The sequence below is a fragment of the Notamacropus eugenii genome, chromosome 3 (genome assembly GCF_028372415.1).
Source record: "Notamacropus eugenii isolate mMacEug1 chromosome 3, mMacEug1.pri_v2, whole genome shotgun sequence".
In the NCBI taxonomy this organism is placed as follows: domain Eukaryota; kingdom Metazoa; phylum Chordata; class Mammalia; order Diprotodontia; family Macropodidae; genus Notamacropus; species Notamacropus eugenii.
The window spans coordinates 247,169,050-247,276,971 of NC_092874.1; the positions used below are offsets into that span (position 1 = coordinate 247,169,050).

Below are 107,922 nucleotides of genomic sequence, written 5' to 3' on the forward strand. Positions count from 1 at the left end.
GTTAGGGCTGGAGAAGTGGAAAATAAACCCCAAAGAAAGAAAAACAAGACAAAACATGCAACCCTTCACATATTACAGCCTGGAATAGTCTTATTTTCTCCCTTTCTTTTCCATACCAAGTCAAGTCAACAAGCACATATTAAGCCTTCACTATGTGCCAGGTACTGCATAAATACAAATACAAGCAAAAGAAACAATTCTTGTCCTCAAGGTACTTCCATAGCAGTGGGGTAGACAACATTCCTTCCCAGAATGACCATGACTTGCCTTGAATGAGGTGAACAGAAACCCAGGGTGATATTTGAGTTGCCATCTTTTTGCTGCTTCTGTTCTCTCTTCTTCTCAAGATTTTTCTGGTTTGCTCTAAAGTCATCAGGAGTCATTTTCTTTTCTTTATTTTGGAGGCATTTTCAAGAAGCAGGAATTCTGGGGGAATTTTTGAGAGAGCACCAGCTGGAACTCTTAGCTAGAAAGTACCTATAGTACTTCCCTTGGGAAGTGGTTTTATCAGCTATATCAGTAAGAAAACAGTTTTCTGATTACATGAATGTAATTTACACATATATGTAATGTATCTGTATGTATGTATATAAACACACACATTCATGTACACACATATTTATGTATACATATATGTGTATTGATATATACATACGTGTATATGTACATATATAATTATATTATGATAGATATATATATATGTATATATTTATATAATGAACAAAGTCCCTTATGCTAATAGCTAAAGGTATTTCAGTGGAAACAGTACTGAATTTGGTGCCAAAAGCCTGGCTTTGCTACTTCTTGTGTGAGGTAGAATGAGTTATTTAAACTTCCCTGAGTATGACTTTTCTCATCTATAAAATGACTGTTTGATCACATGACCTATATAGCCATTTCTACTTCTAAATAAGTAAGCCTGTAATTGGAGAGGCTCACAGACTGGCTTATTTCTAATTGCTATGGCCTTATATTTCTAAGAATCCATAATACCTGAGGTCCTATTTGTGATAGGAGATCAAGTAAAATAGCTATTTTCTCCTGTTTTAATAAGTGAAAGGATACAGGATGTAGGAAGGGTCAGACTATGTCAATAGTTGCACCACTTTGACTAAAAAGCTTGTCTTTGAGGGTATCCCCATCTTCCTTTTAAAGGCATTATTATGATAGCTAAGATGTATGCAGCTGAAGTTTGCAAAGTACCTAATCTCTTATCTCATTTGACCTGTTCAATAATCTTGTATAGTAGGTGTTATTATTATACCCTTTTTACAGAAAAGGAAAACTGAGGCACATAGAGACTGGCCCTCAGGTCATGCAGCCAGTATGTATGGGACTAGACCCTCTATCTTCTTGACTCCAAATCAGTCAAGTCAATCACTCTTTCTTCTACATTAGTGGTACCCCCTTCTATCCTACCACAGCAGCCTAACTCTTCTATGGGTCTTCAAGGCCAACCTAAAGACTAAAAGCCAATCATTTCCCGTTTCAGAAAGGGAAATTGTAATTAGCTCTCCATATTAGGTTAGTTAGCCTTGATTCCCCATCTGAAATAGGTAGCTCAGTGGCATCATGGAGAGAGCTCTTGCCTTTATATCAGGAAGACTAGAACTCAACTCCTGCTTCAGCTAGTTTCTAGCTATGGGACGCTGGGCAAGTCTCCTTTGTTGCACTATGTTAACCCCTCTGTGCCTCAGTTTCCTCATATGTAAAATTAAAGAGTTGAACTCAATGGTTTCTAAGGTCTTTTTTTTCTTTTATTAAGTTTTCTTGATGTTTTTCCTTTTTTGCAGGAAGAAATTTTTTCTTTTATTATCCCCTTCCCCCCATGTCACCATTTTTAACAAAGAAAAACAGTTAAGAAACATAAACAATTTGATATTTTTTAGGTAAAATTCCAAATTGTTTTCCACAAATATTTAGTGCAATTACAGTTCGACCAGCAGTGTATTAGTGTAATCTTCCTCTAGCCTCTAAAACACTGACAATTTCATCTTCTATAAAAAGTGAGGAGATAAAAATAAATGATTTTGAAGATCCCCTTCAGCTCTATATCTATGATCTTATTGGTCATTTGATATAGGTGAGGTGACATTTGAGTTGTTCAATTTGCTTTCCTTATAAGACATTTAAAATATGTTTTGTATAGTTATCAATAAATTACTTTTCTTCTTTTGATGATCTGCACTACTTTTCTATTGAAGAGTGGCTCTTAGGTCCCTTTGAATCCATGAAATCTATGAACCTGGAGAAGATGAATTAGTAATAGAAGGTAGTATACAATCAGTTGACTCTCCACTTAATTTTCCACATGCCTGAGGTTTTTCTCCTTAAATCTGACTAAAGCCCTCCTGGTCAGGGGCATCTGGAGAGACTATTGGTTTGAGCTTCCCATGTGACCGATCTCTGCAGCAGAAGCTGGCAAGCCCAGACTACACCTTGAATCCCTAGGATCCATTGGAATGGCATGGCCAAGGATGGTATTTCTTCCCTTCCTTCCTTTCTCCCCACCTGAAGTAATTGAAACGCCAAAGGGGCACCATTAGAAATGTTCACATTTTCTTTAGCATGACACTGATGGTAGTGGAATATATTAAAATACTGTGTTTTCCTGTTCCTGAAAGAGAGTACTAAGGTAAGAGGGATTCAACAGCAATGAGGAGGTAGGCTTCAGCCTCCTATATGCATTCTCCCTTATTAAAAACACTTGACCAAAAAAAGTGAGGGGGTGGTGGTGGTGGTGGTGGTGGTGGTGGTGGTGGTGGTGGTGGTGGCAGCTAGTAGTGCAATGAATAGAGCACTGGCCCTGGAGTCAGGAGGGCCTGAGTTCAAATCCAGCCTCAGACACTTGACATTTACTAGCTGTGTGACCTTGGACAAATCACCTAATATCAATTGTCTTGCCTTCCCCCTCTAAAAACAAAACAAAAAAACACTTGAGTCAAATTCCTAAGGAAGTAAAGGTCACCTCTTCATGGAGAATTATCCATACCATGGGTCCAGCCCTTTTCAAGCAGGAGGACTCCTGAATGTCAAAATATTTTTCAGACCTGCCCCTTCCCCCCCACATAAGATCCATTTTACTATTAGGCTCCATTGATGTTATATGGATGATAGCTACTGATTCTATGGCTAATAGCTCTGGGAAAATCCTTCTCTCCCCTCCCTCCAGAAGTCTGTGCCTCAAGGTTTAGGATCCATAACCACATGTTTGTTGAATGGCATTTAAAACAAGGAGCTGAGTCATAACATCATAAAATTTCAGCTTTGGGAGCAACTTCAGGTGTCATCTAGTTCAACTCATATCCGAAGAAGTACCTTTTCTATTACACATCTGACATGGGGTCATTCAGCCTTCACTTGAAGACCTTGAATGAAGTCTCTTCTGATAGAATATAAGCTCTTGAGGGCTTTCATTTTTGACTTGGTATTTCCAGCAGCAAGTCAAGTGTGTGGCACATAGATGCTAAATAAATGCATGTTGATTGATTAAGGAGGGCTCACCCACTATTCCCCAGATAACTCACGGTATTTTGTGATAGTTTTATTTGTTTGGAAGCCCAAATTTTTTCTCTTTTCTACTTCCATTCATACTCTTAGTGTTTCCTTCTACTGTCATCACTTCTCTTTTTTTCCAAATTTATTAATGTTTTCCGCTTTTAACAATCACTTCCATAAATTCCAAGCTTTCTCCCCCTTCTTCCTCCTCCCTCCCCAAGGCGACATGCAATCTTATAGGGGTTCTACACATACATTCCCATTAAGGAAATTTTCACATTAGTCATGTTGCATATAAGAATTGAAATGAATGGGAGAAACTATGAGAAAAAACAAAACAAACATAACAAAAGAGAAAATAGTCGTTTCATTTTGCACTCCCAATTCCATAGTTCTTTCTCTGGATGTGGATGGCATTTTGCATCATGAGTCCTTTGGAAATGTTTTAGGTGCTTCCGTTGCTACCTAGTCTATCAGAAACAATCCTCGCACACTGTAGCTGTTACTGTGTATAATGTTCTCCTGGCTCTGCTCACTTCACTGAGCTTCAGTTCATATCATTCTTTCCAGGTAGTTCTGAAGTCTGCCTGTTCATCATTTCTTATAGCACAATAGTATTCCATTACATCCATATACCGCAACTTGTTCAGCCCATTCCCCAATGAATGGGCATTCCCTCAATTTCCAGTTCTTAGCCATCACAACAAGAGCTGCTGTAAATATTTTTGTACATGTGGGACCCTTTCCCATTTTTATGATCTCTTTGGGATTTCTGTCACCACTTTTTAAATACTTGTTGACAGCTATTGTTTCCTGAATCTTTTCTTCTCCAGGCTAAACACCCTCATTTTTTTCAAGGCACCCTCATGTGGTATGAGTCCTTTACTATACTGGTTGTCCCCCTATGATTGCTTTCCAAATCTATGTCTTCTTAAAAAGTGCTGCTCAGAGAAATTGTATATAGTAACAGCAACATTGTGCGATAACCAATTCTGATAAATTTAGTTCATCTCAGCAACACAAGGATCTAAGACAATTCCAAGGGACTCATGATGGAAAATGCTATCCACTTCTAGAGAAAGAACTCAGAGTCTAAATGCAGATGGAAGCACACTATTTTCTCTTTTTTTCTTTCTCATGGTTTTTCCTGTTTATTCTGATTCTTCTTTCACAATGACTAATGTGAAAATATGTTTAATATGATTATACATGTACATGTACATGTATATCCTAGATCAGATTGCAAATCTGATTGGGGGAGGGGGAGGGGAGGGAGAAAAAATTTCGAACTCAAAATCTTATAAAAGTGAATGTTGAAAATTATCTTTGCATATAATTGGAAAAAATAAAATACTATTAATTGGGAAAAAACTCAATACAAAAAGTGTTATTCAGAACATAACTAAATACCCTAGGTGTGGTCCAATCAGGACAGAGTACAGTAAGACTGATGATGTTCAGTCGTTTTTCAGTTGTGTCCAATTCTTTGTGTCCCCATTTGGGTTTTTTTTGACAAAGATACTGGAGTGGTTTTCCATTTCCTTCTCCAGCTCATTTTACAGATGAGAAAACTGAGGCAAACAGGGTTAAGGGACTTCCCCAGGATCACACAGCTAGTAAGTGTCTGAATCACATTTGAACTCAGGTCTTTCTAACTCCAGGCTCAGTGCTGTATCTATTCTGTTACTAGCTGCCCACAACAGGACTAGCACTTCCTTATTTCTGGAAGCTCTGCTTCTCTTGATGCAACTCAAGATTGTGCTAGGTTTCTGGGTTGTTATACCATAGTGTTGACTCTCATTGAACTTGCAGGCCACTAAGAAATCCAGATTGTTTTCAGACAAACTGCTGTCAAGTCATGCTTCTCTCATCTGGTACTTGTGAAGTTGGTGCTTTGGATCTGATTTTTTCTGATTATATCTCAAGATTATATCTCATCTTGAGCCTTTCTGAATCCTGACTGCCTTATAATAAAAACAAGCTCACTCTTGTCAGCAGGTCAGAGCAAGACTACCTTTCCCTAAAAATAGGTCAGTGTGATGCTCCATCAACACATTGGGAACCCATTGACTTTGGGACACATTTGGTGATAAGCTTTCTGCTTTGGATTCCAAGCATGCCCATAACAACATTCCAGATCCAAGAGCCTTCTATGGGGCCAAGAGTCACATCACAATTCAAATGTTTTTCATCAAACATCAGACAAGAAGCAGAAACTCACTTTAATAGGATTCCCTCACTCCCCCTCCCTGAAAGGAATGGGAAATATTGCTGGCCCCACTCATAACCATATTTGACCAGTCACATTAGGCACGTCTCGTCAATAATAAGCGATTAATAAATGAAGTATTTATACATGTGTTTATTTATGTATGTATGATCTATTTTGTATGTTTTTCCCCGTTTTGTTCCTATCAGAAGTTGGATTACACAGTATTTTCACACAACAAGCTTATGGGGTTGTTTAGCATAAAAAAGTGAGGTTGTTTATCACATGACAGGATTTTTATCACAGATAACAACAGTTAATCATCCATTAAGAACTGTGATCCCCATCTGCAATTTTAGTTGATTCAGCTGTTTCCCTTCCCTTTGGACACCAAAACTGTCACATTATAGTCAGTCACTGAGCATTTATTAAGAAACGACTATGTCCTAGATACTGTGCAAGCATCGGGATATGAATAAAGACAAAAAACAATCCCTGCCCTCATGCACCATGAATTCCAGTGGGGGAGACAAGAATGCAAGCAATTAGCTATGTAACAGTTATATACAGAGGAAGGCAATTTGAAAAGGGAAGGCATCCGGGGAGATAGACCTCCCTTAGAGGAAGGAAAGAAATCAGGGAGAAGGAGCAGTGGGGAACTGGGGAGACTGAGCATTCAGTCCCCATACAGGAAAAAAGTAGCCTACATGTTAGATATGTATTGTATAATATAATAATAATATATTGAATGATAGAATATATTGATAAAAGATATATATTATATGATATAATATAAATAGAAAATATAATAGAAAGTATAACAGATATATACTGTATGATATAATAGAATTTGCAGTCAAAAGATCTGCATTTGAATCTAAATTTTGTGATGTTTTATCTCTGTGACTTTGGGCAAGTCATTTCCGCTCTGAGATTGTTCCTTCCTTTGCAGCGTACTTCCTGAAGTACCTTCTAGCTTTAAAATGATGGTAAAAAAGCTGTGGATGGAAAATTGTCAAGAGGTATGACTTAAAGAGATCACATTGAAACTTAGAGACATACATATGTCTTTTATTCTTTTAGAAAATACAATCAATTTCTGGATTTGGGGAATATGAGGCAAGTAATGCAAGACAGGGTGATGCAAAGGATAGAAAGCCAGTCTTGGAGTCAGGAAGACCTGGGCTCATGTCCTGTTTCTCACACACACTAGCTGTATGGCTATAGGCAGTTCCGTTAACCTTCCAGTGACTGTGGGTAACCTTCTAAAGACAATGTTAGAAGAGTTCCTGGTTTTCATCAGCAAAGGGATGTTCCATACCAGGAATTCCCCAGGATTGTGGTCATTACAGCTTTTTGGAGTGAAGTTTATGTTACCATACTGACCTAAGTACTATAATAATTTCTAAAGAAAATGAGATTGGAGATTTCTGCTACAGGATTATAGATATTGACTAAACTGCAGATGCAGACCAGAAGAAAGAGAGGGAAACTGGGGTGTGTTTATTCATGGGATATTCATTTGAGTTGGGGGCATTTCTTTCCCAGGTTCAGTATGATGGTGCAGTCTGTACTGACACTCCACCTCAGAAATTCATCATGATGTTTGATGCTGGCTCATCCAACTTCTGGGTCCCATCAGGTTATTGTATCAGTGAGACATGGAGTAAGGAACTAACGTGGGTTGGGCCTTTCATAACCTTCTAGTCAGGCTCCTAAATGATGAGGAGATGCCTCCTTTAAGTGACTTTGCTTGTTAGGAAGGTATGTTCCTGCAAGTAGGTTTAATTCAGGCCCTAAATGCATTTCTTTCTTTCCTTCTCTCTCTCTCTCCCTACCTCTCTCTCCCTCCTTTCTTCCCTCCCTGCCTCCCTTCCTTCCTTCCTTTCAAAGAAAATTAAATTTTATTTTTTCCAATTAACAAAAATATTTTTTTCTCTTTCTCTCTCCCCCACCCTACTGGGGGAAACAACAAAAAAGAAAACTGTAACAAATACATATAGTCCCGCAGAACAAATTTCCTCATTGGCCATGTCTAAAAATGTATGTCTCATCCTGCACCCTGTGTCCATCACCTCTCTCAAGAGATGGTTAGCAGGATATATCAAGGGTGCTCTGGAATCCTGGTTGGTCATTATGATGATCAGAATTCTTAAGTCTTTCATAGTTGTTTGTCTTTACAATGTTGTTATTCCATACATTGTTTTCCCAAGTACCTTTCTTAAATATTTCAGAGTCTCTTGTATCTGGAGTCCCCAGTTCTCTCCAGGAAGTTTTATTCAGTTCTCTATTGTCCTTGAGCTGGCAATACACTCCTGTGCTAAGGCGTGACCCAAGACAGTAAGTTTAGAACTTTAGAAACCAGTGGGGTTGAAAGGAGCAGGGCAAGAGGTGATGGGCATGGTAGGGTAGAGAAAAGAGGGCATTTAATCCTATTATGTTACTCTTGTACCCACTTGACATGGGAATTAGTTGGTAATTCCAGGTACTCTCTCTTTACCTCATTTTTCTACTCTACAGTGTGTATCCAATATGAACCTCATTTCTGAGAAGTTACTTCCAATAGAAAAATGTCTTAGCCTTTCTCCTCCAAGTAGTAGGAGGTGACTTCAGAGGGAAATGAGATTTCTAAGGTTTCCAGAATATAGTTTGACCAGGTGAAGAGAATCTGGATATAGTAATTCTTAATAACCATTTGGTCCTGGTGTAAAGAATGATTTATCTTCCAGGTATATAGCCAAGTACTCTAGGTCTTTGGGTGACTCTTGGGTTCTTGACTGCTCTGGAGTTTATGGCATCCCCTTGTATATACAACTTGCATTATATAAGCTGGTTAGTCCCACTTCTTCAAATATCCCCTTCTCGAATATTTCCTGGGGTTTTAAAGAAAACAGAGCAATCTGTCTGGGTAAGAAATATAAGGAGTTCACACGTCCAATCATAGTCCAGTTAGAATTGGGGATGTCAGTGTTTCAGAAGTATACACTATGGCCCTAGTAAGCCAACTCTCTTGATCACAGAACCACAGAATCTTGGTTGCAATGATCTTTAGAGGTCTTCTAAGACTGCTTACTACACCATTCAAGAATCTCCTCCATAGAATTCTTGACAAATCCAGTTTTTGCTCAAACAACTTCAGTGACAAAGAACTTACTACGTCCATAAAACAACCAGTTCCATGGTCAGTTATCTTTAATTGTCAGAATTATCTTCCAATTAGGCTTCATTTTAGTCCTTTCATTGGTGTTTTCTCTTTTTTTTTAAAAAAAAAATTCTTATTTTTATTGATGCCCTTGACTTTTATATCACCTTTATTTCTACAAATAATTCTCCACTCATCTCATACAAGCCATTCTTGCATTTAAAAACTCCAAGTATTTTTATTTTGTTAAATATTTCCCAATTACATGTAGACTTTTCAATATTCTTTTTTAAAGATTTTGAGTTTTCTACTGGACTCGATCTTACCCCTTAATAGCTAAGGCTACAACTTGGAGCTGCTGCCTTTGTAAGAGGAACTTCTGGTTGACTGCCATTATCTCAGAGGTCAGGACAATGTCTACTTGTAAACATCAACTTTCTTTGTTTAATTAATCTTTATATGACACATTTCAAATTCTCTTACCATCTTGTTCATCCTCCACAGGACAGTCATCTTGTCAATGTCACTTTTAAAATGTGATAACCAGAACTGAACATAATACTCCAAAGATGCTCTGAATGAAACAAAATACAGTGAGACCATTACCTTCCTTCTGGACACACTATACTTTTATTACTACAGCCAAGATATCATTAGCATTTTTGGCAGCCACATCATGATGCTGACTCAGAGCAAACTGAGTTTGCAGTATATTAAAACCTTTCCACATGAACTGCTAAGCCAAGTCTTTTCCATCCTGCCTTTGAATTTTAAAGAAATAAATGCAGGACTTTATATTTACCCCTGTTTAATTTATCCTATTAGACTTAGTCTATAACTCAAAGTCACTGAGTTGATGAGGGATCCTTATTTTCTCATCCATTTTATCTCTTTTCCATTCCTGTGTTTTCCCAGAATTAGGAGAAGGAAGAGCATATGAATGGGAAATATATAATTATCCACAACTTTTATGAATATATCTTCTATTTCTTTATCCAGTTACCTGATAAGATGATTCAATAGGACAGAATTGACATCAAAGACATATGGCACATCATTCATCAAAATTCATTCAATTAGAATCAAACAGCTTAGTTATCCAATGCCTATATTTCTCCATCTTGTCACTAATTATATCTTCAGAGACTTTATCAAATGCTTCATATAACAGCATAGAGATAGACAATGAATTGAGTACAAAACTGAATAGGACGAAGAGGGCAAGTGAAATTGCTTAAAGGAAATTGAACAAGATAGTCAATGGTTCCAAACGACTTTCTGGTTCAAAGGCTCATTCTTTTTTTATTTTTTTACTTTTTGTTTTCAACATTCACTTCCATAAGATTTTGAATTCCAAATTTTCTCCCCATCTCTCCCCAACTCCCATCCCAAGATGGCGTGTAATTTGATATAAGCTCTACATACACATTCATATTGAAACTATTTTCACATTAGTCATGTTGTAAAGAAGAATTGGAACCAGTGGGAGAAGCCACAAGGAAGAAGTAACAAAAGAAGAGAGAGAGCGTGCAAATAATATGCTTCCATGTGCACTCAGACTCCGCAGTTCTTTTTCTGGATGTGGACAGCGTTTTCCACCATGAGTCCTTTGGAGTTGTCTTGTATCCTTGAAATGCTAAAGAAGAGCTAAGTCTATCAAAGTCAGTCACTGTGCAACATTGTACAACGTTCTCCTGGTTCTGCTCACTTTGCTCATCATCAGTTCATTCAAGTCTTTCCATGCTTTTCTGAATTCTGCCAGCTCATCATTTCTTATAGCACAACAGTATTCCATTGCATTCATATGCCACAACTTATTCAGCCATTCCCCAACTGAGGGATATCCCCTCAGTTTCCAATTCACAAAGGCCCATTTTTTCAGGACAGATGTTTAATGGAAATGCTCTGTGCTGGCAAATCTTGAAACACTACAGTCTGTGAGTAATTATCCTTTCCAGAGAATCAAAAAACAATGGAAAATATGCATGATAGGTGCAAATATTTCCAACTGTGGTCTATATGCAGGAAGTATTGTTATTGATATAATTGTGGAAATGTATAATCAGAGAAGAAGGTGGGCTGGTCATATCATAAGAGCAAAGGATAATAGATGGACTTTTTTTTTTTTCAAGAGTGAAGTTAGGAGAGACAATAGGGTATAGGGGAGAGTTGAATTTGGAGGAAGATTTCCATTTTTTAAATGAGTTCCACCATTTACTGCCATGGGACAGATAAGTGGAACAGATGATAGAGTGCCAGGCCTGGATTCAGGAAGACTCATCTTCATTAGTTCAATTCTGACCTCAGACACTTAACCCTGTTTGCCTCAGTTTTCTCATCTATAAAGTGAGCTAGAGAAGGAAATAGCTAACCATTCTAGCATCTCTGCCAAGAAAACCCCAAATGGGGTCATGAAAGTTGGACACAACTGAAATGACTGAACAACAACAAAAATATATTATATACATTAAATGTCTAGCTAATCATTACGTCTAGCTATATGTAATTTTTTATGTGTATATAAATACATATAATTATTTGTCTAGCTAATTAATACTATGACTATGTGACAAATGGAGCAGCTAGGTGGCACAGAGGATATGGGCCTGGAGTCAGGAAAACTCATCTACCTGGGTTCAAGTCCAGCCTCAGACACTTACTAGCTGTGTTGTAAGTCATTTAACCCTGTCTGCCTCAGTTTCCTCATCTATAAAATGAGCTGGAAAAGAAAATAGCAAACCACTCTAGTATCTTTGCTGGGAAAACCCCAAATGGGATCATAGAGAGTTTGGATATTATTGAAAAATGACAGTAACAATTTACTGCCTGTTTGACCTTGGACAAATCACTCCCTTGGCCTGCTGTAAAATGAGGGGAAATGGACTGGACAACATCGATGGTCTCTTCCATCTCAAGGTCTATCCTTATTATCTTGACTTCTGGACATCTCAGAAGTCTAAGCACTGCCAGCGCATCAGATGGGTCCCCTGAGGTGGCTCTCTGGAAAGAAACAGACAAGAAGGACATCAGATGAGCAAACCCAGATGAGCCATGACCAGTACCAGTGGAATGAGTGCCTGCATCAGGAAGATCACAGACCCACTGCTGTATTGAAGTGAAAGAAGTTTTGCCTTTTTCTTGACATGGAAGATGGAAACAAAATAGGATTTGGGTAATTTGCTTTCTCTTTGTGGTCGGTTCAATTTGCCCCATTTATCCTATGTCTGAAATTGTTTCTTCCATTATCCTTTTGCTCTAAACATAGTTTAATTTTTTAAAAAATCTCCTCCTTTTTGGTTCTAAGGATTTTTTCCCTCAGTCTTCAACTCCATCTGGGCTTAAGTTTTCCTGTCAATTTCACATTCCTCCTTCCATCCTTTCCAAATGTGAACTCCCCAGGGAGTCACCTCAGAAGGCACATTATTTGGTTTGGTTTTTTTTTTTTTGGTTTTGTTGTTTTTTTATAAGTTTATTAGATTAATTTGTGATTTTGTGGTCAGAGTTTAAGTTTTCAGGGCTTCTTATTAGTTTTCACTTATTGTTCTTTTTAGGGCAGTGGTGTGTGTGTGTGTGTGTGTGTGTGTGTGTGTGTGTGTGTGTGTGTGTGTGTGTGTGTGTGTGTGTATGTGATGGGCCTCTTTGGTAGTCTATGGATCCTTTCTCAGAATCATGTTTCTAAATAGTTGAAGGAAATGCTAAAATTTCAGTTAGAAGTCAATGAAAAAGGAAGACATAATTTTCTCCCCATCCATGTTCACAGATCCTTTGAAATCTACCCATGGGCTATTTCGGGGCAGGTAGATGGGGGGAGGATAGGGAAGGGATATCTGTAGATCTCAGGTTAAGACCCCTTGTTTATATATAGGGCCTCTGAATGTATGTATTTAAATACACTTATACATCCCATATATAACTAAAATTTCTGAGTTTTTAAAAAAACATTTATTTTCTCAAAGTATTCTCTCTAGTGTTTCACTTCACTAATAATTCTTCCTCGTTGATTAGAAAATGGGTCCAGAGTAGCAATCTCCCATCTTGCTTTCTTTATGATCTGTCATCTGAAATAGCCAGGATGGTCAAGAATTTGCTTAATTTTAGTGGTATGCGACTTTTAGGAAGTGTCTAGATAATTAAAGTCCTTAATATCTGCTATATCTTGCCTCTGTGCCAATTTTCTGATTTCTATTTGGAAAGTATTATCTTTTTCTTCTGTCTGCCCAGGAAGTATTTTGTATATTTCAATTTATCTGTCCTTTTATCCACACCCACATTCTCTCCACTGGCAATATGAACACACTATGGTGCCACTGTGTAGCTAACAGCAGGGAACTGTGATTTAGCCCAATCTGAATTAACTATAATTGTTGCCCATTCTTTGACTCAAAACTGGTGAAAGTTCTTTATGAACAGAAACTACCTCCAACAAAGGTATCCAAAGGGAATAATTTTCGTCTTTCTGAGGTGGCAGAGGTTGAAATCTAAGATGAAGGATGGAGATGTGCTAGATGACTTGTAATCGATCAACAATCAGTTAGCAAACATTCATTAAGTGCTTATTATATACCCAGCACTATGCTAAGGTATAGATTGCTCAGTTGGTAGAGCACTAGGCAGGCCTGGAGTCAAGAAGACCTGAGTTCAAATCCAACCACAGATTCTCACTAGCTGCGTGACCTTGGCAAGTCACATTTAACCTCTGTTTGCCTAGGGGGCAGGTAGGTGGATCAATAGATAGAGAACTAGGTCTGGAGTCTGGAAGACCTGAGTTCCAATCCAGCCTTAGTCATTAGCTTCGTGATTGTGATCAAGTCACTTAACCTCTGTTTGCCTTAATCCACTGAAGAAGAGAATGGAAAACCACTCCAGTATCTTTGCTAAGAAAACCTCTTGGACAGAATTGGGTCCATGGGGTCACGAGGAGAAAGATACAACTGAACAGCAACATATACCAGAAACTGTGCTAATCAAAACTTTGCAAGACAAATAAACGTCAAATCCAAACCCCCAAATCCCAAACACAATCCTTACTCTCAGGGAGCGTACATTCTAATGCGAAAGATAGATATCGAGGAATATAGAAAATATACACAGAGTATGGGAAAGGGAAGGCTCCTGCAGCTGAGGTCATGTGATAAACTGGGAAAAGCTTTCTATAAGAGATAAAAATTGAGCTGAGTCCTCAAGGAAGCCAGGTATGAGGCAAAGGTGAGGGACTAGGAATTCTTATCTTTTTCTGTGTGACATGGATGGCTTTGGGAGTCCAACTTCATTCAGTTACCAAAGCGATTTTTCCTAAAGCTCAGGTCAGCCCCATTGCTACCAGGATCATACAAAACTCTCTGTTTGGCAATTAAAACCCTTTAGAACCTACCCCCTCCCTACCTTTTCTAGTCTTGGACCTAACTCCCCAGCACAGACTCTTCCATCCAGTGACACTGGCCTCCGGCTGTTCCATGAACAAAACATTTCATCTCTCAGCCTGTTCTCCAAGCTTGGAATGCTCTTCCTCATCTGCACCAATGACATTCCTGTCTTCCTTCAAATCCCAACTCAAATCCCCTCTTCTACAGGAAGTGTCTCCCAACCCCTCTTGATTCTAATGCCTTCCCTATGTTTATTGTTTCCTATTTATTCTACATCTAGCTTGTTTGTACAGAGCTGTTTGTTTGCTGTGTCCTTATTAGATCTGGAACTCCTTGAGTGCAGGGACTGTCTTTTGCTTCCTTTTATATCCTCAGTGCTTAGTATTGTGCCTGGCACATACTAGGTATTTAATAAACATTTATTGACTAACTGGTGAAACCTATGGATTCTTCAGATTAGTATTTTTAAGTGTATAAAATAAAATGGATCACCAAAGAAACCAATTATATTCAAGTTATCTAAATATTTTATCAATTATTCAATATATTATCAAAATATTTTGACAATTATCAAAATAACAAAAAACATTCATAGAATCAGGTAAAAATCTCCTATTTTGGAGGACCTTTCCCATCCAGTGATTCCATCATCCTATGGAATAAGGTGAACTTTGTTTTATGGTTTCCTATTGATTTCCCAGGGATAAGAGAATTACAGCAGGCAGACTATATGCCTAGGAAGGTGTGAAGCTTTCTTATTTATTCACCAATATTTGTTTCCAGCAGTGATCTCAGATGGGGAAGTTGAAGAAGAAATTAGAAGCCTTTATTTTTCTAATGTGATTACCTCTTCCCTTGCAGTAACTGAAGTTTCACATGTTTCCTTAGGAACACGTAACAAAAATTCAAAGTGTTTCTCTCACGTTCTTATCAGCACAAAGGGCAATATGGCACCAGGCAGCTGGTGGGGATCACCGGAGAAGAGAAGGTGAAAGTGAGTGGAGCCTAAAGACTGACTCAGTGAGGGTTGAGAGAGGGAGAGTTGCATCTTTTTAATTAACTGCTGGATTCTTAGAGCAGGAGGAAGGGCTGACATCCCTATTTTCACTTTGTCTACATATGTAGCTGGCTTTGGGAAACAAACTAGGAGGAAGGTAGGAGAGGCTGTACTCTTTTTTTAATAGATGTGCCTTCTCCAAGGCAGAAGGGAGGATGGGGCAGCCCAAGTCATGAACCTGGAGATGGATGGAGGAAAGTTCAGTAGTCAATTTGGAGATGTGACTGGCCATTAATTGTATAGAATGAGGATGCTCCTTCCAGGTGCATCTTCAAACCAAGATGACCTTGGATATCTAGTATATGTAGTACAGAGGTGCTCTGATCAGAGAATCTTTGCTTTTATTTTAGTGATCTTTTCTTTTTTAGATCTCTCACAACTAAGAGATTGGCAACATCAGCCTTGTGGAACAAGAATTTGGAGAGTCTATATTTGAGCCTGGGACGACCTTTATCTTTGCACACTTGGATGCTATTGTCAGCTTGGGATATCCAGCTCTTTCTCTGGGTGATGTTTTTCACAGGATGTTGGATCAGGAGTTGGTGGAGAAGCTTGTGTTTTCCTTCCTGCTGAATAGGTACATATACAACACAAAGTGAATGAATAGGATAAATAAAAACAGATTTCTGCCTGAGGACAGAGAGGAATTATTTACAATTTAGATTGTCCATGTATGACTCACAACAGTTGTTTATTTGGCTATGTGGTTAGACATCAAAACCACTAGTTCTTTCCTTGGGGGCCATTTCTGGGCCAAAGCCATATAGATTAGGGAGGCAACATGGTAGTGTGGAAAGAATGCTGGCTCTATAGTCATGAGGCCTATGTTCAAATATCTCCTCTGATACTTCTTTCTGCGTGAAGCTGGTGAAGTCCCTTAAGTTTCCTGGGCCTAAGATGGCTCAGCTTTTTTTTCTTTTTTTTTTTTTGAGACAGTTGAAGTTAAATGATGCATCCAGGGTCACAAGGCTAGTAAGTGTCTGAGACCAAATTTGAACTCAAGTCTCCCTGACTCCAGGGCCAGTGATCTGTTCACTTTGCCACCTAGTTGCCCAGATTGTTCATCTTTAAAATGAGGAGGTTAGGTAACATAATCTCTAAGGTCTCTTTCAGTCTTAGATTAATATTTGTAATATGAGAAAAGATATCAGAGCATCTTCACATAATTTTAGATTTGGCAAGGACCTTAGTGACCTGAGAAAATTGCCATGGGTTTCTCCAGACTGTCAAAAAAAAATTCATATCACAAAAAAAGGTTAAGAATTCCTACCCCTAAAGAATTCCCACTACAAGACACTCATTCTTTTTATTCTCATATGTTTATTCACTTCAGCTCTATTCAATAATTTTTAGATTGCTGAATATCTATTCAGCATCAGATCAAGCATCAAACAAATCCCTAAGTTAAATACTTGGCATCCTGTCTTCATGTCCTGTCAAATTGTGTGACTTAGAAGATCAAAAGTAGCAAATATATAAATAAATATGGAGCAGATTCTGAGAAACTCGTAGGTTTGTTCGATTTGTAATTTACAGTGCTGTGGCAAAACACATTGCCAGCTCAGGAGGACAGTTTTGGTTTTTTTTTGTTTGTATAACTGCTAAGTGTCTTAGACCATCTTTAGTAAAAAAACAACTGCATTTGGAGACAGTAAATCCAGAGTCTATCTGTCACTAATTATGTTAGACAAGGTCCTAAGTCTCCCAGAGCCTCTGTTTTCTTATCTATAAAATAAAAGAATTGTATTAAATAATCTCTAAGGCAGAGGTTCTTAATCTGGGATCCCTGAACTTAAAAATATATTTTGTTGCATTTCAACATAATTGGTTTTCTTTGCAATCTGATGTATGTTATTTTGTCTACACTTTGATGGCTTACATAAAGTGTTTATTTATAAACATTCTTCTGAGGAGTCTGTAAGATTCACCAGACTGACAAAGGAGCTACACACACACACACACACACACACACACATCTGGTCTCTTTTAAGGGCAACAAATCTTCTTTGTTTGCCAAATTTCTTTGTTTACCAGATTTCCTTATTGTTGATGCAAGAATCTTTTGCTTGGTCTACCCTACCATCTGGAGTTGTTATTTGGTAATGCTCTTTCAAAAAACTCCATTCTTCTCTTCTTCCTCTTTTCCTTTTAGTCCTTCCTTGTCACTTTCTTGTCTCTTCCTCTCTATTCTGTAACTGTTGTTGTTCAGTCATTTAGTCACGGCCAACTCTCTCTGCCCTTCTGGTCCTTCTGTCCTCCATTATCTCTCGAAGTCTATCCAAGTCCAAATTCATTGTTTCCATCACGTTATCTCCTTTGCTGTCCCCTTTTCCTTTTGCTTTCAATCTTCCAAACATCAGGGTCTTTTCCAATGAATCCTGTCTTCTCATTATGTGATCAAAGTTTTCAAGCTCCAGCTTCATTATTTGAATAGCCTCTATTAATTTAAGGACTGATTTAATCTCTTTGCTGTTCAAGGGACTCTCAAAAGTTCTCTACAACACCACAATTCAAAAACGTCCATTCTGCAGCACTCAGCTTTTCTTATAATCCAACTCTCACAGCCATATATTACTACAGGAAGAACCACAGATTTGACTGTATGGATCTTTGTCAACAAGGTGATGTCTCTGCTTTTTAGTATGCTGCCCAGATTTGCCATAGCTTTCCTTCTAAGAAGTAAGCATCTTTTAATTTCTTTTTTTAAAATTATATTATTTATTTTCAGTTTTCTACAGTTGCTTCCATATATCTTAGATTTTTTCCCTTCTCTCCCCCTTCTACTTCCCTTCCTCCCCCCTTCCTCCCTGAGATGGCATGCAATCTTATATAGGTTCTACACATACATTCTTATTAAATACATTTTCACCTTAGTCATGTTGCATAGAAGAATTAAAATGAATGGGAAAAACCATAAAACAAAACAAAACAAAACACAAGAAAACATGGTCTGCTTCATTCTGCAATCCAATTCCATAGTTCTTTCTCTTGATTTGGAAGCTGTTTTGCCTCAAGAGCTCATTGGGAATTTTTTAGGTTCTTGCATTGCTGTGAAGGACTAAGTCTACCAGAAAAATTCTTTGCACAGCATCTTTTAATTTCAAAGCTGTGGTTGCCATCTGCAGTGCTCTTGGAGCCAAAGAATAATAAATCTGACCCTGCTTCCATTTCTTCTCCCTTTATTTGAGAGGAAATAACAGGACCAGTTGCCAAGTTGGTTTTTTTTTTTTAGTTTTTTGATGTTAACCTTCAACCCAACTTTTACACTCTTCTTTTTCCCTTTCATCAAGAGGCTCCTTAATTCTTTTTCACTTTCTATAACATGTTAACTTTCATAATAGGATATAACTTGCTTGAAGGCAAAGCCCAGTCCTTTTGTCTTTGTATCACCAATATAAGAACAGTGGCTTGCCCATAATGCTTGTTGGATTGGATCACATGGTCTTAGAATGTCAACATTTAAAGAGTCCTTGGTCTTAGTAATAGCTCTATCCAACTTACATGTTACATTTTAAATTTTTATTTAAATATTTTGCCTAGATCATTTCCAATATATCCCTCTTTCTTCAACCACCTAAAGAGCCATGTCTTATAACACAGAACAAAAAAAGAGGATAGAACAAATCATTAAGTTGCATGGTTAAAGCTAACCAATATGTTCTCTTGAGTCTCCCAGCATATGCAGTGTTCTACACCCATGATCTTCCACCTCTGAGAAGAAGGTGCATTCTCATATCTCATTGTAGAGGTCAAGCTTGATCATTATAATTACATAAGGAATATTTCTGATTTTTAAAATTATTTCCATTTACATTATTGTAGTCATTATTTCCTAAGTCGACTTTATCTTCACTTTGCATCAGTTCATATAATTCTTCCCAAGTCTTCTCTGTATTAATCATTTCTTATAGGGCACAATTTATTTACCACCATTTATTTAGTCATTTCCCATATAGTTTATTTCTAGTTCTTTACTAATATAAAGAGTGCTGTTATAGATATTTTGGTCTATTGGGGACATTTATTTGTATCTTTTAAAAAATTTTTTAAAAATGTATTTTTAATTTTCAACATTCACTTTTATAAGATTTTGACTTCTAAATTTTTTCCCCTCCCCCTCTCCTTTCCCCATATGGGATGCAATCTGATATGGGCTATACATGTACAGTCATATTAAACATATTTCCACATTAGTCATGTTGTGAAAGAAGAATCAGAACAAAAGGGAAAAATCATGATAAAGGGAGGGAAAGCAGTATGTTTAGATCTGCATTCAGACTCCATAGTTTTTTCCCTGGATAAGGATAGCATTTTCCACCATCACATCTTTGGGGATTGTCTTAGATCATTTCATTGCTGAGAAGAACTAAGTTTATAGAAGTTAGTGATTGGTATTTGTAATGTTAATGTAAGATTAATGGTGTGGGGGAAGAGTTAAAAATCTTCCCTGGCCATTAATAGACCTCAATACCTTTTGTTAATTTCTATTGAGGCATTGGGTCAGAGTGCTGTGCTCTCTGGCTCTGAAAAGTGTATAAATACTCTGAGGTGAGGTTTTACTTTGGGGCATTTGGCCAGATGAGACTCTGGGTAGTTACTAAGAAGCCCCGACTCTGAAAACTCAGAGGTTAGCACTTATCTCTATGTATGTGTGTGTGTGTATGTATGTATGTAATGGTCAGACAATTGGATCTGTCTGTTGATCTGTGATGTATGTATTGCTTATGGTCAGACAGTTAGAAGCCCTGTCTGTTGGTCTTTATTTCTCTGCTTGTATTTTCTGTTGGTATATGTGCTTGATTAAAGTAGATTGCTGATGCCTCAAAAGTGGCTTTCCTTTTAGAAAAGCAGATCTAAAAACCTGTACAGCAGGCCCTCTTGTGCATGCCAGAGTCCTTGCTGTTGCAGTATTTCTGTCTTTCACTTGGCCATCTCCTTTATTTTAAGGATGAGGAAATTGAGACCCAGAGAAATTTTCCCAAAGAGTATATTATTCATGATGTTTAAGGTAGAATTGGATATATATTAAGTATGAAAATGGGTTTCTGGATAACTATGAAACATCTTTTATAGCATTTTAGGATCATAGATTTATGGAGATATGAAGATTCTTGTCCTTTTCACTGGGATCTCTGGTCTTATATAGATAGCTTTTGACACATTCCTTCTGCATATCATATCCTCCATGAAGGAAGGAAGTGACTTAATTATTGCTGGAGCTCTCTAACGCTATGTTCTTGATAAATGTTTGTTGAATAGATGATTCAATGGATGAACAAATGGATGTGATGCGTCTGTGTTATAGTGGAAGGAGTTATGAATTTGAACTTAGAGTACATGAGTTGGAACCCTGACACCTGGGTGAACTTGGACTTTTCTGAACCACCATGTTCTTATCAGTAAATGAAGGGATAGAAATAAAGGATGAATAGAATCCCTTCCAGCTTTAAATTCTAAGATTAATGATTCTGTGGGATTTTTTTTTTAAGGCATGTGCTGCTCTTTGACTCGAGCTTCTTTTTCCCTTTATAAGCAATTTGTTTTCTCCAAATCTGTTTTCCATTTTTAGGGATGATGAAGAATATGGTGACGAGTTGTTTCTGGGAGATATAGACCATTCCCTGTACAGAGGATTCATTCACCAGGTCAGACTCACTGAAGAAAACTGCGGGCAAATCTTGGTTAGTAAGTATACTATTTTAAAAAACTACATTGGTGGGAGCTTTCACTTTTTATGCCTTTATATCTCATTTTTTCCAGAAGAGTGAACAGTGAGATCTGAAGCACTCTTCTCCATTTCCACTCTGCTGTTTATTATGCTAATGAAGAATTGTACTTTTGTGCAAAAGGAGCTTAAGAAGTAGTTTAATATGTTAATAACAACAATTTACGTTTACATATATGAAGCAGAGTGGGTCATAGTGAAAAAGATCTGGGCTCAGAACCTTGAAGACTTTGGCTTGTGTGACATGTGGGCTGTGTGACCTTGGACAAACCACTTAACCACTTAGTATTCTAGGCAATTCTTTAAGACTGTAAGGTTCCAAAAAGGTTCTGATTTGTATTAGGAAAAGGAGTTTGCTTATTGAGGATTTCTCTATACTCAAGGAGGTACTAGTAAGTAAATGTTCAGCAATTGGCTCTCTGAAACAAAAACAAAAACATGTACAGAGGGTGCATTTTTTAAAAAAGTTTAATCTGCTTTATTTACATTTTCTTCATCACTTTCTTAAATCTAGATCATCAACAAAACAGTAAATCAAGCCATGGTTTATAGCGTTTGCTGATTTCTGATGTGTAAATGTTCATACTGAAACTTTAATAATGGCCACTCTCAAGCTGGTGCAGTTGGTTCCAACACATCTTGCCTTCATTAATGAAATCAGAGGTTCAGTTCCTAATCTACATTTATATAACTCTTTATAGTTACAAAGAACTTTCACCTCACCTGGTACTTTAGAAATTATGTCCCTGAGGGAGGCTAAAGTGTTTCACCTTTGGTATCTCCACTAATTGATGTCAGAGCCAGGATTTTTAGCCAGGCTTCTCCAAGTATTGCCTTTTATTTTCAGGGCACTACACTTCCTCTCTTGCTGTATAATTACTTCCCTAAAAGATTCATCATGATAGTAACAGATGCACATGGGACATTTACTGGAAATGTCTGAGAATGCTGAAAAGTCAAAAGTACCAGCTAATCATGAATCAGACTTTTAAATTGTTAGAACCCGTGAACATCCTTAAGGAATCCCATAAGTTGATCATGCGGTCCTGTAGAATAGTGACCTTCCTTTTTGAAGTTGTGTATGCTTGAGAGTGAGATGGTGACATTACTTTTTTTGACCCGGAAAGGCAAAGAACTCTTAATCAGTCAATTCTTGGGGGCGGAGCCAAGATGGCGGAGTAGAAAGACACACATACACATAGCTCTGAACCCACAACCCATAGAACAGCTACAGGGAAGTAACTCATGGCGAATTCTGCACCCAGAGGCCACGGAATATTGGAGGGAGGGAGATTTCTGTTCCGGAGAGACCTGCAAACCTCTCGCGGGGGGTCCTTCGCGCTGCGGACTGGGCGCCGGGACTGGGAACTGAGTGCAGCCCTGCCGTGGTCGCGGCACCAAGAGGAAAAGATCCCAGCGGGCTTCAGGGACGGGATCTCCAGCAGCCACGCGGGTCCCTCCACCCACAGAGGGACCTGCAAACCTCTCGCAAAAGGTCCGTCGCGCTGCAGACGCGGAGCCCCGCCCAGACCTGCTGCGGCCGCGGCCGCGGCACCGAGAGATACAGATCCGAGCAGGCTTCAGGGATGGGATCTCCAGCGGCCACACAAGTCCCTCCACCCACAGGTGACAGGGGTCGGTGAGAAAGTCTCTTTGGCGGGTCGAGAGGGGAGTGGGGTGCCCCCATAATTCAGGCCCCTCCGGGAGGTAGAAGCTGAGAGGCGGCTGCAGACCGGGGCTCCCCAAGCAGGCGGGAGCCTGAATCCATTGTGGAAGGTCTGTGCATAAACCCCCTGAGGGAACTGAGCCTGAGAGGCGGCCCTGCCCCGACCTCAGCACCTGAACTTAATCTCACACTGAATAGCAGCCCTGCTCCCGCCTAAAGCCCTAAGGCTGGAAGCAGCATTTGAATCTCCGACCCCAAACTTTGGCTGGGAGGATCAGGAGGCGAGGTGGGTGTGAGGAGAATATTCAAAGGTCAAGTCACTGGCTGGGAAAATGCCCAGAAAAGGGAAAAGAAATAAGACTATAGAAGGCTACTTTCTTGGAGAATAGGCATTTCCTCCCTTCCTTTCTGATGAGGAAGAACAATGCTTACCATCAGGCAAAGACACAGAAATCAAGGCTTCTGTGTCCCAGCCCACCCAATGGGCTCAGGTCATGGAAGAGCTCAAAAAGAATTTTGAAAATCAAGTTAGAGAGGTGGAGGAAAAACTGGGAAGAGAAATGAGAGAGATGAAAGAAAAGCATGAAAAGCAGATTAGCTCCCTGCTAAAGGAGACCCCAAAAAATGTTGAAGAAATTAACAACTTGAAAACTAGCCTAACTCAATTGGCAAAAGAGGTTCAAAAAGCCAATGAGGAGAAGAATGCTTTCAAAAGCAGAATTAGCCAAATGGAAAAGGAGATTCAAAAGCTCACTGAAGAAAATAGTTCTTCCAAAATTAGAATGGCACAGATGGAGCCTAATGACTTTTTTCAAAACCAAGAAATCGCAGAACAAAGAGAGAAGAATGGAAAAATGGAAGATAATGTGAAATATCTCATTGGAAAAACAACAGACCTGGAAAATAGATCCAGGAGAGACAATTTAAAAATTATCAGACTACCTGAAAGCCATGATCAAAAGAAGATCCTAGACATCAACTTTCATGAAATTATCAAGGAAAACTGCCCTGAGATTCTAGAACCAGAGGGCAAAATAAATATTCAAGGAATCCACAGAACACCGCCTGAAAGAGATCCAAAAAGAGAAACTCCTAGGAACATTGTGGCCAAATTCCAGAGTTTCCAGGTGAAAGAGAAAATATTGCAAGCAGCTAGAAAGAAACAATTCAAGTATTGTGGAAATACAATCAGGATAACACAAGATCTGGCACCCTCTACATTGAGAGATAGAAGGGAATGGAATAGGATATTCCAGAAGTCAAAGGAACTAGGACTAAAACCAAGAATCACCTACCCAGCAAAACTGAGTACAATACTTCAGGGGAAAAATTGGTCTTTCAATGAAATAGCGGATTTTCAAGTATTCTTGATGAAAAGACCAGAGCTGAAAAGAAAATTTGACTTTCAAACACAAGAATGAAGAGAACCATGAAAAGGTGAACAGCAAAGAGAAGTCATAAGGGACTTACTAAAGCTGAACTGTTTACATTCCTACATGGAAAGACAATATTTGTAACTCTTGAAACATTTCAGTATCTGGGTACTGGGTGGGAGTACACACACACACATGCACACACGCACACATACATAGAGACAGAGTGCACAGAGTGAATTGAAGAGGATGGGATCATATCTTAAAAAAAAAATGAAATCAAGCAGTGAGAGAGAAATATATTGGGAGGAGAAAGGGAGAAATTGAATGGAGCAAATTATCTCTCATAAAAGAGGCAAGCAAAAGACTCATTAGTGGAGGGATAATGAGGGGAGGTGAGAGAAAAACATGAAGTCTACTCTCATCACATTCCACTAAAGGAAAGAATAAAATGTACACTCATTTTGGTAGGAAAACCTATCTCACAATACAGGAAAGTGGGGGATAAGGGGACAAGCAGGGTGGGGGGGATGATAGAAGGGAGGGCATGGGGAGGAGAGGCAATTTGAGGTCAACACTCATGGGGAGGGATAGGATCAAAAGAGAATAGAAGTAATGGGGGACAGGATAGGATGGAGGGAAATATAGTTAGTCCTATACAACACAACTATTATGGAAGTCATTTGCAAAACTACACAGATTTGGCCTATATTGAATTGCTTGCCTTCCAAAGGGAAGGGGTGGAGAGGGAGGGAGGTAAAGAAGTTGGAACTCAAAGTGTTAGGATCAACTGTCGAGTAATGTTCTTGCCACTAGGAAATAAGAAATACAGGTAAAGGGGTATAGAAAGCTATCTGGCCCTACAGGACAAAAGAGAAGACAGAGACAAGGGCAGAGAGGGATGATAGAAGAGAGGGCAGATTGGTCATAGGGGTAATTAGAATGCTTGGTGTTTGGGGGGGGGGAGGGGATAAAAGGGGAGAAAATTTGTAACCCAAAATTTTGTGAAAATGAATGTTAAAAGTTAAATAAATAAATTTAATTTAAAAAAAGAAAAAAATAAATAAATCAGTCAATTCTTGTGTGTAAATGTTTCCTTTCCTGAAAAGTCAAATATACTATAGTTAGCCTGGATTTTTGTAACGCTTTTAGTGTAGTGTAGTTCAATACAATTCAGTGTTCTCCAACCTTGTAGTAAATGCTGTATGTGTGTGTGTGCAGGTGTGCACAAATGTGTGTGCATGCATGTGCACATGTGAATGCACATGGAGGCACTCAAAGACTTTGATGATGCTGAGCGAGGTACAACAATAATAACAATACTGGTGAAAATACAGATTTAAAGCTTAAGAACTGAAAGGAACCTCAGGAACCATCTAATCTAGCCCTCTCAGAATAATACTTTCAAATGCATAAAATAAAATACAAAAAAATTATAAAAGAAACCAGCTACATTGAAATACACTTATCAAAATATTTTTTAAAAACAGATTCAGTGATCTCTGAAGTCTAATGGTTCATGGGCTCCAAGTCAATAACTCCTGATCTATCTAGTTCAATGCCCTCATTTTATAAATGAAAACTGAGGAGGGCTGAGGGAACTTGCCTAAAGTCATAAAGGCAGTAAGCATCAGAGGTGGAATTGGAACGAACTTCTCCAGACTACAGAGCATGTTTTCTTTCCATTGGACCACATTGTCTCTATTACCTCTAACACAGTATCTGTATGACCACGGGTTAGTCCAGGGGTGGGGAACATGTGGCCCTCTAGGTCCTCAAGGGTGGCCCTTTGACTGAATCCAAACTTTGGGGCCTCAAGGCCACAGGTTCTCCACCTTTAGCTAGTCGTTCAATCTCTCTGTGAGGTGCCGTTCTGCATTAATGGATCATTTTATGTCAGGGTTCTTTGCAATGATGAAATCACTCGTCTGGATCACCCCTCACCAAACAGATAAACAGACAAGCAAACAAACAAACAAATAAATGAATGAATAAATAAATAAATGTTATCTTGAGGAGGGTGTGTATTATAGTTTTTTTCCTCTTTCTTTCCTTTTGGTCCTTCCTTATTTCTACTTTATCCTATAGATAAATCTAAAGGCAAAACAGTCATTTTTGATATATTTTTTTTAAATAAAATTCTGATTCCCCAAATTTCTCCTTCCCTCTTTTCTCTCCCCCTTCCTTAACATGGTAAACAATATGTGGCATCATGCAAAACATTTCCATATTAGTCATTTAAAGACAATATCCTGTACTTCAAAATATTATTTTATTTTTAATGGTATGAAAAATCTTCTTGCTTTTTAGACTCTGTTAGTAGCAGTCTTTCTTCCTCCTGGCACTGATTTGCGCTTTTCCTGAAAATGTGAAAACATGCCTTTTAATGACACACCGCTTCTCCTCCCCTCTATTGCTTAGTGTCTGTTATTAATAAGTCTTTCTGCCTTCTGGTGCTGACTTGAGTGATTGATGCCCTTCAAGATTGATGGATGGAGAGAGCGGGAAGGTTTCAGTCTGTCCATGCCAAGGGCAATGATTTAGACAAGGCTGGAATCATTCATGGCAGCTGCAGTTAGTGCAAGAGACTTGCCAAGTCAGAGGTGCCCCGTGGTTACTCCACTGGAGTGACACAGCAGTATCAGGCTGTATTTCCTATGTCCTGGGAGCTGGGTAGGATCTGGGCTCACTACAAGGCCTTGTAGAAGGTTGTCTCATCAGAATCTTTTAGTTCTCAGAGAGCTAAGAAGGTATAACAGTGATGCACCATGAATTGTGTGGACCCACTACCAGGACTTTGGGGACCCTATAATGCAGAGTAGGAAGATGATTGGGAGATCAGGGGTTCCCACAAGTGCCTGGTGCAGGACTTTCCAAGATCCAAAGTGGTAGTAAAGTTCTTACAGAACCTGAGGGAGTGAGGACTTCAGTGCTTTACCTCTTTTGCACCCAAAAGGCATTTTTCTCTTCACCCCTGACTCCATGACTTAATTTGTTCCTTCTACCTTATCAAATAGACAAATCCCTGTACCTAGAGCATCTGACCTCAACAGCCCACTCTTTCAGGCTATTCCTCAAGGTACCTCTGACATTTTCTTCGTTACTAATGAAAGGGATTGGGCTATTTGACAGTTAAGAGGCACTGTGGCACTCTGCATAAAGAGCTGGGCTTTGGAGTCAAGAGGATTTGGGTTTAAGTCACTCCTCTGACACCCACTGTGTGATCCAGAGCAAATCTCTGGGTCTCTCAGTGCTCAAGGTGGCTCTCTAAGACTATATGTTGTAGAACAGGTGTCCATGTATGTTGGTACAGACAGAATTTTGCCTAACTTTAACTCCCTTTGACAAGAAAATCACGGGCCTGGACCAAAGTAGTTTGATGATACAGTAGATAGATGGTAACAAACTCTTTTGAAATCATTTGTTTTAGGGAATAGGCAAGGCTTTGCAGCTTAAGAGATGAAATAACATTTGGTTCAGTTTCATTTAGAATTCTTGTTGTTCAATTGTTTTTCAGTCATGTCTGACTCTTTGTGACCCCTTCTGGGGTTTCCTTGGGAAAGGTATTAGAGTGGTTTGCCATTTCCTCCTCCAGCTCATTCTATAGATGAGCGACTGAGGCAGATAGGGTTAAGTGACTTGCCCAGGGTCACATAGCTGGTAAGTGTCTGAAGCCAGATTTGAACTCAGGAAGGTGAGTCTTCCATACTCCAAGCCCAGCATTCTATCTATCCACTGTACCTCCTACCTGCCCATAAAAATATTTAGCATAAATATTAAGTTAGATTTGTCTATATGAACACACAAAAAGTAGTTACATACAAGGTAGTTTGGGAAGGAGGCGCTATCACTTGTGGATATCAGAGAAAGTTTCATACAGAAGACGCTGCCTGAGCTACGTCTTAAAGGGAGAGGAACAATATGAATTAGAGGCAGGGAAGGAGTGCATTCCAGGCATGAGGAATGGTCATTATAAAGGCCTGGAGGTAGGAGATGGAGTGCCATGGATGAGGAACATTGCCAGTTATTTTGGATGGCAGAATATGAGAAGGGAGATGATGTTCAATGGGACTGGAAAAAGAAGATGACACCAGATCATGCAGGGCCTGAAAGTATATAAATTAGTGTGAAAGTCATTTATTTGGCAGGGAACACAGAAGCAAAACAAGGATCGAAGAGCTCTGCTTTTTCTTTATTGTCCATTATTATCATCATATCCATTCTTCAAAATGGTGCCATGGGTTCTTTGTTCCTCCTTAAAAAACAAAACAATGACAACAAGCACTTTTCATTGTCCTTAATTTCTCTTCCCAATCTGAGCTTTTTCAGACCTTTGGCATTCTGGACACTACTTTTGGAGGATGATGCCACACTCACATTCACCCAAATTACCTGGGTATCTTTCCATCTTCTGCATATTTCTTTCAAAAATCTGTTGACTGAAGAATTCTCTTTGTATTTAAATCACTTTCTTCAGACAAATACCATTTTCCTCCTTAGCGGAATTGTTTCCCTTAATGAAACATATGTAATCACATTACTCTCAAGGGAAAAAAAAGATTTTGCATACCATTAAACATAGAATAAAAAATATTTTTAAAAGTATAGGACAGCTGCTCCCAAATGACTATGTTTTGCCTACATGGTACATTTGTCAAGTCAATGCCAAGGGACAATGATAAAATATATACTTATGAACAAAATGGGTACAAATCAATGGTAATTCCCCAGTGGTAAAAATGTAGGGTTCTCATGGGATGTTTAGATTTCAGGATTCAAGATGTTCATTCAAGTTGATAATACATTATTGAGGGTCAGTATGAATTACGCTGCTCACAAATATACAAATAAAAATAAGTAACATAAAAAATAAATAAACAAAAAGAGAGAATTAATTATAATATTTATCTTTTTATAAAGCAAATCTGATTTTGATTAGTGTTGAAATGAATTTAAAAGAACTATTCCAAAGAAATGACTTCTATCTTTCTTTTCTTTTCATGGAAATTGGTGTTTCTAATATCTCTCAGTATCTGGAGAGCTCATAGAGTGCTACAGCTAGAAGTAATGCCATGATAGGTTGAGGCACCAATACTTTGGTTTGGCAACAATTCAGAAATTTAGACCATGAAGATAATGATAGCTAGCATTTATATATTACCTACTACTTGCCAGGCACTGTGCTAAGTGCTTTACAAATATTGTCTCACTGGATTCTCACAAAACTCTGTGAGGTAGGTGCTATGACCCCATTTTACAGGTGAGGAAACTGAGACTGGAAACAGAGATTAAATGACTTGTGCAAATTTCTGAACTGGATTGGAACTTATGTCTTCTTGACCCTCCACCACTGCACCAGCTGGCAGCCATTTAGAAAATGATGTTAGCACTACAATTCCACAGTGCCGAATCCTCATGGTGTCCTAGTATGGTCCCCTTAGTGGCTGTATCCGTGGCAAATTTCTATCTGGCCTTCTGTTCTCCCTCCTCAACTCTGCCCCTAATGTTTGGGGCCTCGTGTGCAAATTGATAATTGTAGCTCTGGCTGGAGAAGAACTTTGACATCAACTAATCTAATCTTTTCATTTTAAAGAAGAGGAGACAGGCTCAAAGAGCTGAGCTGACTTGCTTGAGGTCATATAGTTAAATTAGTCGTAGACTCAGGATTAGAAAGCACATATCCTGATTCCAGCACAGTGTTCTTTCCTCAGTACCATATTCCCCCTAAATGAGGATTTCTTAACTTGGAGTCCGGAGATTTCTTAATCTGTGGATAGATTTCAGGAAATCTGTAAAGTTGGATGAGTAAAAATCAAACCAAACCCAACCTACGTCTTTATTCTTGCTAACTTCTTTCTCATAAGTTCTTCAACTTTGTGTGTGATGGCCCCGTTTGGCAGTCAGGTGAAGTTAAGTTATCAGGATAATGTTTTAAATGCATAAAATCAAATACAAAAGATTACAAAACCCCCAATTATATTGAAATGAAGTTATCCAAATACAGTTTATCCCTTCTACACCTCTGGGGTTAGGGGCAGGGTGCCCACACCCCCTCCATCTGGAAAATCCAGGTAAAATTTTTTAGCCCTCCCTTCATACCAGAGAGGAAGTCTGAATTTTTTCTTTTTCTTTTATGGAATGTTTACAGTACCTTATTGTAAAATTTGGGTTGACATTATATAATACTATAGACATATTTTATGCATTTCTGAGTTTCTAAACCTTTTCTGTGCAGCCTGCAGCTTCCACACAGCTCCCCACAAATTTCCATTTAATTTCTTGTGCCAATCCCCAAATGATGGGGAAAGCTGCGATGTGGAAGGAATAGCTATATATTTTTTAAAAGCTCATGGATCCCAGGCTAAGTGCCGCTGCTCTGAGGTTAACATTTCTTTCTATTATGAATTGAAAAAAACAAAAATAACATGAGTTTGAGGAGGCATCACAGGCTTCACCAGGCTGCCAAAGGAGTCCAGGACACTAAAAAAAATAAGAATCTCTGCTCAGAATTAAGGCCATTTTAGTTGTTCTCTCCCCCAGTGTTTGTGGACGTCAAAAAAGTAGCCTCTAACAACTGATGAATTTTTTTTTTTATTTTCCTGTTTGGGAGCTTGAACTCATCTTTCCCTCAATTTGAAGAGTCCTCAAATATAGTACAGTTGAGACGGTCAAGAGCTCCTGCCTTTCACTGATACATAGCATTGTGCCTGACACTGGGATATTGTCTCTCTCACCATATCTCCCCATCCCTTCCCCCAAATCATTAATCATTCTCTTGAACCATAGTGCTGGATATTTAGTACTTCACCACCAAGACCTGCATTTCCTAGGAGTCATAGGACATGGGTTCTAATCCAGTCTGTATGACCCTTAGTGAGTTTAATAATAAGGAGGCTGAACTTTCCAATTTTATGTCTATGATCCTATGATCTTTACCTGTAAAATGGGTAAAGTAACAACTGTTGCAGCTGCCTTATAAGGTTATAGTGATGATCAAGTGGTTTATCAGATGAAAAAGTAATATAAATGTAGAGTTTCTTCTTTTTCTTTTTTCCTCCTCCTCCTCCTTCTTCTACTCCTCCTTCATCATCATCACCACCATCATCTCTTTTTCTTCGCCTCCCACCTCAGCCACTTGCATGACTTGCACCAAGGTGGCAACTGGCTTCCACTGGAAAAATGGAGCCATTTTTCTGCCTAAAACATTATCTTTTAGTGCCTTGTTTTTCTCCTAGGAAGCTTGGAATGGCTGTATAGATGATACCAGCACCATTTAAGAAGGCAGTATAGATCATGTTAATATCACAGCTACAACTAGGGGTATTTTCACCTGTGGTAAAAATGATGTTGAGGAGATGAGTAGGCAGTAACACAGAGGACAGTCTAATTACAGGCACGGTTGGGCTGGACATTATTCCTGATCTAGCACCTTTTCAGTTTCTTCTTTGGCAAAAGATACCAAAGTAACAAGTATTTCAGACTGGTAAAGGAGATAGTCTATTCTGAGTGTACTTTTCTACAAAGTGAAGTAGTTAGAGTATATATTCTTAACCTTTTTGGTATCATGGATCCCTTTGGAAGCCTGGTGAAGACCTCACAAATAATGCTTTTAAACGTACAAAATAAAATAGATGATTACAAAGGAAACCAATTATATTGAAATATGCATCAAAATATTTTTTAAAAGAAGGTCACGGACCCCAGGTCAAGAAACCCTGGATTACATTGGTCAGAGTATCTTGCTGGTAGGTTGTATTTGGTATCCAAAGGGAGGAATAAGTCTAGAGAAAAGATAGGAAGAAATTAGGGAGAGAATGGACTGAAGTAAGGGGAATCAAAAGAATAGTATTCCTGTCATTGAATGATGGAACAGTCAAGTCTTATGAGGTTTGGTGATCTTTTCTGGGCTGCTTTGGAGTTGCCTATTTGCATTGTGTATGTATGGTAGGCAACTCACAGATAGAAAGTTGGCATTAAAGCCAGGATGACCTGGGTTCAAATTCTGTTTCTGACATACAGCATCTCAATGTTCCTAGGCAAGTCATGTAATCCTTCTGGACTCTAGACAACTCTTTAAGACTATATGGTGCATTAGTAGAAATCACATTTAATCTCTTCCTATGGCAGCTCCCTCAGGCTTCTCCAAAGGGCTTTTAGGCATTTAATCAGCAACCTGAAGAGTAGGAGGAGGTAGGAAAGACAGGAAGTGGCCATAGCTCTACATCTGCTGTACTTTGCTCAGCCTCCTAATCCTGACCCCTTAGCTATAATATTCAAGAGGTGACTAAGTCCTGGATATTCCTGTCTTGTAATCTTTGCAAATGGTCTGAAATATTGAAAATTTTCTTGGCTGGCTGGGTACATTTTATCTAACCCGACTTTAATGGGCTTTGACTGGTCCTGTTTTAGCCTTCATTCAAATTATGGTTGTTTATATACAATCTGGATAAAGAAGAACTCCTAGGGAGGCCCACAGTGGACACTTAACTATGTGAAAAGCAAAGTCATGAAAGTAGTGAAGAAAGTCCAGAGACATGTTGACTACATTTTTACAATCGCCCTGATGACTTTCAGGTTTACCTGGAATTCATCATATGGAGGAGTAAAAGCATTCTATGTGTCATTGTTCTTCTGACCTGGAGAAATTCTCATCTTCCTATGGGAGAGACCTTCACCTTCCCATGGGCTGCTGCTATGTGGACCCAGGATCTTGGCTCCATGAGCAAGTAAGGGAAGCCTGGGAAGCCAAATCTGACCACAAATGTGTCCAACTTTCATTATATATCATTGATTGCTTATGTTCTTATATCTTAGCAAAGGTATAATTAGCACTATCATAGCTCAGGACTCATTCACTATGAATTCTGAACCTGAGGTCTCTTTGGGGTTGTTTCATACATTCACACCAACCACTTTATTCTAAAAATGAATCATTTCTATAAAAGTAGTTAATACCAGTTTTGTTTATTTGGTCCAAAACAAGGAACATATTTGTCAGTTGTTCAGCAACAGCATGGATGTTGTCATTTCTTGACACAATTTATTAAGTCATATGTGCTTAAGAGGCATAATTCTGTTCCCATCATTAACATTTACTATAATTTCAGACCACTATACACATGATCTCAAAGACATTTCAAACATCACTCAGATGATACTTGCTAGGAGTCCTGTAATTGGGAACCTTCAAGGATCCAGGTTCTCTGGCTCATGATCTTGAGACTTAAAATGTGTCGTGTCAGCAAGTATAATATGATAAAGAGAAAGAAGTATTTTTATCAGCCTACATATGCACCATGACTGCAAATAGAATTTAACTAGCTGTCAGTTTCATTTCTTCTAGTCTCTCCATATTGCTACCCTTAATTCATATAAAGGCTTTAATTTTTCTCCTTCAAACTTCCAGGGGAGAGTTGGCCACATATATGTATATATGTATGTGTGTATAATATATAATATATATAATATGACATATAGGAAAATTCCCAGGGAAACTGCTACCAACCAACCAATTCCATTCATGTTAAAGGACCTGTCCTTCTGGTTAATGGATTTCAGTGCCATAACTATAGCTTTCTCCCCCTACTGCTCTGTATATCCTTATCCTAGAACCTAGAGGACCTTGCAATGAGAGGGCAATCCTGGGATTTATTATTTGTTTCAATCCTGTCTTCAGTGGCAATGCCAGCAGACTAGTAGTTGCTTTCCATATGGCTACACTTAGGGCTCAGAGAACCAACAAAGTGGGAAGTAGCTAGGAGAATTTCAAATGACTAAAGTGATTTTAAATCCTTGCCAGTCTTAAGTAGAATCCATTGATATCTAACCTTGTGCCCTGCACAAGAGTTCAACAAAGTTTGATGTTGATGATGAGCAAGATTTTGAGAAGGGAGGAATAGATGGATTTGATCATTATTTAGCTTTCTTGAAGGTTTAGATTATTATTTCTAATTACCTAAGGAACAAGGTGTGTGAGATTAGGCATTCACGTAACCCTAGAGCTATAAACTTACTGGGCTCTAGCCTCTAGACAAATTGGTGGCGAAAGCATCATTAAAATTTTGCTATGGTCTAGTTCAAGAATTGCACTGAGGGATTGATTCAAGTAGTGGGACATAGAAGGAAACTGGGTTGGTTAAGTAGAAGCAGAGTGTAAATAGAGTGGAGCAACTTGGACTAGAATCCAAAGTGCTAAAAGTTAGAGGGTGCCAAGATGTGCTTCCTTCCTGCAGTGGCCACACCTTCTTGGTTCTGTGTCCTGCTCTCCAGCAGTAAGCCACTAACACTTTAGCTGCATGGCATTTCTCTATATGGCATTATTTCTTTATCTCACTTCAGGTGAATTCCTGACCCTCCTTTCCCCTTCTCTAAGTACAAAAATCTTTTGTGTGAATAGTAGCTATACTTCTACCTATCCCTACGGATCTGGATTTCTGTGGTGAGTGACAGAAGTAGTGAAAAGCATTTCTTGTGTGTTCGTCCTTTGTTGCTGAAGAAGACCATGCCATCTGAGAAATAATGACATGACTTGCACTTGACTTTGTTTTGAGTGAGGGAGGGCTGTGCAGGTCACCAGCCTCACTGCTCCTCCAGAGCCATCTGAATCCAGTGACCAGATATTCATCAGGATGACTGGAGATGACCCAGGATGAGGCAATTGGGGTTAAGTGACTTGCCCAAGGTCACACAGCTAGTGAGTGTCAAGTGTCTGAGGTGAGATTGGAACTCAGGTCCTCTTGACTCCTGTGCTGGTGCTCTATCCACTGCACCACCTATCTGCCCCTAAAAAAAAAAGCATTAATAATAAGTCAAATGCAAGGAGTTGAAAAGAAAAAAAAAGAAAAAACTGAGCTGCACAGGTGAGGAAGAAGCTCACAAATATATATGAATATTGAAAAAGGCTTCTGAATAGTGTTTGTAAGACTGGGAAGTAAGGAGGCTTTGAAGGACAAAGGAGACGCCATATCCAGAGGTGCAAGTCTTTCCAGTCTTCATCAAAAACAGAGCTACGTAGTAGGCACATAATGAGTACATTTTGATAGTGACCAAGTTTTTGAAAAAATGTGAGGGAGAGGGCAATTCATCTGGAGGATGAAGTAGAGAGAGAAAAAGAACAATGCTGAAAAAGGTGTCTTATTCCAAAATTAAAATGCAAAGTTCTTTTCTGATGACTCAGTTTATGTTTCTTTCTATTTTTAATGAAAACTTTCTATAACTCTGCTGAGTTCTTCATGTGGGCAGTGGGTTCTGAGGAAAAGGAGATAGAAGATGATTGATAGAGAGAAGGATGCAGTAAAGGTTGGAGAAGGGGAGAGGATGTACATACTTCATGCTTTTTTTCTTTCTTTCTTGAACAAGTTCTGAATATAGTCTTAGGATTCAGGAACAGAATAAGTGGTATTACACCTCACTAAATTCTGGCTTCACACTTCCAGTGTAAGGTTAAATGGGACCAGGTCCTGGACTTGGGAAAGTAATAGGATGTTCCAAATAGCTGTTGACCTCACCAAATTCTTTGTTTTGGGCACAAGGTCACCACAGGGAGCAGAGCTGAGTTGGTAGTTTTTCAAGTTGGTCATACTCCAAGCACATATGACCATTGAGTCAAAGGGTTGAAGTTTCCAGAGCTCTGGAAGGACATAAAATGCTGGGGATAAAAGGAAGGCATTGAAAAAACCAGCTAAATGTTTGAATTGGTACTTGTACTAGATGGGGGGAAGGGGAAGGACTCCATCTTGAATGAGAGAGCAATTGTTCTCATGCTTCTCTAGTCTTTTACAAAATTAAAAAAGTGAATTCTGAGATGAAGTTTCCTAGAGTTAAATGGGCTCAGAATCTGACTCATCCTGTCTTCAGAAAAAGGAAAAAGTGGGAGGCTGATGTGGGAGACCAGGGTTTCTGAAGAACAGTTGACACCTATTGTATCAACTTTGATAGAAGAAAGGTTCAAACACATTTTTCCCCCTGTGAGTACAGATGCAGAAGAAAAAGAAGAAAACAGAGGTGAGCAACGAAGCAGGTATTCAAATGTTAATAAGATTATAAGATAATAGGATAATAGATTTAGAAATGGAGAGAATCTTAAGAGGTCATCTAGATTGAGACACAAACTATACTGAAAAGGAAAAAGAAGCCGGGGGAAGTCAGATGTGTTGCTCTAGGTCACACAAGTAGCTTCTTCACAAATTATGCTGATTCCATTTATGGCTAATTTATCATCCCGAGGCAGCTAGGTGGCACAGTGGATAGAGTGCTGGTCCTAGAGTCAGAAGACCTGAGTTCAAATCTGGCTTCAGACATTTACTAGCTGTGTGATCCTGGGCAAGTCACTTAACTGTTTTCCTCATCTGTAAAATAAATGAGCTGGAGAAGGAAATGGCAAACCATTCCAGTATCTTTGCCAAGAAAACCCCAAATATGGTCACAAAGAGTCAGCTATGACTGAACAAATGTCATCTTGGCCTGAATAACTAAATTTTGAAATAGACTATTGGGTTTGGAGACAAAGGGACTGGGTTTGAATCTTGCTACTCTCTTATGTGGTCCTAAACCAGCTCAGTCTCCCTGTGCCAATATAATCATCAAAAAGTGCTGAGAGTGGAACATGGAGCCAGGCTCAGTGTATGCAGTAAGTGGTCCCAAGTAACCAGGTGATTGGGAATCCTATTCTAAGTTCTGGAGAAAAACAAACCCCTAAAATGTAGGGTTTTTCCCAGTAGTTCCTGAAAAATAAGATTTTAATTGATGCCAACTTCCCTTAGTGTTTAAGACCAAAGAGCGGAACCAGTAAGAAATTGTAATAGTATATAAGTAGCTAGTAGCTGGCCACTGCCTCCTACATCTCCATTTTGGGATTGGGAGGTAGGAAATTAGGCTTGTTGACATTTTACTGAGAAATTGGATTATGCAGGAGTGAGTCTGTGCCATTACTCATTAATATTATTAAAAATCAAAATAGTATAGTGGTTTGACAACCAGACTCAGAGCTAGGAAGGCCTGGATTCCAGCCTCACCTCTGTTCCATCCTGGCTGAGTGACCCTGGGCAAAGTCATTTAACCTATTGGGGCTCGAGGATGTAAGTTACAGAAAGGATACTCACCTGCATTGGTAAAGAATTTCCTCCTCTGAAAGTTCCCTACATGGCTTGCTGCATTTGTAGGAGTTTATTCATCTGGGAGATTACATACCACTGACTGCATTGGGAAAGGGAATTTTCTCACTTCAGAGTTCCCTGTCACACTGGTTACATTGTAAGAAGTTCCCTACTGAAATCACAGATCCAGTTCTTATTACTATTAGTATAATTATTAACTTTAACAATACAGTAGAGGAGAGGTAGCTTGGCACAGTTGCTAGAGATCCAGCTTTGAAGCCAGGAAGATCTGGGTTTAAATCCCACCTGTGTGACCCTGGGCAAGCATGTTAAGCTCTCCAGGGTCTTTAAGACTATAAATTGGAGAGTAGGTGCTGAGCTACACCAATAAAGTTTTCTCACCTGGAAATCAGAGACACAGTCCCTCCTTATCCTAATCCCTAACTAATAAGTAACAGAGTTAGAGAAAGACAAACCATACCAAAAATGTGAAAGAAAAACGATCAAGCAGAGGACAGATTTAAAGTTCCCTAGATCCAGAGAGGGACCAAGGATATAAAAGGCAACAGGGGAGTGAGAAATAAAAAGACAGGAGAGTAAAATTTGGAAAAGAAAAAAGATCTTAAAATGGAGAAGGAAATTGAAGAGGAAAAAAATCACTGGAGAGTCTGTTGATGAGACAATGCGGGTGAGATAATAGTAAAACATAACAAAGTACAAGATGGAGTGGTTAGGTTGATAGCACCTTCCACATACAGAGCCAACGGTGGAGAGGAATCTTGAAAAAGCCATTTTTAAGGACATGGCAAAGGAAAGGAGTGAACCAAGTGCTTTGTTTTTCATTGTTTTGCTTGGACAGATTGTTTAGTTAGAAAGCTATGATACTGAAGTCTGCATAACTTTCATGGAAACAACTCTATGATAAGTAATATTTGTTTTTGTTTTGTTTTGTTTTGTTTTTTTTTTACTAAAAAATGCTAGCTAGCATCCTCAGCACCTGGTACAGTGCCTGGCACATAGTAGGAACTTTAAAAAATGTCTCCTGATTAATTTTTTTCTTCTTCAGAAAATTTATGTCCCCTCTTCTGAAAGTTTTAATAGATCACAGAATATCATGATTGTGATGACTCAATTTTTTTAGCCCAAGTGAGTTCCTGAGGCGAGGGGGGAGGAGAGGGAGAACTGTTCAAGAGTCTTAAGCTAGAACCAGATCCCAGAACCATCTGACTTTCCTTTCGGTGACGCTTCGGGTTGCTCGTTATTGAAGTCCGTGATATCTGTTTCTTTGGTGTCCAGCTGTTCTAATAAATAATGAACATCTGGAGAAGTCTGAGGGGCAGCCACGAAGTTAATTCCGCTGGACTGCGAGGATGTTTCTGTATCTAGAAAAAGAATCGTTTCAAGGGCAGTAGGCTCTGGACTTTGTCCTGAGAGGGAGGTTTGACTAGACTCCAGAAATCCGGGGAGGCTCCACCTTTGCGGGTGCTTTTCCTCAGCGCTGTCCTCAAATGCAAACTCCAGCATCTGGGCTTCAGTTTCAGGTGAAACGACCTGTGTCTTCTGTGGAGCGGGCGGATTGGAATCCACAGGGTCAGCTGGCTGTTCAGTTCTAATCGACTGAGCTTCTGAAAGCAAAGAGTCTGAGAAGGAAGTCGTGGGGCTTGGCTGGTAGCTGTCCAGCGAGGTGGGCGATGAAATATCTGGCGAAGTGACCAGCACTTCTGGTACTTGAAGGGTCGTTTTTGTTGGGGAGGCGCTGACGCTGGACTGCGGGGTCAGGCTCATTAAAGTGCTTGTCCGGCTGGTCTCTCTGATCACAGACAGGTCTCCGATGCTGGAGCGAAGCTTGGCACTGCTCTCATCAGGATCTGGCTTCTTCTTGGGCCGCGGCGCGCGGTGGCGGTCTCTGGGAGGGACGTCCAGCAGCCCTCTGATATGGCCCAGGTCGCTTGTTGGGAAGAACATGGAGCTGTCGCTGGCCTGCCTCCCGTAATGCCGCCGCACTGGGCTCGTCGGGTGTTCATGGACACTCAAGAAACGTTTGACTTTCCTTATCACTGAGCGTCGTGGCGCGTGTTTCTCATCATCCAAGAGCCACTCTTCCCCACCAGGGAAGTAGGATCCCGACAGCCTGAAACATCCAGTGATAGGGCGTTAGTAAGGGTAGCTTTGAATGCAGAGTCAAGCAGCTACTCACAATTTTAAATTGCTTATTAGGTACCAGGCTCTGTGTCAGGCACTGGTAGGAGGAGATTGAATTCTGGACATTGAATCAGAAAGTGTTCAAAAACTGTCTTAGACCATGGACAAGTCGACTACTTAACCTCTCTGTGCCTCAGTTTCCCCATCTGTAAAATGAACGTGCTGGATTCATGACCTCTAAGGTCTTTTCCAGCTCTAACTCTATCATCCTATGTAGTAGTCTCTACTTTCAAAAATTTAGCATCCTACCAAGAAAGACAAACAACATGTTTACTTGCAAGTATATACAAAGTACCTATCCCTTTCATTTACGGTCCCTGCGATGCGGAAAATTTTTGGGCCTTCTTTTTGTACCAGAGAAGAAGTTTGAATTATTATGGTATTAAAAGATAGAAATATGTTGATATGATACAATACTGTACATATGTTTTATGCATTTCTGAGTTTCTAAACTTTTTCTGGCCTTTGTATATTGTCTGCAGCTTCCACAAAACTCCGTAGACTCCCATTTAATTTCTTATGCTGACCTGCAGGTCCATGGAAACCATGCTGGGAAAAGTTGCAATGTGGAAGGAATAACTGTTTTTGGAAAATAAAAATAATCTTAAGGGTGAAACACTAGTATTTGAGGAAATGCTATAAGCAGGAAAGATTCTAAGAGGGTACAATGGGATGGGGGAGGTATTTATGGAGCAGGATCTGGGTATAAAAGCTAGCATTTATATAGAACTTTGAGGTTTGAAAAATGTTGTACAAATATTATCTATAAATTTGATCCTCCCATCAACCCTGGGAGATAGACGCTATTATTATCTCCATTTTACAGGTGAGGAAACTGAGGCAGACAGAGGTTAAGTGACTTGCCCAGTAAGGATCTGAAGCTAAATTTGAACTCGTATCCCTGAGTCCAATGTTCTATCCACTGTGCCACCTAGCTGTACTAAGACAGGATTTGGAAAGTTGTGTGAAAAGACTAGTGAGAAAGTCGGAAAGTAATTGAATGAGTTGGGGTGTTTTTTCCTAAAGTGCCAATATTAACTTAGGAAACGTAGGTTTTTACTATTCAGAAAGAAACATCTGTTCCCTTTCCCCTGCTACCTCCCAACATGTTTCCAACACTTCACAATCAACCAAAAAGAAAGAAAGAAAGATTTCCAAAGAAATAAATCCCCTTGAATATAGCCCTACTATATGCATATGTAGTTTACTACAATGGAACTTTTAAAAACAACAAGTTCATCAAAAAGATGAATTCCCTGTGTGCTCATGTATACACTTTCAGGGGGTTTTCCTTAGTGAATGACCTAGTGGGATTGTGTTCCTCAAATCCCCACGATCCTGTTAAATATTTCAAGTTCCTGTCTGCTTAATAAGAAAGAACCTAGTATTATGGAAAAGGAATCCTGAGAACTTGGTTTAAATTTCAGCTCTGACACAACCTTTTTGAATCTCAGTTTCTTTACCTCTAAGGGGAGATAATATACCAATATACCTATAACTGCTTATCTTATGAGATCATTGTGAGGAAGGCGAACAAGAACAGCAAGCTATTTGTAAGCACGGATGAAGAAAGGAGAAATAAAATCAGAATTGTAGACTGTTTGAGCCAAAAGGGCCATTGGTGGACTAAGCCATGTCTTCATGTCTATAACATCTTAACACCTCTGTATCTCCGTTTCCTCATCTATAAAATGGATAGGTTAGACTTTATGACATTTAAGGTCCTTCCAGCTTTAATTCTATGTTTTAGTTCTATGTAAGAGCTCAGGTCAGAGCCTAGTGGCCCACAACATGCCGAGAGCTGACCTAGATTACAATGTAATTAGGAAGTATTTCACAAAATAAATAAAAATATAATAGAACATATGGATATGTGATTTTCTTTTTCTTAAAGAGGGAGGCAAATGGGATTAAGTAACTTGCCCAGGGTCACACAGCTAGTAAGTGTCTGAGGCTAGATTTGAACTCAGGTCCTTTTGATTTCAGGTCTGGTTCTCCATCCACAGCACTGCCTATGGTGTGATTTTCTAAGTCAATATGCTTCAGGTAGTACTGTTTAGTCACCTCTTTTTCTATTTGACTTTGATACCACAGGCCCAGGGTACCATCTCGATTAAACTTGATTAGAAGGTAGGTAGTATAGCATTTGGAGTGTTGTATTTGAAGTCAGGAAGACCTGGGTTCAGATCCTGCCTCTGCCACTTACTAGCTGTGTGACCCTGGGCAAGTTACTTACCATCTTTGTGCCTCAGTTCCCTCATCTCTAAAACGAGGCAGTTGGATGTGATGACATCTGAGGTCCCTTCCAGGTTTAATTCTATGATCCAATCACTTCTTCAGGTTAAAAAATGTTTCATTAATGTATGTTTTGTTTCCTAGCAGCGTCAGGTTTTATATTTATGGTGAAAGTGAAACTTGGCCAAATTGTCTCTCTGCTGCCTTATAACCTTGGTGAGGAACTTAGAATTCCTTCTGCTTTACCCAAGGCTTATATTGAAATCATGATGGCTCCCTCAGGAAGTGCTAGAAATGCCAGTTATTAAGTTGTTAACCTTGTAGTAGCTGCACTATCATCATGGGAAAAAATGAAATCTGCCAGGCACAATGCATGTGACATGAAGGATAACGAGGAAAATGTCATGGGAGAAACCAGGAAGAAAAGAAGAAAGTAGGTAAGAGGGAAACTATTCTTCTGTACGTATGAATAAAAACCCAGCAACTGGAATGATCAATTAGCTAACTCTCCCAGTGGTGTCCTTCTATAGCAATGCTTGGGGTTGGAGTAGAGAGTTGGCTGCTGTTCTCGAAATCCAGCCATGGGTCCCACTGACCCGTGATGAGCTGCACACTGGTAGGATCCTATTACATCAGGCTATAGAAACATGACTCATGACTGAGTGGCTGTCACGCTAGCTCAGCCTGTAAGGTTGTGTGAGGTCAGCTCCTGGGTCATGGGATTCAGTTACCAACTGAGGAAACTGAAGATGAGACAAGGTCAATAGATCAGTAAGATTCTCCACTATTTGTCCTGGGACTCAGGTCAAGTTGGAGATCTCTGTCATTTTCTATTTATCCTGGAAGCGATGGAATCTGGTGGACTCTACAGCAGTAGACTCTACAAGGCTTACCTAAATGGCCATGCCCAAGCCTATATAAAAAAGTAAGAAAGCCACTTGGCATAGGAAGGCCTCATGGTGGATGGGGAAGAACACTGGTGTCCTGAATTCAAATTTGGCCCAAGATTGTCTTATGACCTTGGCAAAGTCAATTAGCCACCATGGGCCTCAGTTCCTTCATTTGTGTGTGTTCGTCCTTTGTTGCTGAAGAAGACCATGCCATCTGAGAAATAATGACATGACTTGCACTTGACTTTATTTTTGAGTGAGGGAGGGCTGTACAGGTCACCAGCTTCACTTCTCCTCCAGAGCCATCTGAATCCAGTAACCAGATATTCATCAGGATGACTGGAGATGACCCAGGATGAGGCAATTGGAGTTAAGTGACTTGCCCAAGGTCACACAGCTAGTGAGTGTCAAGTGTCTGAGGTGAGATTTGAACTCAGGTCTTCCTGACTCCTGCTCTATCCACTGCACCACCTAGCTGCCCCATCCTTCATTTGTAAAATAAAAGGGTTGGACTAGGTGATTTCTGAGTTCTGTTTCCATTATAGATCTACGATATAGCTGGGTCCTATGTATTTGAATTCACACCATTTGAAATTTTAGTTATGTAAAATATAGTAATTAGTTATTTTGTTCAATCATGTCCAACTCTTAATGACCCCATTTGGAGTTTTCTTGGTAAAAATACTAGAATGGTTTGCCATTTCCCTCTCCAGCTCATTTTACAGATGAGGAAACTGAGGCAAACAGGGCAAAGTGATTTACCCAGGGTCAACCAACTAGTAAGTGTCTGAGGCCAGATTTGAACTCAAGAAGATGAGTCTTCCTGACACCAAGCCCAGTGTACCACCTTCCTGCCCATTGGTTCTAGCCTTATGGAAATAAGCAGTGTGAATTTGAATAATGCAACCACTTCAGGGGATTCATTATTTGCACTAATTGGGTTGTATTCTGCAGGATTTGCAAAAAATTAATGAATGCCTTTATAGATGATTCTCTTTATTCAAAAAGAGACATAATGTATTGTAGTGGAAAGAAGGCCAGCCCTGACTCGGCACATACTGGTTGAGTGATCAAGAGTAATTCACTTAATCTCTCTAAGCACAGAACAGCTCTCTAAAAATCATACCTGTTGCTGGTTTACATGTATAAAGGAAGTTTCCAAATGCTAGACGTTCCTACCATATCAATAAAATCACAGGTCCAGACCAAATCAATCTATCCATCTATCTATCTATCTCTCTCTCTCTCTCTGTCTCTCTCTGTCTCTCTCTGTCTCTCTCTCTCTCTCTCTATCTATCTATCAATCTATCTCTCTATCTATCTATCTATCTATCTATCTATCTATCTATCTATCTATCTATTTTTCTTTCAGGGAAGAAGTTGGTTTTTTTGTGAGAAAACTCTATTAAAGCAGATAAACTACAACTCACTGTCTTAGAGACTTGTTTGACTAAGGGTCTTAAGAAGTTAAGTGACTTACCCAGGGTCACAAATTCAATATCTGTCAGAGGTAAGATTTTGAAGTCTTCATTACTCTAAAGTCAGCTCTGTCTTTACTGCATCCTGTATTTACCATATGCCTTTTCTGAACCAAAACTGGATCCTTGCTGACTTTCCCTTTCCCTGCTATGGTTAAGCAAACTCTCTTTTGTTACATTTCAGATGATCTAAGAGTGTTTCATTTCATTCCAGTCCCAAACCTAGACCACTGAACTAGGTGGAGTCAGGCCTGCCCCACAAAACAGGACCTCTGATTCCAATTCCAGTGTACTTTCCTCTATACACTGCCCTTTCTCATCTTTCGCAGCGGGCAGCCAGAAAAAGCAAATGTTGGCTTTACTCTGTTATAAGCCATGGTGTCAGGCACCAGAGATAAACACATGCCACCAAGAACAGAAGGTTTTGTCTCTTTAATCTGAGTCCCCAGGATGGTTCTTGCCTGTCATTTTTGACCTAGGAATAGTTAGTTTTTAGATTATGTGAGTTAGTTAAAAATTTAGCGAAAATCATTCAAAAATAGAGCCTGATAAAATAGTCACCCAGCGAGTCTGGTCTGAATATTCCTTCCCTTCTCCCAAATCTTAGAAAGGGTACAAAGGGCCAGGAAAGGGGTATTACAGTGTCAGCCTAGCAACTCCGAGCACCCAAGAGACTGGGTGGTGGTGGTGGCACCATACATGCAATCTGGGGCCATAGGAAGATCATGAATCAGAGAACCATTGCAAGAAAGTATACCTCTTGGTCACCAGTAGCAAAGCCCAGGCACCCCAATCTTAGTTATATCTCTGCTGCTATACATGATCACAGCTGCCAACCTCAACTGCCATATTAAATAAAATGTCTTATCATCTTTTTCCTTCACTGTTAGTTTTTATATTGGCCTCCATAACACTTCCATGGTGGCCTTTTACTGGGGTTGTTGAGTCATGAAGCCAATATTTTGTTTACTGATTGAAATTTATCATCATAAATATGTTTTGACAAAAACCCCCAACAATATGGCAACTCTAAGTACCCTTGGATACACATTGCACTTTGACAATGTGAAAAACCAGTTTCTTTGCCATTATCCCAATCTAAACATAATAACAGCTGGCACTTATATAAGCACTTTAATATTTATAAAGTATTTTACAAGTATTATCTCATTTGATCTATACAACCACACTGGGAGGTAGGTGCTATTATTATCTGCATTTTACAGATGAACAAACTGAGGCAGACAGAAATTAAGTGACTTGTCCAGAGTCACACAGTCATATACCTAGTATCTGATTTGAAATCTACCCAGTACACTTGTGTTCAGTTTTATCCATCAGTTTTACATGATCTGGGCTCCCTTTTTTATTTATTTGGGGTGGGGGAAGCAATTGGAGTTAAGGAACTTGCTCAGGGTCACACAGCTAGTAATGATCAGAGGTTGGATTTGAACTTAGGTCCTCCTGACTCCAGGGCAAGGGCTTTATCCATTGCACTTTCCCTTCTTCCCTTTTAAAATATGATCCCTTATTTAAAAACAAACAAAAAAGCCTTTGCAGTAGAGAGTTCTGACAAGAGGTCCAATAAACACTTGTAAAATGCTGTTGAATGGTAAACACAGACAGTGCAGAGATAGAGACTGAAAGAAAAAAAACGGGAGAATTTGTTTTAACTGGACACAGAACAAAGGGAAGAAAAAGAAAAAAGATTGAGACTCTTGCCACTTTCCCATTTCCCAAGGAATGTTCCAGATCCATTACTGTGGGATCCTGGGGAGGGGATCCCTCTTGAGCTGTATGTTCACAGTTGGACATCTGCAGAGGGGAGGAAGGAAGGATGCTCTTTCACATGGGTTTCATTTTGTATCATCTGCTGTCAGGACAAATTGTGGCAACCTTTCCCATGTAGTGAAGCCAGCTGGAATCTGCTTACTCTCACTTTTTCCCTGGAATATTGCTTACCTAGTGGGTCTGGCTCTCTATGACTGGGATGAAATCCAGGTAATACCCCAGGACTCAAAGAAAATTCATAGAGGGGAGAACTTGAAGGATTGGGAAGGGTAGGACTTTCATCTAACTCTTCCTTCTTTTGCTGGGCAGCTAGGTGGTGCAGTGGATAGAGCACCAGTGCAGGAGTCAGGAAGACCTGAGTTCCAATCTCACCTCAGACACTTGACACTCACTAGCTGTGTGACCTTGGGCAAGTCACTTAAACCCAATTGCCTCATCATGGACCATCTCCAGTCATCCTGATGAATATCTGGTCACTGGATTCAGATGGCTCCGGAGGAGAAGTGAGGCTGGTGACCTGCACAGCTCTCCCTCACTTATAAAAAAACAAAGTCAAGTGCAAGTCATGTCATCATTTCTCTGATGGCATGGTCCTCCTCGGCAGCAAAGGATGAACACACACCCTTCTTTTGCTAGGTCTCATCAGTGATGTCAATCTTCATCATTGTTTGCTAGCTTCTCATTTCCCAATTCGTGAAGGAGATATATAAATCCCATTATGACTGAGCAAGCCACTGTTCTGATTAGATCAGGTTAGAAGATCAGAAGAAAATTTTAGATCATTTAAAAAAATTTATCTGGGCTTTCAGAGGTCATGAGAAGGATGCCCTGAAGAATTATGAAGTCAGGTTGTTATTAAAAGAAATTTAGATTTGAAAGCAACCTTTTAAAAATCATATGAGGTTATAGATTTGTAGAAAATCAATGGGGCCCTAAGTGACTCACGGAGGGCAGACCAAGAAGGCAGAATCAGCGAGCAGTAGAATTTGAAAGCAAACCAATAAGCTTATGAAGTTATAGAATGTTTGCCACCATTGTATTTGAGGATTTTTGGGAAATAGATTTGTAAGGTCATCTAAGAATACATTTTAGGAACCATCAAATTTATCTCCTTTCCAACTTGAGACTCATCCTAATGAAAAAATGTCAGCAATTTGTTGGCAAAAAAAGCAGAACTCTTGAGGTCTTTTATACTGATCAATGCTAGCTTTTCAGTGAGTTGTAGCATATCAGCTGATGCAAGGTAATGGTGATTTCAGCTGAGTTGTTGTTAGGGTAGCTGGAGTCAGGAAGACTCATTTTCTTGAGTTCAAATCTGGCCTTAGACACTTAACTAGCTGTATGACCCTGGACAAGTCACTTAACCTTGTTTACTTCCATTTCCTCATCTGGAAAATGAAACCACTCCAGTTATCTTTGCAAAGAAAACCCCAAATGGGGTCCATGTGACCAAATGGGGTCATGAACAGTCAGATACAACTGAATAACATATCAGATATCGCAAGATAACAGTAATTTCAACTGACTTAGACTATGACACAGCTGGAAATGGGTATCAAATGGGGAACATTCATAAAAAATGACCTCCCCATTTAGGAATGGAATTGAAAGCTTACTAGTAGAACAAAAGATACGGTAAAATTAATTAAAATAAAAACCCACTTCCCCAGGATTAAGAGCTTGCAAAAACAGTACATTTTTTAAAAAGTTAGTGTAACAAAGGTCAGATATTAATAGAGTCTCCTCCAAAAGCTAGCTGTCCTGGTGTCAATCCAGCTTTTGTGATACAAATTATTACCCATCTGTGTCTTAGTTTCAGAGAGATTAAGTGATTTATCTCTACTATTTTGCTAAGAAGGATCAAAAGGAGGATTTGAAGTGAGGTCTGCTAGATTCCAAGGTCAGGACACTGTATGCTATGTTATACTGCATTTCTAGTAACTCAGAGTAAGAGAATATATATTAACTATAGTTTCAATGAATGATTTTAATAAGCCTGATTGTGTGTGTGTGTGTGTGTGTGTGTGTGTGTGTGTGTGTGACTATTTTGGGGGATATAGGAGAGATAGGTTGACTAGTAGAGAAATGGACAGCTAGATGGTACAGTGGATGGAGTGCTGGCTCTGGTGTCAGGAAGATGAGTCTTCCTGAGTTAAAATCTGTCCTGGGCAAGTCACTTAACTCTGTTTGTCTCAGTTTCCTCATCTGTAAAATGAGTTGGAGAAGGAAATGGCAAACCACTCCAGTATTTTTTGCCAAGAAAACCCCAAGTGGGGGTCACTAAGAGTTAGGCACAACTGAAACAGCAGAAAAATATCACTGGAGAGATAGAGTAGAGGTAGAGGAAAGGCAGTGTAATTAACTTTCAGCTTAGTAGGGTATCATTTCATGTACTAGGAAAAGCATCAGAAAGTGAGGGAGAGAGGGGGAGAAATCTAAGATATATGGAAGTGATTGTAGAAAACTGAAAATAAATTAATTAAAAAAAAGAAAACTGCACAAGGGGTTGGACATGATTAAAATGACTGAACAACAACTTGTCAGTATAAGCATAAACAGACCTCACTGTTACTTTACTTGCTCTTTCTTGTGGCTGTTAACTCATGACTAGTCTACGATAATAATAATTAATCAAAATTCCATCATAATCATAATTAATTATTTCAATCAAAGCTTCTTAAGAATATTTTATTTCATGTTTTCTTAAGCTATAGTAACTGCTCTACAAATTGCTATGCAGATGTACAAAATATGAATTTCCTGTTACAGGATGTATTCAAGAAGGGGCTGAATGATGCACTCCTAGGAATTAGTAGCGGGGATTCCTACAGATGGCTTTTAGGGTCCCTTTAACTCTATGAATCTGTGATTTCATTCTATCTGATTCCATCAGAACTTTTAGAGGATAATGGTTTTTTAATGGAGATATAAATGTAAATTTTTTCAAGTTTAGAGAATAATTTTTTTAGAGGATACTGTTTTAATGATTTTTTAAAATTATCTTCAAATAGAGAACCCTCTGAGTTGGGGAATGATTTGTTTCTCTCTGATGTGCACCTGGTATGATGCTACTACCCTGATTTTGTCACCACTGATGGAAGAGTGACTTGTGGTCACTTTGTCCCTTAATTCTTGCTTTCTACATTGCACAAGATTGAACTTTTTTTTTTTTTTTTACCTATGTGACAAATGGCAGACTGCTTTTACATCTCTGGGTCTCAGTTTTCTCATCTGTAAAATGAAGCACCTGAATTACATGACTTCTAAGGTCTCTTTCCATCTCTACCTCTATGATCTTAAAACTCGATGACTAGATGGTCATTGAGGTCCTTTCCATTTCTAGAGCTTTCACCCCAGGAATAATATTACCCTATATTACAAAAAGCAGTAGATGTGGAGTCAGAAAGTTCTGGGTTCAAATTCTAACTACATGACCATGATCACATCATAATCTCTCAGAACCCCAGGCAGCTATCTAAGACTTTAAGTTATGGATCAGTGAGTTGTCTGTCTGACTCTGCGGAGACACTTGGCACACCTATTATTCACTATCCTAAGGAAAAAAAAAGTCAAAGGTATGGGGGGAAATGCATCTCACTGAAGCTGGCTATAGAGAAATAGAGATAGGAGTTATGAATGATTCATTCCAAAGGTTCCCCTCTTGTCTCTCTTTCAGAAATCATATCATAGCCTACCATAAAGAGAATATGGATGAACACATGTAACATTTATAAGATTAAAAAAGAGAAGGGTGTAGACTAAGAGTCAATAGAGACAGATTGGGCTGTAAAAAGGCTAAAAACAGGAACTGAATTTATCTTCAATTCCTTAGAAGGCTCCTGTATGTAGCTTGCTTTGCATGTATTTGCTTTCATGTTGTCATTCCCATTAGATTATAAACTCTTTGAGGTCAGGGACTGTCTTTTGCTTCTTTGTATTCTCAGCACTTAGCACAGTGCCTGGCAGAGAGTAAGAGCTTAATAAATGTTTATTGATTAACTGTTCCTCCTTACTAGGAAGCTCTAGGGTAGAAGGAAAGAAAATGCAGTTTGATGAGAAAATAGAGCATGTAAAATAAATGTCTCAGATAAATCTGTGCTCTACTGTACTTAACGATCAAGGATTTAAGACATTTGGGGTTATTTTACTACAAATATAAAGCATCATAAAAGACTATGTATTTCTTGTCTAAAACATTTTTATTTAATTAGCTCAAAAGGAGCTTTTATTTCAGTGAAAGACTACTCTGTAATAACATCAGTTTAATAAAGTTTCTGTTAGTTAAAAATATATAAAAGTATATATAAACACACATACACACACACACATATATATATATTCCTGTCATATTGGGAATGATGCCATTGAGAATACCTTTTCCTTATTATCCATTCATTAAAAAATACATCTATTTCATGTATGTGATTTAAATATACTTGGCATATTTCAGTGAAAAAAAGGTAATTTTGCTCCCTATGATTGTTTTAGGGCTTCTGACTAGGCATGGTGGTGCAAGGCTGTAAGTTCAGCTACTGGGAAAGCTGTGTGCTGGCAGATCTCTTATACTTGGGAGCTTCTACAGTAAATGAAGCTGATTGGGTGTCTGCATTAAATTCAGCATGGATATTGTGAGCCCCTGGGAGCTGAAGGGACCACTAAATTGCCTAAGGTGGAATGAATTGGGCCAGGTCAAAAACTCATGGGCTGATCACAGTGAGATTGAGCTCTAAAGCAGCCCTTGTATTTCCAGCCTGGGTGAAATAGGGAGACCCTGCTTAAAAAAAAAAAAAAAAGAAATTCAAAGGAAAAAGAAGGAAAAACGGACTTTTGGAATGAAGCTTAAGTAAATTAATTTTTCTACAATTAGCAGTTATATTTAAAAAAAAGAAATGAGACATCAAGGCAATTCTTCAACTCATCATTAGAGTTCCTATTAATCAGCTTTATTGTTTCCCTTCCTTGCAAAAGTGATCATTAATTGACAACAGTCCCTTCCTTTATTAGCCTCCATGAAAAATTTAGGCTAATAACTAAAGTTTTAGTTATTGGATTCATAACAGAAAGAAAAAAAATGCCTCTGAAAGGGGAAGATAGTTAGGAGTTATAAGAGTGGTGACTCATAGCATGGATACGATAGCAGCCTCCCTAGGAGATGGGATCAGTAGCATGGGTGGCACACTTTTAGGTTAGGTGGTTCAGAAAAGACCTGCAGATTCAGTGAGAGAATTAGAGTATCCAAAACACATATGTGTTGGATGACTTGTTCCAGGAGCTGTTACAGCATCTTTCTTTCCTAGGATTTTAAATCTTCCTGATGGGATAGGAGGCAGTGGGGTGGATGGATGGATAGATGGATGGAGAGATGAATGTATATGTGCATGTAGATATGTATGTATAGATAAATGGATGTATAGATGGATGGATGAACAGATAGATGAATTGATGAATGGATAGATGTAGGTATGTATGTATAGATGAATGATGTATAGATGGATGAATAGATGAATGTATGTATAGATGAATGCATGTATGTATAGATGAATGTGTGTATAAATAGATGAATGTATATATGTATAGATAGATGAATGTATGTATATATAGATGAATGCATGCATGTATAGACAGATGAAGGTATGTATGTATGTACATATAGAGAGATGAATGTATGTATGTATGTATGTATAGATAGATGAATGAATGTAGGTATGTATAGATAGATGTATGCATGCATGGATGGATGACTGTGTGGTTTATTTACAGTACTTCTAGAATCCACAGAAGATTCTGACTTCCTTGATTGATTTGCTCTGGTGTATAAGATTAACTGTAGCTTTGAGGGACATTATATTTTCTGGCTCATCTGTTTTATATTTCAAAGTCCTGAAAACGTACGTGAATGGCTAACTTCCATTCCTGTCCAGAATAAGCACTTGGGAGCTCTTCGTTTAGGAGACCTTGAAGAAAAGCAAGTTCCTTCAAGTCTGTGATTAAATCGGTGTCAAATACCATCTGATTTGTCCCAATGACTAGAATTTTTTCTTTTTTTTCAGCAAAGCCTAGTTGATTTTAAGTTCTCTGGGCTTTTCCTGGTAAAGGTCAGTGTATCAAGTATGGATATTTATAATTTACACTAAGAAAAACATTATTAATTTTAGAACTGCTAGTGTGTTTTCTTGCTAAGCATCTTAGCAGTGACATCTGTTTTTGTTGCTTGCAGACTTCTTCCTCATCTTGGATAAGAATATTTCTGAAATTAAGCTAATGAAGAGATACTCCCAATTAACACAGCAGATAACGCACAGTCTAATCAGAGAACGATGCTAAAATGCTGAAGAGTCCAAAGTAAATGTGTCTGAAGGAAGGGATCCCTGAGATAACAAAGAGGCAATATGGTCTGTATTACAGTCTGCAGTAGGCTGGGCTTCTGATCAAGGGAGACCTGGATTTAAATCCCACCTTAGATGCTAGCTGTGTGATTTTGGACAAGTTATTTAATGTCTCTCAATCAATCAATCAACAAGCATTTACTAGGCACTTACTATGTGCCGATCACTATTCTAAACACTGTGAATAAAAAGAAAAGGCAAAAACAGAACTTTCTAATGGAGCAGACATGCACACACAGATAATTACAAGATACACACAGAGTAAATAGAAAGATCCTTGGAGCAGCTGGGAGTACCAGCTGGGAAAGGCTTTCTATAAAAGATGGCATTTTTGATGAGCCTTGAAGGAGGTCAGGAGTTGTAAGAGGCATTCCAAACATAGGCAAAAGCTAGTACAAAGGCATGGAGATGGAAGATGGAACATTTCCTGTGAGGAACAGCAAACTGACCAGTATGGTTGGATGATAGTATGAATGGAGGGGAGTAATGTGCAAGGTTGGAAATATAAGAAGGAGCCAAACTGTAAAGAGCTGTAGATACCAAATAGGAGTTTATATTTGATCCCGGAGGCAATAGGAAGACTTTGGAATTTATTGAGAAGGATGGGTGACATGGTCAAATCTCACCTCTTAGGAAAAAATTACTTCAGCAATTGTGTGGATTCACTGCGGGAGAGGCAAGTCAGGAACTAATTGGAAGACTACTATAATAGTCCAGATGAGAATTAGTGAGGTTCTGAATGAGGGTGGTGTCTGTATGAGGGGTTTAGATAAAAGATGCTGTAAAGAAAAAAAAAAACAAGATTTGGAAACTGAGTGTATATGTGGGGTGAGTGAGGGTGATGACGACCTTGAGATTGTGAACTTGGGTGATAGAAACCTGGGTGATAGGAAAAGATTTTTATGACCTCCATAGTAACAGGAAAATTTTGAAGAGGGTAGAGCTTGGTGTGTCCAGGAATAGAAGGTGGTTGACAGGATAAGATGCTACAGAGAGGTCAAGAAGGATGAGGATTGACTTAATGTCATTAGCTATGGTAATTAAGGGATCACTGGTAACTTTGGAGAGAGCAGTTTCAACTGAATGATGAGATCTGAATCCAGAATTTGGAAGAAATTGAGAGGAGAGGAAGCAGAAACATTAAATATAGCTTGATCTTCCAAAGAGTTTAGCTGAGAAGAGGAGAAGAGATTTAGGGCAATAGCTGGCAGAGATGGTAGATTATGGAGAGAGTTTTTCAAGAATGGGGGAGAGAGGTATGATTGTAGGCAGTAAGGAAGGAATCAGTAGATATGGGGAGATAGAAAATTAGAAAGTAGGGGTGGTAATGGAGGCAAACTGATGGACAAGATGCTAGGGGATGTGACCAAGGGCATATGTAGAGGTGGTGGTGGCCTTAGCAAGGGAAAGGACCATTTTTTAAATCAGAAGTTGGAATGAAGGAGATAGACAAGAATATAGACAGAACAATGTTAGATCAGAAAATGGAAAATAAAGATATTGTGGAAATGATTTCACTATTTTGGTGAAGTCTGAGGCAAAGTTCTCAGCTGAGAGCATTAAGGGGAAGGTGGCATGGGAATTTTAAGGAAACAAGAAAAGGTTTGAGATAGTTAACATAGTGAGTGACATAGAGAATTGATGGGGGAAGAATAGAAGGATTACCTTGCTTCAGTAAGAGCCCAGTGGAGATTATTAGATAGCTTAAATTTGTACTTCACCCTTTCATTATACTTTAATGACTTCTTACAGTTTGGCTCAATAGAACATGGGTAGGACCAAAGGAGAAAGATGGTGGGAGTAATCCAGAGTTGGGGTTTGACAATAAGACAAGTGATTCAAGAATGAGACAGCATAGAGTTGAACTGGTTCACCAAGGGGTCAAGGGAGGTGAGTGTAACCAGAGCAGGGAAGGTAATGACTGAGGGGTGGAGGCATTGGTGGTCGTGGTAAGGATGAGCAATAGGGTTAAAGGTAGTAAGGCACAGAATAACAAAAATTGTGATCAGATAAAGGATTTCTTAAACATGGAAGTGAAATGTAGGTAATTCCAAAATCAAAGATATGATGTACAGCTGAAGTGAAGTGGAGGTGGAGGTCATGTGAAATGAGCAGAATGAAGGGTTGGAATGGCCCTCCATTCCTGAGGAAGCTATTCAATCTCAGTTTCTTCATCTATAAAATGAGATGGTTGGATTCAATGAATTCTAATGTTATGAGAATTATTCTACTCTAAATCTATGATCCTAGGATGTGAGGAAATTAACGCAAACGTATTATTTGATCCAGGTAAAATAGGAAGGATTTGAAAGAACCTAGTAGGCTTGGATAATGGCTTAGGAGGTGAAGTTTGATGGCTATTTAAGAATTTACCAAGTACCTAAAGGATGCCATGCAGGAGTGAACAATCAAACTTTTTCCTGGTCCAGAACTTTCATATATATGTCAAGATGACTGCTAACATAACAGCAGGGGAATCCCTGCCTTTTCATTCACTACGTAGTTTTGATGAAAAGAGGGAGAGAGTGTCAAAGAAAATTGACTCTCTACACTAGGATACCTCTTTTTCTGATTTCAAGGAATTGTACCTGTTCGCTCTTCTCCTTCCCAGCTCAGGAATTCCCTGATCTTTCCTCCAATTAGAAATCAGATTACCTAATTTTGTTCTCTGGCTAATTGTTTTCTTTTAATTAGTCTTATTTGATTAATTGTTTTTAATAAATAAAAATCTACCTCCCCCTGTATTCTGGGTCCAGCTCTAGGCTCAGGAGGTCTGGTACCGATTTGTTATTGTACATGGCATGCATTGCTTAATAAATCAATATTTTCAGAACTCAAACCTCTGCTTTCTCAGTCATTTCATCTCTCACATACCATAGCAACCAAGATCCAGTGCTCCAAAGCAGTGTCATTTTCTGTACCAGGAAACTAAGCTGAACTGAGGAGAGAAGGGGATGAATGATCGGAACTTCATAGGCTCATAGATTTACAGCTGGAAGTGACCTCAGAAGTTATTTAGTTCAACCCTTTCATTTTCCAGGTAAGGAGACTTCAGAAATGCTAAGTAATTTGCCCGAGTCTTCTGACTCCAAATCCAGATCTCTCCCCACTGTGCCCAACTCCCCTTAGTCTGCTTTAGCTGTTAATTCTGCTACTAAAGCAATCCAAGTGCTAGACCTGTTTTAACTCTTTCCTTATTCATAACTAGAATGAGTAAGAGACCTGGCTTCTTCCCTAGTTCCTAAATCCATGGTCTTTTTAGTCACAAGTGTCGTTTTTCCATTCCAAATCTCTTATCCACGCTTGTTATTAGAAAATCTTTTTTTGATGGGGAGTGGTGGATGACTACTGAAAAGAAGGTCTATCTGTAATATAAAGAGGCCATTTTTAAACTAGGAGAGAGAGCGAGAGAGACAGAAAGAGAGAGAGAGAGAGAGAGAGAAAGACCTTAGATCACTACAGAAAAACAATTGATTAAACACTGGAAATTTAATACTCTAAAGTAATTACATGTAATAATCTAAATATAGTAATAACAATGATTTGCATGCATTGGGAATATTGATAACTCTCTCCCTTTGGTTAGATCCTCAGACATTTAGTATCAACTAGGAACAAACTCAAATGTTTGTAGGGCTCTCTATATCTATATCTTGGAAGACAGAATAAGTCCATCAAAAAAACCACATTTTCAGTGACAAAATGGAAAAAGTTGCCAGATGGGCCCAGAGATCTGTCATCACAGAATGTGTTATACAAGATTTAAAACGACAAGATACAGGAATGAATAAATTACTCTTTAAGGATATTCTAGAATGATAGAAAATAAGAATGAGACTAGCCCTGGCCAGCATGAACTGGGCAAAAAAGTGGAGTCACTGAAGGGGAAATATATTGTTTTAATTGTCTTACCCAAATTTCATATGCTTACCAGGCTTAGTACAATGCCCTTCATACAGCAAATATTTTATAAATATTTGCTAAATGGAATTGAAACATACTTTCAAGCAGGGTGATTTGAGGGTCTCTGAACAGGTCCCCTTGACCAAAAATATCTCACTAATCACCTGTCACAGTGTCTGAAATTCTACCATTGGGATTCACTTCCTTTGAGTCTTGAAGAACTACTGGTCTATAAGTCCCCTATTAAAATTCAAATATTCCTGTTATTAGTTAATAGTTAACTGAGGGAAGACTTGAAGGAAAAGAGGAAAAGAGGATAGGCATCTGATGGGGAGGAAAAATATGGATGGGGAGAGTAGTGGGGAACCAACAAAGAAAGTTAAACTTACTATTAAGGTTGACCCAGAGTAGCAGGTAGGTACTAATAATGAACCCAAACTAAGTTTAAAACCCAAAGTAAGTTTAAGAAAAATCTCCTTGGAACATCTCTCCTCTGTCACCATTTTCTAAAAGACTAACACTATAGCTTTTTTGTTCTTTTACCATTAACTGTGCTTGCTTTATTTTATTTTCATTTGCTTTCACTAATTTCTTTTAGTCTCAGGTTACTTGAGTGCAGACTATATTGACACAACTGTAATGGGTTCAAAGTTCTCATGTTTCAAAAAGATCAAGGATTCTAGAGAAAATTATTCTGGCAAAACCTTCTGTACCCTAGTACCATTGAGCTCCATCTAGGTCAACAATGCCATCAAAAGCTTTTTTTGAATACCTTGAGTATCTAGGAATTCATATGGACACAAAGTCATCATATTATGAAAAATTGAAATATACAGTTATGCTAAAGGAGCCCACAGTAAGAAGGCCCATTATTTGATATTAAAACCAAAATAAAATGCAAACTAGCTTCAGGATTGGAGAAACAAGTCATTCTTAAACTGACACCCACATTATTGCTTTCCTTTCTACCCTTACCCCCAACTAAATTGCAACTAAAATTGAATAAGCTCACAGTTTCAAGAACACAGCTTTTGTGGGTAATCATAAAAACAGATTCAAGACCAGGGATGAGAAATAAGCACCACAATAACAGATAGCATCTATTATATATCATATACTGAGCTTAGCACTTCACAAATATCATTTCATCTGATCTTCATAACAATGCTTAGAAGTTATTATTGCTTCCACTTTACAGCTGAGAAAATTGAGGTAAGCAGCAGGGTAGTGATTCACCCAGAGTCATACAGCTACATAGTTTCTTTCTTTTAAAAAAAAATCTAAATAAGTTATTGATGACTTTTGTTTTTCTATAACAGTCATTTCTGGATGACCCTCTGTCCTTCCTATGATTGAACCCTCCATGATGACCAAAAAAATGAAGTCACAGCTAATAAATAAGTTTCTGATACTACATCTGATCTTCCTCCTTCCAGGCTCAGTGCTCCAACCATTATACCCCCAAGCTTCTAGAGAATGAATAATTCTATGGTTTGTTCAATTTTTACCTACTCAGATTGCTCACAAAAGATATACTATTTACCCCATGTGGATTGTGGATCCCAGGAAGGAGGGAATGCAGTAGTCAGCAGCTGCCAGCGTGTATGGGGGTTGTGCAGCTGAGTCATCCCAGTAAATATCCTTCTTCATCTTGGGTAGTGTCATGTACATTTCATCCACAGCCAAGAGGGAGACCTAAGACCAGCATCATGTTATTAGAACAGATCAGATCATAGGATGATAGGATCATAGATTTTGAGCTGGAAGGGACCTTAGAGGTCACCCAGTCCAATCCTCCTTATTTTATAGAGGAAGAAGCAGTTGGAGAGAGGTCAAGTTACTTGCCCAAGGTCACCCAACTGGCAGAGCCAGGATTTGACCCTACTTCTTCCTGACCCCATCCCCACACTCTTTCCATGTAGGAAGTTCCCACAGACTGGTCTGGGATTTAGGAACAGAACAGCATAAACCCAATGGTGCGTCTATGACCGTACTCTGTTGGTCCCGAGACTGTCGCAGTTTCTAGCTGTGAATCTGCCTCGAAAGTTTCAGGTGACCTTGGGGAAGTTGCTTACCTTCTTAGTGCTGCATTTTGTGCTAAGAGCAGACTAGTCTTGAACCTAGGCTGAAGGACTGTGTTGCACTAGTGAGACAATGTGGTCCTCTCTATGATGTTTGGATCCTTTAAGGGAAGGCTCATACAAATACAAAGCGGTAGTAACTGGAGCGTTGAATGACCTTTACTCAACTGGCCAAGTACCTGTGGGGGAAGAGGAAGCTGGTGTAGGGTCTTCCCAGGAGGAAGACTTCCCTATGCCAGGTCGGTGAATGCTGCAGCATTTCCTTCCAGGCTGCCTTCCTTTGAGGGATGAAGGGAAGGAACTAACTACCTGGCCCAGATTCCCAGTGATCAGATGTCTTTAACATCTGGTCACCTCTGTGAACTTGGGGTCTTATACCATCTTGAGATGGGCAAACATTTACATGATTGTTGACTTGTCTGGTGGCATTGGAGAAAGAGATTGAAGAATGAATTAGTAACAAGGCCTCAGCTTCTCCACTGGAAGGGAGGGGAGGGTTCTGAAGGGTTGGTCAAACTTACAAAGAACGTTGGTGGGGCTAAGTATCCCTGCAACCCAGATTCAGTCCTATGGGAGAAGAGCAAGTACACAGAGAAGGGAAATGAGCCTTGTCAGGTCATACAGGACATGAAGAGTCAGTTTCCTGAGCTTATTTACCACATTCACAGGCACAACCATAGAGCCTTTATTAACATTTTGGCATATTATCAGCAATTTATGCAACTCTAAATGTTTGTAAATTAGATGGGAGAGAAAATCCACTGACCTGCAAATTTCTATCTATACACCAATTAGTTTCGAAATCGTCATCATCTTCACCAAATGGGTTGATAAGTTGCTCTGCCACCTGTAGTTAAGAACAAAGCCCAAATCAGGCCTTGGCTTGAGGTAAGGCCTACTCCTTGACACTCTGGGGACCCAACATCCCCGAAAAGCAAAGTCTGGGAAAGTAGTTGTTTGTTTCTGCTGTGCTGGGTAGTAATGATCAACTCATCACATTTTAAAAATTAATTTTAATTTTAATTTGAATATTCAGAAGTATCAAATATAACAGGCATCTCTATGTACGTAGCTGACATTTATAAAGCACCTTAAGGTTTGCAGAGGGCTTTAGAACTATTTTGTCATTTTAATCTCACAATCACCCTGTTATTATCCTCAGTTTATAGATGAAGCATCTGAGGCAGATAGGGGTTAAGTGACTTGCCCAAGGTCACACAGCTAGTAAGTTTCTGAGTTTGGATTTGAACTCAGGTATTCTTGTACTCTATCCACTGACCCTCCTAGTTACACACACACACACACACACACACACACACACACACACACACATAGTAAAACAGAAAAAGTACATAAAACTGTAGGAATCTGTTACTTATGAATTGCTTTTCTTTTTAAGTATTTGATAACAGCAACTAATTTCAAAGCTGTCCTGCTAGTCCAGCCTTGTTTCTAACCTTTCTCCTGTTCCATTTTTACTCCTGTGTTTGCATGGAACATAAGCAGATTGGTATTTCGAATGTTCAGTTATTTTATTGGAGGAAAATCTATGCTGGTTTAGGAGTAAGAGCTAGTTTTCTTGTATATTAATCTCATTCATGCTATATGGTGCAGCCATACCGGCCAACTTATTGGCCCCACATGCAATGTTCCATCTCCACATCCATACCTTTGCCCTAGGTTGCCCCCATGACCGAAATGCTTTTTCTCTTCATCTCTACATCTTTAAGACTCTCTCTTCCTTCAGGACCCAGCTTACATTGCACTTACTTTAGGAGGTTTCTTCCTTTCTCCCCAGGCACTGATAACTTCCATTCTAAGGTTACCTCTCATCTACTTTTTGTAAATACCCATTTCTGTACATATTTCTCCTTCATTAGAATACAAGCTCCACAGATATATAATATATACATACATGTGTTTGTGTGTGTGTGTGTGTGTGTGTGTGTGTGTGTATAATATATATATAATGTTTTGGAAGTAATAAGCGTTGAGAGACTTGCTCAGGGTCACATAGCTAGTAAGCATCCTTATGTTCTAATAAGTCAGGGAATTCAAAAAAAATTTTTTTCTTTATGTTCCCCATGATTAGCACAGTGACAAGCTCATAGTAGGTACACAATAAATGCTTCTTGGTTGATGGATTGGATGGATCATGATATTTATTAATAAGAAAGATCATAGAATTTTGTGCTAGAAGGGCATTGGAGATCAGCTAGTCCAACTTTTTTGTTTTATAAATGAAGATGTGAACAGTTAAATAAAAATAAAACTTTTAAATTATAGTTCCTGGACAACTGTAATAAAAGACTTCAAAAGTTATAATTTTGCCTACTTAATGGCAAAAAATGAATATTATAATCATTGCTATATAAGGTATAGATTCATACACATACATATACATATGTATAACACATACATATGTGTGTATATATGCATATGTGTGTCCATATGTACAGACAGATAGTTGCTATAGGAGTCAGAAGAGAAAGAGAGAGACTGAGCAACTCAGGTTAGGGTGATCAGGGAAAGAGGGAGAATTGGGGCTGGCTTTGAAAGGTACGTATAATTTAGAAAACTTTGGCATTTATCAATGCATTAAGCTCACTAGACATTTTAAATTAGGGATAGGGAAAGCTAAATAGGTAGATAAGAGCTGGTTTCTTATGACATGTTGTTCAGTCCTGTCTGACCTTTTGTGACCCTATGGACCCCACTGTAATTGGGGTTTTCTTGTCAAAGATACTTGCCATTTCCTTCTCCAGTGAATTAAGGCAAATACAGGTTAAGATACTTGCCCAGGGGCACATAGCTAGTAAATATCTGAGGTCAGATTTGAACTCAGGTCTTCCTAACTCCAGGCATGGCCACCGAGCCACCTGTTTCCTTCTTTTATGTCTTATGACATAAATACCTTTAAACTGACCGAATGTAAAATGCTTCTATACCAAAGCTTCCCTAAGAAACCTCTTCTTGAGGAAAATTTCATGCCAAATAACCCTCTCCTCATGGCTGCCTCCTAGACAGGTAGCTGGCATAGGATAAAGCAAGTCTGAGCTTCCAAAATCCAGTTTTTATGAAGGAGATATACAAGTCAGTATGGAAGGATTTCTAATTTTTCAGCATCTGTAACTCTTATTGTAGGAATATACATAGCCAGATCACAACCCCTCTGTGAAAAATAAATGAGTCTTACAAGGTTGCCTCAGACAGGTGGAGGTTAAATGACTTGCCTAAGTTCACATAGCCAGCAAGTGTCAAAGGTGGTATTTGAACTTGATTTCTGGCTCAACCCTCTATCTCATGCTTCCTTACCCTCCCTCTAGGATTATCTCTACAATGAATTACAGATAACTTAACTATGACATCATCTCAGGTTCTTCTACCCCAGGCCACCCTTTTCGATGCTCATATAGGGGAAATAATCCAGTAGGAGAATCAGGCTAGTGATATTTCCACAAACATATGAGGTCAAAACAAACATACTCTATGCCAGTAATTGGGTTGAGCTCTGCCATTGTGGGAATTGTCCAGAAATGTTTTTAATTCCCCAAAATACAAAATCAATATTGATCCTGGCATTTCTCATATCCATTCTGATTTATCTTATTTTGTGTCATAGCATTTTTATTGTTTGAAAGCATGTCAGGTTTAATGTTGTAGGACAGCCTCTGCCCATACTATATGTGCAAAGATGTTTGCTGGGTTCTACAGCAATTACTTTTCACAGAAACAAGGTGACAATCTATAAATGATTGGCATTCAACTATTAATGCTTAATTCTTCACTGCTTGTGGAATAGAGGAGATATTCCCAGTTCAAAGCTCATGTTTTTTACTCTGCAGTCCTTAGGCACTGGGGCACAAAGAATCAATTTAAGAATGTGCTTTAATGATATTATTGTAGACCTAATGAGGGCCCGTTCAGCCTAGTAAATTAAAAAAAATTAGCCATCAAAGAAGTGCCCATCTTCATTTAAATGCTTATTGTTTATAAGCGACCTTGGGCTATTCTTATACTGTACTGAACATCAGCTGCCAATTTGCTCCCCAGTAGCAAAGTCTTAATGTCTCTGAACTAGCTGTTCATGGGATTTAGAGTTGGAAGGGATTCTAGAGATCCTCAGTTTACAGATGAGGCAACCGAAGCCTAAAGAGATTAAGTGATTTGCTCGAGGTCATTCAGATGAGTAGCAAGCGGCAGAGGGGGATTAAATCTACTTCCTCCAACTCCAACCCAGAGTCCTTTGCAGTATACCACACTGCTTGACATAGGAACTGTTTCATTTTTGTCTTTAGATCTCCAGTTTCTGGCACCTAATAATCACTTAATGAATATTTGTTGATTACTCTTCATTCCCCAATTGATAAATGGTCAAAGGATGTGAACAGGATGAATTTTGATAAAGAAAACAAATTTCTAGTGAGATGAAAAAATGCTCTAAATCATATTGCTTAGAGAAATGCAAATTAAAACAATTTTTAACTATCACCTTACAGCAATCAGATTGGCTAAGATGATAAAAGGGGAAAATGACAAATATTTGAGGGGATGTGGAAAAATTGGGATGATAATATATTGTTGGTGGGACTGTGAATTGATCCAACCATTTTGGAGAGGAATTGCAGCTAAGCTCAAGGAGGTATAGAACTGCATGTACCCCTTGACTCAGCAATACCATTATTAGGTCCGTTTCCCAAGGTTATCAGGGAAAAAGAAAAAGAACCTCTATGTTCTACAATGTTTATAGCAGCTCTCTGTGTGGTGTCAAAGAACCAGAAATTGAAGGGATGCCCACCAATTGAGGAATGGCTAAGCAAGTTGTGGTATGTGATTGTGATGGAATACTACTGTGCTGTAAGAAATGATGAACAAGTTGATTTTAGTAAAACATGAAAAAACTTGCATGAAATAACAAAGACTGAAATGAGCAGAAGCATGAGAATGTTATATACAGTAACAGCAATATTGTTTGAAGAATACTGTGAATGACTAAGTTATTCTGTATTATAAATACTCAAATCAACTAGAAAAGACCTATGAAGGAAGATGCTATCCACCTCCAGAGAAAGAACTGATAAATACAAGTATGTGTAGTATGGTTTTACATACATAATACATACATACATATATCTGTGTCAAATGGTGGCCTTCTCAAGTGTGGGGAGGGGAGGGAGGGAAGGAGACAGTTCAGAACTTAAGATATAAATTAAAAAAACAAATTTTAAAAAGAGAATGAGTTTCTAAGGACCCAGTGAAGGCAGTTTTGCACATGGCATAGATATAATCTTAGGTTCTAAGTGAAATGAAATGAAGCCAATGGGAGAATTACAAAGCAATTCTCAGTGGCCAGGGCTTAAATTGTAGACTACCTTGAGCCATCCCGCATAGAAGAAGAATTGTAAGAGAGTAAAGATTGGAATGTAGAGGTCTAAGTCGTGTCCTGCATAACCTCTGGTGGGATCCAAAAACTGACGTCCAATCAAGCATGCAAAGAAGAAGGTATAGACAGCAAGAGTGACAACCTACAATAAAGAGAAATCTCAGTGAGAGAGGGAGAGAGAGAGAGAGAGAGAGAGAGAGAGAGAGAGAGAGAGAGAGAGAGAGAGAACAAGTCAGAATGGCAATATGGTAGTCCAAATAAAGTTTGAAAGTAATTCTCTACCTGGGTGTAGACGAGAGGAATCCCAACCCAGTCATAGCCGAACAAAAGGCTGCACCAAGATCGATACCGATTCATCTCCTAATTCAGAAACATACAGCTTTTGTGACTTGTCAAAATGACAGTGGGAGGGGTGGAAGTAGGGGTGGTAAGAATGAATGAGGGATAAGTATAAACCAGGATTAAGAATGTAGACATAGCATTTACAAGCAAAAACTGGAATGTTTATTAGATAGGTTTTCCTATAGCGTATATAAGGGACTTCTAAAAATAGCTAACAAAAGGAATTCAAAAAATGCTTTGTCAGGCAATGCCATTGAAATAAATATGTCACCTCCCTAGCTGATGGATTTGAAGGGTACACCATTCATCTGAATATATAATTTTCAAGAAAAAAATAAAGGCTCATGATTGTGTAGTTATATCTCATCATCATCATCATCACTGATGAATGCATAGAGCTTTAAAGTCTGCAAAATATGTCACATGTGTTATCCTGTTTGAACCTCAAAACAGCCTTATGAAGCAAGCATTAATTGTAGGTATTTTACAGATGAGGAAACTGAGGTTCAGAGAGGTGAGTGCTTGGTCACCAAAGTAAGTGTTGGAGTTAGGATATGAATCTAGATCTCATTGGATTCCAAGTTCAATACTCTTTCTACCATCAGTGTGGCAATATGGCTCAGTAAAAAAAACAATGAACTTGGAATCAGCAACTTGAATTTGAACTCTGGCTCTGATTCTAGTAATGTGTCTATGAGCAAATCTCTTGAACTTGAGACTGTTTCTTCATCTATAAAATAGGGAGAATGATGGTTGAATTAACCACTTCATAGGCATGTTGTAATGAAAGTAAGAAGTAAATGTGAAAAAAAAATTATTTTAAAAATAAAAAAAAGGGATTCAGAGGATCAGCTTTAAATTCTCTTTTGCTTACTTATTACTTGTATGATCATGACTAACCTCTGTGGACTTCAGTTTCTTTGTCTACAAAATAATGGCTTTGCATTACATTATCTCTTAGGTCACTATCAACTTTATATCTAGGATCTTATGAGTCTATCATCCTATGATTTCAGATGTTGGTCAGATGTCATGATGCAAAGGTTTTTTTTTGTTTGTTTGTTTTTTTTACTGGACCTGTGATTTCCAATGGGAAACTCCCTCTACAAATGCAGACTGACACTGGCTCTGTAACTTACAGTCTTAGAGAACGGCCATGGGCATGCTAATGACTTGCCCAAGGACACATAATCGCTATGTGTCAAGCATGGAACATAAAACCAGGTTTTCCTGACTCCGAGGCCAGCTCTTAACTGCTATACCATTCTGCTCTTCTCTGGATGGAAAGATAAGGGTTAAAAATTCAAATAAAATCATTCTAAACATTTCAGTAGGGAGTTTAGAAGACTGTAACTGGTTGTTAACTTTTTGAAAGGATTAACTACTTTTCCTCCAACAGAAAGAACCTGCTACAGACAAGTAATATCCTCTCATTTCATACTAGAATGGTAATTTGATTTCAGCATGGGCTCAGGGCTCCTGATCTGGTCCACTGCAGTCCCTGGTGAACTGGTTTGATCTTGGATATTTTGAGGACCCCCAGTAAAGTGAGATGTTTTAAAGTATTCTGGAGCAAATTCTAAGTTTTAAAATTGTCCTGGAACTAATCAGTGTGGCTTGGGACCACGGGTGGCTTGGAGTTAGACACGTTTAGCCTCATCTAGGTCTAGACTCTTCAGGTGACATTATATGGGGCTTTCATTTCCTTGTCATGGAGCAAAATTACCAACCAATGTGATGGAGATGACTATTCTTTCTTCTTGTACCACGACTGCTAGCTTTTGTCCTCAGACTGTGAAGTACTTACAGTCATTAATGATTGTAGATCGACACTGTCTCTGATTCTTCCTTCTTTCCGGGCTTTCGATGCCAGATTTCCAAACCAGATGAATGGAACCCAGTACTTCAGATGTGGAGATTTAAGATTATCGAACAATTTTCTTTCATCTGCTGTCATAAAGCCTGGATAGAAAAGAAAGGTAGTTGAAGTATCCTATTTCCTATTTAATTCAATAAGCTTTTTTTTTTTGACAACCTCTTATGTGTTAGTATATTGACAACAACAATAAAAAAGCATAAGATAAAGTCCCTGACCCTTGAGGAGCTTATACTCTCCCTAGAGAGGTGGGATTTTTGCATTGGTATGAATTGAACTGGCCACTATGAATTGGCCACTAAAGTTCCTTCCCCTAGAAATTCTATGATTCAGTGATTTGGTGCTCATAATTAATAGCACAGAACCTGGTGTCCCTGGTTTACAGGGGTAGCTGTTGACTAATTCTATCTCTTGCTTGAGTGTAGCAGATGGGTACACTTTGCTTTGTAACAGTAAACTCATATGCTTTTAAGATCAGGTAGTTGATACAATTTTGCCTATGAGTTGGAGGCAATGTAGTGTAGTGGATAGAGAGCCAGAGAGGAAAACTTGTATTTGAATAGGACTCATGACCCTGGGCAAGTCCCTTAGCCTCTCAGTGCTCTGGGAAACTCTCTAAGTTTTGAGTTACATACAAGGGACCAACATGCATTGTTAGAGGGCATTTCCTCACCTGGGAATTTCCTATACCAATGAATCCATTCCCGTTTTTTCCATTAGATGTGCAATATTTCCTCAGTACTTTTAAGGATCTCTTCTTTTGTTGGTGTGGGCACACCCTCTGCTAACATAGATTACATTCCTTCTATGACTCCGTCAACAATATCCATGAGTTTTTGTACGTGAAGAGTTCCTCATCCTGTGGTCAATCTAGTGACGAATCCTTCTGAGTTTAGATAGGCTGATGTACAACAGATGTACAACAGTCCATACCCAAAGCCCATTCAGTTCGGTAGTACTGTGGTTATTCGGTCATTTTCAGTTGTGTTTGACTCTTTGTGACCCTATTTGGGGTTTTCTTGGCAGAGATACTGGAGTAGTTTGCCATTTCCTTCTACAGCTCATTTTACAGATGAGGAAATTGAGGCAAACAGGGTTAAGCAACCAGCCCAGGGTCACATAGCTAGTAAGTGTTTGAGGCCAGATTTGAACTCAGGTTTTCCTGGATCCAGTCCTGGCACTCTATCCACTGCACCATCTAGTTGCACCTTGGTGGTAATACCAGAGTGTATACTCCATTAGTATGGGCTTTGAGAACCAGGGTCAACTCCATATTGGTTATGAGCTATCAGAGCAGGTCTTTAGCGGGTAGGCATATACAACGAAACTTCCAAAAATGACCATTCACTTAACTACAGGATGGCACAAAAGTCTGAGTGCTATTAAAATTTTAAACAGTATAAAGACTTTTGGACTACCCTATATAAATTTTTTCAGTTATCTTAGAATAACTTCTTATATCATTTGTTTTTCACAAGTATGGGTCAGATAGACCTGGCAGATTATTTATTAAACTCTCAAGTAGTCAGTCAATGAACAAATATGTATTAAGTACCTATTAGGTGCCAGGCATTGTGCTAACCACAAACATAGTGCCTGCCCTCAAAGAGGTTGCATACTAATAGAGAAGACAACTATGCACATACAAGATATATACTGGATAAATTGGAGGTGATCTCAGACAGAAGGCACTAGTGTTGAGGAAGACCAGGAAAGGCATCTTGCAGAAGGCAGGATTTGAGCTGGACTTTGAAGGAAGCTAGGATCAACTGGACTTATATGAGTTTGTGCTACTTCTCCTAGTAAAATATAAGCTCTTTAAAGCAGATTATTTTCTTTTTTTGTTTCATTTTGTGTTTCTTTTTCTTTCTTATGGTTTCTTCCATTTGTTCTAATTCTTTTATACAACATGACTAATGTGAAAATATGTTTAATAGAAATATATATGTAGAGCCTATATCAGACTGCATGATATCTTGGGGAGAGCAGAGAGGAGGGAGGGTGAGAAAAATCTAAACCTTATGGAAGTGAATGTTGAAAACTAAAAATAAATAAGTTAACTTTAAAACAGAATATAAGCTCTTTGGGGGCAGAGGGTATATGATTTTTTTTTTCTTTGTAGCCTCACTGCCTAGAACAATGCTTGGTAAATATCAGGTGTGTTTGTTGATAAATGATGCTTGGTGAATTGGCTAACTGATATATTCCTAGTCTGTGCCCAACTCCTGATGGATCCATGTGAGCAAACTCCTAAAATAGAACCATGTGAAGCCAGTCAAGCATCAGCCCTTTGAAGCATCTCACTGGGTGAATTCATTTCTGTATGTCCTTTCCTTCAGACATGGTACAATCTTGCCCTAAGTCAGGCAATTATTCCATTCCACACTGAAGCATTCCATCTATTCCTGGAGTCATTGTATGAGGCTTTCGGGGTAACTAACTCAGCTTTGGAAAGACATGTCCAGATAGGAACAGCTGGTATTGTTCTCCCTTTACCATGGTACCCTTGAGCATCTAGCTCAGGGGTACAGAAAGCACCTAGTGATTTCCCTGGAGGCCTCCTTGCAAGAGTGACTTGGCTGGGAAGTAAATTTTCTGAGAAGTTCTTCAATATCTTGGGATGGGGAAGATAACAAATTTAAATAATCTTAATATTCCAGGAAGGCCCCCCTCACCCTAAATTAAATTAGCTTCCCATCATATCCTAAAATTTAGGATATTTACCTTCATAACCACTTAACAACACTGTCTTTCTTAGGGTTATGTTATTGGCTGGCTATTATTTGACTACCGATGTCAATGGAAACAAAACCACTTCCCAGGGGCTTCAGTAGCTAAGCTCTATAAGATGACTATTGCCAAAGGGCACATAGCTTGGGGTTAAATTTAAGGTTCTCTAACAGGATGTGGATATGCTGCAGGCACATGGTTATTTACCGGTTGTCTCCTCCCCCCATTAGAATGGGAGCTCTTGAGAGCAGGCACCATTTTTCTGCCTTTCTTCCCGTCTCCACAGATTAGTAAACACATAATAAATGCTTGTTAAATGATTAACTGATGACTTTTTCCTTTCTAAATATATTACCTTCTAAAACACTTCTATAGTTATCCCTTCCACATCATGGGGTTTAGTGGTGTGGCGCCTCTGTGATCTGGAAAACCCCAGTAAAATATTTTGGCCCTCACTTCATACCAGAGAAGGAGTCGGAATTTTTTTCTTTTTCTTTTATGGAGTGTTTACAGTACCTTACTGTAAAATCTGGGTTAATATTTGGTCATAAACTCTAATGTTTGCTGGTCTTTGCATGTCATCTGTGGCTTCCACAAAATTCCCAAAAAATTCCAATTTAATTTCTTATGCAGACCCTTGATATACTGAAACCTTGATGGGGAAAGTCACAATATGCAAGGGATAACTGTACCATATACTCTGTCTGGAGTAGTAACTAGGGTTATTTTACCAGGGAGCAAAACCAATCAATTTTGGGGGTTGGTGGGGCATAGGGGAGAGGATGGTGGTAGAGGTAGAGACCTGTTGGGGTGTAGGGGGAAGGGACAGGCCCCAGAAGAGGCAACTAGGTGATAAGACCATAGGTATGCATAAAGTATTCTCAGTGCATATCTGTGGACAGCCTGAGAATACAAGCCTGGGACTAGGCAAAGATTCAGCTATTGTACTATCCATAGAAAGCTTACAGAAGATTAGCGTCTAATCTGTAAAGGAGAGGGGATGTACTCCTTCCCCTAATAACTGCCCCCACCCCATATCATTGCCCTGAGGCAGATCCAAAGTCTTCTTACCTAAAATTTGATTCTGTCCTATCCCTCTTTACATGCCCCAGACATTTAAGAACACCTCACTAGGGGAAAGACCGAAGATTAAATAATCTTAATATTCCTAAATTAAATTAGCTTCCCATTATATCCTAAAATTTAGAATATTTACTTTCATAACCACTTAACAACAACAAAGAGAGTAAAACTAATCACTCAAATTTGCTGAAAATTTCAAAAGATGGATAGTACAAGAAAACTCTTGAGGTAGAGACGTTTCACTCATCTGGCCAGATTTTGCAAGCTGCACTGTGAGTTTTTAGAGTAATATCTATGCTTTTCTCTTGCTAAGTAACTTGGAGAAGCATCTTCTCCATCTGAGAAGTACGAGTCTAAATAAAAATTCATAGTTCAACCAGTAATAATCATGGAAACCTCGGACGAGGGCTATCACTTTAAGAAGTAAGTGTCTGATAGTGAGGAATGAGAACTTGGCTGGAAGGTCAGAATGGCTGGAATGCTTTGAGGGTAAGTCTGAACCACTTGGCCAAAGAGTTTATACTGTAGTGTTTGCAGGCAAACAACTTTGTGCTAAGAAACCCCAACCAGAGGCAGCCCGATGCCAGGACTCAGGACTCAGCTCTGTTCTTAACTACCTCGATGACTTTGGACAAATCACTTAATGTTCTTGGACCCCAGTCTCCTCGGCATGATTATGGATCGCATAGATCTGAGGATATTTAACAGGCTAGATGATAGAGACTACTTGAAACAGATCTTTATAGCTTGATGGCTATGACATTGTGCTGACACGAGAATGATTGTTGTGATTGGCTAGTGATAAATGCAAATTCATGCTTGGATTCAAAAAATCATTCACCAAATCCAAGACGAGAGAAGCATGGCCATATAGCAGTTTGTCTGGAAAGGATTGAGGAGTTTTAATAAGAATATTGATATGATCTTAATATGAACCAATGGTGTATTATGCCAGCCAAAAATAAAAAAGGAAAAAGCAATATCATCTTGGACTACATTAAGATCACAGATTTAGGGTAGCAGTGTACTATAGACTCCATCTATTTCAACCTCCTGACTATGTGGAAGAGGAAACTAAAATCTAGAAAAAAAGAAATTAGTGCCTAAGGTCACACAGGTAGTAAGGGGTATAACCAAGATTCAAGTCCAGGTTCTCTGATTCCAAATCCACTACCCTTTCCATTATCCTGCACTGCTTCCCAAGAGAGGCATAACTTCCAGGACTGATAGCTAGGTGGCACAGTGGATAAAGTGCTGGGTCTGGAGTCAGGAAGACTCATCTTCCTGAATTCAAATCTGGCCTCAGACATTTAGTAGCTGTGTGACCCTGGGCAAGTCACTTAACTCTGTTGCCTCAGTTTCCTCATCTGTAAAATGAGCTGGACAAGGAAATAGCAAAAAACTTCAGTGTCTTTGCCAAGAAAACCCCAAATGGGGTCATGAAGAGTTGAATATAACTGAAACAATTGATCCATAACAATAGAGGGATAGACTAAAGGTAGACAAAAGGAAATGTAATTAACTTTCAGGTTAGTAGAGTATCATTTCATGGGAATAATAATAGTGACCACCTCCCAAGGTTCTTGTCAGAGGCAAATGCAATGATGTTTATAAACAACTCTATATCCTAGGACCCAAATTTAGAGAATTTTGATTATTTCACTTCCTCTTTCAAGTGAGCAACCTTTAATTCAATTTAAAATAGAATTATAAGCATATGTGTAAACATATACATATAGATGTATAAACATATACACATGTACCTGCACATTCACACACACTGGATATTAAGCTAAAAAGTTTTACCTGCAACATGAGCCCACAACGTAGTTTTACCAAGACATCTAGGTCTTTATGTTATTACAAATACGATGTACTCTTATGTTCTTGTATCCCAGACTAATATGATTTTACATCATAATTTAGAGGTTGGGGGACTGTAAATGGCCAATGACTTCTCTCACTTAGAATCCTGTCTGCCTTTGACCAATTGCTTCAGAGTAAAACATTATCCTTCTCTTCGCCCCTCATGCCATATTTTCTTGCCACACTTGACCTCTCCAGGTAACAGTACACCCTGAGACGAGGGATGGTGCTGTTGGGGTAGGGCAAACAGATTCTTTGGGATTCTAGTCATAGTCTAGCTTATATGTTGGACCTTTTCTTATTGGTAAAAATTTTGCAGATGGGATAGAGGCTGACATTAGGGTCTCCTGTCCCCCCATCCTGAAGCCTTGTGAAACCCTTGCATCTCTTTTCTTATATTACTTTTCAGTTCTCTCTGCTCACTATGGTGTCAGCAGCTGTATGCCACATCTGAGAATCAATCATGATATTTTATCCCATCCCTGGTCTTCCTGTTCTACCCAGAGCCCTTGGCAAAGAACTAGGACAGTCTGGAGAGTCCATGAGGCATGTGCCAAGCTGGGAGAGCTTTGTGAAGCCTCATATCTCATCTCCCTAGATGACTCAGATATCCTTCAGGGTAGGTAAGGTAAGTGGTCCCACTATGTGTAGTAAATTCAGGGAAGTGAAGAACCCTTCCTATGCCACCATAAAAACAACAAATATAACAAGGCATTATCCTAAGAAGTCATCTCCTCTCCCACCTTTTCCCCTCATGATGCTCAAAATTTCTTCAATATCATATAAAACCTTTCATTCCACAATAAGAGATGTCTCAGAATGTGTCACAGAACATCACTGAAGCAGGTAAGATATTAACTGAAATGCATATTAAAGGGGCAAATGACATTGATTATCAAGAAGGGGGCAAAGAGAACATTAAGGGCCTTGTAAGTGGAAGGGTTGGTGGGAAAGAGTTAGAAAGAGGGGTGGTATTAGATAAAACTTCATCTACTTGATAATTCTGTCTGTCTGTCTATCTCTCTTGAGAGGTACTATTATTATCATCCCAATTTTACACATGAAAAAACTGAGGCAGAAAGAGATTTAAGTGACCTAGTCAGGGTCACATAGCTAGTCAGAGGCCAGATTTAAACTTGGGTTTACCTATCCAGATTCCAAGTCCTACGTGTTACCCACTATGCTACCTAACTGCCTCATAGGATTTCCCTATGCCAATGAAATCACAGGTCTATTTACTACTAAAAAATAGCAAATAATCTAGTAAATTATTACAAGACTGATTGTCAGTTTTCCAAGTTTTATTTTTCCATCCATTATATACCCATGATTTTTTCCCAGAAAGTACAAGATTTGGTAGAGAACATCCCTTCCCATGATTCGAATCAGTCATTTACATTCCATCTGACTGTCCACACACCATAATTTTACATCTATTCTCACAATATTTTAATCTAGCTCAGGTTGTACTCGCTTGTTGTTTAACCTAGGGCACTGAGAGCTTCAGACACTTCCCCTGAGTTGCCAAGCCAGTATGGGTTAGAGCTAGAAGTTGAACTCAAGTCTTCCTGACTTTGAGGCCAACTCTCTATTCACTATTCCACGAAGTCATTAACAACACTGTTTAGCAACATAGGGCCAAGAGCAAATTCCTGAATCCCTGGACAGCCAAGTTGACTCATTACTAACTGCTTCTTTGGTTCTGATCACTCAACCAGTTCCCAAACCACCTAAATGTATGATCGTTGAGTTCACTGCTCTCTAAGAAGAAGCAGATTACTGAGCCCCCAACGATAGCATCTCAGCAAAAGCATTGAAATATGTTTGAAATAATGGCCTAACCTGCCTATCTGCTTAAGAAAATGAAAAATTAAAATGAATTGTATTTTTTCAAAAAAACACTCTCTTTATAAAAGAAAATTGAATGCAAGGCTCCATTAAATATTCTACTAAATATATAAGGAATATTGCCTCCTGGTGCTTTCATCTCCCGCTCCTCACATGCACCCTTTTGGAGATTTTTTTTCACTGACTACAGATTTGGCATCCCTTAAACCTTACTGATCAGGGTGAGCTGGAGAACTGGCCTCCCAATACAACTTCAGACCACAACTGGATCAGAATCCATTTTGACTACTACTACTATTGCCATCATCCAGACACTGCCCAGATTAAGACCCATAAACGTTAGAACAGTATCAAAATCCATCTGGGCCTCAGAGGTAGAAAATTAAAGATAATCAAAGCTTCCTGACATAACCAGACCCTGAGAATATCTTTCAAGCTCAGCAGTAATAACTTTGGGTATATGCTAAGAATGCTTTTGTTGATTTATTTCTACAACTTTTTAGTGTGGGGATTCTTTTTTCTGTCATAGACACCTATGGCAATCTGGTGAAGCCTATGGACCTCTTCTCAGAACAATGGATTCTTACGATGAATTTTTATTTTATTATCTCTTCCTTTCATTCCCCTCAATTGAACAATTAAAAAAAAAAAGAAACCAGAAAACAAAACCCTTATAATATGTATGACCTACCAAAATAAATTCCCCTATTGGCCATGGATAAAAGTGTATATATCTAACAGAATGTTTTTAAATGCATAAACTAAAATACATAGTATTACAAAAGAAACCCAATATATTGAAATATAGATGCATTTTTTCTCCTCATCCAAATTCATGGACTTCTTGATATCTATCCATGCCACCCCAGGTTAAGAACTGCTTTAGAGACACTTAACTGCCATATATTAAAGAGGACGAACACAGAAAAGGGTATAAAAAGAAGAATCTTTGGGGAGCATCTCCAGATTTTCATCTGAGGTGGGAAGGATCTCACAAGGGAAGGAAAACAAACTCACAATACCTGCTTCTACGACATGATCCATTGTTGGAAATCTTTTGAACACAGCTGTGCTCACTGAGCGGAAGATAAGCAAGGAAGTTAAATTGACATAGCGCATGAGTGTTCTTCTGAGTAAACGCCCATGTTCATCTCTTCCATGAACGCTGCTGGAAATCAGGAACATCAGCCTGTCTGGCCAAGGCAGATTGACAAACTGGTTCCACCACCGGTTTACCACCAGAGTTACATAAAACCCTAAAGAATAAGAATGTTGAAGTAATTTTTCTTTCCTTGAAAGTATAATTTACATGGATGCATTTTAGTGGAATTTGGCCCCCTATGGGGTAGAGAGAAGTTACCCCGTTCCTTTATAATATTGCCCTATAGGAAATGTAAAATATACATTATGGCTCGTACCAAGTGGAACCTGGTAAGTGTTTATTAGATTCGAGATAAAGACTGCAAAACAGACAGTTAGTGAACAGAAAGCACTGAGATTAATACCTCAAACTTGTCCAATGTTAATTTTAGCAAAAGCACGTTTGAAGGTGAAATTCTTATGCGTGATGGTAACTTCTTATTGCAAGCAGTTGCTTTTTGGACATGCCTCTCAGCTTGGTAACACTTCCATGCATAGACATCTGTGTCATCCTAATGGAGACAGCTGGGTGGCTTCATTCTGCATGTAACCTATACTTACCAAGCACAAAGGTTACTGGAATTTGTTCAGCATATCTGTCACAGTAAATTGATAATTTTTCAAAGTAACGTTTTTGGGCTCCTGTAAGTAACAATCTGGAGCAAAAATAAAATGCACATCCCTTTATGATATTGTACTTTTGCACCTGCTCTGCATGTGATATTAAGTGCAAACAACTAAGCAAAAAAAAATTTTTTTGGCAGCAACCAGGAACAAAGAAAGGAAATGTACCTGAGCTGACAGGTGGGTCTTTAAACATTGTAATTGCTTAATATTTCAAGCAGTAAAATTGTTACAGTCATAAAAGATTATTGATTATTAAATATAGGGTTTTAATAAACACCCATCTAATAAAATCAAAACTTTATGTTTTGATTGTTTTCTATAATGGCTCCAACTAATACAGATTGATATGTTAGCTTTGAAGTGAGGCAATTCTCCCCCAATTCACTAGGGATATTTCTACATGAATGAAATAATTTATACCTATTAGAATGACTATTAAAGTGAGTTTCGAATTATTTATTGTAAAGTTAAATTTTATTTTGGAGACCTCCAAAAAGCAGATAAGAATTAGAAAAAACTGGTATTTTTAGATTCATGAAGATCAATTGAAAATGATATTACTGTAGCTTTGATCTAACCTTAAGTGTATTTGACTGAGTATATTTTCTCTTAATTTGACTTATTTGTTAAGCCTACATTTATTTAAATGCTCATTAATGTTATTCATATTATGGAAACAGAGTATAGGTTCTATTCTGAAAGAAAACTGATTTCTAGAAAGACTTATTTGTGAACATGTCTCATCCTCCCCTATTAAAGTATGAGCTCCTTAAGGTAGGAGCTGGGCCCCACTCATTTTTGTATTTTTCTGAATGACCTGTCTACTGCTTTGCACATAGTAGATGTACAGTAAACTTCAAATTAAATTTAAGTAGTTTAATACAGATTATGAAATAAACACCTACATATGCAAAGGATAATCTACAGAAGTCAACTAGGAGAGCCACATTAAGGAAGAACAATCCAAAAAGGACCATAATTAAGAAGTTGTTCAGTTTAAGATAATGGAAATTTGCAACTTGGGCAAAGGATACAGGAACCACTTTGGAGGACAAGAGGTAAAGAGGTAATAATCAGTGGCCAATAAGTAAACTGAGAAATGGGGACACAAAAAGAAGAGTGAATTGGGTGAGTGAATTTCTGCCTTGGATTAAGAGGAAGAACTTTGTGAGATACAGACTGTTTCCACAGGGTCACTTAGAAAGACCACTTAGGCCAATGATTATAATCAGATTGGTTCTGTATACTTTGGTTTACTCATGTATAGAAATAGACAAAGAGGATTTACAATTGGCTCACCAATGCATCTATCTAGGTATCTATGTATCTATCTATGTATCTATGTGTCTATCTATGTATCTATCTATCTATCTATCTATCTATCTATCTATCTATCACTATTCATCCATTCTTTCTGTTATGTGTAGTTTATCACAGGACTGAAAGACAGAAAGCTTTGGAGGAAATAACTGCGAAGGACTTCAGATCTTATCTAGTCGTAGCTGTCTGAATTAAGAAAGAAAAATGAGCAAATCTATGAAGTATGGTTTTGTTTACAAATCTGTCTATTGCCAAGTGTAGTCATTTCTCATTTTAGGTAATCCTTCAATTTTTTTTTAAACTAGGGCCATCATTAATGAGTAAATAAGAATCTTCTTAATATTTTCTTACAGCTATGTTTTGATTTCTCAAATCTGGTAAACCATGGGAAGATGACATATTTAGAGAGTGTATTCAAATACTAACATTGCTAGTCAACATATAAGGGGTTCATTTAACAAAACAGGAAGCATGGAGTCATGGGAACAGTCCTGCACTTGGCATCCAAAGACCTAGATTTCAATTCTGTCACTTAATATGTAACTATGGGGAAGTCATTTCATACCTTTTATCTTTTGTCTCACTTGTAAAAATCTTACTTGAATTGGAAGAGCTCTAAATTTCCGTCCAGCCCTAAAATTCCATGATTGGATTACTCCAAAAATTTAATAGAAGACTAAATCAGGAATTTTCTAATTGTTCTTTGTTGCTGTTGTGGACGTTAGCTATTTTTAGAAAGAACACATTGTACTAGGTATGGATTCGGGAAGACCTGAGTCCCAAATCTGACCTCAACCACTTACTAGCTATGTGATCTTAGGCAAGTTGCACTGAACCCCCATTTGCCTTAGTTTCCTCATCTGTAAAATGGGAACAATAATATCATTTATCTCTCAGGGTCATTGTGAGGATCAAATGAGATAACATTTGCGAAGAACTTAGTAACAGTGCCTGCCACATAGTAAGCCCTGTATAAATATTAGCTATTATTATTTAATATCATTCTGTGGGATGTGTTAAGTATTGGAGTTAAGCCCTTTGGGGGCAAAAGCTCTTTCAAGCTTTTAAGAGGGATGTCATTATCATTAACACCAGCAGCCAATTCATGTTAATGAAAACAAACTAGTATGAAAACTCTTCTGGATTGGTTTCGTGTTCCCTCAATATTCTGAAAGTTCAGTTTATGACATACATGAATCATCACAATACAATAAAACATGATGTAAAACAATTGTTATGAATTTTGGGAAAACTTTCCTTTTCAAATATAAATGACATTTTGTCAGTTACCCTTAAATCCAATTTAGAGTTCGTGTTGGTTTGTGGTAAAACACCTTCTCCTATTTTTGACCCCAACTGAAAATATTGACTAAGAGTTAAATTCACATTTTGAGTAGAGAGCTTTTAGTGATTATAAAGAGAATTCCTTGTGGAAAAAAATAAATAAGAATTTGTCTATATGAAGAGAAAGAATGAAGAACAGACTGTAAAACAATAAAAACATAGAATCATAGAATGTTAGACTTGAAAGGAAACTTATTGACCAGCTAGTATAATCCATACCTGAGAAATAACCCCTTCTCCCATATGACTGGTAAGTGGCCATCTAACCTCAGCTTGAAGACTCCAAAAGAACAAATCCATTATTTTCCAAGGTAGCCTATTGCACTTTTGTAGAGGTCTAATAGTTTGGAAGCTTTTCCTTAAATTTGTCTCTTTGCAACTTTTACCCACTGGTCCAGGTTCTTTCCTCTAGAGGCAAGTAAAACAAGGCTAACCCCTCTTTTACATGACAACCTTTTAGATATTTGAAAACAGTCATCATATCCCCGGGGCCTTCTCTTCTCCAAGCAAACAGACCCTTTTCCTTCAATAGGTTTTAATAAGACATGGACTGAAGACCTTTCACCTCCCTGTATTTTCAGGATACAGCTCTCATTATTCTGCTTCTCTATTAAGAAATATATGGCAAACTGATACTAACCTTTTGAATACAAATCTTCACAGTAGTTTGAATGAAATCTAGCAAAGCTCCATTTAGATAGGGTTACAATTTCAGTCAGAATCTATTTTTCAGCAATGGACTTATTTCTAGGTAGGATTCAGACTCAGTTTGGTTGACCAGTCAGCCAGCATAAACTATTTGATGTTTTACAAAATCTGTATCTGCTCTTGTGAACTTAATCTTGCCACAACCTGGAGCTCCATTGTGAAGAAGAACTTACTATGGGCTTTATACCTAGCTCCAGATTCTACAGTCTGGGGCATTTAAAAAATTTTTTTTTTCAGTAACTGTATTCCAATATAAAAGATTTCCTTTGTAACCCCTTGTAATTGCTGGGAGCCAGCAATGAATATTATTTTATTTAGGGCATTTAATTAATCATATTAATTAATATATTTAATTAATTAAATTTATGTAATGCATTTAAAAACATTACTCTAGAAATGGGTCCATAGGTGTCTTCAGACTGCCAAAAGAGTCTATGACACAGAAAAGATTAAGAAACTCTGCTCTAGAGGAAAGATTACTTGGCCAGATAGGGATTTCAGTCTTAGGCCTCTTGATAAGGAATAAAGAATGCTACTATTCAGTAACATGGTAATCATTTACTACCTATCACAGTACCAGCTCAGTGCTAACTGGTATTTGGGCATCAATTAGTTGGTGGCATGCCAGTTTGTTTCTAGCCTTTGCTATCCACATAATTGTTTAGTCTATACCATGGCATAAATTTCCCATGATCTGCCTATAGTGACATTTCTGAACATGGCATATACTTGATAATTATCAGCTAATTATTGGGCTGATATTAGAACCATCTGGACATGATGGCTAGCATATACTTAACATTCTAAACAGCATTAGGTATCAATTCAAGTAACTTGGCTGGAGAAAGAGAGGACATAAAAAGAACACATGCAGTAGGGTAAGTCATGTCTCTATATATAAAGCAAAGTCAACCAGCAGCCAAAAGGGCTCCAGTGATTGAGAGTATACCTTTGTGTAATGTTGAGGCATGCAAAAATATTGTAAAAGTACCTGTACATCATACTTATTGCCGTGTAAAGAATAGCAAAGGCAATAAACTCCCTGTAAAGCAGTTTGTAGATACTGCCTCTCCACTTGAGGAGTAATCTATGAAATCCAAAAAAGGTAGCGTTTGCTACCTTACTGGAGTAAGTGACAGTCATCCTTCGAATAATGGGTTTCTGGAAGACCAAAAAGGAAAAACCACTGGTTACAAAAACATGTGGTAGACAGGACTTGTGCTTTATTTTAAGGGAAATCCAAGCCATTAGGCAAAAATCCTTGATTCATGAGATATGGAGATTAAGGAATGAACTCTAATGTCCCTTCAAGGACTAAATCTATGATTCTGTGATCTTATAACCACTGAACATGAATGACAAACTCCTATTATTTATGGATTTTTAAAACTGAATATTAGCTTTAATAAGAAAACATTTAAGCTAGGGGCAGCTTGTTAGCACAGTGAATAGAGAGCCAGACCTAGAGTCAGAAGATTCATCTTCCTGAGTTCAAATCCAACCTTAGTAGCTGTGTGGCCCTGGGCAAATTACTTTTACTCTGTTTGCTTCAGTTTCCTCATCTGTAAAATGAGCTGGACAAGGAAATGGCAAACCACTTCAGGATCTTTGCCAAGAAAACCCAAATGGGATCACAAAGAGTCTGCCATGACTGATGATGACTGAACCACAATAGGTAAACTATCCTAGTTGTTTCTACATCATTTTCTGAGCTTTTTTCTTCTCATGGATTTTTCAAGATTCTGGTGCTTTATTACAGTCACTCTGTTCATTAGTATTTTGGTCCTCCTTCACTCTCTCAAGAGAACTCTCAGTATTTTTTTTTAACAACAGGATTTCTCCAAATCTTTAATATGAATGGAGTGGAAAGGACTCCCTGGAATCAGTTCTATTAGGGACCAATTCTCCCAAAGCCTTTCAAAGCTTTGTGTCTAATATACACAGAATTAATTATTAGTTACGTTAAACAATACATATTTGGTTGAAGGAAACAAGTGACATTATAAGTAGACTCAAGTGAGTTACTATATGGAGATACTGCCCTCTACCATATGTTTTCTTTATACCATGGGTAAGTTTAGCAGACTGGACATACTACATTGATCTGAAAATTCAAGGATGGATACTCAACATTTATAGGCAAAGTATTATCCAGAATCAATTCATTTACTTGTGACTTGACTTGTACATTTGAGATACACAGGGAGAATTAAGTCACTTATAAGAAACCTGTGCATTTCTTCCTTGAACTCAGGAGAAAGAATGCAAGTGACTTGTGAGAATTCCACATACAGATTTTTTTTCTTGATCATTTTAGCTTGGCCATGGATATTTGGGATTTATCTCTCTGGCAAGCGCTTATCTCAGAAGATGTAAGTCACCTTCACTCTTGAACACTTAAAAATGCGATTTGGATCATGGGATCATAGATTTAGAGCTTGGTCATCATCTAGAAGTTGGCAGAAGTTACAGAGTTGGCAACTGAGACCCACAAAGATTGAAATGACTTGATCAAGGTCACAGACTATAAGTAGAAAAACCAAGATTTAAACCCAGGTCCTCTGACTACCAAACCAACTCTTTTTCCACTGCATTCCTGGAATGCAGTGATGTTAGGTTTTCCTGCCATCAAATTCTCTATCAGATGCATAGAGATTGGTGGTCTTTTGAGGATGGGTAAAAAAAGGCAGGAGAATTGTTTAGTGTGTTAAGAGCTGGGATGACCATCGAACCTTCTTTTGGTAGCTATCTGCTTGAACAACCACATCCAGTGATGCAGGTAGCCCCAAAACAAATACAAAAAGTCATGGCTATAGCCTCAAAGAAGTCTAGCTTTCAAAAGGTCATACAGAATTCCAGACATTCAAATATCAAGGTTAGTTGTTTTTTTTTGTGTGTGTGGTCGTTTTATAAGTGCTACAACAAGGCTAATACAAACATGAAAAGTCTACTCAACCTCTAATATGCAACATATTCAGAACAGAACGATGTGAAGACAGTTTTTAAATCTTGGTTGTCAGAAGAAGGATAACGGGCATGATTGCTCTTTGTAAGCTAAGACCTTCTCTAGCAAAATCTACTGAGCCTAAAATCACAGACAGCAAAGAACACTTGGATCTGTCACACAAAATTAAAGCCCATTTCACAAATGTTAACTAAAAAACATCAGACTGATGTCTGATTTTGGGGTCATGGCAAGAAGCCTTTATGTACCAGTTTGCCTATCTTTGTTATTTAATGCAAGAGATGATTGGTGGTACTACATTTGTATTTATGTTTGCTGTTAAATTAAAACTACAGGTTATACAGAGCTGCTAATATGCCTAGTGGAGGGGATTTCTGCACTGGGAGTTTCCCACAGAGATGTAATCACACGTCTGTGTGTGTGTGTGTGTGTGTGTGTATGTGTCTGTATATCTATATCTATACGTACATATATGCATGTGTAGCTAGCTAACTAGCTAGCTAGACAGACAGACAAATGGACAGATGGATGAATAGACAGAGAGAGAGAGAGATGGATGGATGGATGGATGGATAGATGGATGGATAGAGATCATAGAGTTAGAGTTGGACAGGACCTTGGAGATGATCTATGGATCTCAGAAGCTATCTAGTCCAACACCCTCCTCTTACAGATGAGGAAACTGAGGACTAGGGAAGTTAAGTGACTTGTCCAAGGTCACACAGATAGTAGGTAGCAAAGGCTGAAACTGAACAAATATTACTAATAAGAAATGGGGATCTTTGGTGTAAACACATTACATAATGATGGATGTCATGCCATAAATCTCATGACATTTTGTACTATAAACACCTTTTGTATCTGCATTTGCATCCTTGTTAGTGAATATGGCTTAAAGGGCCACTATTATTCTTATAAGAACATAACAAAATAAAATTTTTTTATAATTTGCAAGAGTGGAATAAACAATTATTCCTCAACTAGCCACCATACCTGCCCTTCTGTTATTTTCTTCTCTACTTCACCTCTGTCTGAAAGAGCAAGATTAGATAGAGATCAGATAAGTGCACTGGGTACATATTGTACACACTAACCTGTTTCTTTGGTTTGGCACTCCAAACAGGAAAGAAATTCCTCTAACTCCAAGTTCCTCTGGGAAAAGGCTTCCTTAAGTCAGAGTTGTGGATTTTTATGTGACCCCCAGTCTATCCCCAGTCCAGATTTTGCGTTCTGCTCAGTGCTCACTGAGTGGACTGACAAGCACAGGGGTTAAAATGTTTTTTTCCACATTCAGAGGACTGTTTATGCCAAGGGCCCACTGATGTCAGTTCTCATTGGCACCAGGCAGCAAGCAGCAGCTGCTGATTTGGCTCTTTTCTAATCTATAATTATAACTCCACCTGCCACCCAAGGCAGCCCTCAGAATGAGTCTGCAGTCGTAGGGAGAATGTCCAGCAGCCTTCCTCAGTTGTCTTAAAAGGAGTACTCATTTTTCCTAAGGGCTTAAGGACAACAAGTCTCCAGCTACTAAAGAGAGAATCAAGATGTACCTTGGGTGATTTGTGTGGAGAATCATGGCCTGTGAAGCCTGTAAGCTGGGGGGCAGATGAGTCTCTTATAAGCAGAATGGAGCTTTCTTCTGAGAGTTCCTTCACTCCCTCTCTCAGGCACAAAGGTACTGAGGATGGCTTGTTATTATGGACAACAGCTATCTACATGTGTGTCTCTGTGTGTGGTGGGTGGAGTGAATAGGTCAGAATTATAGCATGTGATGGTTGGGTGGATGATAGGGGAAAGAATATCACTGCCTGGGCAGGACATCTATTACCTTAGATGGGAATTTTTTGGTAAACTTTCCTCGTGAAATCATAAAAATTTCTTGGTCTTTCAGAATATTTCCTTTTGGTTGAGTAGGACCCTCACACTGTCCAACAACCCCTCCCTCTGAGTTGTTCTGGCATGAGGATATTAATTAAATAACAGGGCAGATTATTATAGCATGAAGGAAATTTTCAGTTGCTCTGTTTATAACTACATACTAAACATTGTACCTGAAACTTGAAATTAAAAATTCTTTTTTTATTATGAACTTCCTTCCCTCCCTCCTTTTTTCCTTCTTTCTTTCCTTCCCTCCTACCTGCCTGCCTTCCTTTTGTATAATTCAAATTTAGCATGGTAATTCCAACACTGTCCTGCTGGTCTGTATCCCCTTTTGAACTTCCTTCTGCTCTCTTCTGTTTTTTTTAATAATTCATGGACGTTCTTTTCTTCCTTTTCTTTCACATCGCTATCACTACCATTCCAATTCTGCTCTTTCCCATAAATAAAACAAAAACCTTCCCATGACACACAAAACAAATCCAAACAAACAAATGAAAGTATATATTTCATTTTGTACCTCTAATCCACCACCTGTGTGCAAAGAGGTGGGAGACATGGTTTATCATTACATTTCTGGAATAGAGTTGGTTATTGAATTGAGCACAGTTCTTAAGTTTTTCACAGTCATTTTCTTTACAGTACTATAAATTGTTTTCATTGTCCTATGCACATCAATCTGTATCAGTTCATGTAAATATTCCTGGGTTTCCCTTTAATCTATTCCTTTCATCATTTCTTATAGCCCAATATAATTGCATAGCATCCTTGTACCATAACTTATTTAGCCATTTTCTAATTGATAGGCTCTTACTTTGCTTTGTGTCAATTCACGATTGTTCCAGCTTAAATATATGCTGCTATTTGTATATTTTGGGAAGTTATGGCAGCTAAAAGTAGGACTCTAGTGAAAAGAACAACTGAATTTGGCAATTTAAACCTACGTTTAAATCTCAGCTCTGTTACTACCTGTGCCATAATAGGGAAATCATTCAAATTCTGTATTCTTTATCTGCAAGATAATGTAATTGAATTAGTTGGACTCTAAGGTTCTTTCCAACCATAACTCCTTGATTCCGCCATGTAGCAAGCTTTATAGTAAGTGCTAAAGTGAATCAAATACATTTTTACGTGTAACAGCATCGTTTTTAGTCAAAGGGAAATGTAACAAAGGACCAAAATATTTCTCTGGTTTTTATGTAGTGATCACAAAACATAATTAGCTTTTCATGGAAGGAGAATAAATGTCATAGTAATGAAGAGTTAAGTAGCAAGCCTGAAATATAGCAACCTGTTTTAGTAAATCTCAGACTTTACAAGATAGAAACTCCTGGGATGCTCTGTCCATTTTTCCACTTGTAATCCCAGTGAATTTTGGTGCAGTAAGACATATGAAGATGTCTTGGACAGATATAAGTAGATGAGTGGGCAGCTCTAAGTCAGGTCTTGTCTGTTATTCTCTGGTAGTGATGGTGGATGGTGCTTGTGGGTCAAGAAAGTTATGGACACCTGGTTCTTTTGTAAATGGAGTTTTCGTGTTAATCTAGCCTGCAGGGCTGTTCTGTGAAATGACTAATTAATGATAACAGAGGGCATTAAAAATGTAAAATGCTTAATAATAATGAGACTGCTTGAACAAACTTCTATTATCTTGAACAAACCCTGAGGAGAGAGGGTGTTCTTTAACAGCTCCTGAAAGATAGTCCTTGGAAATAGACTTGCCAATAACCGTCATTGCCATAATTTCTTATAAAAACCTAACAAATACCAAATCTTTTTTTTCTAAAGAGATCATTTTCATTTTTTGAGGGAGATCTGTTTCATCCTATAAAAATGCTAGGCAAACCACAGAATATATCCTTCCAGAAAAAGCATTTCCACGTATTATATTATCTTTTATCCTTTTGTATTTTTTACAGACACTAGAAATGTTTTAGACATGATATGGTTTTGACCAAATCTATTTTGAACCCTCCTAGAAAAGACTTTTAATGCCATCCCATCTTCAGTGATAGCACTGTTCATAAAATAAATCAATACAATAGTTCAAAGTAAAACAATTAGGAGGGGACGACATTTTATGGTGGTGACGATGCCTTTTGTCTATGACTGTAGAGTATATTCACTGATAGGACTTTCTTTTCAAAGCCCACACCTAGGGAATCAATCTGTTGCAAATTGCTATTGTCTTTTCTACCATGTTTTGGTCTACCAACGTATTTTATTCTAGGGGTTCTTCCTGCTTATGGCCAGTTTATTTAAGTATGACAAATTTATATGAATCTGAAACCATGAATCTCTTAGAAAGAACCTCAGAGATCATATTGACCAACTGCCTGAAGATGAAGATGGAGGAGGAAGGTGTCGATCCCATGTTCTCTTTGAAAGTTATATCTCCCAGAAGTTTGAGTATTTATTCAACAGCTTCTGCATATCAAGTGTGAAAGGAAGTAAGGAAGGAATAAACATTTATTAAGTGCCAGGCACCAGGCTAAGCACTTTACAAGTATTATTTCAGGATAATACTTTTGCAGTAGGATGAGATAATGGATTTTATAATGGAAGTGATGGATCTGGGGATAGAAAAAGAGAAGGCTTTTTTCTAAACTGCATCTAGATTCAGACTTAGACTGTAGATAGACTTCAGAGGGTCTGTGGACTTGGAAGGGAAACAATCACATCTTTATTTTCACTAACTTTTGACATTTTCTTATATTAGCCATTCAAAAATATTTTTCTAAAAAAGAATTCATTGCTTCACCAGTTCAACAAAGGGATCCATATCATTAAAAACAAAAGGTTAAGATTACCTCAGCTAAGTGGTGAACATTATTATGAAGATGGTTTTGACTTCATAAACTCCCTTCAAGGGTCTCAGAGACCCCCAGAAGTCTGTAGACTATACTTTGGGAACTGCTGCTCTAAGACTATAAATTACACATACATTGATAGAGGTAGCTTCCGCACAAGAGGTTTTCTACTTTGATGAAATCACAAATCTGGACTAAAAAACAAAAACAGAAAAAAAGAAAAACCTTATAGAATGTAACTGTTTTGTGGTCATTTATTTTTAGGGCAATTTTTGTATACTGCACTTCCTCTAATGCTCTATCAGAATATTCCTTTCATTCATGCTGATTTTAGCCTTTCAACAACAATTTTATTCTGGTTACTTAGAGGATATTGGAATTTCCAGGTTTTTTTATAGAAGACCCAGGTTTGGAAGAGATTTATTAATAGCTGATCACCATCAGGTCCAATGATTTGATATTTGTTGTCTGTTTCATATATGGTCCTTTGATTTCTTTAATGAGACTGGAACCCCATTGAAGGCAGGGACCATGTCTTATGCTTTTTTGTCCTAAACTGGCACCTGGCAGAGTGTGAAACATAAAGTAAGTACTCAATAAATGATGTATTAAGAAAAATGATATGGCAATTCAATTCTGTCATTAAAATGACTGGATATATTACTCAAGTTTTTCTCACCAAACCTTAATACAGCAGAGATGAACTAGGCTGCTAAATTATTAAACCAAAAATTTTTTTAGAAAAGAAAAAAATTGTTTTCTACTAAGGACTTTGTTTTTAGTCACACAGAGAACTTTGAATCTCCAAAGTAGGGAGACTACATTAAGAATTTTCTCACAATTGAGGTTCTATATGCACAGAAGGAGAGGTTTTTATTGGCTTAGTTCCTATTCTCTCCTTTTATCTACAACCTGCCAAACTCAATAGGACAGAAATGCAGTCAGTTTCTTTTTGAAGGCTACTTTCTCAAGTGGAAGATCCAGAAATTTAATTCTCTTTCAAAGATAAAAGCTTAGATTTTGGAGTCTTATTACTGTAAGGATATTCTGAATTGTACAATTATATGACATTGTACAAAGAAACAATGCCTTAACACATTCCAGATAACCAAAGAAAACGGCAAAGACAGCATAGTATTCATGGGTCTGCCTAAATCTACAAAGAAAGTCCAGAAAATTCTGGGAATTTATTCAGGTAGAATGGTCATGAAGTTCTCTTGCTTCAGCAGAGTCAAGGACATAAGAGGCACCATGATAACTGATATTCCTGAGCTGAGAAAAGGGAAGAGGTTGAAAAATGATAACATGCCACGTCATTAAGGTAAATGGAGACAGAAACACATTTTTTTTTTTCTGCTAGTGGAAAAATAAAAGATGACTTCCGTGTAAACGAAGACATGTTAAACAAAACAACCCACAAGCCAGACCTGAATAAAGAACAGAGAAAGGTTTTGTTAACTAGGTGAGGCCCGCAATCTTTCTCAAGATGACACTATAGGAACTCAACTGGCTCATTATAGTTTCTACTTGTGGAGTTTGCTCTGTGCAAAAGCTTAATTGCAATGACTCAGAATGGATCCTAGAGAATAAGTGATTAAATACTTTCTATTTCTCCCCAGAAAGGTGAGAAGTCTATTGGGTATTTGTCAGTTGGTTCTGCTTAGCTGTTTCTCTTGTTACACAAAAGGGTTCAAACAAATTGTCATGTGTAAATGTATAACTCCACTTTCAACCAAGCTGATGAGGGGAATCCCTGTCCCATATGCTGTCTGAAGAAAGTGATTTTGGATAGGAGAGGAGATTGTAGACACAGCTCCTTCATGATTGTGTGAAGAACAAAGTTGGTTTGAAAACTTTGTAGAAGAGACATTCTTACTTCTTCACGTTGACTTTGAAAGGCACTTATGGTGCCTGATTTACTTGGGTACCAAAACCAGACATGTATATATAGAGAGACAGACTTTTGAAACAGCAGACATATAGAAGAACCCACTTTCTGGTCTTTCCTAGTTCCGCTTTAGCTTCTTTCCCAACCCCGTGCTCCTAGTGGCTGGCACCTCTTCCCGCAAATTACATTCATTTTATTTGATATTTATTTAACATATTCTTAATTATATGTAGTGTCTCCTTCAGAGCTGTTTACCCAACTAGACAGTCACACTCAAATGTTAATTCTCCAGAGAGCTACGAATGACTGCTGTCTTTTAGATCCTAGGGGTAGTTCTAAAAAGCTAGGTTTTCTGTCACTCAGAAGTCCCCACAAGTGAGCTTCCTATTGATTATCAACCAGTAGATTTTAGCAAGGGTATTTACTAAGATAATATAGTAAGAACAATCAGAACAAAATATTCCCACCTACCCACCCCCAACTAGGGGCATAATCTCCCCTTGCATGCATAAGGTCAATGGAGAGAGTAGGTTCAAACTTAAAACACTAAAGTAGTGAGTCACACACATAGGGAACATTGGTAGGAAAGGGTTACCTCACAAATTGTGGTACCAAGAGTTCTTTTCTTCCTTTGTGGAGTTTTCATGAAATCCCCCTAAGGTGTGACTTTCTTCAGGGTCTTTATACAGTCTATAAGTGGGACTTTCTCTATCACAAAGGGTTATACTCCCCGAAGCTTCTTACTCTTTTAGGTTTATATGATGAGGCTGGGAGGTGAGAAAGTGAACTTCCAAGGCATTCTTATGTCTGATGTAAAGCACGCAGAAAGAAATCTCTCTCCCTTCATATTTTTTTAAATAACATTTTCTAGAATTTTCCTTTGTCCTTACTACAGTCTTCTATGTCATACATATTCATATGCATCTTAGACTGTATCCCTCCATTGGACTGGAAGCTTAGGAGAGCAGAGACTGAGTTATTTTTTTTTTGAGTCTTGGGCACTTAGGATAGTGTCTAGCACATAATTAGTCAGTCACTAAACATTTATTAGACACCTACTATATGCTGGGCATTGCTCTAAGTGCTTTACAAATATTACCTGATAGAAAGCGCTGAATAATTTTGTTAAATTGTGGGATATGTAAGGTAAAAGATAACAATTAGTCTTTCTCTTACTCAGTAAAAATATTAATATTGTACATTTAGCATAAACACCAACATGACAATTTACAATATTTGAAAACTGACAGAAGCAAAGACAAGTGGCCCCTTTTCCCTTCCTGTTTACTTCTCTAGAGCATCTATTTGGCACAGGATATGACTGCCTCACTGCAAGTGATAACTGGCAAAAGTACTGACCAGCCCTGACCTGATATAACCCTGCACGTTACTCGCCAACAAATGCTGTGAATATTTTTTTTTGATGGTGATGATTTTTCTACTCAGCTTCCATGGAGCACTCTGGGATACCTGAGGGTTTTTCTGCCTTTAGATATGATTCCTATAAAAGATGAACAAAGCATAGCGATCCTAAATTCTCATATCAGATTAACTGAATATGAAATGAATTCAGTGTAGGCAGCATAGTATAGACTAGCTGGGTTCCTTAACTTGAAGTCTATGAACTTTTTATTTAGTCTTGATACCTCTTCTTCAATGTATTTTATTTCCCTTGTCATTTTCTGTATTTTATTTTAATGCTTTAAAAAATATTATTTTGAGAAGGGGTCCATAGGTTTCATCAGATTGCCAAAGAGTCTGTAAAGAAAGAAAGATTATGAATTCTTGGTAGAGGGGAAAGATATCTGTCTTAGAGTTTGAATACCTGGATTTAAAAACTGTCTGTTACCTTGGACAAATCACTTCCTCTTCTGTAAAACTGACATAATGTTACACTACCTAAAACTGAGATGATTAGCCTTCAACATAGTTTCTCCCATGCATATATCAATATCAGTCAAGAATTCTTGAATATATAATAACAGAGACAACTATTCAATGAATCTCTGATTATTACTATCAACTAAAACATCAAAAAAGACAGATATATATACACACACACTCAGCAAGTAACATTTGCTACTTACTATCTTGGGGGATGTCCAGTTTTGAGTCTAAATGAAGAAGGATTTCCCATAATTAGGTTCCCTAGATATTTCTGTCAGTGATGTGCTAATTATATCAATTCCCAGAACACTACAGAGTTTCCTAAATTCTATCCATAATGACTCAAAGGAATTCAGCCCAACTATTCACGCAGTAAGTGGATCATTAATGCCTGTTGTCTAGACTTTGACACAAAACTGGTTGAACATCCCACCAAGCTGATCACATTACCAAGGGAAAACTAGGCAGGAAAAGAAGCATAGAGAATGTCATTTGAGAGCTGTAACCAGACAAGAAGGTAGACTGGACACATAGCAAGAGCAAGTGACAACTAATGAACAGCCCAAGATGAAATGTCAAGAGATCGAGAGCAAGCCCCCAGATATTTCCTAGATCCCTAATGGAGGATTTATAGCAGAATATGACAAGAGTTGCACATCTAGCTCAAAATGGCTCATGAGAGTTGATTGTTAAATTTTCAGTGTGAGCATATATACCTCAGAAATCACCAATACTACAAATCAGGGCTTGACTTATTGTTTTGTTGATTATGTCCATTTAAGAAAGTAATGGAGAAAATGTTCATAATTCAGTTTAAACTTAAAAATTGTTGTGTGTACGTTTTCTTCTCTAAAGAGCTTGTTGTTAAACACTTACCAGCATGCCACTGGTTATCATTTATAAGTAATTTAATATATTATGAAAGACTCAACCTTCAAGACTATTATGATAAAGTCTGAGGAAATTGTCTCTTACTATCATTAAGTAAGATAATGATAATGTCTATACCTTGGTATATCAAGGTATAGACAGTATAGCAATGCTGCTTTTTAATACAAAGAGATTGAAATCCACTGGATTTGGAGCCAGAAGGTTTAGGTTCAGATTCTTGTATTTACTATCTGTGTGACTCAAGTCATCTAAATTTATAAGCCTTGGTTTCCCTATCTGTAAAATGAGGGGACCGTGTTAGATGTCTTTTAAGGTGTTCCAAACTATATAATAAATGCTTTCAATTCCAAACAGTAGGATTTGAGAAAAGAGGGGCAGATAAGAATGAAGCTAGGTTAGTACAAAGAAATGGCTGAAAAGATTGGGTAAATCATGAATGCTACCAAAGTTTTAAAAAATTAATAGTCCTCATTTTATCCATGCAACTAGAAGACTTGGAGTCATAAAAATATGTTATTGATGGAGGCTAGGTATACACTTTGGTGCTGCTGAAGCCATAGCTGCCATACCAGCTTTATGTCTCTGCATTTAAAAATTTACAGAAAAATGTTGTCCATTAACTGAGTAATTGATCAGCAAGGTACATATGGTATATATTTTATCTATCAGAGGGCACTATTACAAGCCAAGTGGTTATGTCAGAGTACCTAGTACAAATGTACTGGCTTTTCCAAATGCCAAATTATGTGCACTGCTCACCAGGGAGTGCTTGTGCATGAACTTTCAGACTACTTCTAATCCTATTGTTCCAAGCTGTCTAGGAATTTGTGGTGTAGCTCTACTGATCTTAATTCAATATTGACATAGAGGTATGGAAAAACAAAAGGGGAAAATTTCAGAATTTTAAAATTATGGAGATCTCAATGTGATTCTTCAAGTGATTCTACACCTCTTGAGTTTCAGATATCTTTTCTTGGTCAACTTCAAGTAGTTCCACTCCTCCTGAATTTTGGATATCTTTTCTTGGTCAACTAGCCTCATTTGGAAGATTGGCCTTTTAGAGACGACATGATTTTATTAAAACACAATATAGTGAACAATTGTATAAGAGCTATCACATAACAAAATGGTGAAGAAACTACCTTACCCCATCTTGAGGAGGCACTTCACCCAAGGATCTACTCCAGCAACTTCTCTATTACCAGTAGATGTAGAATGAATGATGGAAGGGGATTGTACATTTACAACTTACTGGGATTGCCTCTGCAAATAATTAGAAGAAACAGGGAAGCACTGGGTTTTGGGATCAGTCTCCTAATGTGACTTCACCACTGACTGAGGTTTCACAGCCACCCTAGTGTGTCTCCTGGTACCATTCTGTTGCTCCTTCACTACTCCCTGGGCAGTGAATGCCTTGATGCCTTCTTCACTCCAGGTCCCTTCCTTCCCTACTGAACCTCTCCAGAATTGTTTCAGCTCTTTTGTGGTTGTTATTGTTGCATTCTGATCAGATTGCAGTAGCAACAGTAGACTCAGGAATAAATAACAAAGTGGATATACAACCTCTTATTCTGAGAATGGCAAGGAAAGAAAAATGGCTCAGAATGACAGTCTCTTCAAGGGCAAAGAGATGTAACTTGGGGACTCTGGACAATGGATGACTATACATTTCCTAGCTTTCCAGTTGTTCTTTTGATCCATTTTTTCTAGTTAACTTCTGGGAGGTATTAGAAATTCTTGTTACATGTGTTCAGTCCCTAGCTTCTGTTCCTGAGGAATAGGAAATTTAGAGTTAAGCTCACCTGGTAAAATTCAAATAGGCAGCTTTGGGATAGCGCTAAACAAAGGGTTCATCCATTACCTTCTTTACCAATTCTGGTACGTGTTGTGTGTGGGCTCTGGAGCCTGTAAGGCATGACTTCAGAAGGCCATAGACAGAGGTGTTGTGAGGTTTAAGTAAAATGATGGATGTGAACCTTAAAGTGCTATACAAATGCCAATTATTCTTATAAGAATAAAAATTATTCTTCTTATCATAGTAGTAGCAGCAACAGCAGCGGCAGTACTAGTAATAGTAGTAGTAGCAGTAGTAGTATAACAATGGTAGTAGTAGTAGTGGTGGTGCTGGTGGTGGTGGTGGTAATGTAAAGTCACAGGCCTCCAGTCTGATGATGACTTCCTTCCTGAACCTTCTGCTGTCTTCCTGCTGAACTCAAGCAATGTTTATAGAGCAATATAAGGATGTACTGGTAAATGTTTAACAACTGAGCTGGAGGAAAGGAAGTAGGCACATATACTTTTAAGTTCAATCATCCGCATTATTAATATTGTGTTATGTCTAGACAATCAACAAAATATTAAATCAAGCCCTGATTTGTAGTGATTCACATTTTTTTGAGGTGTAAATGCTTACAAAGAAATTTTAATAATCAGCCGGTGGGAAATATAAATTTTGAGGAGATAGAGAGAACAGGGATATTTTATGTCAACTCAATAAATACCCCTTTTTAAAAGCAAATTAAGTGTGACTGTTATTAATTGAGAATCAATGGAAGGAAGGAAGTCAATGGGGACTTGTGAGTTATAGCCTTAGGAAACCAAACCCCAGGCCCTGAGAATCCCTTAGAGCCTCTGTGGATCCAGCTGGCCAGTGGGAGTAGGCTTTGGGAGTGTAGCTCCAGACCATAGGCTATAACAGAAAAAAAAAAATTCTACTTACACATATCCCTTATGTTAATTTCAGTAATACATTATGGTTAACTTCCTATTTAATCTTCCTTTTCTTGAAAAATACACTTTCCCTTTTACCATAATCTCAAATGTCTATCAGCCACATTGCTGTCTTTGGTAACTACTACAAGAGAAGCTTCCAGATAAGTCAATGTGACTTTGCTAATCTCTCAGAACTATAAGATTTGACTTTCTTAAATGGCCACAGGCTATGAACTTACCAAGCCAGTAGTTTCTATTCAGTTTCCTTCTGATGAAACCTGCATGCCTGGTTCATCAGGCATGTGCAAACAAATGAGAGAATGGCAGGCCAGTCCTTTGTTCCTAGTTTGCTTTAAGTATCAAATATGGAAATGAAAATATGTTGAGAATGAGTATTCTGGATAAGAGATTGACCTAATCATGTTTTCAACCAGGCAACTCAAAACAATGTTTTTATTATGTAGACCATCCAGAATACTTTAAGGCACTCCCCACCCCCACCCCTTTTAACCAGCTTTAGTGTTCTGGAAAAATGTGTCAGGCACTTAGGAGATTTGCCACAAAATAGTTGTATGACTTTGGGAGAACTATTTAATTAAGTCTTGGTCATCTCATATGTAAAATTTAGGGCTTGCTCTATTTCTTTGTATGGGAGGGTAAAGTGGATGGAAATGAGACAATGATTAGGACAATTACTGGAATGGAGGGAAAACTCCTTCCTGGGGAAAGATATTTAGGTTCTAGATAAAGATTTTAGTAAGTGTAAATCAGAGACTAAACTGGTTGGTCATTGTTGGTGGTGCAGTGGATAGAGGGCCTGGGGTCAGGAAGACTCCAGTTTAAATCTGGCTCCAGACACTTACCAGCTATGTGACCTTGGGCAAATCACTTAAACCTATTTGCCCCAGTTTCCTCATATTTAAAATGAGCTGGAGAAAAAAAATGGCAAAGCACTCCAGTATCTTTGCCAAGAAAACCCCAAATGGGATCACAAAGAACTAAAACAATTGAACAGCAACATATGTAAAATTTAAGGGGTTGTCCTATTTCTCTGGATGAGATGACAAGGTAGATGGATATGAGTCAATGAGTAAGTAGAACAATTACTAGGACTGAGGGAAACCTTCCTGAGGAAAGGTATGTAGGTTCCAGATAAGGATCTGAGTAAGTATAAATCACTGGCTAGATTGGGTAAGGAAACTAGAATTTCTTGGGAAAGTCTAAATGCAAAGGGGTTGAGAAAGAAGCAGGAAGTGAAAGTCCAGAGGAAAGATTTCAAATTAGTGTGATCTGCATGGAATCAGGAGGACTTTTTTTGTTTCCTGCAACTCAACTCTTGGGCAAAGCCAGAATTTGACCTCAGGTTTGTCAATTCCAAATCCAGTGGTCTCTCTACTGCTCAAAGATTCTTATCCTTCCAAGTTCAGAAACTATGAATTGTAAATTCTAAGATTATCTTTGTCTTTTGCTTTATAAATGATAGTTATTGGTATTTCTGTATCACTGTAGCTGGCATGTGTACTGGCAAGTGGTCATGGCCAGCTCTGGATTCTCTGCTGCTTAGGGTTTTGTTGGCAAATTATGTAATCACAGGTATGGACCAAAATATGTAATACTATATCTTTTCATCTAGACTTGTGATTTCTATCACGTTGGTTGGTTGGTTGGTTGTTGTCTGTTTTCAGAAAGGACCAAAATGGCAACACTATGTTGGAGTCAAAGTACAGTGTATCCAGCTGTGACTGATCAGACCAATACAATCTTGGAAGACTCTACCACAGATTGGGCACAAATAGTCCACATGAACTTATATATGGAACTTTTAAAGGGTGAACTCCCTCTACAAATATAGACTGGCTACTTGTCAAGTAGCCCAGATTTTTGTCTCAGACAACAAAAAGTAAAGTAACCTGCCTAGTAGCCGCGATAACAATCGTTAACCTTTATATAGCATCTAAGCACTTTATGAATGTCTCATTTGATCTGTACAACAGCTGTGGGAGGTATTATTTCCATTTTACAGATGAGGAAACTGAAACAACAAAGCCCAAGGTCACCCAGATAGTAAGTGTCTTGGGTCAAATATGAACCCAAGTCTTCTTGATTCCAGGCCCTGCACTCTATCTGCTATGCTATCTAGTTACTTATCACAGGATTTGGCAGGACCAGAACTAGCACCAAAATCACCCAGCAAGTATGCGTAAGAAGGAAGACTTGAATCCAGGTTTTCCTGATTTCAAGGTTTCCTTGCTCTCTACCATTCCATGTGACCTCTCATAATGGTCATAGCATAGTGGAGTAAGAACCAGATTTGGAGAAAGAGGACATGAGGTCAAAATTCACCTGTGTGACCACTTGAGCAAGTCACTTATCTAACTCTCTGGATCTCAGTTTCCTCATCTGTAAAGTGAAAGGATTAGACTGGATTGACCCTTCTAGTTTTAAATCTATGACCTAGTAAATTATTAGCTTCCAATGCATACTATAAAAGCCAGTGAAGTGATTCCAACTATTAGGAAGTCAATACAATTCTCCATTTTTCTGAAATCTGTTAAGTTAAAGAAAAAAAAGTCATGTTTTGGGTGGTGTGAAACTTCTCTCTTCTGAGGCTTTCTTTGTCGTCTTGGCCAGTCCCACTCCCCTTTTGCTTAGTCAAAATGTTTGAAATTCCTTTCCTCTAAGAAATATTTACCTTGAATCTCAGCAAGTGTTGATAATAACCTGAAACTCTAAAGTCTCCAAAGGTTACTGGATACCTGATGGTGTTGAATTTCCATTTCCCAGCAATACAATGAGAGATTCAGGTTACCTGCAGGAAGGAATTGAACTGCTCTATGGTGACTTTCACTTTCTGCTGACTGGCAAAAAGTGGATATATTTATTATTAGAGTTTGATATAAGGATTATTTAAATTAAAAGAAAAACAACCCAGCTTGAGTGTACATACACTTCTGAGGGTAAATGAATCATTCCCACTCACAGTAAGACATAATTTATTATAATTAATAAAGTGGTGAGCTGCCTAAAGAGAAAACTGATTAGCAGATGCTATTTTTGTAGCTCTGACATAGCTTATGATCCTTGGCTCATTTTTGGTTGATGGTTCAGAGCCCTACTAGGATGACACTTGACTTTTCTCTGCCATAGCCCTAGGGATTCAATTCAACAAGTATGTGCAACATACTATGTTAGGGTTGGGGATGCAAGGATAAAAACAAGGTGCAGATTCTACACTCAAGGAGCGTACAGCCTTGTTTGGGGATGAGAGCTGTAGGCAAACGATTCCATAGAAGCTATAATATGATAAACAGAATATTCTTTCAGGGCCAGAGCTGTGAGGAGGGCAGGGGGAATGGGGCACACACACACAAAATCATGCCACCAAAAGTGGTGAGGCGTAGCTAAGTGGTACAGTGGATAGAGTGCTGGACCTGGAATCAAGAAGTCCCATCTTCCTGAGTTCAAATCCAGCCTCAGACACTTATTAGCTGTGTGATCTTGGGCAAGTTACTTAACCCTGTTTGTTTCAGTTTCATCATCTGTAAAATGAGTTGGAGAAAGAAATGGAAAATTGTTCCAATATCTTTGCCAAGAAAATCTCAAATGGGCTCATGAAGAGTTGGACACAACTGAAGCGACTGAACAACAGTAAAACCAAAATTTAGGATTTACTAAAAAAAATTCTTATAGTTATTAGAAGCACTTCGATGGCATAGTGGATAGAGTGCTGAGCCTGGAGTCAGAAAGATTTGAGTTCACATGCAGTCTCACCCACGTTCTAGCTGTGTGACCCTGAGCAAGTCACTTTACCTCTGTGTGCCTCAGGTTCTTTAACTGTAAAACGGGGATAATAACAGCATCCACCTCACAGTCAATAAACATTTATTGAGCACCTAGGCTCAATATGCTAGGCATTGTGCTAAGCATTGGGGATACAAAAAGAGGAAAAAGGCAGTCCATGCAATCAAGGAGATTACAATCTAATGGAGGTGACAACAACAAACAAGTATGTCTGAACAAATTATATACAGGATAAATAGAAAATAATTAAGAAGGGAATTAAGAGGGGTTGGGCAAGGCTTCCTATAAAATATGGGATTTTAGTTGGGATTTAAAAAAAGCTAAGGAAGCCAGTAGGGAAAATAAGGAGGGAAAGCATTGCAAGCATGGGACGCAGACCTGGAGCCAAGGGATGGAATGTTTTATTCATGGACCAGCAAGGAGACCAGTATCATTGGATTGGAGTGTATGCAAGCAGTGAGTAAGGTATAAGAGGACTGCAAAGGTAGGAGGGGGCTAGGTTATGAAGGTCATTGAAAACCAAACAAAAGGAGCACCACCCCTGGAGTCAGGAGGACCTGAGTTCAAATGTGGCCTTAGACACTTGAGACTTACTAGCTGTGTGACTTTGGGCAAGTCACTGAACCCCAACTGCCTTGCCTTCCCCTCTCCAAAAAAAAAAAAATAATAATAAAAGGAAGGAAGGAAAAAAGAAAGAAAGAAAAGAAAACCAAGCAGAAGATTTTTCATTTGATCCTAGAGCTGACCAGGAACCACTGGAGTTTACTGAATACCATAGGGACATAGTCAGACCTGTGCTTTAGGAAAATCACTTTGGTGATTCAATGGAGGATGGCTTGCAGTAAAGACAGACTTGAGGCTGGCAGACCCAACAGCAGCTATTGCAGGAATCAAGGCTTGAAGTGATGAGAGCCTTCACTAGAGTAGGGGCAGTATCAGAGGAGAGAAGGGAAGCATGTCTGAGAGATGTTACAGAGGTAAGACCAGCAGGCCTCAGCAACAGCTTGGATGCGGAGATAGTGAGGAATGCAGAATGACTTCTAGGTTGCAAGCCTGAGGGATTAGGAGGATGGTGTTATCTTTGCTGTAATTGGGAAGATGGGATCAGGGAGGATTTAGCGAGAAAGATTTTTGTTTAGAAAATGTTGCATTTTAGACGTCTATTTTACATCTGATTCTACACGATGGAAAAGCAGCTGGAGGTGAGGGATTGGAAGACAGCAGAAAGGTCGGGACTGGGTAAGTAGAATTTGAGAATAGACATGGTAATTATATCCTTGGGTACTGATGAGCTCACCATGTGAAACTGTATGGTGGGAGAAGAGAAAAGCACCCAGGTCAGAGCCCTGACGGACACCTAGGGGTTAGAGTTAGAGACTGAGATCTGGAGGAGGATCCAGCATGGGAGACTGAGGAGGGGCCACATAGGTAGGAGGAGAACCAGAAGTGCTGGCTTCTCCAAAATAAGTCCTGGGATATCATCTCTATGGCTTGGACCCTAGGGTTTCTGACTATCCTTGTTTCCCATGGTCCCCTCCCTGCCCCCCTCCATCTCCCCCATTAAAAGTTAACCCATGGGTACATTTCATGGTGCTAGCCCCAGTTTTTTGAGACTTGTCCCAGGCACCAAATTGTTCGATATTGCTCTGAGAGTTTTGTAAGTGAACGAGGTGGCGCAGGCCTGAGTAAAAATGGATTCGCTCCAACCAACATTCAATCTGATAACATTCCTTGTAACTTAAAGAAACTCCATGAACTGTTCTCTTCTCCAGCTCTTGCTTGGTAGGAACTAGAGTAGATTCACCTATTTAAGGGAAGATAATAAAGTAATTGAGGAGAAAGGAAGCTTGGAAGGGTAAAATGAAGATTTGTAGCTACTAGTAAGAAACAAAGGAAATCAGAACTAGAGGGAGGGGGATTACCTGGAAATGTATTATTCCCTGAGGGTCTTCCCCTCCCAGTTTGATTTTTTTTTTTATTAAGGGGGAAATTCCTTAACTTACTTCCTAAAGAGGCTTATTCACCAAATAGGCCTTGCCTCACTGAAAGGGAGAACTTGAAAAGACCTTAACTTAAAAAGGCCAAGGTCTCTCAGGGTCATCTTCAGTCTTCCTGCTCTATATCTGGCCACTGGACCTGTGTCTGGAGGAAAAAGTGAGGCTGGTGACTTTGCACAGGCCTCCCTCCCTCAAATCCAACCACAAATCATGTCATCATCTCCCTGAAGTCAAGGTCCTCTTCTAAAATGGACAAACCACAATTATGACTTAACAACAGTGTCCATTTGCTTTGAAGAGGGGGTTACCCCAGGCTTATAATGTGATTAGCAAAGTACCTAGCACATAATAGACACTTAATGGGTTTATTTTATATACTGCTCTTTGAAGATATAACATTTCAATTTCCTCTATGTTTATTCTCTCAATTTCTTTTCATCTTATTGCTTTAGATAGCATTTCTAGCACAATATCAAATAATCATGGTGATGATGGGCATACTTGCTTTATCCTTAATCTTACTGGAAGAACCTCTAGTGTTTCACTATTACATAAAATGTTAACTCTTGGTCTCATCTCTCCTATTAAGAAGCAGTTAATTTATTCTTATGCCTTTTTAATGTTTTTAACAAATAGATACTATATTTTGTAAAAACAAACCTTTTGTATAGTTATTGATAATCATGTGCTTTTTATTTTTAAAATATTGATGTGATCTCTACCTCATCTCATCAGATTGATAGAGAAGATAAAAGAAGAAAAATGTCAAATGTTGGAAGGACTGCAGGAAAACAGTCACACTAATGCATAATTGGTGTAGCTGTAAATTATTAGATCACCTATTTACCTATTTTTAAAGCATTCCCAGCTAATTTGATCATTTCAAAAATTTGTTTTGCTTTCATTTTTATTTGATTTTCAGACGTTCTACCTTTGAATTTAGTTGAGATTTTTTTGTTGTTTTTTAAACTTTTTAGTTGCATTCCCAGATTATTGATCTGCTATTTCTTTTTGTTTACGAAAATGTTTAGAGATATACATGTTCCCCTAAATCCTGCTTCGGCTGTATCCCAAATGTTTTAATATGTTGTCTTGATGGGGTTCAGACTCTGGGAGCCTCCTTGAGCTCCCCTTGCATCTTTCCACTTAATCTGGCCTTTCTTACTCAAATCTAATCTTCCCATTCCTTCCGGAAGTCTCAGGAAGCCCATGGGCTTTTCTACTCATTCTATCATTCTGCTCAGGTCTCTGTTGCACCCCCCTCCCTGGATCCCATCAAAACCCCATTCCCCAGGCTGCCGACCACTCCCATCAAGATCTGTATCCATTCCCATACTGCCTCTATCAAGATCTCTGGATTGCCCCACCTGGTTCCCACCCAAACCCTCCATTGTCTGATCCCTTGATAGCCTCCAGCTGTTTCCAGCCTTTGACCCTCCTTGGATTCTCTCCTTGGACTTCTCCTTCAAGACCCTTCCTAAACCCCTCCTCCCATCACCCTGGACTACCAGACCACCCCCCAGATCCCTCCTATACTCCTTTCTGTATTTAAGTTCCATCTTGCCTCCATGAAGGCGCTCAGATTCAATCCAGCTCAATCTGGCCCGCTTACGAATACAAGCGTCACAAATGTTTAGACTCCTTAAGAGGTAACCCAATCTGGCAAATCTTTAATAAACTTTGTTTTCTTTGGCTTTAAGACAGCTTGAGTCGAATTCATTCAAGCACGACCCGGACTGTCTACCTTGGGGTCCACGATCACCCCTGAACCTCCTCATTGTTGTTGTTTTCTTTAATAAAATTATTTTTGTTTCTGTAATGATTCTATGATTTCTCCTTAACCCCAATGATTCTTTAGAATTAAATTACTTAGACTCCATTTAAGCTTAAGTCCATTCTTTAAATGCACCTTATTGAGTATACTTTTTATCACATTATGGTCATTAATGGTTCTATTTTTCTTGATTTGCTTATAATGTTTTTATGCCCTTGAACATGGCCAATTTTTTGTAAAGATGCTATACGTTGCTGAGAATATGTATGTTCCTTTCTATTCCCATTCAGTAGTCACCAAAAATTTATCATATCTAACTTATCTAAAATTTTCTTGAAGTCCTTGACCTTTTTCTTATATATCTTTTTATTGGATTTTTCTAAGTCTTAAAGGGACAATAGGTTGAGGTCCCCAACTATTTAAGTTTTGCTACTTCTTCCTATTATTCAACTAACTTTTCCTTTAAATGGCATAGATGCTATACTATTTGATGTACATATTATAAATATTTATATTATTTCATTACCTATGGTGACTTGTGGCTTCCCTGTGTTACAGGCATGGTTCTAAAATCAGTCTTCTCTTTGTTCAAGTTTGATATTGAGATGAAATGAGGCACTCACAAGTCACTGAACATTTAACAAAAGTAGAGGTTTACTTTGCCCTAACACCACAAAAGCAACAAGAATACAGCGGCACTTAGATTCTTTAGACACAGCCCCCTCATTTTCATCTGGAAATGTCAGTCATCAGGATATGGAGACTTGTGTGGTCTTGAGTGCCCACCAAGAATGAGAGACCTTGAGTACACAAGCTTGGGAACTTTAATGTCCTCAAACCAGAGAGCTGGATCAGGGAATCTAGGGTCAATCAACTTGTGTGGGACAAGGAAGTTGTGTCAGGGTCAGAGAAGCTGCTTTAGGAATGCTGGTCCTACCACATCTTGCTTATCTCTTTGAGCCTTGTTTATTTTTACTATTGCCTTGCCTGAAATTATGGTTATTATCCTTGATTTTTTAAAATTTATCTGAAACATAAGTTCTGCTCCAAACTGTCATTTGAACTCTGTGTGAATCTTTGTTTCAAGTGTGTTCCTCATAAACAACTTATTGGTTCCTATTTTTTAATTCTTGCTGCTACCCTCTTCTGATTTCTGAGTTCATTATTAATTATCACTCTTCACCATCATCTCACACTTGTTCACCTTTTTCTCCGGATCCCATTCACCAATCCCATTTGTAAAGAAGAAGGGGATGGAGAAAGAGAAGGAATATGATCCACATTGTTGATCTGTAACTGAAATGCTGTCTTCCTATTCCACTGTTCCTCTATTACTTGCAAAATTTGAACCTCAATCTCCCATTTCAACTCTTCTTGCTGTGCATTGTTATTATTCTCTCCTAAGCTTTATTTTCCTTTTTTCCTTGTTTCTGCCTATTTCTATGTTGAATTGAATTATTTCAACATGAAATTGTGTGTATCTGTGTTCAACTCTCCTTTATCAAATTCAAGAAAAGACTGAAATCTTGAGATGCCTGCTCCTTCACCCCTTCCACCATGTTTCTCTACATTTTTTCTCCAGTATCCCATTTATGTGAAATAGTCATTTCTTCCTTTTTCCTCATTTCTTCTCTAGGGCACTCTCTTTTCTCTCCCTTTCCTTTCCTCTCTAAAAACCAATAAAGCCACATCCAAGATCTGTGCTTGTCTTTCTTTACCCCCTGCTCCTTCAAAATAGAGGGAATGGAAGCACTTGAACATCATTTTGCCCCTTCCAAATGTATTTACTTTCCTAGATTTCCCTGGTCTCCAGTAATTGCATTTTAGTTTTTAGTTGTGTTTTTTTTTCAGGGTCAGTTATTCTTGGTTGCTTTTCTTTATCTTTTGCCTTTTGGGATCTAACATTTCAAGATTTCTTCTCTTTTTCGTAGTTTCTTCTAAATCTTGTGTGATCCTTACTGTCAATCAAGCCCCTACTATGTACCAGGCAGTATGCTAGGTCTAAGGGACAATACACATACACACACAATATTACATACACACACATGTACATACATAGATGTAATACACATGCATATTATAAATTATATCCATATACACCCAGACTATTATTCTATACATATCTGTACACATATTATATAATATATACATAAACACACACATATATAAATTCTATACACACATAAACATGCAATATATTGTATACATATATACACATAGATTATCTAATACATACATACACATACACATAATATATTCTATGTACATAAAACATTATATACATACATACACACACATATATGCCCCTCCTTTCCATAGAATTAAAAAATCTCTACTTTCAATATTCCTTGGTACTTGAACTCTTTCTTTATGGATCTTTAATATATTGGTTTTTTTGACTTGTAAGGTACTAATTTTGACTGTGATATCCTAGTGTGTTTTCAGTTGGTGGTCTCTTTCAGGAGGTGAATGGTAGATTCTTTATTTTCAGTTATACTCTTTGGATCGGAGAATTTTAAAAAATGATTTCTTGAAATACGGTATTTAGGTTTTTTTAATTTGATTATGGTTTTCAAGAGTCTTTTTTCTGTGTCAATTGTTTTTGTAGTGATTCCTTACATTTTCTTCTATTAATTAAAAAAAAAACTGTTTTTTGGTGTTTCATAGAGTCATTGAGTTCTGTTTTCTTCATTTTTATTTTTCAAGAGTTCACTACTTGAGTAATTTTATCAACAAGTAATTCATTATTTTATTTAGCAAGCAGTGGGACCACTGAGAAGCAGAGTAAAATGTCAAACCCATGCATTAGAAGATTGGATCGAAAAGGAACTGTAGCTAGGGAACACTGCTGGGAGGCTATTACAATAATACAGGGAAGAAGAAATGAAGCCCTGATCTGGGATAATAGCATTGGAAGTAGCAAGTTGTTTTCTGGTTTTTTGTTTTGTCCTGATGGTGGTATGTTATCTCCAGTGGGATGGTATGGGGGAAGATCACTAGGTGTAGTCACAGAACCTGGGTTTAAAAGCTGCCTTTGATGTTTACTTCATGTATGACCTTAGGCAAATTACTTGATTTTTCCATACCTTATTTTTCTCATCTGTAAAATGAGGGGTTTGAACTACGTGGCTTTCAAGATCCTTTCTAGTTCTCTAACTATCTATGACTGAGGCAATTTGGTAATGTATTGAATAAAAGACTTGAATTAAAATCTGGCCTTATCATTTTGTCAAGTCCTTTGACTCTCTCAGCCTCAATTTTCTCAACTGTAAAATGGTCATAATAATGGTACCTACCTCTTAGGGTTGTTGTGAGAATAAAATAAGCTGACATAGGTAAAGCACATTGCAAAACTTGAAGATGCTGTTCAGTTGTTTTAGTGTGTCCAACTCTTTCTGACACCGCTTGAAGAATTTCTTGGCAAAGAGACTGGCGTGGTTTGCCATTTCTTTTTCCATCTCATCTTCCAGATGAGGAAATGGGCAAAGAGAGGGTTAAGAGATTTGCCCTGGGTTACTTAGCTAGAAAGTGTCTGAGACTGGATTTGAACTCAGGTTTTCTTGATTCTAGACCCAGAGCTTTATCCATTCTGCCACCTAGGTGCCCCATTAGTGCCCCCTAAATGCTATTATAATTACTATTATTATCATCATCAATTTTATTAACCTATGATTCAATGTGAGATATATTGTCAAGACAGAATTGACAGGATTTTGACGGTAGTTGGACTGGGTGGAGGATATATTACGAAGATACCCCTTCATAACATGGATCAAAGGATAAACATGACTGAATTTGTGAACCTGGGTGACTATGAGTACCATTTAAAAAAAAAAGAAAGTTGGGAATAGGGTAAGATGATGCTGAGCTGGTGGTAATTCCTTCCTGATGAAAATGTCCAGGAGCCTTCTGGGACCTTGGACTGGAGCTTTCCACTCTCAAAGCCATCACCTGTATAATTGTAATACACTCCTTCCTTATTGGTCTCTTTGCTTCTGGTCTTTCCCCTTTCCAATCCTTCTTCTCCAAATTAGATCAAATAGGATATTTGTAAAGCCCTTGAAATAGACTTGGCACACAGCAGGTGCTTAATGAATGCTTTTGCTTAATAAATGCTTGTTTCTTTCCCTTCCCTTAGGAAGTAATCTTCCTAAGGTTAAAAGTCTTAACAAGAAAGAGAATTGTGAGAAATGCTGAGAGCTTTATTTCTGGGCTAAAGATTATACTACACACTTTGCTAAACTTTACCTGTAATAAGTAGATCATTTATTTTCATAAAGTATTGATCCATATCTTTCCAAGGATGATGCTCACCCTGCAGAGACAAGACAATGTCCTATTTTAAGATACTTTAAGATTGACTGAATCTAGAAAAAAAATGTGGTTGCAGTCATTTGATCTTGCCATTTTAACTACTTTTAAACATGACACTGTGAAGTTTGTCATTATTCATAGAAAATTTCTCTATCTAGTATGTGTATAGGTACTGCAACATGAGAAATAGCTAAAACAAATACTTCAGTTGGTAATTAATTTTCTAAAAATTATGTAGAGCTTGATGTTTTTTAAAAGTATATAATTCAATATGTAACTTTCAAAGCTGTCCTGTGTGTCTGTAGTTCCTTATGACTGGTGATTAATTTTATTTCAAAATTTTCTCTAGCTTTAAGCTTTGGGAATTACATATATATATATATATAGAGAGAGAGAGAGACACAGAGAGAGAGACAGAGAGAGAGAGAGACAGAGAGAGAGAGAGAGAGAGAGACAGAGACAGAGACAGAGACAGAGACAGAGAGACAGAGAGAAACAGAGAATTTATTCCACTTCTCTGGATATATAATATCCAGTCTAAGGTAAGCTGCAGATTGAGAAGTCCATTACAGTCTTGTATATCATAGTATTGTAAACAGTTTGCAAATATATTTTATCAGCAAAGAATGAACACACTGAAGTTTAAATGACAAGGATGAAAAATTCCAAAGTTTAATCCAACATGAAAATTTCTTTTTACAACTTTATTGTATGCTGATATGACACTGAGTTAGAAATATCAGGGACTGAGAAAGGGCAGAGAAGTTGACTTTAAATCATTCCTTGTAAGAAAAAAATTCAAAGTAAAATGTACTTCAGGAATTTAATCACAAGCATTTAGTAAACACCGGTTCTGGGCCAGGCACTGTTCTAGATTCTGGAGAAACACACTTAAAAGTGAAACAGTCCCTTACCGTTAAGAAACTTACATTCTGGAGAGCGGGAGGGAAGGATACAATATATACAGGGGCAAGTAAATATAAAGTATATTACATAAAGTAAATCCAGATAAACTTCCAAGGGGATGGAAATGATACTGATTGGGCATATCAGGGAAGGTTCTGATAAATTGATTTCCTCCTAGACCAGCTGATAAGAGTATACCATACAAAGGCACAGGTAACAGACAAAAAGATATACTAACATTTCAATGAAGTTCAAAGAAATGTCTACACTTTGTTACCCTTTATGAGGAATAAAGAAATCCTTCATTTAATCATGATGAAATCAGGTGTGTAGCCTTTAGCTGGCTGGTGGCCCTTAAAAAAGCCATATATATATAGTCACTATATGGCGCTGTGGTTCATCCTTCCTTCTTGAAGAGGACCCAATGATATCAAGAGGGTGATGTCTTGACTTGTGAGAGAAAGGCTGGTAGGAAGGAGAAAGTTCTGAGGATAGTGATCTCTGTGAATTGAGAAAAGGGATACCTCTGGCTGTTGGAAATTGAGCTGTAGAAAGCAATATGCCCAGAGAGTTCATCTGAATGACTTTGCCAAAAGAGATGAATAACATGAAGACTTAATGAGAATAGAAAGGATAAGCAAAAACAGAGAAAGGAAACTATAAACCAATTTCCTTAATGAACACTGATGCAAATTTTTAAAAGAAAATACTAGCAAAAAGATTACAGAGATATAATCACAAAGATCATATGCTTTGAGCAGATGGGATTTATACCAAGAATTCAGGGCTGGTTCAATATTAGGAAAACTATCCGAATGACTGGGTAGCTAGTTGGCACAGTGGATAGAGTTTCAGGCCTGCAGTCAAGGAAGACTCATCTTTCCGAGTTCAAATCTAGCCTCAGTCACTAACTAGCTGTATGACCCTATAGCATCAAGGTGATATTCACAGCACTGAGAGTGACTATGAATATGCCAACAAAATACAACAGACTCTCTACATGGAAGACAGAGCCAAAACATTTATTCAGACACCAGAAAGTCAAATCCATCATAGCAACAAAGAAATGCATCATAGTAACCAAGAAGTCTACACAGATTATCAGACTCTCCCACAAACAAACACTCACAATCCCAGCTGCTTGCTTCCTCTCTCTCTCCCAGCTCTGACTAGTCTGACCAACTTCTTCTCAGCTCTGCTCCAGCTCTGCCTTTTCCTGTTCTACCCATTCAGCAAGCTCTTCCCACCACAGGCTTCATGAGATTCAAAATCACAGGAATTAGGTTTCCATATGACTTATGCAGGTCACATAAGCCTATTAATGGATGGAAAAGATCTTCCCATTCCATTAAAAATACATTAACAGTACAGACCCTAGGCAAGTCACTTAACTCTGTTTGCCTCAGTTTCCTCATCTGTAAAATGAGCTAAAGAAGGAAATGGCAAACCACTCCAGTATCTTTACCAAGAAAACCCCAAATTGTGTCACTAAGAGCTGGATAGGACCGAAAAACAACTGGACAATAGTAATCAGCGTAATTGAGTATATCAATAACAATGATAACACAATCATAGGATTATATCAATAGATACAGAAAAGCCTTTGACAAAATACAATACCCATCACTATTAAAAACACTAAAAAGCACAGGAATCCATGGAACCTTTCTTAAAATAATAAGTAGTATTTATTTAAAGCTAAGAACAAGCATTGTCTGTAGTGGGGATAAACTTGAAGT

At 38.4% G+C, this 107,922-nt stretch overlaps 1 protein-coding gene across 1 annotated transcript; it reads right to left on the reverse strand.

Annotated features, from left to right (window-relative positions):
* Nucleotides 1-32,993: 32,993 nt before the first annotated feature.
* Nucleotides 32,994-79,503, reverse strand: BEST3 (bestrophin 3). The gene is made up of 9 exons (XM_072655359.1): nt 79,352-79,503; nt 74,923-75,017; nt 74,244-74,477; nt 65,626-65,780; nt 63,759-63,836; nt 63,466-63,618; nt 58,860-58,940; nt 57,556-57,707; nt 32,994-39,258 (listed from the first exon to the last, which is right to left on the reverse strand). Exons 1-9 carry the CDS (start codon nt 79,501-79,503, stop codon nt 38,328-38,330), a joined length of 2,031 nt encoding a protein of 676 aa, XP_072511460.1. The 3' UTR covers nt 32,994-38,327.
* Nucleotides 79,504-107,922: the final 28,419 nt, after the last annotated feature.

What these genes read in the sequence shown, in the direction of transcription:
- BEST3 (XM_072655359.1), bottom strand. Translation starts at nt 79,503, where the DNA reads ATGACTGTCACTTACTCCAGTAAGGTAGCAAACGCTACCTTTTTTGGA. An exon ending in ATCTACAATCATTAATGACT is followed by an intron (nt 63,837 to 65,625) that starts GTAAGTACTTCA and finishes TTTCTGAATTAG; the next exon opens with GAGATGAATCGGTATCGATC. An exon ending in TCTATGCGGGATGGCTCAAG is followed by an intron (nt 58,941 to 63,465) that starts GTAGTCTACAAT and finishes TCTTAACTACAG; the next exon opens with GTGGCAGAGCAACTTATCAA.